Source organism: Mus caroli, unplaced genomic scaffold (genome assembly GCF_978045245.1).
Source record: "Mus caroli unplaced genomic scaffold, Mus_caroli_1 scaffold_2, whole genome shotgun sequence".
Lineage (NCBI taxonomy): Eukaryota > Metazoa > Chordata > Mammalia > Rodentia > Muridae > Mus > Mus caroli.
The window spans coordinates 12,051,768-12,194,197 of record NW_028227257.1 but is presented as its reverse complement, the minus strand read 5'-3'; the positions used below and the strand labels follow the sequence as shown (position 1 = coordinate 12,194,197).

The 142,430-nt window shown below is 49.3% G+C and overlaps 2 protein-coding genes across 4 annotated transcripts; one reads left to right on the top strand and one right to left on the bottom strand.

Annotated features, from left to right (window-relative positions):
• The first annotated feature begins 59,222 nt into the window (after positions 1–59,222).
• On the top strand, positions 59,223–128,183 carry Slc9a8 (solute carrier family 9 member A8). Of its 2 annotated transcripts, none has more exons than XM_085832201.1 (17): positions 59,223–59,301; positions 61,636–61,814; positions 72,054–72,134; positions 79,369–79,427; positions 81,916–81,999; positions 84,085–84,186; positions 85,065–85,099; positions 89,170–89,313; positions 94,251–94,389; positions 96,714–96,819; positions 103,188–103,304; positions 105,511–105,593; positions 106,776–106,887; positions 109,851–110,071; positions 111,997–112,143; positions 112,589–112,736; positions 127,860–128,183. In XM_085832201.1, exons 1-16 carry the CDS (start codon positions 59,276–59,278, stop codon positions 112,694–112,696), a joined length of 1,743 nt encoding a protein of 580 aa, XP_085688327.1. In that variant the 5' UTR covers positions 59,223–59,275; the 3' UTR covers positions 112,697–112,736; positions 127,860–128,183. The 2 variants fall into 2 exon arrangements, with proteins under 2 accessions (XP_085688327.1, XP_021010469.1); XM_021154810.3 differs by lacking the exon at positions 127,860–128,183 and adding an exon at positions 112,852–115,523.
• Positions 119,878–131,846, bottom strand: Spata2 (spermatogenesis associated 2). Of its 2 annotated transcripts, none has more exons than XM_021156155.2 (3): positions 131,728–131,846; positions 123,639–124,074; positions 119,878–123,054 (listed from the first exon to the last, which is right to left on the bottom strand). In XM_021156155.2, the coding sequence occupies exons 2-3, from the start codon at positions 123,954–123,956 to the stop codon at positions 121,825–121,827; spliced, it is 1,548 nt and encodes a 515-aa protein (XP_021011814.1). In that variant the 5' UTR covers positions 123,957–124,074; positions 131,728–131,846; the 3' UTR covers positions 119,878–121,824. The 2 variants fall into 2 exon arrangements, with proteins under 2 accessions (XP_021011814.1, XP_021011815.1); XM_021156156.3 differs by lacking the exon at positions 131,728–131,846 and adding an exon at positions 128,177–128,270.
• Positions 131,847–142,430: the final 10,584 nt, after the last annotated feature.

The window sequence follows — 142,430 nt, the reverse complement described above, 5'->3', positions numbered from 1 at the left end:
AGGTTGGAGAGATGGCTCAGTGGTTAAGAGCACTGGCTGTTCTTCCAGAGGTCCAGAGTTCAATTCCCAGCAACCACGCGGCAGCTCACAACTGTCAGCAAATCCAGTTCCAGGAATCGGACACCCTCAAACGCCAGTGCACATAAAATTAATTATTAAAAAAGGAAAAGAAGGGCTGGTGAGATGGGTCAGTGGGTTAGAGCACCGGACTGCTCTTCCGAAGGTCCAGAGTTCAAATCCCAGCAACCACATGGTGGCTCACAACCATCCATAATGAGATCTGACTCCCTCTTCTGGAGTGTCTGAAGACAGCTACAGTGTACTTACATATAATAAATAAATCTTTAAAAAAAAAAAGAAAAAGAAAAAGAAAAAGAAAAGAAGAGCCGGCCATGATGGCGCACACCTTTAATCCCAGCACTTGGGAGGCAGAGGCAGGCGGATTTCTGAGTTCCAAGCCAGCCTGGTCTACAAAGTGAGTTCCAGGACTGCCAGGGCTACACAGAGAAACCCTGTCTCAAAAAAACAAAAAAAAAAAAAACAAAAAACAAAAACAAAAAAAACAAAGAAAAAAAAAGGAACAGAAAAGAAACGGAAACTATCTTACCCAAGCATGGCTGGGGAGGGAAGCACTTTTATCATCCCCCATTTAAGAGGAGGAGCTGGAGCACAGAAGAGTTAAGGAATGGGCCCAAGCTCACACAGCCCATTTCTCCATTTCTCACAAACTAGAGGAAGCTGAGGCGCCTGTTCCTTGTGTATCTTTCATCCTTACTTCCTTGGGCCTAAATCAGCACGCGGCACACCCTAGTGCTTGGAAAATAAGTTCAACAGAGCCTTCTGTGAGAACACAAAACATCAACAAACAAAAAATCCAAACATTCAACTACACTTTTCAGTGATTTCCTCCCCTTCTACACACACACACACACACACACACACACACACACACCCAAGCCCTTGTGGGACACAAACTTCGTAGAGTAGAGAGTAAACGATCTGGTTTTACAAGCCATACAATCTCTGTGACAAGCACTCAGTTCAGCTAAACTGCCACAGAGAATATGTAACAAACATGCATGAGTGGGTGCCAATACAACTTTGTTTACAATGCGTGGTTCCTGCACTTACAATGAGTCTTATTCCATAATGCTGTTTACTCTAGACGACTGCACTTAGTTAAATCAAAACCCCAAGTCTCTCTCTTCCTGCTGCCTGCACGACTGCGTGCAGAAGTCTTGGCTCCTTCGCCAGCACCATGTCTCCCTCCATTCTGCCATGCTCCCCCACCGTGATGACAATGGACTAAACCTCTGAAGCTGTAAGCCAGCTTTCTTTGGTATGAGATAGATACCTTGGTCATGGTGTCTCTTCACAGCAATAGAACAGGGACTGTGATACTTCAACTATTTGATCTGCAGGCAGGAGCTCACATTTCAGCATTGTACACAGATGAAAGGATCCAGCAAACATGCCTTGATTCCACCAAGCAGAGAAAGAAGCCCTGCAAATATTCATTAGTGCTGCCCAAGACAGTTTCTGAAAGCTCCTGCAGCTGCCCAGGATGGAGCTGGGCTAGTGGTAGGGTTCTTATGTGTATGATGGTGTGCATGTGCTCTGCCCAGGGAGTGGCGTGATTAGGTGTGGCCCTGTTGGAGTAGGTGTATCACTGTGAGTGTGGGCTTTAAGATCCGACTCCTAACTGCCTGGAAGTCAGTCTTCCACTATCAGCCTTCAGATGAAGATGTAGAACTCTCAGCTCCTCCTGCAGCATGCCTGCCTGGATGCTGCCATGTTCCTACCTTAATGATACATATTGAACTGAACCTCTGAACCTGGAAGCCAGCCCCAACTAAATGATGTACTTCAGAAGACTTGCCTTGGTCATGGTGTCTCTTCACAGCAGTAAAACCCTAAGGCAATGGGCTATGGCCAGCTTGGCAGATCTTGCCCAATAAATGAAAGCCAATGGCCAGACAGTTTCACCAGTAGATGCACTAGGCAAAATGTAGCTTGAAGGATTCAGGGAGATGGTATTTGCTGGCAGGCCTCCCTACCTGAGTCTGATTCGGAAGACCCTCAGGATGGAAAGAGAGAAACAACTTCTTAAGGTTGCCCTCTGATCTCTACATGCATGCTGTGACATACTCTGCACTGCGTATTCTACACACATATACCTACACACACACTTTTTAAAATCACCATAATTTGTAAATACTATGTTATAGGTGCAAAGGTGCTCACATACCGGTAATTCCAGCACTTGGTAGGCAGAGGCAGGGGTCATCCTCTGAAAGGGCAAAGGTCATCCTCTGAAAGGGCAAAGTTCAAGGCCATTCATTGTAGGATGCGTGAGACCTGTTTCAAGAAACAAAAACGGTGCTGGAGATCCAATTGGAATGTATTAAAGAGGCAGAGCCCTCGCCTAGCTTCCAGGAGGCCCTGAGCTTAATCCAGTGCCATTAAAAAAAGAATTAAAGCCAGATGCTTAGGTAAGCCATAGCGGTACATGCATTCAGCCCAAGCACTCAGGAAGTAGGGAGGTAGAGGCAGGTGGATCTCTGTGAGTTTGAAGCCAGCCTGGCCTACATAACAAGTTTTAGGCCAGCCAGAGCTACATAGTGAAACCTGTGTCAAACAAACAACAAAACCACCGAGACTTGAGATCCAAACAACAATACTGACTCCAAAGGAGAGAACCCAAAATTGAAGTTAGCCAATGACCACTTAAAATGTCTAGGGAAAAAAATGTAGAGCAAGAGCCACTTGCCTCTGACCTCAGACGGTTCCATCTAGGGGGTCATTAGAGGGAAGCGATATTCTTACGCTTTACCACATATGGAAGGGGCCTTCAAAATCATGCAAGGACCCTGGGAAGCTACTGAAATGGCTCTAAGTTGGAGACCTTCCTGAAACGCCTATGAGAAGACTCCTGTGCAAGCTGACTGCTGCAGCTGCTGTGCCAGCCCCCTCCTGAGCAGGGTCCTGCTATGCCCACCCTGACTCCCAAGGGATGGACAGAACTCAAATGTCACCACCTGGTTTGAGGAAAGGCCCCAAGAAGAGGCCATAGACACTGTGCTATGACAGGTGTCATGGAGTCAGTGTCACAGGCTCAGAACAGAGGAACGGCTGTGTCAGCTTCCTTCCTCAACTGCAGGCAACCCAGGAGTCCCCAGAGAGGGCTCATAGCCAGTAACACCACAAGACTGAAAAGACAAGAGAAGGAGCCATGGTTACCACTAAGTCCCAGGCAGGAGGAGGGATGCTGGGTAAAAACAGGGAGAAAAACAAAAAGAAGAACCTGGGGTCTTCCTTTCTCCTTTTCTGCATTTATTTGTTTATTTCGTGGGCAGGAGAAAGCTATGCTAAGCCTCATAGTATTTATGGAGGTCGGATGACAATTTGTGGGCATCTGTTTTCTCTTGCTGCCATGTGGGCTCCAGTTTTTAAACCAGAATTGAACTCAAGTTGTCAAGCCTGGCAGCAAATGTCTTGACCCACCGAGCTACATTTCCAGTCCTTAGTTCAAGATATTTTTGCTTTGTTTGAGACGGGGTTTCTCTATGTATGTTTTCCTAGCCTAGAACTCACTCTGTGGATGAGGCTGGCCTGAACTCACAGACATCCCCCTGCCTCTCTGCCTCTGCCTCTGCCTCTGCCTCTGCCTCTGCCTCTGCCTCTGCCTCTGCCTCTGCCTCTGCCTCTGCCTCTGCCTCTGCCTCTGCCTCTGCCTCTGCCTCTGCCTCTGCCTCTGCCTCTGCCTCTGCCTCTGCCTCTGCCTCTGCCTCTGCCTCTGCCCAGATGGGATTAATAGCATAAACTGCCACACTCTGAGAATCCAGGGTCTTAACATCAAATAGGGATGAGTGACTGTGGCCAGGGAACATGAACATTGGGTCTCTTTGAATGCCAGGATCCAGCCAGCATAGTGTCTCAAGCCAGCATCTTGAGCTGTGTAGTGAGAGTGTCTCCAGAAAAGCAGTTTCATCAAGTTTTGAGTTAGAGGAAAATGTCCTAAATCAAGGCAGACAGGCTACAGGATGTATGCAGAAATCTCTACTTTGGGCCTCAGATACCATCTCATGATGTTCTTAGCTTCTGAGTCAGTACAGATATTGGTCTGTTAAGATACTACACTCCCAAAAGTTTCACATGATAGTCACAAGGATATTAGGTCAGACATGGGTGGGCAGTGAGTGCTTATTGAAGGCGCTAAAGATAATTGGATGCCAAATTGGCAACACTGTGACTCTTTCAATCTAAGTTCCAATCAGCCAACCCAGCTGCTGACAAGTCTTCGGCTGGCTTCCTGGCTTCCTTTCGAGGAACTTCACTCAGGAGCCCCAGAACCCAGCCTTGCTTGCTTAACTCAGGCCTGGGAGGGGTGGGGGAATGTCTCCTATGTTCTCAGGCTGAGGCCCTAAAAACTAGATTGGTCAAAAGCAAAGAGCAGAGGCAAAGAGTTGCCCACGGACATCCGCATCCAGCACACTCGTGGGAGTTACAAGTGGTCGGACGAGGGACAGTGAGCGAAGGCCGCAGAAGAAGTCTGGCTAGCAGAGGGAACAATTTCCAGCATGGATGGAAACTTCCAAGAAAAACTAGCAAACTAGCCATATGGATGTGTTGACTCCCGTGTGAGACGCAGCACTGAAGTGTAATTTTAATTTTTATTTATCTATCTATCTATTTATTTATTTGTTTTCCAGACAGGGTTTCTTTTTTTTTTTTTTTTTTTTTTTTTTTGGTTTTTCAAGACAGGGTTTTTCTGTATAGCCCTGCTGGCTGTCCTGAAACTCACTTTGTAGACCAGGCTGACCTCGAACTCAGAAATCCTCCTGCCTCTGCCTCCCAAGTGCTGGGATTAAAGGTCTGCCACCACTGCCCGGCTTAATTTTTTTAAAAATCTTATTTTTTTAATATTTATTTATTTATTATATGTAAGTACACTGTAGCTGTCTTCAGACACTCCAGAAGAGGGCATCAGATTTCGTTACGGATGGCTGTGAGCCACTATGTGGTTGCTGGGATTTGAACTCAGGATCTTTGGAAGAGCAGTTGGCGCTCTAAACAGCTGAGCCATCTCACCAGCCCTTAAGTCTTATTTTTAATGATGGTTTTTAAACATTTTAACCTTTTTTGTAACCTACCATCTACTAGAGGCAGTGGGAAAGAAAGGATATGGGGGAAGTGGACCTGTTTAGAAAGGTTCTTTGGAGCAACTCCTGTCTGTGTTGTCTGGAAATCAGCAGTTCAGTTCAAAGGTTAACAGGCAGCAGTAGCTCCATCCATTCGCAAACGTTTTATGGATATACCAGTAGTCTAGTTCGGTAGAGTCAGGTTAGTAACAGCTGTGATGCGACCTAGCAGAGACAGGCAGGCCTCAGCTTTGGCTGGAGTCGGCAAGAGGGATCAACAGGAACATCAGGAGAAGTCCTCAGCTGTGCCTCTCTCAGGGAAGTGTAGATCAGTGAAGACGTGGGACCGATAGGCATTGCACAGCTAGTTGTCCAAGTAAGCCAAGTAAGTTGTTGTTTTGTTTTTCAAGACAGGGTTTCTCTGTGTAGTCCTGGCTGTCCTGGAACTCACTCTGTAGAGCAGGCTGTCTTTGAACTCAGAAATCTGCCTGCTTCTGCCTTCCAAGTGCTGGGATTAAAGGCGTGCGCCACCACCGCCGGCTCCTGTATTTCTATTTTTATCTTTTCTTTTTTCTTTTCTTTCTCTCTCTCCCTCTCCTTCTCACCCCTTTTTCTCTCTCTCTCTTTCTTTCTTTCTTTCTTTCTTTCTTTCTTTCTTTCTTTCTTTCTTTCTTTCTTTCTTCTTCTTCTTCTTCTTCTTCTTCTTCTTCTTCTTCTTCTTCTTCTTCTTCTTCTTCTTTTTTTTTTTTGGAGACAGGGTTTCTCTGTGTAGCTCTGGCTCTCCTAGACCACCCTGTAGCACATTCGAACCTTGAACTCAAGAGATTCTCCTGCTTCTGCCCTGCTGGAATCACAGGTGTGCATCACCAGGCCTAGCTTTTGCTTTTGTTTTAATTAGCAAAGTCTTCTACAGCCCAGGCTAGCTAGCCTTGAACTCTTGATCCTCCTGCCTCCACCTGCTGATCCGTAAGATTCCGGGCTTATCGTAACCATCCTCACAACCTGTTCTGCCCACAATTATTCTTTGTGGAGTTCCCATGGCCAGGTGTCCCTCATTACACACACACACACACACACACACACACACACACACACACATACACACACACTCACATACTCACAAAGCTTCCCCCACTATTGTTAATTTCTTGTGTATTTTTCTAGCATTTTCATACATATAAAAAAAGCAAATAGACCAATTTTCTGTCTCAGCCTGACACACAAGACTAGTATAGAATACCGTTCCGCATTTTTTTTTTTTTTTGAGTTTTTTGAGACAGGATTTCTCTGTATAGCCCTGGCTGTCCTGGAACTCAGAAATCCGTCTGCCTCTGCCTCCCGAGTGCTGGGACTAAAGGTGTGCACCACCACGCCCGGCTCCCCGGATTATTTTTGTAGTTTTATTTTGTATTCCTATTATTTTTAAATAGTCTCGTGTAGCCTAGGCTAGCCCACAGCCAGTGCTAAGACTGCTACTATCTTACCAGGATTTTAGGCAGGTTCCACCACCCCATGGTCAGGTTTATCAGGCCCTGGCAATCAAACTCAGGGCCTCACACATATGAGGCATCCTCTGAACTGACTGAGCTGCATCTCTGGCTCCATAAGTATCTTTTTGGACATTTCCTTCAGTATTTCCCCACTAAGCACTCACTTTTTTTTACCGTCTCTGGAAAGTCATAGTGTGTCTGCCAGGAAACATCAGCTTCCTCTTTCGTTCTTTAAATTACTTTTTCCATTTTATAATGAGTTCTTTTATTATAAATTGGTACATTCCTGGTGTGTGTGTGTGTGTGTTTTAAATCTTTTAGAAATGCTCTTTTTTCTCCCCCTCTTTTTCTACTGCCACCTCATCTCTCTCTCCCAATAAAACCTCTTCCACATGAAAAAATAAAAACTTTTAGAAATGTATTATAACTGTGTGTGTGTGTGTGTGTGTGTGCGCGCGCGCGCGCACGCGCAAGCACGCGCACACACAGGCATGCATGCATACGTGTGTGGATGTGTTTGTGTATCTGTGTGTCTCAGCACGGGTCTTGTCTTAGCACATGTATCTAATCAGAATCTAATCATCCAGGGTTCTTGGAATCTACAATAAATTGTAGTACACACATCACCAGAAGTGCTCCTGATGTGTGTATGTGTCCGTCCATGAAGTGTGTGTGTGTGCCCATGCCTGTGTGGTCCTAATATGTGTGTGTGTATGTGTGTGTGTGTGTGGCCATGCCCATATGCTCCTGATATGTCTGTGTACAATGATGGGTGTATAAGAGAGAGAGCAGCTTTTGTGTAGTCAGTTGTTTGTCTCCTTCCTGCTTTACATGGGGATGGACCTCAGGTCACCAGGCATGTGTGACAAGCACACTTTCAGGCTGAGCGCTCTCACTGGCCATGCAGTGTGTCTTCTGTCCTTGTTCCTGGCACTTTCTTGGCTCTGCACTTTAAATTCCCTCTCACTCTCTCCCTCCAACTGTGTCTTCTCTACTCCCCATCCATACCCCAGTTGCCCCAGTTCACTTGGCTATAACAAAATGCCACAGACTAGGTGAGTTATAAACAGGAAATAATGGACTTTGCTTTTCACAGCTCTGAAGGCTGGTAGTCCTAGCTCAAGGTGCTGGTAGAATTCAGGGTCTATCAAGGGCCACTTTCTGATGCATAGGTGTCATCTGACTGTGCCTCCTGCTGTAGGAGAAGGCGACACTCCTCTCTAAAACCTCTTACAGGATACTAATCTCCCTCTTCGGCCTCAGCTCCTGTCACTTTCCAGTATCCTCTACACAATCCCATTGCCAGGATAATGAGGCTCCCCCTCCCCCGCCCCCAGCTCAGAACACAACAAACCAAATTCCTAAGTATGCCAACCTTGAACTAAAGGAACAACCTCAGCTTCCCCCTGGTCCTTCTGGATTCCATCTTTCTCTCTCAAGGGCAGGAAGGGATTTGGATCAGAGTTCTAAGCTCCAATTCCAAGACAAACGCAATAATTAAGAAGATCTTACTGGAGTCGGGTAGTAGTGGTGCACACATTAATCCTAGCACTCGGGAGGCAGAGACAGGCAGATCTCTGAGTTCGAGGCCAGCCTGGTCTACAGATTGAGTTCCAGGACAGCCAAGGCTACACAGAGAAACCCTGTCATGAAAAATGAAAGAGGAGAAAGGGGAGGAGAAGGAAGAGAAGGAGGGGAAGAAAGGAGAAGATCTTACTTCCTAGATAGCTTTCCCGGAAGAACCCACCCGCATGGGGCAGCTGCTGCTTTAGCTCTTCTGAGGGCAGCTGGGAGATCAATCACTGGACAGATTCTCCATACAAGCAATGTGGGTCACCTTGTGCTTTGTCCCACCACTCCAGCAGTGCACTGCTGCCATCCCAGGATCTCTCTCCCACCCCAGCCTCCCTGTCCCAGACACTGGTCTTCCTTCCCTGTGACTCCAGAGCCATCAAAGCCTGCACTGCCCAGCTATGTAAGGAGGTTTGGTCCTGCGCAAATAAGAACTGTGTCTTTTGCCAGTTGGTTCCAGCGAAACCTCAAAGGATGGAGGGGAAACACCCCCCACCTCCACTGTGGAAACACGAATTTCCTCCAGATTGTCTACTCATACCAACTGAGTAATCTCAAAGGTCTTAACCATGAGCCTTAAGTCCAAAAATCTTTCATCAAAATGTCATGCCATGTTAAGTGGGCATAGGTGAGACTTTAGGTATGATTCATCAGCCAATGTGTTCTCCAGGTGGCAGCCTGGGAAGTCAAACATGTGCCATGGTGCGATGAGCACAGGCAAACCCCTCAAATTCAGAAAGGGAGAAAAGTCCCCAGCAAGCCTCAGAACTTATGGCCGGAAAGTGTTCTGCCACAGGCCTCTGCTGTCTGGACCACGGGTCAATTCTGCCTCTGTAGTCCTGGGCAACAGTTTGACACCTGAAGCCTAGCAGCCCAACCCCCTGGCCTTGCTAACCACAGCCTTGTGCACAGCTCTCAGGAGCCACAGTCCTGGGCCTGTGAGTCCCAGGCTAGAACAACACTATGGTGGCTGGCGACTGCAGGCTGACTGTGGGCTCAGAGAGCCCACCCCAAACCTCTCAGATGGAGGCTTTGGTCCTGCAGCAGGTTCTGTCCCAGGGTGTTGTTTAAACTCTAGGTAGAGGCCACCATACCTCAAGAGTTTTTCTGAGCACAGCAGGGGCCACACCGAGGCATGCCCTGAATGGCTTTGGGGAGCAGCCTAGGGAGCCACAGCACTGCCAGCTGAAGTCCCAGCACCACAGCCCTTCTGGCATTCTGGGTCTGGGAGGGGATGTGCAGTTGCCTTTGGGTTGTTCCTGCTGCACTCTCTCAGACAGTGGAGTCAGAGCCTGGCTTCCATGGGGAAGAGGGTTTTGTATGGTTGCCTCATTCAAGGACCACTCCATTACCCTTTGTCCTTCTCTGAAAGAAGCCTGGCTCTTCCCTCCCTCCCTCCCTCCTTCCCTCCCTCCCTCCCTCCCTCCCTCCCTCCTTCCCTCCCTCCCTTCCTTCCTTCCTTCTTCCTCCCTTCATTCCCTCCTTATTTTTTTCCTCCTTCCCTGGTCTGTCTCTCTGACAGGATTTACACTAATCCAAAGTAGCCACAAGCTCATGGCACTCCTGCCTCAGCCTCTCAAGTGCTAGGATTACAGGTTCGAGCCTTCACACCTGGCTCAGCTTTCTCATTTTTCCCCCCATCGTAGACAGATTCTGAATCCCCCATGTTTCTGAATTCTGCTTCCCGCTGACTCACATCTCTCTGGTCAAATCCGTTCTCCCTCCCCACCTTTTGCTACCTACACTCAAGAGACAGGAAGCTGCACCTTCCACAACACCCTGAGAAACAGCATGGGGAGCCAATTCCATTTTATTATTCACAAGTGGTACCGGGAACTGAGCTTTGACTTGAACACACTCCAACCAAGTTCAGACCTCCTGAGTGATGAGGAAGGCTTCTTCAGTTTGCAGTGATGCGTGCAGCGGTCAGCCCTCCTCACACAGCCGCTCATTCTGTTCCCCCACCACACAGCCATCTTTAGGAAGATGGGGCAGTAGTGGTCTCCGCAGCTCAGGGCGCACATAAGCACTATCCACAGCTCATCTCTATAATTTCTGGAGTCCTCCAGAGCCACCCTTTGGGCTATAGGTGGCTGTGTGGACTTGCAGTGTGAGCCTCAGAACTCTGACAACCTACACTCTGGCCTGTTACAAAGTTGCTTCCATGTTTCATTTCGTATTATTCTAGTTGTTGCTTTGATGTAGCCCAGGCTGGCCACAAATTTGCTACATAGCTAAGACTGGTCCTGGCTTTTATTATTTTTATTTTATTTGTGTGTGGTGAGGGGTGTATGCATGCCACAGCATGTGTGTGGAAGTCAGAGGACAACTTGTGAGATCAGGTTCTCTCCTTCCAGCATGTAGGAGATTGAACATGGGTCCTCAGGCTTGGTGGCAAGCTCCTTTACCCACTGAGCCATCTCACCAGCCCTGACCCTGAATTTCTGACCTTCCAACCTCTACCTTCCATGTGCTGGGATCACAACCCCACACCATGTTACTGGATCTGAATTTTATATCTGTTAGGGTAGCCTCTAACCCATCTGACTGTGAGGGTGGCTTACTGACATCAGGAACCTACCTGTTTTACCCTCTGGGCAGTTGCTTGAATTTTTAACAAGTTATTTTTATTTTATGTGTGTAAGTACCTGAGGCCTGCATGTATGTATGTGCACCACCTGTGTGCAGTTCCTGTGGAGGCCAGAAGAGGGAGACAGATCCACGGAGACTAGAGTTACTGATGGTTGTGATCCACCATGCAGGCCCTGGGAACTGAGCCCAGGTCCTCTGTAAGAAGGGCAAGTATTCTTACCTGTTGAGGCATCTCTACAACTCTCTTGTTTAGATTTGAGACAGACAGGTCCTTACTCTCTTATAAGACCGGCTTGAAATGCACCATGTAGCTCAGACTGACCTTGCATTCACCATAACATTTCTACCTCAGCCATTACACCACTACACAGTATAAAGCTGTGTTTTAACAACACAGCTCTGCTTCCCCAGTGTAGATCCGGCCCTACATTTATTTATGAAACAACAGGGTCAATGGTCAGAACAGCTGTGGTCAAACAGGTATTTAATGTGCTAAGGTTCTTCTCAGCACCAGAAGGCAAGAAAGAAAGAAGCTGGCAAAAAAACAAAAAAATCCAACCAACCAACAAACAAAAAACAAAAAACTGCATAACACAGGCTGGAGAGGTGGCCAGTGGTTACAGCATTGGCTGCTCTTCCAGAGGTCCTGGGTTCTAGTCCCACACCGACACAACAGCTCACATCTGTCTGCAACTCCAGTTACAGGTGATCCAACACTCTTGCATAGACACACAGACGTGCATGCAGGCAAAGCACCAATGATAGACACACAGACATGCATGCAGGCACAGCACCAATGGACAGGAAATGAAAAAATAAATAAAAAGGACAGTAAAATAACAACAACAACACCTACTATGGATTGGGCTAATACTTACCGTGCCAGGCACAGCAGCAAGCTCACCATGCATACTCTCTCAGTCTACTCAGTGACCCTTGCAGTCATGTGCACAACACATTTCTGTGAGGGGGGGTTTAATGCAGAAATGCAGATGTGCGGATGCTGTTCTCCAGGAGCTGTCACCCTTGGTTTTGTTTCTGTTGTTGTTTTGGTTTGGTGTGGTTTTGTTTTGTTTTGTTTTGTTTTCAAGACAAGGTTTCTCTATGTAGCCTGGACCTCACTCTGTAGACCAGGCTGGCCTTAAACTCAGACATGCTCCTGCCTCTGCCTCTGCAGTGCTGGGATTGCAGTTGCACCACTTCCACCCAGCCATCCTTTTTTTTTTTGTTTTTGTTTTTAATTAATTTATTTGTTTTGAGGCAGGGTCTCTCTCTGGTCTCACTGGGATTTGAGGCTCCCTGATTAGGTTGGTGAGCCCCAAGGACCTTCCTCTCCGTGCCTCTGCAGCGCTGGAATCAGGGGGTGTAACTAGTCCAGTCAGGCTTGTTTAAGTCCCTTCCCGGGGGAGAGAGTCAACACTGGCTTCTTCTCCTAGGGTCCTAGCAGCAAATCGAGGCACAATGCCACCAAGTTCACCCTGGGACCAACATGATTATTGGGCTTCCTTAAAGAGCTTAAGTGAGGGCTGGTGAGATGGCTCAGTTGTTGAGAGCACTGACTGCTCTTCCAGAGGTCCTGAGTTCAACTCCCAGCAACCACATGATGGCTCATAACCATCTGTAATGGGATCTGAAGCCCTCTTCCGGTGTGACTGAAGACAGCTACAGTATATTCATATAAGTAAAATAAATAAATCCTTAAAAGAAAAAAAAACTCACAATAGGCCACACCTAAAAAGTCTTTACCCAGTGGGTCTAAGCTTTCATCTTCTGTGGCTATATACTCCAGCCCTTCAGAGAGGCCACGTGCAATTAGTCCAGAGCTGTCAGCAGGTAGCAGGGAGTGGCTGGGAACTTTAAGTGTGACCCTTCCTAACTTCCATGAGAGGACACAAACTGCCAACCAGCCCAGATAGGACATCCTTTGCAAGCAGGCACAGCTGGGCTGTCTAAAATGTCTAAGATGGCCATTGCTTGTCTGGGAAGACAGTCCCTGGGCCTCAGCCTCCTACCCTGCTTGCTAAGACGTCAGTGTGCTGCCCCCACCCCCCCACTCCCACCCCCCCACCCCCTTGACTCCTCTTCATTCTTCAGAATAAAATCCAAATTCTGGGCCTGGGGGTGTGGCTCAGCTGGTGGAGGACTTGCCTAGTGTGTCCCTGTCTCAAGGAAAAAAAAAAAAATGAAATAAAACTGAAAGAAAGTAAGAGAGAGAGAAAGACAAATAGAAGAAAGCAGGCTGGACAGGCCATGGCAATCAAGCCAGTGTTTATTACAGCAAAATCTGATGCCAGGAAATTGCATTCGCATGTTTCCCTCCAAACTCTCCCATAGTTCCCCGTTGTCCTCAAGAGAAAACTCAAACATCCTGCCTGAGTCTGCAGGAACCAACCAGGGCTTGCCACTCAATCCTCTGAGGTTTCACTGCTGGGCATTATCTCCAAAACACCATAAGCTGGTTTCCTTTAGGTCACTAAAGGAGTAGTGCTTACACACACACACACACACACACACACACACACATTCACTCTCTCTCTCTCTTTCTGTGTGTGAATTATTTCCTCTAGAAACCTCCCTTCCTCTTCTACCTCTCACACCCACGCACTCACCTTACAGGTGCTCTGGCAGAAGTTTCTCTCCAAGAGAGGGTTATGGGGTACTGACACAGGACCCTAAGGCAGACGGCAGTATGAAGGCAGAGGGAAGAACTAGGTCCGAAGACTTGGACTTCTCCACGTGGTGGGGGTAGCGGGGGGGGGGGGCACACGTGGACCAGCCCTTCCACTGTCTGATTGACATCCTCTCCCATTTCCTGGGAGGCTGGTAGAGGCAGAAGAGGCCCACACAGCCTCTGTCAATCCCCCTCGAGATCAGCAGAGCCTTGATTTCTTCTGCTCCATGTGCCATCTTTACTTTTACAGCAGATGCTCAGACACAGCAGTTAAGACCCAGGGTTTCCTGGACCCTGTTGGCAACTTCGAGATTTCACCTGGAGAGGTTCTAACTGTTCTGACCTCTGATGAGGACTCCAAAGAGGACATCTGGGCAAAGGGGCTCCAGGCTATGGTGAGTGCTCACTAAACACCAGAGGTTAGCCCAAAATGTCTGAGTGTAACTTTCTTCTGGATTACTTTAGCCTAGGCCACATACTGAGCATGGAATCTCTGCTGGCTGGCCATAGAAGCTTCTCGATCCTAGTCCTTGCAGAATCCTTCCTTTAACAGATTGGAAGAAGCTCTGTGGGTTTCCGGGGCACATGAAGAGATTCACAGGATCATTCAAGCCCCGGGGAGGGGAGGGCCGTTGAGCCTCTGAGCCAATGAGAGGTAGAGAAGTGGGGAGGCCCCAAGCTGATGGTACTCCTGGGCGCAGCAAGTCAGCCTGAGATTCGGGCAGGAACTGGGACTTCCTCTCTCTGGCCCGTGTGTGTGTGTGTGTGTGTGTGTGTGTGTGTGTGTGTGTGTGTGTGTGTGTGACTTCCCTTTATCAAGAAATAAGTGGCTTGCTTGCCTAGCATATAGAAAGTTAGAAAGTTCCGGACTTGGTCCTAGCACCCCATAATGGGCTTGGTGGTGCATGTCTGTGATCCCAGCACCCAGGAGGTGTTAGGCAGGAGGATCATAAATCAAGGGCTACCTGGAGAACTTAGCTTCTGAAAATTAAAAAAATAAAGTATAAGGGTCGAGATATAGTTGGCTTGCTCCATCATGTGTGGCAGCCCACGGTTGTAACCGGGTCACTTGGGAGGTAGAGGCAGGATGATCAGTTCTTTTTACTTTTGAGACGGAACCTTGCTCTCTAGTCGTGGCTGGGTCCTGGCTGACCTGGTACCGTGTAGCCCTTGCTGCAATCTTCCCGTGAGCCGGGATTATGGGCATGTCCAGCTCGCTTTAGTTTCCTTTCTTTCTTCCTTCCTTCCTTCCTTCCTTTCTTTCTTTCTTTCTTTCTTTCTTTCTTTCTTTCTTTCTTTCTTTCAGATTTATTCATTGTTTTATGTAAGTACACTGTAGTTGTCTTCAGACACACTGGAAGAGGTCAGATCTCATCAACAGATGGTTGTGAGCCACCGTGTGGTTGCTGGGAATTGAACTCAGGACCTCTGGAAAAGCAGTCAGTGCTCTTAACCCCTGAGCCATCTCTCCAGCCTTCATTTTAGCTTTCTTACCTTACTGATAGCTCGGTGTCACCTGACTGTACATTCTGGTCAATGTACAACAAAGCTCTGGTTGGAGGTGAAACCTGGAGTTGCCCCCCACCCTGCTCTGTCCCCAGTGCTGGCACAGCACATGACTTGAGTCCGTGGAGGCCCTGTGCCTGCTGCCTCAGTCTCGTGAAATCAGTGTGTTCCTTGAAGGTGTCTGTCCATTACCTCCAGCTCTTAGAAGTTTTCCACTTCCTCCAGAGAGGCTGTTTGCAATGGACGCCCACTGGCAAAGGGAAAGTCAGTTCTGTCCCATGGGGAGTCACTGGGTCAAGTACACTGCGGGGCAGTCCCATGCCCAGGAGTGGTTGGCCAACACCAAATGAACGCCATGTTGGTGGGAGTGGTTGTGGTGTGTGTATGTGTATGGATTTTTAAATTTTTGATATATATTTTATTACTTTTTGTTTCTTTTGATTTTCAATTGCTTCTGTGTGTGTGTGTATGTCTGTGTGTGTGTGTCTGTGTGTGTGTGTCTGTGTGTGTGTCTGTGTGTGTGTGTCTGTGTGTGTGTGGATGTGTGTGTGTATCTGTGTGTGCCTGTGTGTGTGTCTGTGTGTGTGAGTGTGTGTGTGTGTCTGTGTGTGTGTGTTTGAAGAAAGAAAGAACATCAAGTTGGGTGAGTAAGAAGATAAGGAGAAGCTGGTAGGAGTTGGGGGAGGGGAAACGATCAAAAATATATTGTGTGGGAAAAAATGAAATAATTTTAAAAAAGAAAGATAGAAAAGAAAGAAACGCTAAGCCAGCCATGGTGCACACATCTTTGACCCCAGCACTGGGAAGGCAGACGCAGATGGATCTCTGTAGGAGTTCAAGGCCAGCCTGGTCTACAAAGCAAGTTCCAGGACAGCCAGGGCTACACAGAGAAACTCTGTCCTGAAAAACCAAAAACAAACAAACAAACAAAAAAGTGGGTATAATGGGCACACCATCAATCTCAGCTCTTGGGAGACAGAGGAAGGTAGATCTTTGTTGAGGCCAGCCTGGTCTACATAGAGTTCCAGAACATCCAGGGATATATACTAGAGAGATACCCCCGAGAATGCACACATGCACACACACACACACACACACACACACACCCCTTACCTCAAAGATGAGAAGAATTTATTCTGGAGACAAATATGTACAGCCTGGCCCAAGAACCCAGACTTAGGTCACCCCAAGCTCCATGTCTCATGGTAACAGTTTGATAAAGTTTTTATAGGTAACAGAGAAATAAGAAACACAAACCAGCCAGGCGTGGTGGCGCACGCGTTCTGTCCCAGCACTTAGGAGGCAGAGGCAGGCAGATTTCTGAGTTCGAGGCCAGCCTGGTCTACAAAGTGAGTTCCAGGACAGCCAGGACTATACAAAGAAACCCTGTCTCAAAAAAAAGAAGAGAAGAGAAGAGAAGAGAAGAGAAGAGAAGAGAAGAGAAGAGAAGAGAAGAGAAGAGAAGAGAAGAGACAGAAACTAAGATACCTCTCAAGTTTGTTGATGGCAATGTTAAGTGGGAGGATGAAAGACGGCTGAGGAGCTGCGCTGTGGGCCTCAGATGCAGTGGGCAGGGGATAGGAGGCTAAAGCTACCCCGAGATAGGGGAGTACAGTGGAGCACATATTAAATTCCAGCTCTCAGGAGGCAGAGGCAGCAGATCTCTGAGTTCAAGGCCAGCCTGATCTTCATAGAGTTTTTCAGAACAACCAAGGGCACACAACACAGAGAGACTCTGTCTCAGAGGGGAGGGGAGGGGAGGGGAGGGGAGGGGAGGGGAGGGGAGGAGAGGTGGGAGGAGAGGAGAGGAGGGGAGAGGAGGGGAGAGGAGAGGAGAGAAGAGCCCAACGTAAATTATAATGAAGCTCCAGACCTTAATGCAGATCCAGCCTCTGCATCCCTGAAGTTCTAAGGTGGCGGTCACCTTGCAGAAGCCATGCTTTCTTTCAGGAAACTCTTCTCTACAATGATCACCATCTCCTCCCACTGGCCAGGCTTGAAGCTTGGCTGCCCTGGCCACCATCGAGGAGCTCAATGCATTATGAATTATGTAACTTTCATTGATTTGCATTTAGATGTAAATGGTGCTGTCTGGCTCCTGGCAGCATGGGACCGAGCCGTCCTTGGCTTACCCGTTTCCAGGTGTGTGGATGACCAGTGTCCGCTTTGCATTTTACCACTTTGCCTTCATTTCCATGTCCCAGGTATTTTTCTGATACTTGATCTCCTCTCCCTGGCCCAGAACATTGTAGTTTGGGAGTCTTTCCAGATCAAACCATAGAGCGCTATCTTAATCTTCTTTTTAAAATTATTTATATTACGTGTGTGTGTGTGTGTGTGTGTGTGTGTGTGTGTGTGCGCGCGCGCATACATGTCACAGTGCTCTCTCTGTTTACCCTGGGGAGTCATTAGGCTTGGTGACAGGAGCCTCTAACTGAGTCATCTTGATCTTGTCGGCTCACGCCCCAATCTCTTACATCACTGCTCATAATCAATAGTACAGATGGGGGCTGGAGAGATGGCTCAGGGAAGCATTGAGTTCAGAAGGTCCTAAGTTCAGATCCCAGCAACCACATGGTGGCTCACAACCATCTGTAATGAGATCTGACGCCCTCTTCTGGTGTGTCAGAAGATAACTACAGAGTACTCTCATATAATGAATAAATAAATAAATAATAAATCTTTAAAAGAATAGTACAGATGGGCCATAATTTGTCCAGCCATCCCCTATTGAAAGACATATAGATGCCTTTCTGTTTGTCTCCCACAGAACTATCTCGACAGCCAGGAACAATCCCAGGATCCAGGAGTAGAGGCAGAGGGGTTGCCGCTAGCTGGAGGCTAGCCAGGGCTATGTGGCAAGAACCTGTCTCAAAGAAAACCAAGGCTATAGTCTGTCACTTCAGCATTGCAAATGCAAGGCGTTTGATCAGAAGTTCAAGGTCATCCTTCTTACTATGTAGTAAGTTTGGGGCCAGCCTGGGCTACCCAAAACTGTCTCAAAATAACTACTAGAGAGCTAGAAGGAAGGCTGCCCCCCCCCCCCCCCGCACATGTATGGTCCCTCCTCTCGAGGAGCACAGGTTTCAGTATGTTCAGTATGCCTCATGCAAAATGCTTGAGACCGGTATGTGGTAGCTCTACTTTTAGATTTGGGGACTTTGGAATATTTACAGACCCAGCCAGCTGAACACTCTCTCATTCAGAGGGCTGGATGAGTGTGGATCTCGTAGACTTCAGACTTCATATTTTGGGGTTGGGGGGACTCAAACTGTGCTACTTTTTTTCTGAAGGGAGGACTGAAGTAGGCTCACACCCCAAACTCACACTTGGGCAATCCTCCTGCCTCAGCTTCTCACGTGTTTGGAATACAGTTCTGTGCCATCATATTTTACAAAGGCACTGTTAACTTTCTTTTGGTTTAGTTTTAGGGGGGTGTTATGTAGCCCAGGCTGGCCTCCAAGTCCATGTGTGGCCGAGGATGACGTGAAATGCCTGATTCTCTTGCCTCTGCTTCTTGCACACTGGGATTACAGTCATGTGCCATCCACTCCAGTTTAGATAGTGCTGGGATGGCGTGCTAGGCAGGCACCCTACCAACTGAACTACATGCCTACCCCTAGTAGTTACTATTTTAATACAAGAAAACCTGGGAGAGCCTGGCATTGCTCTGAATGCCCTACCTCTTGATGTTTTGTTTTGTTTTCCTCCTGTATTAGAACAGAACCCAAGACCTCTCATGCTCAGCGACTGCTCTGCCGCTGAGCTGCAGCCCCATGATCAGTTCCACTTACAAATGAGCAGAGCAGGCCTTGCTGCTGCTGCTGTTCCTCTATAGTACAGATGCAGAAAGCGGGGTACAGCTTCATAAAATCACCCATGTCACATAGCCTCTAAGTAAGAGAGGCATTTGAACCCAGAACCTCCAGAGCCTGTCATGTCTGCTTCCTGACCCCCTAGCTCCCACCACACCTGCATGCAGAGGGGCTCCTGCCATACAAGCATTGGTCCGTGTGTCCCCCAGCTACTGTCACAAAGCTCCTCAGGATGGTGAGGTCCTACCTGGCCATGCTCCTGGGCCACACCCCTTCTCCTCCGTCCCCTACTTCCCACCCTGGCCAAGGATGTACTCTGGGTGCTCTGGAGCTCCAGCAAGATAAAGGGAAGAGCACGTAAGCTTCCTTACATGTGCTGTGAAAAGTGAGACCCACACGGCTAACTGGAAGCAAGCAGGAGTCACACAGGGCTTCCTGGAATCCAGGGTCCCAAGCTGCCAAGAAACAGGCCTCCTTGCTAAGGAACAATTGAATGTCACTGGGGTAACCCAACACTGCTGGTCAGAGAGGCCTCCTGCCCACGAGCTTACAGCGCAGCCTGTGTGAGCCAGCCAGGCTCCAAAGGAAAAAAAAAACCTGGCACGGTGCCCTTTGAGGCCATCTGGGGAGATGCTGTATAGTCCCTGGCTCTATGTAGGCCACCACCTAACACATCAGATCATAGACTCGGGACATTCCTATAGGTGGGTCACAGAGACAGTGATGGAGGGAGGAGGGCTCTAGCCTGAACTCCCAAGCCAGGACCCCCAGATCTTCCTGCTGTGTGCCCGTGGACATGACAACCTCATGAAGACTCATGACTCTTTCTGTAGAAAGTTCAATTAGGGCAGTCTTTTTCAACCTACGGATCTCAACCCCTTTTTGGGGGGGGGGGTCACACATCAGATCTCCGACTTATCAGGTAGTTACATTATGATTCATGACAGTAGCAAAGTCACAGTTATGAAGTAGCAACTAAGTAACTGCATGGTTGGGGGTCACCACAATGTGAGGAACTGTGTCAAAGGGTTGCAGTGTGAGGAAGGCTGAGAGCACTGTTAGGACTGTGCGGGGGCGTGGAACCCTCCACTAGAGCACAGGCAGCCTGCCAGGTGAGAGAGCTGTGCTCTAGAAAAGTCCCCCCCCTCATGTGATGGTGGCTTGCGGTTGTTTTCTGTTCTGGATTTTTGGAACCGAGACTCCTACACCTCAGTTTGGCACCCAGGGGTCTATGATCTTGAACTTGGTCAACTTACCTGCCTCTCTTCCTTTTTGTTCTGTTTGGGAGGAGGAGCGGGTTTTGATTGTGGGTTGAGGGAGAGTTTGGTGTGAAAGGTTTTGTTTTTTTGTCCTTTTAGGGGAAGCATGGTCCTACTCCAGCCCAGCTGGCACCAGACTCAATGGCCAACCGCCTACGGCCTCCCTGTGCCTCCCTCCCTCCCTCCCTCCCGCCTGCTGCGGTTGAAAATATGAGATGGAACCACATGGTCAGGTCTCATGTGATGGTTCTGTTTTAACACAGTCTCTGGAAGAACCTTCCTTTGTCGCAAAATAAGAAAGGAAAGTTAAAGAAGCCAGATATAGCTTAACAGTTAGGAACACTTGCTGCCCCTGCAGGGAACCCGTTTGATTCCCAGCACCCACGTCTGCTGCATGTGACTCCAGAGAATCAAAGACTTCTTCTGACCTACAAAGGTATGAGCATTCACACGCATGCGCACGTGCATGCATACACAAGTGCACACACACACATACATATGCACCTATGCACGTACATGCGTGGGTCAGAGGAGATACACGAAGTTAAAATAATTTTTTAAATTAAAATTAACTTTAAAAGGTAGGTCAAAAAGGCTTACTTTGCCCTCCTAACTAGGGGAGGGTGGAGCCGGCATTGGAATGCAGATAACACTGATTTGGGCCAGAATCCTCACCTCCCTGAGATTCATCTGGCAAGAGACTAGATGGAATATCATTCAGGGACAGGACACCTTGGCCTTATCAGGTTTTCACATTACCAGGGACCTCTGTCCATGGCTCCTTCAGATAAGCACCAATTCCTGGAATGAGATCAAAGGGCACCAGGTGGGGACCTCAGACTTGTGGCAGCAAGTGGCTGGGCCTGGGAATACTCTGGATGTTAGTGGGACTGGTGGTGGATGAAGGTTGGGCTTCCCAAGTCTACAGGTTCGAATCCTACTCGGGGTCTTCGAGCTCCGTCACCATTCAGTTTCCTCACCTGCCAAGCCTGTCAGCATAGAACTGCTCCTCCGTTGGACTTGAACCACGAGGTGACTGCTGGAGGAGCAAAGGACAGCAGTGGTGATAAGGCTGATGTAACCGCTCTCTGCATCAGGGGGAATTCCCACTTCTCTTTTTCAAAAGAGAAGGGCAAGAAAAAGGAAATAAAGCCCCGACTCCAGACCCACAAGACTCCTGGGAAGGAGTGAGGGAGGTCACCAAGTGTCAGCTCAGGATCCGAGCAGCTAAGACGAGAAGGGGACTTGCTGAAGGTCGTCTCAGCCAGGAGGGACTCGCTGGCTCACTTCCCTCACATCACCAGGCTTGGGATGACGTAGGGCTCGGTGGCAGATTGCTTGCTGGGCATTCTGGAACCTTGGGGTTCCAGCATGAGACATGTGCGTGCACTCAAGTGCACACACACAAAGCAACAAAAGTCAGGTGTGATAACCATCTATAATTACAGGGCCTATAATCTGTAATCTCAGTACCCTGGAGCCTGGGTCGAGAGGACCGCCCTGATTTGAGGTCAACCCCCAGTACACCCCAGTACATAGTAAATAGAGCGAGGGGGGGGGCAAGATGGCTCAGTGGTAAGAGAGCTTGTCACCAAGCAGGCCTGATAACCTGAGTTCACTTCCCAAGACCACATGGTAGAAGGAGGGAACAAACTCCTACAAGTTGTCTCCTGAACTCCACAGGCTAGCTGTGGTGTGTGCACGCACATACATGCAGACATCTTTTAAAAAAAAAAATCAGGGTAAAAATCGGTGGTGAACATCTGTTTTTCTAGCACTCATGAGGTGACGGCAGGACAATCAGAAGTTCAAGGTCACCCTCAGCTACATAGTGAGTTCAAGACCAGCCTGGGCTACATGAGTACCTGTTTCAAAAAAGCAGGGGAAAAGGGCTGGCAAGATGGCACAGGAGGTAAAGGCTTTGAAGTGCAATCCTGGGTTTGGTCCTGAGAATCCACATAGTGAAAGAAGCCTGACTCACAATGATCTCCATGTGTACACAGTGGGGACACTCGCTCTCATGCTAGCTCGCTCTCTTCCCCCACCCCCTTTAAAAATAGAACCAGACCCAACCCAGCTGCATACCAAGTGTCCAAATGTCACCTGAGGGACAGTCCTTCTGTCCCTCCTTCCCAGCTCTGCCCTCTAGTCCTCCGCCTGTGAATCCCACCCTCAGAAGGTACCGTGACCACTAGCAGCCTCCCAGCAACCACAGGGACAAGATCCTCTAGCTTCTCATTGGTTTCAACAACAAATCCCAGAATGCAGTGCGGGGACAGGGCTAACTTGGTCACGTGTCCATCTCTGACCCAATCACTGTGACAGGCCAGCTTGGAGGCAGGACAAGAGGATTCAACAAATGCCTCTGACCATCAGGGCACCTGTGCACATGCGTACATGTACTTGTGTGGATAGAATTTAAATAAAATAAAAATAAATCTTAAGCCGGGCGTGGTGGCGCACGCCTTTAATCCCAGCACTCGGGAGGCAGAGGCAGGCGGATTTCTGAGTTCGAGGCCCGCCTGGTCTACAGAGTGAGTTCCAGGACACCCAGGGCTACACAGAGAAACCCTGTCTCAAAAACCAAAACCAAAAACAAAAACAAAAAAATAATAAATCTTAAAAAAAAAAGGCAAAGACTGCTCTCTTCCTTGCAGGGTCTAGTTCTGCTCACACTGCACAGGAGAATAAAGCCACCGCGTTCTACACTGCCTGGATAATTACAGATATAATAACTTAAGCGTTTTTGCCTCCTTAACAAAATTAAAATGGGAAAAATATTTAATATCAAGCATTAAAAAGAAGACTGCTGACATTTTGATGGATCTTAATGCAAAAACTAGGAAGACAATAAGAGAAAGTCCAGGGCCAACAAGAAGGCTCCGCGGGTAAAGGAGCTTGCTACCTGGGCTGACAACGGAAGTTCAATTCCCGGGGACCCACGATAGGAGCTCACCAACTCCTGAAATTTGTCCTCTGATCTCCACATGTGAGGTCTGACACAAGCAATGTCCACACATAAGCATACCCACACACACACGCAGTAAATGTAAAAACAAAAGTAAAGGAGAGAGAGAGAGAGAGAGAGTTGTGATTTAAAGTCTAAACACCCTGACTTGGCAAAGAGAAAGAACGTGGGAGCAGGGCCCCACCTCTGCCGTCCTGGCACTCAGAAGACAGATACCAGAGGCTCCCTGTGGCCAGCCTCAGCTACAAAGTGGGTCCCAGGCCAGCCTGCTCTCCTTGAGACTGCTTCAAAAATACAAAAGCAAAACCAGGGGTGGTGACCCATGACTTGGATCCTATACTCTGGAGGCGGAGGCAGAGCAGAACTCTGTGAATTTGAGGCCAGCTTGTCTATACAAAAGTTTCAGGACAGTCAGTGTTACACAGAGAAAGCCTGTCTCAAAAACAAAAACAAGCAAGCAAACAACAACAACAAAACTACAAATGTAAATTCTGCAATTCCTGAGGCCAGATGAGAGGGCTCGTCAGGGAGAGGAGGTTTGCTGTGAAACCCACGTCGTTGAAAGAGAGTAACAACTCCTACAAGTTACCCTCTGACCTCTACCCAGACACACAACATGCAGGCTGCCTCCCAACCCCCACACAAATATATAAATAAATACGTGTGAAGAAGGAAAGAAAAGCTGTCATGTCAACCATTGAGAAGGAGAGTTCAAGGTATAAATGAAAGTTCAAGGCCAGCCTGGTCTATTTAGAGTTTCAATCCAGCTGGGTCTATATAGGGAGCCTCTGTCCCAAATTAAGAGGCAGGGAGGGGCCTGGGGAGACATGAGCTGACTTATAAGCCCAAGCGTCACTTACAGCCATGTATCAGGAAGTTCACATTTAACACAGTCCGAACCAAACTGCTGCTTCCTCACGGCCCCAAACCCATTTCTCCTTCCCTGGGCCCCCAGCTGTCCAAGCCATCTGGACAATTTTTTTCTTGCAGTCACTCTTCACCTCTGTGGGCCCTGTCTGCAGGTCCAGCTGTGGCCAGGTGATTCACACATCTGCAACCCAAGCACTAGGGAGGTAGAGACAAGAGACGAGGTTCAGGAGTTCGAGGTCATTCTTGGCTACTTGATATGTTTGAGACCTATGCTCATGACCCTGACTTAAACCAGAACAAAAAAGCCCACGCTAAGGATGACAGGAGGAGGAGCTGTGGCGTGCGTTCTCGTGTTCCCAAGGGAACCTACATCCAGACAAGTCCTGAGTGCAGGAGGAGCCCAAATCATCCAAGGAAGGTCTGTACATATGCTCACCCAAAAGGAAAGGAAAGGCGAGTGCTGGGTGCTTCTGAGGACCCGGCTAGAGGCGGCCGGGGAGTGGATTTCCTTATGCTGTGGACGTACAGACATAATAGCCACACAAAGACACACACACAAGGACACAGACACAAACACACAAAGACGTATACAAAGATACACACACACACACACACACACACATTTGTTGATGTTGTTAAAGACAGGATTTCACTTTGTAACCCCAGGGCTGACTTCAAACTCATAGCAACCCCTCTGCCTCAGACTTCCAAATGCTGAGTCACATGCACACACTGCCACACCCAGTCCTTCTGGAAGCAGAGCTTCACTACACAGTCTTCGCCATTCTCGAACAAACTATGTAACCCAGGACGGTCTTGGACCCCCCAGGGTTCCACCTGCCCCTGCCTCCGGAGGGCTGGGACAAAAGGAGCTCACCACTGTGTCCGGCAGCAGATTTTATTTTGCACAAGCACACTTATTTTACACAGGGTCTTGTGTAAACCAGGTTGCCTCAAACTCCCAGCATAGCTGAGAACGACCTTGACCTCCTCCCCCACTGGCTCCAGGTCTCAAGTGTCAGGATTACAGGTGTGCGCCACCATGGCCAGGGATGTGATGAGGTAGATCAGACTCAGGCCTTCATGGATTCTAGGCAAGTGCTCTAGTGACGGAGCCACACTCCCAGGCCCTAGTGGTGTGTGTGTGTGTGTTGTGTACATGTACACACACACACACCACACACATGAGCAAGTGTACAGATAAACAGAAAGCAGAGAACAAACTTGGATGTCATCCCTCAGGAGCTGTCCAACTTACTGTTTGAGAAATGATCTCTCAGTGGGACCTGGGCCTTGCTGTGTCTGTGTGTGTGTCTGTGTCTGTGTGTGTGTCTGTGTCTGTGTCTGTGTGTGTGTCTGTGTCTGTGTCTGTGTCTGTGTCTGTGTGTGTCTGTGTCTGTGTGTGTGTCTGTGTCTGTGTGTGTCTGTGTCTGTCTGTGTCTGTCTGTCTGTGTCTGTGTGTGTGTCTGTGTCTGTGTCTGTGTGTGTGTCTGTGTCTGTGTGTGTGTCTGTGTGTCTGTGTGTGTGTCTGTGTCTGTGTGTGTGTCTGTGTCTGTGTCTGTGTCTGTCTGTGTCTGTGTCTGTGTCTTGTGTGTCTGTGTCTGTGTCTGTGTGTCTGTGTCTGTGTGTGTGTCTGTGTCTGTCTGTGTCTGTGTCTGTGTGTGTGTCTGTGTGTGTGTGTCTGTCTCTGTCTGTGTCTGTCTGTGTCTGTGTGTGTGTGTGTGTCTGTGTCTGTCTGTGTCTGTGTGTGTGTGTGTCTGTGTCTGTCTGTGTGTGTGTCTGTCTGTGTGTGTGTCTGTGTGTGTGTCTGTGTGTGTGTCTGTGTCTGTCTGTCTGTGTCTGTGTCTGTCTGTCTGTGTCTGTGTCTGTGTCAGTGTCAGTGTCTGTCTCTGTCTCTGTCTGTGTGTGTGTGTGTCTGTGTCTGTGTCTGTGTGTGTGTCTGTGTGTGTGTGTGTCTGTGTCTGTGTGTGTGTGTCTCTGTGTGTGTCTGTGTGTGTGTCTGTGTCTGTGTCTGTCTGTGTCTGCGTCTGGTTCAGACAGGTGGGCTAGCCAGGGAGCCCCAGAGATCCAACCACCTGTCCTCTCCTCTCACGGTCTCCCCAGAGCCCAGCTTTTCACCTGGCTCCTGAGCTCTGGGTTGCAAGTAGTTTCCCAGCCCCACCCCTGTTCCTGGATATTTTTACTGTGCTTGGGGTTTGCTAACTTGAGGTCAGTCTTCAAGGTCCACCAAACCAAGGTAAATAGAACTTCAAAGCCAGCCCACAACTGAGCTTTTACATTTCTTTGAAGTTCCTGAGATAAGCCTTTTCATTGGCAAGCCTGGCCACTGCAGAGAGAGGCTCCAAAAGTCCTCCCTCAGAAAGCAAAGAGAGCTGCTAACTTTAATGGCCAACGGGTCAGAGGTGATCCAACACCACACCGGAGGGACCCTTGGGCATCCTTCCGGTCCTTCAGTTCCCCAGTCCCGAATTTCAAAGGTTTCCTCAGCTTACTGAGCACCAGCTGTCCCTCCTTGAAGTCCCTTTGAATGTCAAGTTCAAATGATTCTGCTTCTGTCCTCTTCAAAGGCCATCACAGAATGTGTGGCTGGCAGCTGAAGGGCCCCAAAGATAGTCTTGTCCTTTGTTATGTAAAGCCGGTGGTTGAGATTCTTGAGCCAAAGATCCTCCCCCGATCCCCCACCACCCCTCCCTCCTACCCCTCCCCCACCCCTCCCCCTCCCCCCACCCCACCACCCCCCATCCCACCCCCCACCTCCGACACAGAGTTAGCTGATGCCAAGGCTTAAATTTTCCAAGGATCCCCAACACAATACTCTTTCAGCAAGAGTCTCTCCTGCCCTGGTCCTCTGCTCCCCCATGCCATCCTGCCCAAGGGGCTTCCTTGGTTTGGTTCTTAGACTGGGTGACCCCTGTGAGAAAACACAAGCAAAACAACAACAACAACAATTGAAAGACCCACAACGTGAGGACTCCCCCACATTCTGACTCAGGAGAGGCGACACCCCAAAATCACCCACAAGAAACGGTCTTGCTGCAAATTGCAAGAGGATTTTTATTCAAGAGCGCTCTAGGGCCCACGGTCATACACCACGCAGGGGTAAAGGACCATGGCGCCCCGAGTAGCTGAGTAAGGGGGTATTTAAAGGAAGAAACCACAACTCAAGGAGGTGGGGAGGGCGTTGTTGGAAAATACCAAAAATACCAGTTAAGAGTCACAAGGAAGTGTAAAGTCACAAGTGTCAGGTTATCTCTCAAGACAGTTTCTAAGAGCCCCTAAAGATAGCACATTTGCATTGCAGGTTCCAGCAATGGTCAGGGTGCCATTCTTTGAATGAACACTCTTTGAACCCAGGAAGCGGGTGGGTGGAGGAAGGAATGTCGCTATCTGTTTTATGACCAGCACCTGGAGCACTAAGCCACAAAGGCCACCCTCCCAAGCCTGGGCCCCAAAGCCTCGGATTTTGTTACTTCTTCACAATTAGCAAGGCTGGCGGTACAGCCCAGTGGCTAGAGGATAGCCCTAGGTTTGAGCCCTAGCACCTAAGAGACCATGCAGGACTGTAATCTTAGCACTGGCGATATAGAGGCAGGGGGATCAGGAGTTCAAGATGATCCTCTGCAGACTGGAGAGATGGCTCAGTGGTTAAGAGCACTGATTGCTTTTTCCAAAGGTCCTGAGTTCAAATCCCAGCAACCACATGGTGGCTCACAACCATCCGTAATGAAATATGTGTGTAATGAAATATGTGTGTCTGAAAACAGCTACAGTATACTTACATATAATAAATAAATCTTTAAAAAAAATCCCCTGCCACAAAGCAAGTTTGAAGCTTGATTGATTGATTAATTAATTATCTGACAATTTCTCAAGATATTTCCCAGGCTAGCCTCGAATTTCAAACCCTCCCACCTCAGGCTTTGACACTGCTGGAATGACAGGGGTTCATCGCTGTGCCTAACAGTTTGTTGATACAAGGTGCCCTATAGCCTAGGCTAGCTAGGAATTCTGTAGACAGACAAAGATAGCCTTGAACCTTTTGTCTGTTTGCTTGCTGGCTGGTTTGTTTGTTTGTTTAGGACACGGATTCACTCTATAACCCAGACTGTCCTGGAGTGTTTTGTAGACCAGACTGACCTCTAACACACTTGATCTTCCTGCCTCTACCTCCTAAGAGCTGAGATTACAGGCAGGCAGGCAGGCACTTCTACTCTGGATTATGCCCTAGTAGGCATCAAAACAGCTCTGTTCTTCTTTGTGCTTAAGGTGGAGCCCAGGGCTGTCCCTCCTGCTGGGCCAGGTCTCTGTAACTGAGCTCAGTCAGGTCAGTATGAGAACATGGGCCAGCCCACTGTGACCCATGAGTCAAAAATGCTGGCATCAGGTAAGGCTTCAAGCAGCTCCCACAGTTACTGTAAGATCTCTGAGGCAGCTTGAGGAGACAGGAAACAGAAAGACAGGAGTCTTGAGCTTTCAGCAGCTGGGGCACGCTCACTGGAGCGTTCAGAGAGGGAACAGACTCTCTCCCGTGGGAAGTTGAACAGTCTGCCACAGAAGAAAATGGCCATGACCATTATAAGGGCAGAAATGATTGTAGCATGCGCCTGAATTTCCCTCCCGCAGTCCTTCCCTCCCAGAAGTGCCTGCCAAGGTGAAACAGGATGTCCCCACAGATACTCTGTCACTTACAAAGCCCACAGTGGCAGAATCTCAATGAATTGTTAATGCTTAACGCAGACAACAGCTTCTCCCCAGCCTTCAGAGAGCACAGCTAGAAGGGCTGCCCCACTGGAAAGCCAGCATGCTCTCTGGGCACACCACCATGGCCACCGTAGGTACACTTCCAGTGTGCTTTGGGTTAGCATCACTACATGCCCAGTTGAGAGGTGGTGGCGCATGCCATTAATCCCAGCAGTTGAGAGGCAGAGGCAGACAGATCTCTGTGTTTGAGGCCAGCATGGTTTGTAGAGTGAGTTCCAGGATAGTTAGGGCCACACAGAGAAACTCTGTCTCAAAAAAACAAAACAAAACAAAACAAAACGGAGGCCTCAACCACTGAGGACATAGAATTTTTTTTTTTTTGAGGGATTGCAATGAACCTGTCTCAAGCTATGAGAAAAAGGGACAAGTCAGAAGGCAAGGTTTACATCCCAGTGCAGCAACATATATGTGATGGATGTGGGTGAGAGCAACTTTGATGGAGAGCAGATACATACACACACACACACTCAGCACATGGACTCACATGCACACATGGGGACACACACATATGCACACATGTTCACTCACAGGTGCGAACACACATCCCCAAGTCAGTTTTGATGCCACTTAGGGTAGACTGGAAGTAAGATTTTCAGAGGGTGGCTAGTGGACCCCTTTGGGGAGCTGCCACACATACAGATGGACATCAGCAGTGAGCCACCAATGTCCTGTCACATGTCTCTGTATCCTCCCACTTGGAAATGTGGAACTTCTAACAACCACGAACGCTGACCTGGGGCCTCCATCGTGCTGCCTAGCTCCGAAGCTTGGTGTTGACGGACAGAGGGCTTGGCTAATCTGAGTCCCTGGTTACAATGCCATGTATGCACAGGCTTTCCAGAGGCACCCACACTTCCTTGTATAAGCCAGTGCATACCTGGCCCCGCAAGGGATGTGTCTTGTTTTAGATGTAAGGGACATTATTTTTCCTTAAAAACAATAATACCTCCTAAATTGGGCAGGGTAGCACATTTCCACTCTGTTGCCCAAAGATGGCCTCTACCTCATCTACTTTATGAGTTTTCAACTCTGAGGGAGCAGATTTATAAAGCAAATGCCCATAGCCTGTGTTGTGAAGCATACCTGTCACCTGGCACTTAGGAGGAAGGCACAGGGAGAGCTAGCATTCAGGCTAGCCTGGGCTACATAACAAGACCTTATCTCTACGGAAAGAAAAGAGACAGAAAGGGAAGAAGGGAGGGAGTGGAAGCTAGGAAGCCGGCTCAGTGGGGAAGACCCTGGCTGTGCAAGCGCGTATACCTGAGTTCAAATTCCCAGCACACAATTCAAAAGCTGTCAATGGCCATGACATCAGTTCTGGGCAGAGCAGAGACAGGGGGATTCTGGGGGCTTAGTGGCTGCCAGTCTAGGCCCAGGTTCAGTGAGAGACTGTTTTGAAAGAGTGACAGAGCAGGACACCCCATTTCCTCCTCTGGCCGTGCTCAGAAGTGGTCAGATGCACTTACACAAACAAGCATGCACCCACACAGATGCACGCACATGCCACGTGCACATATGCATGCACATGCCACGTGCACGCAGGAGCAAAAATAGATAGATAGATAGATAGATAGATAGATAGATAGATAGATGATAGATAGATAGATAGATAGATAGATAGATAGATAGATAAGCCTAAGTCCTGTCCCCGAAGCTTATGACTGTGTGAGCCATCAGGCTGGTGCTGAGACTCTAACTTTTGAAGCATGCCCTTCCAACCCCCTGTCCATTAACATTTAAGTTTAAAGTGGCAGCAAGGATGGCTGTGAATTCTGCCTAAGAGTAAGGGAGTGGGAACGAAATAAAGGGCTGCTCTCTCCTTCCAGAGCACACCTGGGGAAGAAGGACTTCTCATTCTTCCCAAAGACCTGGAGCTGAGAAAGTAGAAGGCCTTGTGTCTGTCTAGGGATCACTTCACACCGTCCTCCCTCTCCTGGCTGCTAGGAGTTTCCAAAACAACAGAAGAAGCTAAAGGTGAGGCAGTGTCACTCCCCAATTCAGAGACTGAAAAACCCACAGCTTTATGAGCAAGCAGGGGAGACAGACCCGGGGACAGAAGAAAACAGATGGCTCTTAGCCCTCACCTCGGAAGGGAAGTTGAATTCTGGGTACGTAGTCTACGACAAGAGCCACCAAGAGCTGCTATCTCTTCTTCATCTCAGCACAGCCTCTACTCTAACTACAGGCCGGTGGACCTCTGTGTTCTAGCCAACATCCTAAACTCAATGTCATCTCCCCCAAGATGTTTATAGATGGAAACGACCATGTTAGCAAAGTGGGGGCGTGGAGGGATGAAAGACGGCAGGGGGGGGGGAAGAAAATGAACATGCTTTAATGCCAGCACTCAGAAGGCTGAAAGTTCAAGGCTAGCCTGAAGTACACAGCGAGTTCCTGTCAGCCAGAGCTACACAGTAAGACCCTGTCTAAAATATAAAGTCGCCTAGCACCTGAAGGAACTAGAAGACCGGCTAACTCCATACAAATTTAGCAAAAGAAATGATATCATACATTAGGTCATGGCAACCACAGGCCACCAGCCAGCAGGAACCAGTGGGCAGCCGCTGTCTACTAACGTCTCCAGAGCACGTCAGCTTTCATATCTGACCTGCTGTTCAGCAAAAGCCCCATGAGTCATTCCCCAAGGTCCCTGGGGAGGAAAGGGCATCAGATAAGGGACCCGTTCTGGGAAGACATAAAACCTTGGCGCGTGGCCCTGGTTTCCGGGGGAAAGTTATTGGCCTTCTAGGTGGGGTCACCTTGAACACTCTGCCCGGTAGACTCTTAATCATTCATTCACAGCTATTTATAGGTGTAGCATAATTCATTCATCCACCCGACACGTGATTCTTAGGAGGGGCAAAGTGACTTGCTTCATTTTCTAGTACAACCCAGGCTCTTCAGCTTGGTCTGTTTTCTGTAGTCACAGCTCCTAGTAGCCAACCGTCATCCAACGATATCAGATGGAAAATCCCGGAAATAAACAGTTCTTGAGCTTAATTTAGTCTGCGACCAAGTCTCTCACTACACCGTCCTACCTTGCTGGGAACTCACTGTATAGACCCAGCTAACCTCAGACTTACGGAGACCCACCCGCCTCTGCCTCCCGAGTGCCAGGACAGGTGCAATGCACACCAGGCCACAAGTTATAAGTTTTTTTCCCCCCGTTTTTCCAGACAGGGTCTCTCTGTATAGCCCTGTCTGTCCTGGACTTTGCTCTGTAGAGCAAGCTGGCCTCTGCATCCCCAGTGCTAGGATTAAAGGTGGGTGCTGCCACAGCCTGGCTCACAATAAGATTTAAACCGAGCACCATTGTCAAATAGCACGCTGATGTTCAGATCTGTCTAGCACCGTCTTCGTAGGAGGCCGCTCCTCCTCACGAGCAGGTGGCCTGCTGTACGACACATACCTACATAACATACTGCATACATTGCCCGTGGTCCTGTTCTAGGGGTGACTTAGGGACCATCTTGGGTACAGACTGACTCCTGGAGTACCAGTCTGTTCTTAAGATCATTCTCCTCTGGTGTTGGCTCCGTCAGTGCCGCGCGGGGACAGCAAAACGGACGAGAGGGCAGAGTGGTGTCTGTGGCTTCAGTGTCCATGAGGATTTTGCCACACGTGCCCCTCCTCCTGCCTGAGTAAAGGCAGCTCATCTATAGACTTCTGTATGGTCAGCATGCATTAGTATAGTCAATACTGCGCTTTGGTTGATAAGTGAGGTGTGGTGTGTGTGGGGGGGGGCTAGAGGTTGATGTCTAGTGTCTTCCTTTTTACTTCTCCACAAAATTATTACCATTACCCCACCATCATTATCATCATCACCACCATCTTCACCATCATCATCATCACCATCATCACCACCATCCCCACCATCAGCAGCATCACCACATTTTTTTGTTTTTTTCCGTTTTTTGTTTTTTGTTTGTTTGTTTGTTTTGTTTTGTTTTGTTTTTCGAGACAGGGTTTCTCTGTATAGCCCTGGCTGTCCTGGAACTCACTCTGTAGACCAGGCTGGCCTCGAACTCAGAAATCCGCCTGCCTCTGCCTCCCGAGTGCTGGGATTAAAGGCGTGCGCCACCACGCCCAGCTATTTTTTTTTTTTTTTTTTGGTTTTTATTTTGTTTTTCTTTTTACGTGGGTTGGTCTTGAACCCAGGGTCTTGGGCATAGTAAACATAGGTTTTACCACCGAGCCACAGCCCACTCCTTGATTGTTATGAGCAAGGTGTAAGTAAACGTATGTGAAGTGACTTCCTGCGGGATACCTGAGGGACTCTGTTCAGGATTTCCTTGTGTCTCCAGACACACTGGCTGTAAGGTCATGGAACTGATTTGTTTGCATAAGACTCCCACAGACTAAGCTACAGTTTTTCAAAAAGAGAACTGTAGCAGGGCTTTTGGCTACTTTGTGGGTTTCCCTTTTCTCCCTCCCTGCTCAGGACCCGGGGTGGGTGGGGTTGGAGGCTCCTGTTGGTCAGTGAGTTTAGGTAGTAACAGACTACCGACCAACCAGGTAAATAAACAGAGTGAGGTATTTTTTCTTTAGGGAAATCCTCGAGTAAATCTGTGTTCAGCACAACTGGGTCCAGGGACTCTGCAGACATCTCTCTGCTGAGACAGCCTAGCACTGCTCGCTGCACAGACCTGACCGCCTAAGCTCATCCCAGAACTCACAAGGGGACGATGGGCACCCACAAGCAGTTGGACGACCTCAACACATGCATCGTGGCACAAGTCCACACACACACCATACACATGCTACACATACATACACACACATAAATACCACACACACACTACACCATACCACACACCATACATATATATACTCACAAACACCACACACATATACATACCACACATATATACACACACACCACACACACCACACACACATATACACACCACACACAAATACACATACATACACACCATACACATCACACACATATACACATACATACACACATACATACCACACCATACACACATACATACACACACCACACACACATACACATACATATACACATACATACACACATACATACACACACCATACACACATACATACACACACCACACACACATACACATACATATACACATACATACACACATACATACACACACACCACACATACACACACCACACACAAATACACCATACACATCACACACATATACACATACATACACACATACATACACACACCATACACACATACACATACACACCACACACACATACACATACATATACACCATACACATATACACATACATACACATCACACACATATACACATACACACACACACACCACACACACCATACACACACATATACACACATATACACATACATACATACATACACATGTCACAGATACATATCTACACATACACTACACCACACCACATACATGCACATACCACACATACATACACACACCACACACATATTCACATACATACACACACACCACACACACACACACACACACACACACACACATCTTAAGACCCCTCTCTCCACCTCCTCAATCACTCCTTAGCTATGCTTTTCTCTGCTTGGATTTCTTTTCGCTCATTCAAGCTTTCTCTACACAGGTGACAGTGACTGTGACGGTGACGTCATGCTTAGTGCCAGGTCCAGGCTGGCTCCACTTACCCTTCTTGAGTGGCGGTGAGTGTCCTCTATAAGTTCCAGTGTGGCCCACTTCCAAGGGAGGTCCTGTTTCTCGGCATATCCAACAAAAAAATCCCCCAAAACGGGTCTAACTGGGCCAGCTGGGCCAGAAGCTGGTCCAAGAACCAATTTCAACAGCCAGGGATTTGGTTTTCCCAAAACCATGGCTCAGGCCTGGGGATCAGCTGGAGCTGGAGTTTAGTGGGCAGACTGCTTGTCCAGAGAATGGGAGGCCCAAGGCTTGATTCCCAGGTCCGAATATAAGTGGACATGATTCTGCCTAGCTATGACCTGGCACTCAGGAGGAAGAAGCAGCAAAGTCAGAAATTCAAGGTTCGAGGCCAGCCTGAGCAACAAAGCAAATGGGGGAGGGGATGGCTATCTTCTGAGATCTGTCAGATAAGCAAGGCAGAAGAGAGAGAGAGATCTGCAGAGAAGATGGGCTTAAAATTGAAAACTCCAGGGGAGCTGGACTTGGTAAAGTGGGGGTTGGGAGGGACCAGAGAGGGCACGGTGGGGGACAAGGGTCTTCTAGCAAATGCAAGTGTTTGGTGGGGCAGTGGAAGAGAAACAGGAAGTGCAATGGAGGAGGCTCCCCTACCCTCCCCAGGACCCTGAGGCTCCCTTCCCCTCCCCAGAGCCCTGACTCAGTCATGGGGTTTTACTCTCCTGGTCCAGACATGGCTCTGAGCCCAGCAATGTCAGGCCTTGTCATCCACTGATCCAGACCACAGCTCTGGAATGTCAGCTGATGCCACACACTGAGCCACCGATCTTCTGGGATTGCTCAGGGGAAGGTCTCCCAGCTTGAAATGGGGCAGACATCGTCAAAAGCTTTGCTGCGCTTGTGTGGCTCCCAGGCACGCAGGTGCTTTTTGTTTACCTGGAAGACGGGCACTACCTTCTAATCCGTCTAGAGTCACTATGTCCTAGGTGTGCCCTCCCTGGGCTGACTTCTCTTCTCCCCACAAAAGTATGAGGAACCCCTCCCTTTAAAAGAATAAAAGAATGGATTCCAGTCTGTGGCTCAGGCTGATCTGAAACTTGTTTTGTAGCCCAGGCTGGACTCAGTCCTCAACCTCTTTCCTGAGGATGGAACCCAGGGCCTGTGCACACTAATCACATGACTTCCACTGAGCCACACTCCCAGCGTTGACCAACAGTGGATCCTCATGTAAGATACAGGAAAATGGAGACTCTCCGGGTTGAGGGGTTTCAGCCCCAATTCACTGTCTCTGGCTTGACTGGTTGCCAGCCACACCTTCGGTCTTTCTCCACAGTACACAGCTCACACCCAAGGAGAGTGCCAGGAGCCTGGGTTTGGGTTTTTCTTGAAACAATGAAGCGCGCTTTCCCAAACTCCCTCAATTTAAAGATCAAGATCCCAGCCAAGTGAGAGTTGAGGCTCCTGAGGCGGGAGGGCTGTGGGTTCTGCACTGGCAGGCTGTCTCCCTTCTGTGAGTCTCAGTTTCCCCAGCATGCAAGAAGCAGATTTTCAAGGTATAAGTAAGAATTGTCGAGCTGAAGAGATGGCTCAGTTGGTAAGATGCTTGGCCCACAACACGAGGGGGGTTCGAGTCCCCACACCAAGGTAAAAAAAAGCCAGGAGCAGTGGTGCTTACCTGAAAGCTCAACCCTGTGTGGGAGGAGACACAGGGAGGGCCCTGGGCTCTGCTGGCTGGGGGCGGGGGGTGGGGGTGGGGGTGTGTGAAGACCAGGTATCCATGCACACCATGCACCTACAAAGGCACACAACCTAAGTGTATACACTGAACAGAGGGTTTTGAAGGATTACGATGTCAATCGGAAAGTGGCTCGATATAGTGCCTACTCTCAACTGTTTAACTGACAGGCACTGAAAAAGTAGAAAAGGGTGAAAACGAAGACTCTCTTCTCCCACCAGGCATGGTGGCGCATGCCTTTAGCTTCAGCATTTGGGAGACAGAGGCAGATGAATCTCTCTGCAAGTTCAAGGCCAGCCTGATCTACAGAGTGAGCTCCAATACAGCCAGGGATACACAGAGAAACCCTGTCTTGAAACCTACTTCAAAAACAAAACAAAACAACAACAACCCCAAACCTCCCTTTCCCCCAGTATCTGGAGCCACCCACTTCCTCTTCTTATACAAAAATGAGAGAGGGAGTTCAAAACCATTTCCAATTCACACAAATGCTGCAAAGAGTTACTCAGAGCATTCCAGAATACAGGCTGCCATCCCAGCCTTCTGGAGGAAGAAATAAGACTTTGAGGCCATCCTGGGCTACGTGGGACCCAATCTCAAGAAAAAGGAACAGCTTTGCCTGTTGGTACATGCCTCGCCAGCACTGGCAAGCTGAGAAGATGACAAAAACTCTAAGCAGTCTGGTCCACGTAGCAAGTTCCAGGTCAGTCAAAATCACCTTTTATTTAACCAGTACTGGGGATTAAAGCCAAGTCTTCATACATGCAAGGCAAACACTCCACGTTTGAGCTACAGCCCAAACCTTGTTTCTTTTCCTTGAGATGGGCACTCATGTAGCCCAGGCTGGCCTCAAACTCACTATGTAGCCAAGGATAACCACCTTGAACTCCAGCTCCTCTACCGCTCTCTATTGTGATTGCAGCTTGTACCCCGTACTCAGCTCAGCCGCTTATTAATAATCAATAATGCTTTATTTTCAGATACATTTGAGATCTGAGCCTCACCCCTACCCCAATACCACATTCCAGTCCCCCTTAACTTTTTTTTTTTTTTTTTTTTTGGACAGGGCCTCTCATTGGCCTGGAACCCTTTAATTAAGCTAAGCTGGCGGGGCAGGAGTAGGCTCCATGTATCTGCTTGTCTTTAATGTCCCAGCACTGGGGTTACAGGGGCACACCCATGCTTAGCACCTTTGTCTCATGTGACACTGGTGGTTTTGCAGAACACAGTCTGTTACTTCACAGACTGCCTTAATCAGGGTGGCTATTGCTGTGATTAAACACTATAACTAAAGCTACTTGGAGAGGGAAGGGTTAACTTGGCTGCCACTTCCACAGCACAGTCCATCATCAAAGGAAGTCAAGACAGGAACCCACACAGGGCAGGAACCTGGAGGCAGGAGCTGAAGCAGAGGCCATGGAAGCAGAGGCCGTGGATGGGTGCTGCTTACTGGTCTGCTCTCCGTGGCTTGCTCAACCTGCTTTCTTATGAACTCAGGTCCACCAGCCCAGGGATGGCCCCACCCACAGTGGGCTGGGCCATTCTCCAAAAAATCACTACTTAAGAAAATGCCCAATAGGCTTAATTCTATGGAGAGATTTTTCTCAATTGAGGGGCCCTCCTCTCAGATGACTCTAACTTGTGTCAAGGTGACATAAAACTATCCAGCACACAGTCTGTGCTCCTCTGAATAGGTGTAACAGCAACAGAAGACCCTCGTCCCTGTAGGACCTGAGTTCAGAGACGGCCTGCAGGGAGAGAGAGATTCTGTGAGATTCCTGGCCCAGGTAGGAACATTCAGGCTTGGTCTAGTCACCTCAAAGCACCTTTGGCTGGCAGTAGATGCCAGTTGCCTACCAGGGCCAGGCTGGGTACCATCTTTGTTCAAGAGTAGCTGCCATGCCCTGTGTGAGTCGAGTTATTTTAAGGGTGGTAGCTCCATCCCAGTCTCGATCACCTGCTGGAATAGCCGCTCCCTTATCTGCTTCGTTCTTGGATTTCCTGTTACCTTCCCAGGGAGATTTTATCCTAAAATCAGAAGATTGACTGGGGAGGTGGTACTTGCACTAGTCCTAACATGCTGAGGCAGGTGGATGTCTGCGTTCAAAGCCAGCTAGTACAGGGCTCAATAGCAAATTTCAGGCTAGCTAGAGCTACATAATGAGACCCTATCTAAAACAAAAACAGAAACCCTGCAACCAGGGGCTGCGGAAGTGGCTCAGCCAGTAGAGCCTTGCAATCACAGGATTCGAGTGTCACTGAAGAAGTCAGACATGGTGGCACTCACCTGTAATCCTAGCACAGGAAGACACAGACAGGAGATCCCTGGGGCTTGCTAGCCAGCCAGTGATCTCCTGGTCAGTGAGAGACCTTGTTTCAAAAATTAGAAGGAAAAAAATAAAGATAAACAATGCCTGAGAAATGACTCCCAACATGCTCTGGCCTCCAGCGCATGCACAGCTACGCTTTTGATGTAGATGAGCGTGAACGTTCAAACCTATAATCCCAGCACTTGAAAGCTGAGCTGAGGCAGGGGATCAACCTAGTTCAAGGCAGTGTAGATCACAAAGACCCTGGTCAAAGAAAGAAAGAAAGAAAGAAAGAGAGAGAGAGAGAGAAAGAAAGAAAGAAAGAAAGAAAGAGAAACAGGGAGGGAGGGAGGAAGGAAGGAAGGAAGGAAGGAAGGAAGGAAGGAAGGAAGGAAGGAAGGAAAAAAGAAAGAAAATTGGGCTGGAGAAATAGCTCAACAATTAACAGGGCTTTATCTCTTCGAAGTGTCCTAAGTTCAACTCCCAGCACCAATATCAGCAGCTCAGAACTATCAGTAACTGCAGTCCCAAACCAAATGCCCTCTTCTAATCTCCGAGGGCACCTGAGACAAAGCACCCGTCCACATAAAGCAATCAGTTTTTGTTTATTCGTTTGGCGTTTCAAGACAGCATCTCTCTGTGTAGTACTAACTGTCCTGGAACTCCCTCTGTAGACAAGGCTGGCCTCAAACTCACAGAGATCTGCCTGCCTCGGCCTCCCAAGTGCTGGTATTAAAGGTGTGCGCCACCACCGCCCAGCATGGATTGGAAGCCTCCTAAACAGGTGTCTTGTCTCAGGTGCCCTCAAGAGGCAGAGGCAGGCAGATCTCTGAGTTCAAGGCCAGCCTAGTCTATAGAGTGAGTTCCAGGACAGCCAGGGCTACACAGAGAAACCCTGTCTCAAAACAAAAAACGAACAAACAAAAACCCAAAAACAAAAAACCAAAACCAAAACCAAACAAACAAATAAAAAAGGAAGTTTGAGGTCAAACTGGGCTGTGTGAGACCCTGTCTCCAGAAAGAAAAAAAAAAAGTAAAATAAAATGAACACTTGTAAAGTTAGGGATGTAGATTACTGGTAGAGCATTTGTCCTGTATATGAGGGGCTCTAATTTTGATCTCCAGCATGATGATAGATAGATAGATAGATAGAAAGAAAGAAAGAAAGAAAGAAAGAAAGAAAGAAAGATGATAGACACACAGTCAGATATGAAGTGGAAACTTAAGGGTTCTTTGGAAAATTGATTGGATGGTGTTTTGCTGGGCAAACACGTGAAGGAACATTTAGCTGAAGCAGACACAGGAGAGAGGATGTTCTGCTAAGGCAAGCATAAGAAAGGACCCGTGATGAAGGATCTTTCTGCTAACAACACGCATGTATTGGTCTGCCTTAAATTGCATAGTTGAGCTGCATTTGTCGGGACTCCATAGAGAGAAACACGCCAAAAAACTTCTGGTGGTGTGCAGCAGTTTCTTGCTGTTTCCTGGGACTCGGGCTGATTGGCAAAGTGACGTCAGCTGAGCCAGACACAGGTGCTGAGGCAAGACCCGTGGTGAGGAAAAAGACAAACTGAGGCAGGGCCCATAGAGGACACATGGTGTTTGGAGGATATAAATAAGATGTAGAGACAGTGGCAGAGGCTGAGCGTGACTTGCTGGTAGAGTTAGCTGCACAATGCTTGCTGGTCTTCAATGAGAGAGGCACAGCAGAGAACTTCTGGCATCCCTCTGCGTCCCTCCTGCCGACTGCAGCCAAGGCTTGGCTGACTCTGCTAGGTAGTGCCACCGTTGCTGATTCGTGTGTGCAATCCCGACTCTACCGAACCATACTGCTGGTGTATCCGTGAAGTGTTTGTGAGTGAATCAAGCTGTCGCTAGTGACTTGTGAACTGAACTGCCAATTTCCAGACAATGCAGACAGGAGTTGCTCTAAAGAACCTTTCTAAACAGGTCCGCTTCCCCTGTATCCCGTATCCTTTCTTTTCCACTGCCTCTGGAGGGTGGTGGGCTAAAAGGGAGGTTAAAATGTTTAAGAACCATCAGTAAAAATCAGGTTTGAAAGAAATTGGAGTTACATAGATAGATGATAGATAGACAGACAGACAGATAAATAGACAGAGATAACAAATATTTACGGCATGCAAAATCAAAGACTGAGCGAGATCATCCATGTATGGTGTGGATCGAAGTCTTCCCCAAAGCTCTGTCCATGTTAGATGTCCCAAAAGCCTGCTGAATGGATCCATGCGCAAGCGTGTGAATGAATGAGTCTCGTGTGAATAAATGAATGAATGAGTCACACAGCCCCACCTGAACGGTCAATCAGACGCTCAGCTGGGGGCTGCTGCTTGGTTGTCTCTGCCCACAGCAAGTCTCTCCCACAGCTGCAGCATTGAAGACACAAGAGTCAGGCAGGCCGGTGCCAGACTGGGCCTGGATGTGGTCATCGGGTCATTCCCGGGGCAATGGAGACACTGTTGCTACAGGCGAGGAAAGCCTCTGGGAAAGATGTCCCCATTTTTGACCCTCAGCCTCCACCCATAGCCAGCTTCCAAAAGGCCACAGGTAACGATAGGGAAGGCTGTGTCGTTATTTATTTATTTTTACTTTCGGTGGTGCTTTTAAAAAAAATTCTTCTCTCATACATTACATCCTGACACCAGTTTTCTGTTCCTTTACTCTTCCCAGTCCGTCTGTCTTCCCCCTCCCCAACCACCTCCGCTGTCCCCCAGACCTACCCCTCCTCCGCTTCTCTTCAGAAAAGACCAGGTGGGCTGACGAGATGGTTCAGCCGGTAAGAGCACTGACTGCTCTTCCGGAGGTCCTGAGTTCAAATCCCAGCAACCACATGGTGGCTCACAGCCATCCATAATGAGGTCTGACACCCTCTTCAGGTGTGTCTGAGAACAGCCACAGTGTACTTATAATAAATTAATAAATCTCTGGGCTGGAGCAAGCAGGGACTGAGTGAGCAGAGTTGACTGAAGCAAGCAGAGGTCCTAAAAAAAAATTCAATTCCCAACAACCACATGAAGGCTCACCACCATCTGTATAGCTACAGTGTACTCATATGCATAAAATAAATAAATAAATCTTGAAGAAAGGAAGGAAGAAAGAAAGGAAGAAAGATAGAGTGAGCAGGCCTAAAGGGGAGGCTTTTTTTTTTTTTTTTTTTTTTTTTTTTTTTTTTTTTGGTTTTTCGAAACAGGGTTTCTCTGTATAGCCCTGGCTGTCCTGGAACTCACTCTGTAGACCAGGCTGGCCTCAAACTCAGAAATCTGCCTGCCTCTGCCTCCCAAATGCTGGGATTAAAGGTGTGCGTCACCATGCCTGACCTAGGGGAGGCTTTTTAATCAACCATTCAGAGAAGTGCTGGGTCTTCAGCGTCCAGGTCCATCCGAGCAAGTGCATCCACAGTAGCCTGGTCATGCCTGACCTGGCCTTACAGATAAGTGAGCTCGTGGCTCCAGCCAGACCATCTGACCTAGCCAACCGTGTCGTTCCTAAGTGGCAGCCTGATGGATTCTCACAGCAACGCTATCCTTCACAGCCAGGAAGCAGAACCTGCCCACCACTTCCTTCTGGTTAGCCCCGATCTTTGCTTTCTCAGGATCTCACAAACCCTGATTTTTACAGCAGCCACTCCTCTATCCTGCCTTGGGCTGTGTGTCTCGCACCATACAGACTCAGCTCTGTTGGGGACGGCTTCTGTCCTGAGAACCTCACATATTGGTAGCAGCAGCCTTTTGCCCTCGTCGCTTCCTTCGTGAGGTCCAAGGGGAAAGGGATCGTCTAGTAATAGCTCACGTTGCATGCCTGGTCTCAGCGCATCGGCCATTGTGCAGCCACCACCCGGACAGAGAAAGGACGGAGACACGGAGAGGTTAAAGAATATTCCTAGGGACTGGAAGGGTGGCTCAGTGGGCACAGTGCCTACCTAGCATGCACAAAGCTCTGGGTTAAATCCTTAATGCCACTTAAAGTCTGGTGTGATGACACACAACTGTAATCCACTGTACACTCATAGTCAGCCACTTGATCATTATTAAGCACCTTCTTGGTTTAGGTAGTGCTCAAAACTTATGTCTCTTCTCTTTCTACCTCTCTCTTTTTATTTTTACTTGCCCAGACCCACATGAGTAATTAGCCATAAAAATCCTACTGCCGGGTGAGGTGGCGCACGCCTTTAATCCCAGCACTCAGGAGGCAGAGGCAGGCAGATTTCTGAGTTTGAGGCCAGCCAGGTCTACAGAGTGAGTTCCAGGACAGCCAGGGATATACAGAGATCCAGAGATGCTCTAATGTCCCGAGCAGCCGATGAGTCAGCCTTTGGAATTTGGAAGGCTGAGGAGTAGTTTGGTTTTCTGGGAACAGGGCTTACTATGTAGTCTAGGCTGTCCTTGAACTTGTGACCCCTCTGATTCAGCTTTCCAGATGCTGGGATTGCGTGTGCACACCAACGCATCTGCTTCAAACCCCAGGATTTTGCTAGAATTATTGGGAAGGCATTGGTTTCTTTTAAATGTTTATGTGTATGGTTTGCACAGCAGAAAGGCCAGGCAAAGAGGAAATCCCCCTGCCCCAGGCTGTTCCTGAGCAGGATCCAAAGGCTGCTTCCACCCTCCCATCCATCACCAAGCACGGACAGCTCCCCCTCAGCTGACCCCAAAGCAGCCAGCCCTCAGTCCTTCCTCTACCCTTTCATCTGAAGGCCTCCAGGGGATAAGACCATCCCTGACCTTTGAAAGAACCCTGTGCACCAGGACCTGGGAGGTAGACTCTGACGGTCCTTCTCAGGATAGAAACAGTGGGAACGGAGGAGTTCCCCAAATGTTCATTCGTTCATTCATTCATTCACTCACAAGTTCATTCACTCATTCCTTCAACACACGCTGAGTACTTGGGCTGGGAGCTCTGCACTGCAGACAACAGAGTCAACGAGAAGACTAAGGATGTATGTAGCTCGGTCGGTAGAGCGCTTCCTTAGCAAGCATGAAGCCCTAGGTTCCACTCCCAGCACCCCATAAACTAAGCATAGTGGTGCACGCCTATGATCCTAGCACTTAGGAGGTGGAACGACAAGACCATCCTTAGCTAGGAGGGGATTTGAGGGGCTACATGAGACCCAGCCTGCTGAGCAGAAACGAATTCATTAAAAGCAGTAGAGGGACTGGGAGACGGCCCAGAGGTGATGGCCACTGGCTGCTCTTGCCGAGGAAGGTATGGTCACCAGGTCTCACAAGGTGGCTCACAACTGTAACCGCAGACGGGACTCATACCTTCTTCTGGCCTCTGCGAGCACCAGGCATATAAGTGATACATAAATGGACATGCAAGTGAACAACGCAACATATACATAAAATATACGAAAAACTTAATTTAAAAGCCCTGGAGCTGGAAAGGCTGGCGCATGCCTGTGATCCCAGCACCTCCCTGGAGGCGGAGACAGGGGGATTGCATGCAGCAAGTCTGAGTCTAATCTAGCTGCTTAGTGAGAGAGACCTGTCTTCAAATAAAACAAAACAAGCCTTGGTGGGTGCCTCGATGTGAAAGACACATGAGAGGCAGGGGAAACCCCTCCCACCGCTGGATGCCCCACGGCCCTCCCGATGCTGGGCCTGCCTCCTCGGTGCAAGCTGGAACCCAAGAGGCATTTTAAACTTTTAATTGAGGGGTCTCACTGTGTAGCTCTGGCTGTCTTGAGCTAACTATGTAGACCAGGCTGGCTTCAAACATACAGAGATCTGCCTGCTTCGTTTTTCAGAGTGCTGGAATTAAAAGTGTGCCCCACCATACCCATAGACGGAACAGAACACTGAAGCGGGCATGTAAGTGGCCAGAGAAAGCAGAGGCACCGGATCTGGTGGCACAACCTGAAATCCTTACGCTTGGGAAGTAGAGAACGGAGAGGGTCAGGAGTTTAAGATCATCCTCAGCTCTGTATGAGTCTCCATCTCGAAACACAACGCAAAACAAAAACTCCACACCAAACCAAACCGAAACGACGTTAAACAAAGCCAGAGCTGAGTGAGTCAGGGCCCTTTTCCCCCTCCACTCCAAGTGCAAATACAGGAGAGGACAGAGGAGGGGACCACGGGACCCACCCGGGCCTGAGAAAGTTCCTCATGTTTCAGAGAAGAGGGACTTGAGCAAACAAGGGTGACTTCATGCCCAGGCAAGAACTCCCCGGGCAATATGGTTCATAGTTCTCAAACACAAGGGCACTAAAGCACTTGCCATTGCCACAGCGCCACAGGGAGTCAGGACTGGCTCAGTGCCTGCCCTCCCCCAAGTGGAAGCAACTTTGGCTCATTATTATAATAGATTCTTTCTTTTGAATTGTGTGTGTGTGTGTGCATGAGCACGTGCAAGTATGCCTCAGGAGACCAGAAAAGGGTACCAGGAGATGGAGTTAGGATCCAAATGATGATCTGGGTGTTGGAAACCGAAACCGGGTCCTCTGGAAGAGCAGGAGGTGCTTTCAACTGCCGAGCCATCTCTCCAGTCCCTGAAGATATTTTCAAAGCTGATGACGTGTTGGGCTCCACTTGTAATCCCAGTACAAGAGAAGCAGTAGCAGGACCTTCTATGTGAGTTCAAAGCCAGCCTGGACTGCATAGTGAGAGCCTGTCTCAAAAAATACCAGCAACAAAAACCAGGGGGCTGGGCTGTGATTCTGCAATCTCATCATGTGAGAGGAAGAGAGGCAGAGGCAGGGGGGGTCTGGATTCCAGGCCATCCTCTGCTATGTCTGTAAGTCCGAGTTGAATGAACTGTGCACTGTCACAGGCACAGGTGACCTTGCAGGGGTTCAGGTGCAGGCACTCTGGCCTCCGGTCTCCAGATTCTCTGTGCCCACTTCCCAGCCCTCCATCCCCCTCACCCCTCAATCCCCCCCCATCCTGAGCCATGCTCTTTCCCTGCTCCTTTCCATAGGCAGAAGGCTCCAATTGACTCCCCTATTTGTGGGAATCAGGGTTTTCCAGATAGGAAATAGAGAAAAATTTCCCTTCTAGGTCTTCAGTGAGATAAGAAAGCTATGGTTAAAAGTCACCACAACCTGGGCTTCTAACGGAGACAGCAGAGCCACTCAGCCCACCTTGATCAGCTGCCCCACCACAGAGGCAGGTCAGGGCTGGGGAAACTTCCAGAAGGTATATGTGTAATAGGCATGGCTCTGAATATGTCATGAGCTCCCTCACTGCAAATGGAGGACACTGAGGCACAAGACTTTTACTGGTCCCGGGTGAGAGGTAAGGAAGGGTGGTAGTGCTCTGATCCAGCCCTGGACCTCTGGCTCTGGCTTCCCAGTGTGATGGGCAGCTTTGTGCTCTCATTGACTCTGGGGAGCTGAAAGCCCTAGGGTCCTCCAAGTCACTGTCAGCTCTGAGCAGAAGGCAGCAAGACCAATAATAAGACCCATTCTCTGTCTGTCTCCATATGTGAGTACACTGCAGCTGTCTTCAGACACACCAGAAGAGGGCATCAGATCCTATTACAGATGGTCGTGAGCCACCATGTGGGTGCTAGGATTTGAACTCAGGACCTCTGGAAGAGAGCAGTCAGTGCCCCTTAACCTCTGAGCCATCTCTCCAGCCTTTGTTTTTGTTTTTTCGAGACAGGGTTTCTCTGTGTAGCCCTGGCTGACTTAGAACTTGCTCTGTAGGGCTGGTGAGATGGCTCAGTGGGTAAGAGCACCCGACTGCTCTTCCAGAGGTCCAAAGTTCAAATCCCAGCAACCACATGGTGGCTCACAACCATCCGTAACGAGATCTGGCGCCCTCTTCTGGAGTGTCTGAAGACAGCTGCAGTGTACTTACATATAATAAATAAATCTTAAAAAAAAAAAAAAAAAAAAAAAAAGAACTTGCTCTGTAGATCAGGCTGACCTCAAACTCAGGACTCTGCCTGCCTCTGCCTCCCATGTGCTTGTATTAAAGGCGTGCGCCGCCGCCACCACCACCATGGCTTTTCTGTCTGTTTAGACAGTGTCTCATGAAGCCCACAATGGAGACATTCACTTTGCAACCAAGTGTGACCTTGAACTTCGGATCCTCCCGGCTCTACCTCCAAATGCCTGGGATTAAACTGTAGGTCAGTTTATGTGGTACTAGGGATGGAACCTCGGGTTTCTTCACTCGTGCTAGGTAAACTCCTCACTGATTGAACTACACATAATACTCCCGTTTGCCAGCCCATCTGCTCTCTCGGATGGCTGTTGGATTCAGTTCTTGTGACTATGGGACTGAGTACACCCTGTTTCTTTATTTGGGGACAATTCTCTCTGTAGGAGAGGAGGCAATTCTCTCTGTAGTCAGAAATGAAAAAGGGCGGGGCTACGCAGCCTGGCTGGGGTCTGGGTGGGGAGCTGAGGCGAACCCTAAAGTGCTGTGAACGAGAATCCTCAGAAACAAGGTTCACCTTGCACTGACCCATCTGAAGCGCCTCAGGACTTCAGTAATTGTAGGGAGGGTTGGAATGTTGCAACTCAACTGCCTTCAAAGGCTCCTCTTGAGTCTACGTGTGAACTGACATCTGGTGTGGCTGTCAGGTAAAGTATTACAGTACATAACCATTATGTGCTCATCAACCAACAGGTTCAGTGTCACCATCTGAGGCCTGCAGCACAGATTTACCCGTCTACCTAGTGTTTAAAAACTGTCTTGACCTCTGGCTTTCTTTGTTTTGTTACTATAACAACTTAATAATAATAACAATTTAATAATAACTAAAACCACATCCGTGTTGGGAACTGGAATGTGGGGTTGTGTTAAGTGCACGTTCCCAAGCCGCAGTCCCCGGGATTTGTCTCCAGAATACATTCTGCCTCTGAGGAGGGAGCTGGTTTGCACGGAGCATGCTCTGTTATGAAAGGAGAAAGAAGGGAGAGAGCGGGAGGTGCCTCAGTGAGTAAGGAGTGAGGACGGTGCTAGTGAGACATTGTGTCAACGAAAAGCCCTGGCTTCAGGTGCTAAGCAGGCACAGGGGCTGCTGTCTTTTCAGTTTGGGAAAGAGGAGGGGCTTTGTTTTCCTCCTCCGTCCCTGGCTGTCCCCAGTATGCTATGCTGCAGTCTGAGGGGCCTTTTAAAATTAGACGATTGGTTGTATTTTAATCCAGGCCAGATGTAGCCCAGGCTAGCCTCAGTTCTCTGTGTACCCGAGGATAACCTTGAACTCCTGATCCACTTTCCAAGTGTAGGATGTCCCCACTCCAGGCTCCCCTCTCTCTTTTAAAATCAAAACGTTTTGCCGGAGAAAATGGCTAAGCAGGTGAGAGCGGCTCACCCTGCAGCTCACAACTGTCTGCAGTCCCAGTCCAGTGGATCCAATGTCCTCTTCTGGGCTCCAGGAGCACCAGGCAAGCACATGGTGCACAGGCGTATGCGCAGGCAAAGCACTCATACTACACTTAAAATAATAAAGCAACAAATAAGTTCAAAATCACATTTCTTTTCTTTTCTTTTTTTTTTTTTTTTTTTTTTTTTTTTTTTTTTTGGTTTTTCGAGACAGGGTTTCTCTGTGTAGCCCCGGCTGTCCTGGAACTCACTTTGTAGACCAGGCTGGCCTCAAAATCAGAAATCCACCTGCCTCTGCCTCCCGAGTGCTGGGATTAAAGGCATGTGCCACAACTGCCTGGCTCAAAATCACATTTCTTTTCACCATCCAAACTGTGTATTTTCTGCATTAAACTCATTAAGATAGAGGTGAGCCAAAGAGAGGAAAAAAGAGGGAAACCCACTGGTCCTGTGAGAGGCATCTGGAGCCTCACTTCATTCAGATCCTGCCTATTTCCAATTTCTGTTTTCTGTTTTAAGATCTTTAATCATCCTCCTCTGGTTGTAGATGGTGATGATGGTGATGATGGTGATGATGGTGATGGTGATGGTTGTGATGATGATGGTGATGGTGGTGATGATGGTGATGGTGATGATGGTGGTGATGGTGGTGATGATGATGGTGTTGGTGGTGATGATGATGATGATGGTGGTGGTGATGGTGATGATGACGATGGTGATGGTGGTGATGATGATGGTGTTGGTGGTGATGATGATGGTGTTGATGGTGATGATGGTGGTGGTGATGGTGATGATGATGGTGATGATGGTGGTGGTGATGATGGTGATGGTGGTGATGATGATGGTGATGATGGTGGTGTGATGATGATGTTGATGATGATGATGGTGGTGGTGGTGATTTTGATGGTGTTGATGGTGATGATGATGATGGTGGTGATGGTGGTGGTGATGATGGTGATGGTGGTGGTGATGATGATGGTGATGGTGGTGATGATGGTGGTGGTGATGATGGTGATGGTGGTGGTGATGATGGTGATGGTGGTGGTGATGATGGTGATGATGGTGATGATGTTGGTGGTGATGGTGATGGTGGTGGTGGTGATAGTGGTGATGATGATGAAGATGATGATTTTATATTGAGGTTTACAACCCAGGAGGCCGCTGAACACTCAACTTTTCTAAAGACAGAGTAGAATTTTCCCCCCCAAAGTCAGAAATCCCTGCTTCCTGCCCAGCAGTTGGGGCTGATGGTTTTTGTATTTGTGCCTTGTTTTGAACTAATGCACAGCGGCTCACACGTGTCGTCCCAGAGCTTGGGAGGGGACAGAGGAGGATAAGGTGTTCAGGGTTTGCCTCGCCACAGAAGCTCCAGGCTGGTGTGGGCACAGGAGAGACCCTGGCACTCACAAGAATGTTAGGGAGATGGTTCCGCCATTAAAAGCACTGGCTGCTCTTCCAGAGGACCTGGGTTCAAGTCTCAGGGCCCACACTGTGTTGCTCACAACTGTCTGTAACTCTGGTTCCAGGGGATCTGACACTCTCTTTTTGGCCTCCACAGGAGAAAACAAAACAAAACAACAAAAACAACAGCAACAACAAAAACCCAAAAAACACATCATGTGTGTTCAGACATGGTGTAAGCCTTCCACCCCGGCACTCAAGAAGCACAGACAGGTGAATCTCTGTGAATCTGAGGCCAGTCAGGGCTATACAATGAGATCCTGTCTCAAAAACATCAAAAAATGTTGCATGGTAACCACAGGACTGATAAAACTTGTAGGCCAGCTTGGTCTACACAACAAATGTCAGGCTAGCCAGAGCTACATGTAAGCGCTAATCCAGAGAGAGGGAGAATTAACATGCTTTGACAGCCAAACCCCTCTTATTTAGAAGTATCTTTCACACAATATTTTTTGATCATGGCTCTCGTCTCCTAACTTAGCTCCTCACAGATCCCTCCCTCCCCGCTTCCTCCCCATATTCATTCTCTCTCTCTCTCTCTCTCTCTCTCTCTCTCTCTCTCTCTCTCTTTTGTTTTTGTTTGTTTTTTGTTTTGTTTTTTTGTTTTTTGAGACAAGGTTTCTTTGTATAGTCCTGGCTGTCCTGGAACTCACTTTGTAGACCAGGCTGGCCTCGAACTCAGAAATCCGCCTACCTCTGCCTCCCGAGTGCTGGGATTAAAGGCGTGGGCCACCACGCCCGGCTTCTTTCTCTTTTTTAAAAAATGAAACCCCTCAAGAATGAAAATCCAAGCCAAAAAAAAAAAAGGAGAGATGTCCACATTTTAAATTTTTATTTATTTATTTTAAATTTCATGCACTTTGGTGTCTTGTCGGATCCTCTGGAACTGGAGTTACAGACAGTGAGAGCTTCCGTGTAGATGCCGGGTCCTCTGGAAGAGCAGCCAGTGCTCCTAACCACTGAGCCATCTCTCCAGTCCAGAGATGCCAAGTTTTAACGCTCTACTGTTTTAACAATCTATCTACTTCCAGCTCTGGGTGCTGTGGCTTCTAGTGGCCTTCCTTTAATCTGTTCCTGCTGGCAACCCCGCTGCCGCCACCACCCTTGCTGCGTAGCCTCTGCCGCATGCGCATATTTCTTCGTGGTCCTTAGTTAACTATTCTCTTAATCCCGCCCCCCTTACCTTCCTGCCTTGTCTTTTCCGTGTGGTTACCAGTTAGCTCCATCCTTCAGCAATAGGCTTCCCACGGAACCTGCCCCACCCACCTTCTGGTGGGAACTCACTCGATGGTATCCTCAGATCTGTTCCCCTGAGGACTGATTCCCACACTGGTCCTTGACCACTATCCCAGGATCTCCCTAGGGATCTGCTGGCTTCTCACCTTTGCAGGAAAGAGTTCCTTTCCTGTTCCTTGGTCACAAGTCTCAGGCTTCCTCGTTTGCCCCGCCCCTCTCACGGTAGCGCAGCCCCAGAACCCTGAGAAAGGATGTAAGACTTCCAGACCCGAAAAACGTTTTAAATTACATCTATTTATTTATGGATGGACTGGTGTGTCACACAGGGCTAGCGTGTCATGCCACAAAAGTGGAGGTCAGAGGACAGCCAGCCTGGTAGTTCTCACCTTTCATCTTTACATGGGTCCAGAGTCCGACTCAGGCTCCAGGCTTGTGCCTGAGTCATGTCCGGTCTGGCCTGCTTCTCTTGACTCCTACGTGCTGGGCTGCCAGGATACTCCATCAGGCCCGGCTCACGGGTCTCATGTGAGAGCCTGTATTCTCGGTCTTCTCTCCTCTAGAAGGCTATAGGGTCTCTGTTCTAAGTTGAAGCCTCACAGTGATGGGTCTTGGCTGGATCAGAAGCCAGATTCTCATACTTAATTATTCATTTTACGTTTTGTCCCATAGGTCCCCCACCCTTCAGCTGTACTTCCACCACTGCCCAGCAGATTTTCAGGTTTTGAAGAGACCCTGCATCCCAGAAGCTGCTGGAGGCTGGAATGGGCAGAAACTGGGAAAACGAGTCTCCCTGGCTCTCCAAGAGGGACACAGCCCTGCCTGTTTAACTTCACGAAGCTGCTAAGCAAAAGATCCGGGAACTTATGAATATGGGGTGTTCTAGTCTAATCCCCTCACACCGTATCCTTCACTGGTTTATCGCTGTTTGTTTGTTTGTTTGTTTGGAGTTTCCTTCTGTAACACGCCCTGGCTTGGAAGTCACTCTGCTGTGGGACTTGCTACTACTGGGTAGTCCAGCCTGGCTTTAAACTCACCGCAATCCTCCTGGTCCAGCCTCCTGATTGTGGGGATTACAGCATGAGCTGCTATGTCTGGCTTGGGCCCCTGTTTTAGTTTTTGAGATTATTTTATTTTATTATGTGCATGGGTGTTTTGCATGTATGTCTGCACTACACGTATGCAGTTCCCTCAGAGGCCAGAAGAGGGTGTCAGATCTTCTGGAACTGGAGTCCCAGACCCACCATGTGGGTCAGAAAGAACAAGTGGTCTTAACCACCGAGCCATCTCTCCACTCCCACCTCCTACCCCCATTTTATTGGTTTTTAGTTTTTGTAGAATTGAGAAAATTCTCACTCAAGGCTTTACCTATGCAAGGCTCTACCATCGAGCTACATCCCAGCCCATCTTCTAAGTAAAGCATTGAACACGATTTCAGGTCTCTACACCTGTGCACTGGGCTAAGAGGACTGACGGCCTTCCTCAGGTTGCTACAAGGACTGAGGTGTGACTGAGCAGTGCAGCACTGTCCAAGCAAGCAATGGATGAACAAAGGCAGAAGATGGAGGCGTTCTTCCTCAGGAAGCTTGGACCACAGAGACAGAAACTCAGAAAGGAAGGAGACACGGATGGAAGGAAGAGAGCAACCGAAGGGGGAAGAGATGTTTGATCACGAAAAGTCCTCAGAGACATGTACAAGTCCTTAGAACCTAATGACAAGCACACCTATTGTTTTAGGCACTGTGAAGAGACACCACGACCAAGGCAGCTCTTATAAGAGAAAGCATTTAATTGGGGGATTGTTTACAGTTTCAGAGGCTTGGTCTATTATCAGCACAGCAGCGGGCATGGCAGGCATGGTGCTGGAGAAGTAGCTGAGAGCTACATTCTGATCCATAGGCAGAGAGAAAGACACTGGGCCTGGTATGGGCTTTTGAAACCTGAAGGCCCCGCCCCATCCACAAGTGACACACCCCCTCCAGCCAGGCCACACCTCCTCAAACCAGGTCATATGTCCTCCAATAAAGCCATACCTCCTCCAACATGGCCACGCCTCCTCCAACAAGGCCATGCCTCCTAATCCCTCTCAAATTGTCTACTCACTGATGAAGAAACATTCAAATATATGAGCCTATGGGGCCATTCAAGACACCATACCTGCGAACCCAGCCTTCCAGACCATCAAGAAAATGTTATGATAAAACAACAACAACAACAACAGAAGAACTGAGACAAAAAGAAATGGGGTTGGAGTGACAACAGGGAAACACAGTTCTCACCTCAAAAGGAGAAGGAGATAGTTTATTCTAAAGCCAGGTACGAATGACTGTGCCCCAGATTTGGAATTTCAGGTGTCCTCAAAACTCCACATTTCAACCTAGTAAGATGACATGAAAAAAAAATTTTTAAAGATTTATTTATGCCAGGCAGGGTTGGCACACGCCTTTAATCCCAGCACTTGGGAGGCAGAGGCAGGCGGATTTCTGAGTTTGAGGCCAGCCTGGTCTACAAAGTGAGTTCCAGGACAGCCAGGGCTACACAGAGAAACCCTGTCTTGAAAAACAAAAACAAAAAACAAAAAAAAAAAATTTTTTTTTTCTTTTCAGGGTCTAGGGAGATGGCTCAGAGGTTAAGGCACAGTCAGTCTATTCTTCTGGAGGTCCTGAGTTCAATTCCCAGCAACCACATGAAGACGTCCTGAGAGAGTAGGTTCTTGCTCTACACTATGTGTCTCTGGGATTGAAATCAGACCCTCAGGCTTGGCAACAAGCACCTTAGTATTGAGTCATCCAAACAGCCCAAAGTACTGGTAGTGTTTGTGTGTGTGTGTATAAAATATATGATACCACACAGTCCTGGTGGGCTTTGAACTTGCCATGTAGATCAGGCAGGCCCAGAACTCGAGGATCTGCCTGTCTCTGCCTACCAGGTGCTGGGGTGAACGATGTCTACCACTAAATCTTGTGATAGATTCCTCCCCCCACTTCCTGCTACCAGGGAATGAATGGAGCCTAAGACCTCATGAGGCTGGCCGAGAGCTCAACCACAGAGTTGTAGCCCACAGCTCAAGCCTTTCAGCACGTAAAAGGTCTCACCCTAGGGCAGCTGATCCTCAGGCGTTTGCATACTGTGACGTGGGGGTTATACCCCACAGGGCCCAGGCTCCAAACCCCACCATATTTCCTGTTGGCTCCTTAGACACAGCCATGCAGCCTGAGTAAACAGGGGAGGGCTCCCACCGAGTGACATTTCAACTGAGACAACAAAAAGTTTACAGACAAGGAGGAGAAAGACCAAGAGAGAACAGGGCCAGAGCTTGCCCTGCAGCCAGACAGCCTTCTAGGGAGGGGTGCTGTCAGAGCAGCTGCAGGCTGGAGCTCCAGCGGTGCTGGACCGGGCATCCTGGCGCCTCTGCTGGCTGTGCTCTTCTGACAGTGACTTCTCTGCCTGGTACGACACATGCTCAAGTTCAATGAATATTTGCCTTCCTGGGGCAATAACCCAGGAATAGGTGAGAAGAGCCTAGGACTTTCCCATAGGCCAAAGGGCAGGTCTGTAGCAGCCCGAGGGATGGCTGAGGTTGGCACCAGGCCTAGCAGGGGTGTGACCGGGAGGCCAATGACCTTCACAGAACCCCAGCTCAGCATTGGTTTAGCAGGCCAGTGAGTGGGTTAGAGGGGCAGCCCTCTGAGAATCTGAGCTATGGGGCTCTTAACCAGTGTGACCAGCCAGAGCCCCAGGCTACTCCTCTCAAAGCCAAGCCCACATCTCACTGAGCATAGTGCTGCCAATGAAAGGAAGGTCTCGGCCCCAGTGTAGAGGCAGACAAACAAGGCAGCCATGAGCAGTTACAGTCCACACCAAACTGCACCTAAAACCCAGTCCTGAGAGTGGCTTGCTGTGTGACAGCTTGGCTTCTCTGTGTCTTTGGGCATACTGGTATCTGCTGGCATGACTGATAAGGAATTAAGGAAACAACAGTACCACACCTATAGGAAGAGCGAGCTCAGAGTCAAGCGGGCAGATCTGAAGCACTCTTTTTAATGTGTCTTTTGTTAACAGCCCTAAGCCTTGGCAGGTGAAAGGCTGTTTCTGCCACCAGGCCCAACTCAGACTTCTGTCTGCATCAGGAGGCCACCTCTTGCCACCTCTGCCACATCATCTTTGTCCACCTGCCAGCAGCTCAGTGTGGGTCAAAGCACAGGCCTCCTGGTTCAGGGCTTTCATCCTTGGTCAATCAACTGCCCTTAAGCAGCCAAGCCGATTCTCTTCCAAAGGAAACCCTCCCATGACTTATTTTATTTTATTTTATTTTATTTTATTTTATTTTTTGAGACTAGGTTTCTCTACATAGCCCTGGCTTTGTCCTGCAACTCACTCTGTAGACCAGGCTGGCCTGGAACTCACAGAGCTCCACCTGCCTCTGCTTCTCAAGTGCTGGGATTAAAGGCTTGTGCCACCACGCCTGGCTGACTTATTTTTAAATGTTTATTTATAGTTCTGTGTGTGTGTGTGTGTGTGTGTTGGGGTGTGTGTGTGACTCTGTGCATGTGGAAGTCAGAGGACTTTCTTCCATCTTTACATGACTCCGATGGACCAAGCTCAGGCTGCTGTCTTGCTGAAAAGCACCTTATACTGCCAAGCCATCTCCCCAACCCTTTCTTCCACTTCCCAACACGCCCAGGGTGAACTTACTGACATTTTTCCTGAGGGGCTGGAAAGAAGGCTCAGCTGTTAGGAGCGCCTGTTGCTCTGCAAGAGTACTTGGGTCCCATTCCCAGCACCGGCACAGTGGCTCACACCCACTGGGAACTGTTTCAGAGGACCTGAAGCCCTTGTCTGACTTTTGGGGATGAGAGATTTGGATGCACATTCATGGTGGAACTGGAACTGGCCAGTCACAGCAGGATGACCTTGAATTTGCAATGCCTTCTGAATGGCAGATCCAGAAGCCCAATACTCTTGTTCCCCCTCTCCCTTTTGACAGGGTCTGGCCAGATTGGCCAGATTGGATTACAAGTAGGTATGGGCTCTCACACTATTGGTGACCCTGCGGTGTGGCTGGAGACAGCTCTATACTGCCCCCTGCAGTCTGCAGCCTTAGTTCTTTCCAGAGACTTCCTCTCAGGTAAATCCAGGAAGAATTCTTCTTTTTCTTTTCTGCTTTCGAGACAAGGCTGACCTCTGATGTAGCCCAGGCTGGCCTCAATCTCACTAAACAGCAGGGGATGATGACCTTTGACCCTCTGGTCCTTCTAGTTCAGTCTCCCCAGGGCTAGGGCTTGAACTTTCATGTACTTGAGCAAGCACTCTGCCAACCGAACTATATGCTCAGTCCCAAGATTCGAAAGGAACAGGACATTTATTTACTGTGTGTGGGAGGCATACATGCCACCACAAGGCACATATATGGTGACTGAAGAACAAAGTTGTTCCCCCCCCCCATCATGTGGTCCCAGGTGAAGCTTAGCCCCTCAGCCTTGGTGGCAGGCCCATTTAACCCACAGGCACTACCAGCCTAGCCCCAGGACTTTTGGCCTGGCCACAGAAAAAAATTCAAGATGAGTATGAAGAGGTCGTTTTCCTGTATTTTGTGTTTGACACTTTGTTGTATGCATACACACATGTGCAGGCCAGAGAGCAGCTTTCAGGAGGGCTTGGCATTGGCCCCTTTACCTCCTGAGCCATCTCACTGGTCCCTTAGAAGTTTTGAGAGAGGCACCAGGAAAGGGTAAAACACCCGTGAACACGTGGCTGTGAGCTTGAGAGAGCTGGGCTGCTTTTAGAAACCCCAGCTACCTGCTGCCCCTGACTTCTGAAGGCAGGGCTCACAGTGCAGCTAAGGAATTTCTTGGGTGGTTGGGCCCTGATGTGCCAAGGATGGTGGGACTGTAGCCGAGGAGGTGAAACTCTCTTTCCCAGGGGCTGCATGGGAAACTCAGGTGCTTTCTCTAACGGAAATCTGTCTTTTTGGGAAAGTCCCAGGAAATGTGTAAGTGGGGAGCGAGGTCATGCTCTCAGTAATCTGTCTGTGCTCAGGCCTTAAGAACATCTTACTGGGGCTGGAGAGATGGCTAAGCGGTTAAGAGCACTGACTGCTCTTCTGAAGGTCCTGAGTTCAAATCCTAGCAACCACATGGTGGCTCACAACAATCCGTAATGAGATCTGGTGCCCTCTTCTGGTGTGTCTGAAAACCGCTACAGTGTACTTACATATAACAATAAATAAATCTTTAAAAAAAAAAAAAGGAACATCTTACTGCTGGGGGGTGCAGAGACGGGCTCCACAGCAGGTGGAGTAGCCTATCTACTTCATAAGCCAAGCCTGAAGACCTGAGTTCAGGACCTAGAACCCAGAGGTAGGATAGAAATGACTCCACAAGTGTCCTCTGACCACCACATGCAGGCCCCAGTACACTATTTTTAAATTTTTCTATTGATATGTATGGGTGTTTTGCCTGTATGTACGCATATCTATGCAGTATATACATGCAGTACCTGCAATGGCCAGAAGGTGGTACCAAATCCTCTGGAACAGCTCATTGCGAGCCACCAGGTGGTGCTGGTACTTGAAGCCAGGTCCTCTGGAAGAGAGACCAGGTTCTCATCCACTGAGCCATCTCTCTAGCCCTTTGTTTACTATTACCACCCTTTGAGACAGGGTCTTTTATGTAGTCCTAGCTGGCTCTGGAATTTATTATGTAAACCAGGCTGGCCTCAAACCCAAGAGATCCATCTGTCTCTGCCTCCAGAGTACTGGGATTAAAGGTACATACCACCACCCAGCCGGGTCAAGTCTTCTCAAGTTCTTTGTTTTTAAAAATTCCATTTATTTGGGATGTGTGTCTTGGGATTTCTACTGCTTCAAGGAAACACCATGATCAAACAACTTGGGGAGAAAATGATTTATTTGGCCGTACACGTCCACAGCACAGTCCATCATCAAAGGAAGTCAGGACAGGAACTCAAGCAGGGCAGGAACCTGGAGGCAGGAGCTGAAGCAGAGGCCACGGAAGGGCGCTGCTTACTGGTCTGGTCAACCTGCTTTCTTATGGAACTCAGGTCCACCAGCCCAGGGATGGCCCCACCCACAATGGGCTGGGCCATTCTCCAAAAATCACTAATTAAGAAAATGCCCTGGGCTGGTGAGATGGCTCAGTGGATAAGAGCACCCGACTCTATAGTTCAAATCCCAGCAACCACATGGTGGCTCACAACCATCTATAACGAGATCTGACTCTTTCTTCTGGAGTGTCTGAAGACAACTACAGTGTACTTACATATAAAAATAAATAAATCTTTAAAAAAAAAAAAAAAAGAAAATGCCCTACAGCAGGATCTTATGGAGACATTTTCTCCATCCACGTGTGGAGAATTTGCAAGGGTCAGTTCTCTCTCACCATGTGTGTCACAGAAACTAAGCTAAGGTCATTCGGCTGGCGGCATGAGCTGTTACCCAGAATCATCTCAGCAGTCTTATTTTTAATATTCATATATGAAAATTTCTTTACGTGGGCAGCCATCTTGGCAAACATTAATTGTTCTGGAATTTTTGTTCTCAGCTAGTGTGTGAGGCTTCCCTTGTTCGTTTAATTTTATCTTGCCTTATACCTGGCTTTCCTAGTTCCTTTGTATAGCCTTAACCCCACAAGGTACATCTCAGCATACAGTAGGTCTCTACAGAGAACTTGGGCATGTTAGCTGAGTGGAAGACCACCTGCCTGCCATATGTGTTGCCCTAGGTTCCACCCCTGTACAGGAGAAGTAGACAGATGCCTGAATGGGGGTGGGGAGGGGTGTCTCTCACCCAACTGCTCAAGAGGATGAGACAGAAGGATCGTTCTTTGGGAAAGTGACATATCTGTTAAGCGTTATTAAGGGGGGGGGACTACCTAGGGTGGAAGGGGCCCTGAAGGAGAACACCCAGAAGGTCCCATAAAGACCTCAGCAGTACCAGGCCAGTTTTAAGCAATATAGACAAGACAGTTCAAGTTATCTTCGGTGTTGAAAGCCCAGTGGGCAATGCGCTTGCTATGTAAGCACGAGGACCTCAGTTAGTATTTCCAACATCCACACAGAAGCCAGGGATAGCTGTTGGCATCTGTAACCCGACAGGGAGACCGAGGAGGGTCCCTGGGAGTTGTTGGCTAGCCACTATGTCGCGTCCCTAGTTTCAGGTTCAATGTCTCATAATTAAGGTGGAGCGTGAGAAAGGAAGACATCTGATAACCTGGGACCTCCTAGTGTACCCCCCCCAAAGGTTAAGAAAAATATGTTGGGATAGTTCAATGAGTAAAGGCGGTGCCGCCAACCCGTATTACCAGAGTTCAATGCCAAGGACCAACATGGCGGAAGGCGAGAATGAAACCCCTCAAGTTGTCCTGGATCTCATTTCCACATCTACCACACCAACCAATAAACCAATGGGGAATGCCAACCTCTGCCTTGCCTTGCTAGCTCTCAACTTTTATACTTGGAGTAAGTACACTGTCTAGCGTTTCAAAGGCCCTCTGTCTACTCTCCCCACAGTAGGGGAAACTGAGGCCGCCTCGGAACGCGCCTGCAGACTCCCTCCGCTCCGCACAGCCGGCCCGGACGCCCAGAGAGACCACTTTCCCCCATTCTTAGCCCTGGGATTCCCACGCGGGGCGGACGGCTTGGCTCACAGCTGAGTCACCCGGATTTCAAAAGTTTCCTCCAAATCTTTCCCGCCCGGGGACCGAAAAAAAAAAAAAAAAAAAAAGTCGGGATGTCCCGAGGCCAGATCGTCACACGGCCTGGCCGGAAAAAGCCCACAGAAAGCCCCTGAAGTCGTCCCACTCTCCGGCCACCGAGAGGACAACGCAGAAGGTCGCCCTGGGAAGCCAAGCCCCGCCCCTGCCCGCAGCGGAAACCGGAAGCAGCCGCCGGCCCCGCTAGCCCTGCGGCGCCGAACTCTGTAGTCTCGGAAGCTCGCAGGATGGGGGAGAAGATGGCGGAGGAGGAGTGAGTGCGCGGCTTCGGGTAGCGGAGGCGGCAGGGCCGGGCCGGCGGGCGACCGCGGGCCTGGAGCGCCCGGGTGGAGAGGCGCGGGCCCACCTAGCCGGGGTTGGCGGGGGGCGGGATGAGAACTTGGGCCCTGCGGCCTCCTGGAGGTCCGACATTGCTGACCACGCGCAGGCCTGGCGGAAGCCGCGAACGTCCTTCCTGCTCCCGGTTTCCGGTTATCTCAGGGTTCCCTGGCTCTCCTCCTCCTGATCCAGGAAGTTCTCCCATTGCCACGAGCAGCCCCTGGCATCCCCCGTAACCATCTGCAACCTTCATTGTTCTTGTCTGCCCCCAACAGGTTTCTTTGGTTCACTGACTGCTAGTTGACCGTTTTTTCGCGGCCCTGGGCGTCAGGAGCCGCCCGCAGGGAGCCTCCACGAGGCTTTAGTGGGAGACTTTTGTGTTTGCCTGGGTGTTTTTGGACCTTGCCAAATGCTTGGATGGAAATTGGGTAGCATGAGAGACGAGGAGCCCACCCTAGGTGGGAGGAAGACGTCTCGTGACCCGCAGCTTGAAATCTTAGAGAGATGGGGAAGGTGACGTGTTAAAAAGGCCCGAGCCCATCTTCATGGTTGGCAGGACACTGTTGTGTGTTACCAATTCTCTCTTTGAAATGAGCCCCAGAAAATTAACAAGGAACTCCTTAATTGATACCGAACTTTTTCTGAGAGCATTTCAGGTAGCTCTTTGGCCACTGAGGAACGAAAGTCATTAGCTCTTGTTCTGTAGCTGTACTGTCCCAGACATTCACATAGGCTCAGCAGGACAAGATAAAAGAGGTAATACAGAGCCAAATGCTTTGAGGTGTGGGCTTGAAGCTTGATCAGATTATGGGGTCCTGGAATGAGGCGGTGCTCAATGGTCACAACTCCATCACTACTACACTAGTTTACAGACCTAAGCCTTGCATAGAGTGGGATGTTACAGAGCAGGAAATCTGAGCCATTTGAGATTCCAGAAGGGTTTGGTAGGGTAGGTTAGGGCATTCTGTGGAGAAAAACGGGGCAGATTCAGCTGACTTGGTCAGTTAAGGGCTGGAATCTTGCCCACCATTCCTGAGGTCAATCCCTAGTTTAGTCAAACACACACACTGCACCCAAAATTCAAGGAGATTGTAGACTAGGAAAGTAAATAATACTGAAACTGGGGTGTAGGGAGACTCCAGTTCCACCCTAGGTGTTTGTTTGTGTTTTTGTTTTCTTTTTGAGACAGGTTCATGTAGCCCACAAAACTGGCCCTCACTGAGTATCAGTATGTAGGCCAGGGTGACCTTGGTCTTGAACTCTTAGCTTTCCTGCATCTGTCTCCCAAGTGCAGAGATTATAGGCATGGATTAACATACCCTGCTACCCTCATTAAGTTCAAAGGGCAGACAGCATCCTCCTCCCCTCAACCCCAGACAAGGTTTCTCTGTGTAGATCTGGCTATCCTGGAACTTGCTCTGCTGGCCTCCAGCTCAGAGAGATCTGCTTGCCTCTGTTTTTTGAGTACTGGGGTTAAAGACATGTACCACCACACCCACACCTGCCTTTCTTTGTTTTCTGTTGTTTTGGTGGGGAGAAAGGGATTACAGGTGATGACTTCCAGAGTGCTGCATGCCGGGCAGGTGCTCTATTCATTTATATAAGACAGGGTTTCACTGTGCAGCTCTGGTTGGCCTGGAATGCTACCTGGATAGGCCGAAAACTTGTTGGCATTGATTAAGGCATGTGCCACTGTGCCCACCCCTTTTACTTTATAGTTGAGACAGGGTCTCTCACTAAGTTAGTGAGACCTGGGCTGGCCTTGAGCTCGCTAGCCCCTGCTGGCTTTGAACTTGTGATCCTGTTGCCTAGCCAACTGTTCCATAACCCCAGGCCTTACATTTTTGTTCGCCTATGCTAACATGTAGCTCAAGCTGGTATTGTAGCTGAAAATGCCCTCGAACTCTTGGTCCTTCTCTTCCTCCTCTGTGCTGGGACTATAGGCCTGGGCCACACAACTGGTTTATACAGTACTGAAGATCAAACCCAGGGTTTCCTGCAGGCACTACCAGCTGAGCTGCATCCCTGGCCTTAGCCTTTTGTAACTCTTTCTCCATAGCCCTGACCCCTCTCTTCCTGACCTCTGGGTGGATGACTGTAGTTTAAGATAATAGAAGTCTCTGGTGTGCTGTGTAGACAGGAGTTCCTCCCTCTTCAAGGCCTGTCTGCTGTTTGCATCATCAGGGTTTTCTCACAGTCAGGGTGTATGTTTTGTTTCATTGGCCCTTTTCTTTTTCTGAATGCTGCCTGTATATCTATCTCCTAACAGATTCTCCAACACAACCCATGAGACCTTCAACTTCACCCTTCACACCACCTTGGGTGTCACCACGAAGCTGGTGCTGCCGACACCTGCCAAGCCTATCCTTCCGGTGCAGACGGGAGAGCAGGCCCAGCAGGAGGAGCAGTCGAGCGGCATGACCATTTTCTTCAGCCTCCTCGTACTAGGTGAATAAGCCCACAGGGGTCTGATGTCAGACCTAGCAGTTCCAGAGAGCAATGTCTTAGCTTTTGAAAGAAGGAACTTTTTTTTTTTTCCCCGAGACAGGGTTTCTCTGTGTAGCCCTGGTTGTCCTGGAACTCACTCTGTAGACCAGGCTGGCCTCGAACTCAGAAATCCACCTGCCTCTGCCTCCCGAGTGCTGGGATCAAAGGCGTGCGCCACCACGCCCGGCGAACTTTTTTTTTTTAAGACAGCATCTCTCCAAAGTCCAGCCCTGACAGGCATGGAGCTCACTTTATAGACCAGGATGGCTCAGACTCACAGAGATCCACCTGCCTCTGCCCCCCATTTCCTGGGATGAAAGCTGTTGTGCGCTACCATTGCCTGACCTAGAAAGAGCTTCCTCTCTGGAGGGTGTGGTGCCGTGTGCTTGAAGTCGCATTGGTGGAGCCTGTGGATCCACTGACTCAGTCTGTCTGAATCAGTCAGTAAGTTTCAGGCCAGCTAGAGGTCTGTTTCAAAGAAGGTGGGAAGCCTTTCTAGGAATGACACCCAAGAAGTCTTCAGGCCTCCACAAGTACTTACCTACGTACCCAGTGTTTACAAATGCAGCTGCAGCCACGTGATCACTTTAGGTTATCTAAGGATAAAAGGCTTAGGGGTGTGTCTGAAGGCTGTGCTTCCTTGCCACCACATTTACTGGTCTGCAGTTGAGACAGGGTCTTAGGGTGCTTAGGTTGTCTCTGAACTCATTAAGTAGCAGCTAGCCTCCCAAGCGCTGGGATTCTATGAGCATGTACCGCCATCCCCGGCCTTATTTACTATCTGCTTTTCTTTGGTAACACTGGAGTCATCTTCTGGATTAGACCTTTCTAGGAGAGCAGAAGGCAAAACTGGGTTTTGAGTATTTCCTTTCTTGAGACAATGTCTCGTGTATCCCAGGCTGGCCTCAGTCTTGGTAGCTGAGGATACCTGACCTCTGCCTTCCCATTGCTAAGACTACAGGAGTGTCCCACCATGGCCTGTTTGAATATTTCTCTGATGTCTGTTAGGACTCAGTCTTGAAAACAATAAAATTTGTTTTGGTCACATTTATATTCAGGGTAGAGTAAATGGTCAAAGAACTGAACACTGTAGTAATGACTGATTGCTTAACTCACTGATCTTTTATTTTTTTTGAGATAATCTCACTTTGTGTAGTCCAGGTTGGCCTCAAACTCCCAACAGTCCACTGACCTTTCCAGTGTTGGCTCAGCCGTGGGTGGGCAGATGCCACCACAACGTGCCTTTTGTGACAGCCCTAGAATAGTGGATCTTTTATCAGGTTTACATTTCTTTAGTGTATGAGGTTCTCTTTGAGTTTGTCCAACAAATGTTAGCTGTCTGGTGGCTCTGCTAGAGGCTGTGACAGGCATGCCCATGAGGCCCACCCCGCTTTGCTTTCATTTCTCTGAGGAAGACATTAGAATTGTAACCTGGTGTTGTCTGAGCTTGACAGCCACTCAACACAGCCCTTGTCTCTCACCTTACTTAGCCCTTCATTTAACCCTTGCTGAGCTCTGACTCCCTCCCCAGGAAACAGGGAGTCAGGATACTTCCTAACCCTGTCTGGCACAAAGGTTCTTTCTGTTTAGTGAGCTCCACACCTCCAAACCAATGTGCCTGTTGCTTTTCTACATTTACTTTTCTTCCCAGGAGTAAATGAAAAACGTTTATAGTGGGCAAGAGAGTTCCATGCCTATAAGGCCATTATTGGAGAGGCCAGGGCAGGCAGCCAGTCTTGACTACAAAGTGGAACTCTTATCTCAAAAACGTAAGCAAGTGGCCAGTAAAAAGGCACAGCAGGCAAAGGCACTTGCTGTCAAGCCTTATGACCTGAGTTCAATTCCCAGGACCCACATAGAGGAAGGAAAGACCCAGTCTTCAGACCTCCACTCGCCTGTCATGGCACATACTTCCTACCTCCATTTAAACCTTAAACAGAGCAACTAAACAAGCCGAAAAAACCCACGAGAACGCAGTTTTCCTTAAGTGTGTGTAACTTGAATTTGGCTTTGCCGTGGGGCCTTGGACCTTGCTTTCTCACTGTGTGTGAGGGGTTTAGTAAAGAAACTGCTGAAATGGCTGCTCCATTGGGACATGGCCAGGGCTATCTGCCAGAGAGGAAAGGGGACAGAGATTGAGTGTCTGTAGGGAGAGGAGGGTCAGAGGGCCAGCCTGGACTATGGTATAAAACCATAGGTGTGTGTCAGTGGAGAGCCCTGTGTCCCTTCTGCCAGAGGCAAGGGAAACAACTCCTTTTGGGAACTAAGAACCTATTTCACAAGTTCCTAGGAGAGCTGGCTCTTACCTAACCACCAGAAGGCTGTCTGTTGTAAACCATGAGCCCATTTCTGAATGGGTGAGACCTGACATTACAGCCTTTGTTGATGACAAGGGGGAAGAAATAGCTGAGTGCTTCAATTCAGGGGCCAGGGGTCATCTTTGACTCAGGCTAGAGTGGAGGGGACAGGCAGTGGCAGGAGATGGGGGAGGTCCCGCCAGAAGCATCTGGTTTCTTGATAGAGCCTGAGGACAGAGTGATCATTGGCTGGCTGATTGACACTGGGGGGTCCTTTACATCCGCTCTGAGCAGGTCCAGGCTCAGTTCTGAAGCAGGACCACTCGGGACCAGCAGTGTGGAGGCAGCTTTGCAGAAGTTTGCTGCTTCCGCTGAGAGGAAATCTGCTGGACAGATACAGACTGGGGAGGTATTAGCATGATCACCGTTTGAAATCCTCACCGTAGGAAAAGCAGTTAGCAAGTATCTGGGAACAGCTGCAGTGGACTCACACCTCTGAGTCCACTCCAGCAAGACAAAGCCTGAGAAGTTTGCACACGGTAGAAGCGTGAGTGTTCATGTGATAAGTCACACTTGCTATCTGGAAAGAGCGTGAGGCCCCCAAGGTGGTTCTGGGTTCAAGCACACTCTCGCTGCCCAGAGGACTGGCTGGACATAGATTGGACGGAGGTGTTTTCACCACAGTGAGAAGCATTTTTGAGTTTATGTTTAGAAAATAACAAAGGAAATGAAAACTTTTGAGCCTGTGACCATGGTAACTTATTTTTCTAAAAGCCAAGATGCTTTTGTAACCAAGATGGGGTTCACAGTTCCTAAGGCTCACTGAGTGAACTTGGAAGCTTTATCAGCACAGGGATCCTCTCTCAGTCTCGCTTGTTACACACCTTAAATCATTTTCTCTGACCTTCACAACTGCGTCAGACACCGTAAGTTGCTTTCTTAGACCATAACAACTTACAGAAACTTGAAGCTTTTCTGTGGAAACATCTGGTCATTTCCTATGAGACACAGCTGCTAGAGAACAGTGTGCAGTCACTGAAAAGCAATTTCCCTCTTCACACATGAGACTCATTCAGGCCGGCAGGTAATTGTGTCTCAGTCTCAAAGCCTTTTTATGTTAGAGACCCAGGTAATTTAATTCATATTATCAGCAGGCCACATGTCCATCTTTTGCTTCCAAAGTTACTATAAAGCCTGACTGTTTTAAGGTGAAAGCAGACTTAGTTATCAATGGACTGATCAGGTTGTGTAGCCTTGAGGAAGGCGCTAAGGGCTGGTTGCTGCTGGTATAGTGTCTGATAAAGTTGCCACCAATGTCATCAGAGATCCGAGAAGGATATATTTGAGTAGAAGTACAGACCAAATGGTCTGTGTATCAGTTAAAATGACAAACACCTGCTACCTAGGCAGCCTGGGATCCTCCAGGGTGGCTCCATGGCCTTGTTTGGAGCAGAAGTCAGTCTTCCGCTGCCACAATCTTTTGCTACCAAACCCAGAAAATCTGTCAGATTTTCTGACAGTACAGGAGGAACTTGGGGGATTGGCCTACTTTGGGGTGGCAGGGTATAGTCGTCTCCCCAGGAGTGGCCATAGGTTGGACAGGGCCTGACAGTAGGTGAGGCATGGGCAGTTCTTTGCCCATTGATCAGTGACACCATATTCAAAGCACATGTAGGTGGACGCTTCTTTGGCGATCATCTCAGGACTGCCAGAAGCTGGTTTATCTGCCTTTCAGGGGAAGCCTTTTCCATTAAACTCATTAAATGCTCTAGTCGGCAGTTCTCTCTGAGGGGCTTGAGGGCCATCATGGAATCTCTTTAAGATTGTTCCTATGAACAAGTCTTTTTTTTTACACTTAGCGCGACTGTAAGCATAGTTCTGAGGACATTAAAGAAGCTGATCGTTTATAAGCTGATCATTAACGCGCATGTCTTAGTTTTCTGTAACAGTTTGTAGCCTTTATGAGTTTAAGATTTTACAGCTTTAACCCTGTTAAGCTTGAACCTTAAATTTTTGAATTGAGAATGAAGATCTTTTAGCATCAAAATAAAACTTTAAACTCCAAATACAGTCCACAGAGAAACCAGGAACCTTATGTTACTGGTCTGTTCGTAGTGTGTCTTTATAGACTATCACAGTTTCTTGTGTGACTCAGTTTATCCAAATAGCTAAATTGAACAAAGCAAAGACAATCAATAGAGACATAGACCTTCAAGTCAGTTTCTGCTTGGGTGAGCCTTAGGAATTCACAAACCATATTTAACAAGCATGTTCTTTTTTTTTTTTTTTTTTTTTTAAATATATGTCTTAATATATGTCTTTCAGACACACCAGAAGAGGGCATCAGATCCCATTACAGATGGTTATGAGCCACCATGTGGTTGCTGGGAATTGAACTCAGGACCTCTGGAAGAGCAGTCATTGCTCTTAACCACTGAGCAGTCTCTCCAGCACCCACATATGTTCTTCATTAAAAGTTTTTTAGAAGCCTGGTGTAGAAATAAGTGGTTATGCATATATCTCTAAGTCGTTTTCTGTTAACCTGATGTCTTAGGGTTTCTGTTGCTTCAAAGAAACACCATCACCAAAAAGGAAGCTGGAGAGGAAAGGGTTAATTCATCTGGCTTACATTTCCATATTGCTAATCATCATAGAAGGAAGGCAGAGTTCTGGAGGCAGAAGCTGATGCAGAGAGAGGCCATGGAGGAATGCTGCTAACTAGGCTGATTCTCCTGGCTTGCTCAGCCTGCTTTCCTATAGGACCCAGGACCACCAGCCTGGGGATGACACTGCCCACAATGGGCTGGGCCCTCTCCCATTAATCACCAGTGAAGAAAATACCTTAAGCCAGGTGTTATAGAGGCATCTTCTCAATTGAGATTCCCTCCTTTCACGTAACTCTAGTTTGTATGTCAAGTCAACATTAGACTAGCCAGTACTCTCGAGTGACCATTATAACGGTAATTGCCCCAAGTATAATTGTCATCACTTCTCAGCCTTTTGGCTAAGATCCGGTGTAAAAACTGTAATTGCCAAACGCAGGTTGTTCTCTGTCCTCCTCTCCACAGACCGTGTTCACGGCTCTGTCCTCATCTGTTTTCACGCTCACAGCAGAAACCACCATACGAACATCCATCTAATCCAAAATATCTGTGTTAAAGTAGAAAAATAAACCAAAACTAACCGTCTTGGAGGCCTTGCATCCCCTTAGTCTGAAAAAGGAGATACAGTGGTAACCAGAGCGCTGAGTAGGACTGGTTGTTAAATCCGTGCTGTCTTAGCTGCTTTATACCTGTGGTCACCTTAACCAGGGTGGTGATGAGGTCACATGTCAGACTGAAGATGGCTGCCAGCCACATGGGTGCAGTTTACTCCATGGTGACCCCATCAGGCCACACCCTTTTATTTATTTACTTTTAAAAACATCTTTCCTTTTTTTGTTGTTGTTTTTAAGATTTATTATATATGCAAGTACACTGTAGCTGTCTTCAGACACACCAGAAGAGGGAGTCATATCTCATTGTGGGTGGTTGTGAGCCACCATGTGATTGCTGGGATTTGAACACAGGACCTTTGGAAGAGCAGTCAGTGCTCTTAACTGCTGAGCCATCTCACCAGCCTAAACATATACTTTCCTACACTAGACTTTAAGCCAGCTCCATACAAACATGCTATAGCAAATTAAGATTACTTACATATATATAGATGTTTTTACTACTGTCAACCATTTCTGTTACAAGTTTTAAGCTAATTTTAAAAGATTTTTTACAGAAGTTTTAAACACAACAGCTAATTTATAAATCCTGATGAGATGCAGAAAGGTTATATATAGCAAAATATTTTAGAGATATTTGGGTGTATTCAGAGAGTTAAACATTGTGACTGTACTGTGACATTTTTGAGACAGGCAGCAGTACTCCTCAGAGGGAATAGCTGATGTTCAAGCTGTTTCTAAGCCCAGTTGTCTTTCCTCCTCCCTGTCAGAGTCAGGTGACCAGCCTGGCCCAGGACAGAGACTTTGTAGGGAACTTAAATAAGTATGCTTGGGTCTGGAGAAGAAGGGACAAACCCAAGCTCCAGAGTCAAGCCTTTCTAACAAAGTTAGTGGCAGGAGCAGACAGACAGAGCAGCAGGAAATAACAGGAGCAGACAGACAGACAGCAGGAGAGAAGACGTTCTTCAGAAGCCAACTGAGGAGGTGGGAGAGGCCGAGGGGTAAGGGTCACAAAAGGGAACTCTCAGAGCCCCAGCAGGGCATAGAGGGCCTGATGTACCTGCATGACTTCCATAGAGTAGGCTCCAGGAGCCAAGAGACACAAGGCAGGCTCCAGAAAGTCAGCGAGAGGGACAGAGACAGCAGGCAGCGCCTAGTGTGAAGCAGGAGAGAGAGAGAAATGGCTAACTGCGGTGTGATGTAAAGTCCCTGGTTCCGTCCCAGGTTTCAGCACCAAACATGACCAATAGAACAGAGAGTTTAATGAACTAGACTGCTGGTGGGAAGAAAGGTTGATTGCCACAACTTCTGGGAGTGGGGGAGAACAGAGAAGATCAGAATGGTGGAAAAACAAGCAGATTTTGTATGACAGCAGAGCGGGGATCTGCACTGATAAGAGGCTTTCTGGGTTGACTGGGAGCTAGGAACCTTTGCTTGAGATAATTGACCTTCGAGGGAAGGTCTTAAGGGAGGTTCCTGGGGGATTAAGGGCGGTTCCTGACAGACTGGAACCTAGATTAGGGCTATCTGCTTTTCTGGTAAACAGAAACCCAACTAAAGACTTGTTTACCCGATAACAATCCCTGTGTTTACCCCTCCAGACTCCTTGTATAAACCACCGGGGCTGCTCCATGGAATGATTGAGAGGTTTTAGTTGTCGAGATGAGAGAGAGAAGAGCCAGTGTGACCTTGGTCAGGGCTGTCTGTGAGAGGGGAGCAAAGCAGGGGCTAGAGAGGGAGACTGAAAACAGAAGGGGTAGGGAGGGTGGACCCATACATAGCTCAGGGCAGGGAACAGTGAGCAGAGAGTTCTGGGAAATGGGTGACAGGTACCCTGAGGCCAGCGTGAGCTTTGCAGTGCTAACAGGCACCACAGGTAGCCACATGTCCCTTCTGCATCTCCCGGAGGAAATGGCTCCTTTCAGTAGGTGGGGCCACTTTCACAAGTGCCTTAGGCTTCTGCCTATCCACCAGAAGTGCTCCTTAGTCCAGGTTGAGCTCACTGGACTGTTTTTCTGGAGTTTGGAGAATTGGAGTTTCTTTTGGACCTAACATTAGCCACACGGGATGGAACCAAGTCTTGTGCTTGCTGTCTGGGCTGGGTTCTCCCCACTGTGCCTTACCCCCAGTCCTACGAACAGTTTTCTTTTCTTTCTTCTCTTCCTTCTTTGTTTGCTGCACGCGCGTGTGTACGTGCTCCTGTCTGAGGCTGCAGGTGCATGCCTGCTGCACCACAGGTCTGGAGGTCAGGAGGCAGCCGTAGTTGTCAGTCAGTAACTTTCAGCTTGTTTTGTTGGCGTCTCTGTTGTTCACTGTCCTGTGTCAGCCTCACTGGCCTGCTGTCATCCAAGTGTTCTGTTCTGACTGCTGTCTTTCCAGGGAGGTATTGGAATTACAGATGTGTGTGCTAAGACTGCTGTATCTTACATGGGATCTGGGGGTTTAAATTTAGGTCCTTAGGCTTGCATGGCAAGAGCCATCTCCTCAGCTCCCCAGTAATTTTTTTTTTTTTTTCGAGACAGGGTCTCTCTGTGTAGTCCTGGCTGTCCTGGAACTCACTCTGTAGACCAGGCTGGCCTCGAACTCAGAAATCCACCTGCCTCTGCCTCCCAAGTGCTGGGATTAAAGGCGTGGGCTACCACCGCCCGGTCCCAGTAGATGTTTTAACTTAATCTTTTAAGAAAAAATGTAAAAAGATTTATTTTATGTATATGAGTACACTGTAGCTGTACTGATGATGGTTGTGAGCCATTATATGGTTGCTGGGAATGGAGGTTGCTCTCTCCTGTCAACCACGCACTCTCCGACCTAAAGATTTATTTATTATTATACATAAGTACACTGTAGCTGTCTTCAGATGCACCAGAAGAGGGCGGCAGATCTCATTACAGATGGTGTGAGCCACCATGTGGTTGCTGGGATTTGAACTCAGGACCTCTGGAAGAACAATCAGTGCTCTTACCTGCTGAGTCATCTCTAGCCCCTAAAGAAATTATTTATGTAATTTTTGTGTGCAGAGGGGTGACTGTCACTCTGTGTAAGTCAGAGGACAATGCAGGAGTCACTTATACCACATAGGTTCTAGGGATCAAATGCAGATTGCCAGGCAGCATAAATACCTTTATCCACAGAGCCATCTTACCAGCCCTTAAATTAATATTTTTTCAAGACAGCATGTCTCTTGCCCCATTTGAGCGTTTTTCCTTCAGTGGTTGTTTTTAGACCTGAGCATGGTGGTACCTTCATATAGTTACAATGCCTGAAAATCTGCAGCAGGGGCATTGCTATGAGTTCAAGACTACAGAAGTCTGTCAAGTGAGAACCAGGCTAACATTCGTCACGTACACAAGATCTTGCTGTTCAGCTGTTCTGTGGTTAGTGAGCTCTGGTGCGGCCTGGAGAGCCGCGCACAGCAGTGTGTGGCCTGTGACTCACATTTGGGATGATGCAGATACAGAAGAGTGGGGATTTGAGCCCAGAAACTTTTACTATTTACATTACTGTGTGTCTGTGTTTTCATGCTGTGTACATGTGAAGGTATGTATGTATGTATGTGTGTGTATGTATTCATGTATTTAAAGGCTATTTGTATTTTTCAGACAGGGAAGGTAGGTTGATAAGATCTTACCTAACACAGGAAGTCCTAGTTTCAATCCCCAGCATAAACTGGGCATCTATAATCTCAACACTAAGAAGGTAGAGGCAGGAAAAGTGAGAAAGTCAAGGCTCCCCTCCCATACTCCCATTCATAACAAGTATAACAACTTGGGCTACTTAAGACCAACAACAAAGAAAGAGAGGGAGAGAGAGAGAGAGAGAGAGAGAAGGGAGGGAAGGTATTTCTCATAATCAGGGAAATGTGAACCGCTTTTAATAGTTGTCAGGGTTGTAGCTTTGTAGGAATGTGCTGTTAGAGGGCCTGTGGGACAGCTTAGCAGACAGAAGCACTTGGCTTACAAGCTTGGGACCTGAGTTTGATCCCCAGAACCCACGTAAAGATGGAGGAGAGAATGAGGCCAGAGTTGTCCCTTCTGTGACATGCCTCAAGAACAGTTGTAAGTGGTGCCCTCTTTTAGACTTGGCCCTCAGGAGCGAGAGGCAGGTGGATTCCTGTGAGTTTGCAGCCAGTCTGGTTATAGTGAGAACCTGTCTAAACCCATTTATGGGGCTGGAGAGATGGCGCAGCGGGTAAGAGCACTTGTTGCTCTTTCAAAGGGCCCAGGTTCAAATTTCCAGAACCCAAAAGCTCTGCTCACAGTGGCCTACAGCTTCAGTTTTTAGGGATGCAGCACTCTCTTCTGGCCTGCATTGGGCACTACATTCACATGGTGCACAGACATCAACTACATATGAAATAAAAATCTCTTTTCATTACTTTTATTTGTTTGTGGCAAATGCAGACCCAGAGGTTGGAGACAGCCCTCAGAAGCAGTGTCTCCCTGTACATGAGAATCACTGTGGTGAGAATCACTCTGGTTCCCAGGCTTAGCAGAAAGTGCCTTCACCTGCTGAGCCGCCTCCCAGGCTCTACAAATAGACCTTCTTTGTTGCTTTTTAAAAAAAGAAGGAAAAGGACAATAAAAATATGGCCAGTGTTGGCTGCTTGCTTGCCAACTGTCTGTTAGCCCGACTTCCTCGAGCTCCCACTGCCCTGAGCCACTGTCTCTAAACTGCCTGTGCTTCTCACAGCCATCTGCATCATCCTGGTGCACCTGCTGATTCGGTACCGCCTGCACTTTCTGCCTGAGAGCGTGGCTGTGGTTTCTCTAGGTAAGTGATACTGGGGGGTCCATTCCACAACACCAAATCCATATATGATGGCGCTGTCTCTCATTTATGTCCCCCATCCCATCATCCAGGTGATGCTTTGTTTTAAGGAATGATGCTGTGGTTTGGTTGATTGTGAATGAGGAAACTCCGAGTCTATCTAGTTAGCAGGTCCCTTAGATGCTCATGGCCTCAGCTAACTGGAGAGTTCTTTGAGCTCTAGGTGGGAAAGCATTCTGAAGTGTTCCTTCCTGCTTCCTGGTTGCACCAAAAGTAACCTGCAAGAGAGCCTGGCACCTAGTGCTGTGGGGCTTCTTAAAGAGTTACAGAGCTGCTGCAGGGAAGTGACAGCTTTGTAGACAGTCTCACTGTTTATTAAAAATATATATTGGCCAGGCAGTGATGGCGCACGCCTTTAATCCCAGCACTTGGGAGGCAGAGGCAGGCGGATTTCTGAGTTTGAGGCCAGCCTGGTCTACAGAGTGAGTTCCAGGACAGCCAGGGCTACACAGAGAAACCCTGTCTCAAAAACAAACAAACAAACAAACAAAACCAAAAACCAAAAACAAAACAACCCCCCCAAATAAATAAATATTGGGGGACTGGAGAGATGTCTCAACAGCTAAGAACACAGGCTTCTTTTCGTAGGATCCAGGTTCAATTCCCAATACCCACATGGTGGCTCAACTAGTCTGTTACTCCTGTTGTAACAGATCTGACATCGTCTTCTGACTTCTTTGGGAACTGTGTGCATGTGGTACACAGACATACATGAGGTCATTCACATAAAATAAAAAAGTAAAGTTAAAAAAGGAAAAAAAAAAGAACAAGAATAATATTGGGCCAGGAGAACTCAGGAGAATTCAAGGCTATCATGGTTTATTGTTAATCCTGAGATTCACCAGAGAAAAACCAATTCAGCAAATTTGAGCCAAATTTGAAACAAACTTTAATCAAATACTGACCAGGCTGGACTTTGGTCAGGACCATTCCCTGGAATTCCTAGCTGAATGGCGATGAGACACATTTTGTAGAGGTGATTTCAGAACAAGTTCATATGGCCATCACATTTTCCCTTGTGGGGGTGTTATTTTCCAAGAACTGCAATTCCCAACATTCCAGAAAGTTACCTGGTCCATGGGCAGGTGGGCAGGTTAACTTCAGGTCTTATACTGTGTAAGTTCCAGGACAGAACTACATAGGGTTACCCAGTCAAAAAAAAGAAAAAAAAAAGAAGAAATAATAGTATTAGTAATAATAATAAAAATGGCTGGAGAGATGGCTCTGTGGTTAAGAGCACTGATTGCTCTTCCAGAGGTCCTGAGTTCAAATCCCAGCAACCACATGGTGGCTCAGAACCATCTGTAATGGGACCTGATGCCCTTTTTTGGTGTGTCTGAAGATAGCAACAATGTTCTTACATATATAAAAAAATAATTTTTAAAAAGGTAATAATTGGCTGGCCGGGCGGTGGTGGCGCACGCCTTTAATCCCAGCACTTGGAAGGCAGAGGTAGGCAGATTTCTGAGTTCAAGGCCAGCCTGGTCTACAAAGTAAGTTCCAGGACAGCCAGGGCTATACAGAGAAACACTGTCTCAAAACAAGCAAACAAACAAAAGCAAGAGCATTGGCTGTTCCAGCAGAGGGCCTAGACTCCAGCAAACACATAGCACCCCCAACCATCTGTGCACCTCTGTTCTAGGAGAGCTGATGAACTCAGGAAGCAGCATGCATGTGCACGTGATGTGCAGACATACATGCAGGCCCAACATCCACACACTCAGTCTTAAAAATATAACAGTTAGGGACAAGAAATGTGGCTCAGTAGTTTAGTCCTCAAATTTATATCAGGTCTCAGAACTGCCTGTGACTTCAAAGGGGACATGTACAGGCAGACAGACAGACAGTCAGTTAAAATGTGGGTGAGTGTGGCTCCCTGAGACCACTGATCCTCAGTACTGGCCCTCAGGCTCTCAGCAGACATGAGCTGCCTAGATAAAGCCCTTTCTTCCTTTTTTCTTGGAAATAGAATCCTAACTTGTACTTGGTTTTTGATGCTGAGGACTGAACCCAAGGCCTCCCAGGTGCTAGGCATGCGAGTGCAGTTCCCACTAAGCTGTATTCCCACTGGCCTCTGGGGTCCTCAGTTTGATCAGGCCTCTCTGTGAGACTCGAGGAGGAGTGGGTACTCAGAAAGCATTTGGTCTTGGTTATCATGAGAGTGATGCACTATGCTGTGAGACAGTGGGACTGACAGGAAGTCTGCCGGGATTGTGGGGTTCCAAAAACATTCTCCTGCCTAAGAGAAGTTGGCCTTCCCTTCTTTTGATGCTGTCATTGGAATGTGATGCCTGGAGCATGGGTATAGGAATAATAAACAACTTTTCCTAGAGAGCTTTTAATACCAGGTCCTCCAGCTTGCTGCTAAAAGTATGTAGACCAATATCAAACTTTTTCCATTAAGAGGCCACAGTCACTTTTAAACAGACTCCAACTAGAGAGAGTGCATTGCAAACCTGGACTCACATAACCAGAAGCCCACAAGTAATGGAGGCTTCAGGGCTCGAATCCCTGGTCACCACATCACCTCTGGTCCCGTTGCTTTCTTTCTGGCTTCTCTCAGGCAGGCTGCTTAGTCAGCAGTCCTGCAGCTGCAGTTGCCATGAGAAGGGTACCTGTCCCCACTGGAACCAGGCTGTAGGCTGCTGCCTGCACTGCCACTCAGATTTAGGATGGGGTAGAACCACTGGGCTACTTCTTCACCCATGTGGCTCAAGTCACTGTCTGGTGATGAAGAAGGTCTGTCTGCTCACAGGTAGGAAGCACAGAGAAAGAGCACTGAAGTCCAGAGTGGTTCTTATGTGAGGAGTGCTCAGAACAGAAACAGCGATGGAGCAGACAAAACTATCTGTGTTTCCTTTCTTTTTTTTTTTTTTTTTAAGATTTATTTATTTATTTATTTATTTATTTATTGCATATGAGTACATCACCATTGCTCACTTCAGACACACCAGAAGAAGGCATCAGGCCTCATTACAGATGGCTTTGGGTGATATAGCTGGGTGATATACAGATGGCTTTGGGTGATTACAGCCACCATGTGGTTGCTGGGATTTGAACTCAGGACCTCTGGAAGAGCAGTCAGTGCTCTTAACCACCGAGCCATCTCTCCAGCCCCAATCTGTATTTCCTAAAGCCCAGGGCTGGCAAGATGGTTCAGTGAGTAAAGATGCTTGCTGCCAAGCCTTCAGCCTGAGTTTGATCCCCTGCTGCCACGGACCACCCCAGGATTACCCCAGTCGGTCCGTGGCAGCAGGGGCCCCTGGAATGAGGGTCCTCAAAGCTAGGTGGGTAAGGAATTGGTGGAGACAAACGGAAAGGAACAACACAGAGGCAGTCTGAATTTGAGTGTATTCTGCAGCTCCCAAGCAGGGGATTTTATACATTAAAAAACAAAACATTACACCTCTTAGAAACTGTATCCTGTGAAACAATCACAGATACCAACAAAAATCATTTGGCACAGTAAAACACAAAAACCATCCAAGCATTACAACTCTGAAACTCTGTGTTCAGTGAATCACAAACAGAATAGGTAACATCATTAGAATTATTAATCATCAAACTATAACAAAGGATGTATTCAGTGGGGGCAGTCATCCAAGGCTAGTGTCGGATTTCCAAGAGCAGGTTAATCTTAATGGTCAGTGCTTTAACCGCTGAGCTAACTCTCCAGCCCCATACGGTCAGTCATTGTTTAACATTTTCTAATGCCTGATTTTTTATAAATCTTCTTTTTTTTTTTTTCTTTTGGTTTTTCAAGACAGGGTTTCTCTGTGTAGCCCTGGCTGTCCTGGCACTTACTTTGTAGACCAGGCTGGCCTCGAACTCAGAAATCCTCCTGTCTCTGCCTCCCGAGTGCTGGGATTAAAGGCGTGCGCCACCATGCCCGGCTTTTCTTTTTCTTTTTTTTTTTTTTTGGTATTAATCTTCAATGCGTAAATTTAAACTATTTTAATTCTTTCTAATTAAGGCTTTCTTCACTATATACCAAAGCCCACTTTCGATGACACGTGTGCAGCCATATGAAATTTTATTGTTGGGAAAGTTTTTATCATCATAGTTTTGTAAATGATTTAGAAAATAAAGCATTGATTTCCTCAGGGATAAGGTCATGTTAGTGACCCCATCTCTAGGGATGGTTTCTTACCCATTATTCTTGCTTAAGTTCTTGGCCTAGGCTACCAGGAACATATAAATAAAAAAAGGAATAAAAGAAAACAAAGCAGATAGATTGCCATGAGAACTACGGCTCAATATTTTTTCTCTGTCAAAGAGTTCCACAACAGGTTCCAGGAGGCCTCCCCCTTTTGATGTCAACCACCTCAGTCTGTGGAACTTGTCACACAGATCCTACTGGAGGTGGTGTGGCACCCTGCTTCCATATGGGATTGTCCTCTGAGCACCATACACTAATGTGGTTGCCTCCTGTCTTAGGGTGTTACTGCTGTGAACAGATACTATGACCAAGGCAACTCCTATAAAGACAACATTTAATTGGGGCTGGCTTACAGGTTCAGAGGTTCAGTCCATTATCATCAGAGTGGGAGCATGGCAGTGCCCAGGCAGGCATGGCACAGGAGTTGCTGAGAGTTCTACATCTTGTTCTGAAGGCAGACAGAAGAAAACTGGCATCCTCAGGCAGCTAGGAGGAAGTTCTCAAAGCCCACCCCCACAGTGGCACACCGCACTTCCTTCAACAAGGCCACACCTCCAAATAGTGCTACTCGGTGGGCCAAGCATAGTCCAACCACCACATCTCCACATCTCCCTTCCCCTCATATATAATGAAAGAATAAATTTTTTCTTTTTTTTTTTCCCCCCCAGAGCTGAGGACCGAACCCAGGGCCTTGCGCTTGCTAGGTAGGCACTCTACCACTGAGCTAAATCCCCAACCCCAAGAGTAAATTTTTTTTTTTAATATTTTTATTACATATTTTCCTCAACTACATTTCCAATGCTATCCCAAAAGTCCCCCATAGCGCCCCCCACTTCCCTACCCACCCATTCCCATTCTTTTGGCCCTGGCATTCCCCTATATTGGGGCATATAAAGTTTGCAAGTCCAATGGGCCTCTCTTTCCATTGATGGCCGACTAGGCCATCTTTCGATACATATGCAGCTAGAGACAAGAGCTCCGGGGTTCTGGTTAGTACATCATGTTGTTCCAACAATAGGGTTGCAGATCCCTTTAGCTCCTTGGGTACTTTCTCTAGCTTCTCCATTGGGAGCCCTGTGATACATCCAATAGCTGACTGTGAACATCCACTCCTGTGTTTGCTAGGCCCCGGCATCGTCTCACAAGAGACAGCTATATTTGGGTCCTTTCAGCAAAATCTTGCTAGTGTATGCAATGGTGTCAGCGTTTAGAAGCTGATTATGGGACGGATCCCTGGATACAGCAGTCTCTAAATGGTCCATCCTTTCATCACAGCTACGAACTTTGTCTCTGTAACTCCTTCCCTGGGTGTTTTGTTCCCAATTCTAAGAAGGTGCACAGTGTCCACACTTTGGTCTTCATTCTTCTTGAGTTTCATGCGTTTATCAAATTGTATCTTATATCTTGGGTATCAAGAGTAAATTTTTAAATGACTTAAAACACCCTCTCCACCTGGAGCATGGTGTCATAGTCCTGAGGTGGCCAGTTCAAGAATGTCTGACTTGTGCTGAGAACAACTCCATGTGAAGCTGAAAAGAAGCAGTCAGGCGTCTCCCTGGACACCTGCCCAGTGCTCAGTCCATGTGCTCTGCAGTCGCTTGCAGTACATTGTCCTTCATGTTGAGCCTAAGTGTTCTAAGAGTAGGAACAGCATCCACACTTACAGACATTTCCCCTTCCACTTTTTTGTGCTTTGACTGAGAGCCCAGCTCTTTCCCTTACTATAACAACAGTTTCAGTTGTACTTCTTGAGGGATTCCTTGTTCCCAGATTTCTGGACATCTCTGTATTTGTGGGGGTATTACACAGGAACAGAAACAACTCAAAGACAGCTATATCACCCAAAGGCATTCCTGCGTGGTGACAGCTCACAGAGGGAACCCTGGAGTGTACTCACCCTGCAGGTACTCAGCTAATCTCTGCTTCTTCCAGATAGCTGGTAGCTCTGGGACAGGTTTTTTTAAAGGAGTGTAATAGCTCCTGGTAGAAGACCACATATCTAAGAATGGGCAGCATATATGGACTTAATGGCTTGGTTTTGGTTTGTTGGTGGTTTTTTGTTTGCTATTTTTTTTTTTTTTTTTTTGTATTTTCCAAACATGATCTCACAATGTAGCTCTGGCTGTCCTGGTACTCATGTAGACCAGGCTGGCCCTAAATCTCACACAGATCCACCTGTCTCTACCTCCTGGGTGCTGGGATTAAAAGTGTGCACCCCTGTAGCTTTCAGTTTTTGGTTTTTCAAAATAGGGTTTCTCTGTGTCGCCTTGGCTGTTCTGGAATTCACTCTGCAGACCAGATTGGCCTCAGACTTAGACATCTGCCTGTCTCTCCCTCCCAAGTGCTGGGATTGAAGGTCTGAACCACCATGCCCAACCCAAAAGACAACATTTGAGAGTCTCTAGCCTGTGGGTCATGGGTTAGAATTCAGGTTATCAGGTTTGGTAGCAAGTGCCTTTACCAGCTAAGCTACTTCTTGTCCTACACACACACCACCCATGCTTTTAAGTGGTAGAAATAAGAATGAGTAGTATAGCTGGGTGTGGTGACACACACCTTTAATCCTAGCGCTTGGGAGGCAGAGGCAGGGGCATCTCTTGAGTTTGAGACCAGCGAGTTCCAGAACAGCCAGGGCGACACAGAGAAAGTGTCTTGAAAAACAAAAGGGATGCATCCATCTGGTTTCTAAGGTCCTGTTGCCTTTCATTGAAACTGGGTGGTATAGGAGGGTGACTGGCTGTGCAAGGTGTCAACCTCCACACCAGGCAGAGCAGCGCCAAGGAAGGTTTTCTTCTCCGCACATACTCAGATTATGCCATGCTGCGTTCGCCCGAGATTTAAGAGGAAATGCACCATGATTTACACCACAGCATGGTAATTCCTGGTCTTCGTTCTCAGATACAGGCCTGCAGAACTCTAGGGCAAGCTGCTGTAATGGGTACCACCCACTCTAGAGTACTGCCCAGTCCAGCCAAGTAGCCTTATGCTAAGTTTTTGCTGTTTGCTTTTTCCTTCCAGGTATTCTCATGGGAGCAGTTATAAAAGTTATAGAGTTTAAAAAGCTGGCAAATTGGAAGGTAGGTTTGGCATAATCCCTGCTTTTGCTTTCCATTGTGTGTGTGTGGCTGTGTGTGCACATGTATGGACAAGGTGAACAGTCTTGGGTGTCAGTGTTCCTCAGGTGCTATTCACTGTGTGCTGTGAAGTAGGTCTCTCACTGGCCCAGATGTATGTAGGCCATGTATGGCAGGCCATGGAATCCAGGAACCCCCGTCTCTCCCTCTCTGCGCTGGGATTCCAAGTGTGCATCCTGCCTTTATGTTTAGCTCCTCTGGCTCCTGAAGGCTGAGATTACAGGCTGTGCCATCACACTCCACTTGGTCTGATTTGAAACAGTGTCTCTCTTTGCTCAGGCTTGCCTGAGATTGTCAATCTTCCTGCCTCAGCCTCCAAAGTGACCAGGACTATATATAGGTAAATCCGTAGACTCTGTTGGGAAGTCCTTTTTGTCATTTGGTGTCTAGGATGGAGCTTAGGGCATACTATGCATGGGCCTTTCCACTGAGCTGTACCTCCGCTTACAATTGTTGTTATAATTAGATTAGATGCAAATGAAGTCAGGGGCAGCTCAAGAGGCACAGCGGAGGAGTGCTGGAGGAGTGCTGTAGGCTGGGTGCAGGCTGAGGTGTTCTGAATCCTTGGCCATTTGAAAAGACACAAGTTGGTGGAGGACAGCTATGGTCAAGATTGCTTGCTTGGGTAGGGGATGAGGGGTGGAGGGTGGAGGGTGGGGGTGGCACACACGTTTAATTCAGCACTTAGGAGGCCAGCCTGAGTTTCTACAGAGTCTACAGAGTGAGCTCCAGAACAGCCAGGGCTATCACACAAAGAAATCCTGCCTGGAAAAACAAACAAACAAACGAACCATTGTGCATTGTGGGGACTGTGCTGCCCAGTGCCCGGTGTTGGGCAGGCATTCACAAACACTGTTTCTGCTCCAGGGACCTGACTTCTGGTACAAACGTCTACCTATGTTTATGAGATTTATTTGTTTTGTTTGCATGCATGTCTGTACACCACATGTGTGCTTAGTGTTTACAGAAGCCAGAAGAGGGCATCAGATCCCCTGGGATAGGAGTAAACAAATGGTTGTTAGCTTCTGTGTGAGTGCTGGGAATTGAACCTGGGTCTGCAAGAGCAACCAATGCCCTTAACCCTGAGACATGGCTCCAGCTCCAGGAACATAGCTTAAAAAGAAATTAGGAAAGCAAAATTGAGCTGGGCAGTGGTGGCAAATGCCTTTAATCCCAGCACTTGGGAGGTAGAAACAGGCAGATTCCTGAGTTCGAGGCCAGCCTGGTCTACAGAGTGAGTTCCAGGACAGCTAGGGCTACACAGAGAAACCCTGTCTCGAAAAACCAAAAACAAACAAAGCAAAATTTGTGTTTTGTTTTTAAACTTGTTTATTTATTATATGTAAGTACACTGTAGTTGTCTTCAGACACTCCAGAAGAGGGCATCAGATCTCATTACAGATGGTTGTGAGCCACCATGTGGTTGCTGGGATTTGAACTCAGGACCTTTGGAAGAGCAGTCAGTGCTCTTAAGCCATCTCACCAGCCTTGCAAAATTTGTTTTTTATTTGTTTGTTTTTGTTTTGTTTTATTGTGTGACAGGGCTCTGTAGTTGTCTGTCTTAGAGTTAGCTGATTATCAGGCTGGCCTTGAACTCACAGAGATCCTTCTGCCTCTGCCTACCAAGTGCTTAGATCAAAGGTGTGCACCGTCATATCTGACAAGAAAGTAAAATTTTGAAGGGGAAAGAAAAAACCAAAAACCCCAAACACTCAAGTTTCTCGACGTGTGAGGTAGCAGTGTTGAATCCATATTGTTCAAGTCCCAAACACAGTCACCTCAGGCCAAGATTGGGACATGGCAAAAAGGCCCACGGGACCTTCTCGTGGGGCCATCTCTGGATCTCTGTATCCTTTTTTGACTCACCAGATGTTCTCTTAGCTCAGTAAGCACAAGGTCCTGGGTTCAATCCCCAGCACCAAGAAAAACATAAAACAAAGCAAAAATTCATTATCTGTGGGTGTGTGCCCTTGTCATTTGCTCTGTCCTCCCCTGACCTCTGATCGTAACCTGACATTCAGAGATCCTATTTCCAAGTGCGGTCACAGCCAGCCTTCCTGGTGGCCTGACGGCAGGGCTGCCGCAGCTCCTCCTTTTTCTCCAGGAGTTCCAGCGTCTCACCCTCTGTCGGCATTGGCATCGGCATGACTTGTAGGAGTAGCTCTTCTTCACCTTGTGGTCCTGGAAATCAAACCAGGTCCCCAACTGCAGTAGCCAGAACCTTGGCCTCTGAGCTCATTGCTGGCCCTGTGCTGTGTGTCAGATGCAGGAGGTGACATTGTCTCTGCCTGGTTGTTTTCAGGCGCTGGCTTCAGCATGCAGCAGTTCTGCCAGCCTAGGCCCTGAGCGAAGGCCTGCTGAGCTCTCCATTGACCGCCAGGTCCTGGGCTCTGCACTCCCGTCCTGAGTACCCTCCCTTTTGACTTTACAGGAGGAAGAAATGTTTCGCCCCAACATGTTTTTCCTTCTCTTGCTCCCACCTATCATCTTTGAGTCGGGATACTCACTGCACAAGGTAAGGCTCCCCTGGAACAGTGCCTAGTGGGGGTGTGGCTACTCCCCAAGAGGTTGCTACCCTTTAACTGCAGTAGCCCCTGCTTCCTGGGGCAAGCCTGGCCCTGGCATGCTGAGCCTGCACAGGTGCTGGAGCTTCCAGGCCTGCTTTCTGAAGGTTGTGAGCAGTTTGGCCAACTACAGAGCAGGTGGCATTTGTATTTTTTTTTTTTTTTTTATTTCTATTTCATTCTTTCTTTTTTTTGAGACAAAAATCTCACTGTGTGGCCCTGGCTGGCCTGGACCTCACTGTGTGTCTGCTTCCTGAGTACTGGTATTAAAAGCCTATAAAAAACAAAAACAAAAGACAACCCATCACACCCAGCCCCAGTATGTCTTCTCAACTGTTGTCCCCCCCTAGCTCCACCCCAGAGGACACACTTGACCTAGAAACAAGGAAGAGAATTCCTGGTGTTGAATTGAAGCCCTTCACAGTGCTGCCCGAGTGGAGTCTGCAGAGTCCTAGTAGCTTCAGTTCTCCCTGAGTGGAACTATAGGAACTGTACCTGTGTTGCTTGGACTCAGATCTTTTCTTGTATTTCATGGCTTGGGTTCCTTTGAGATAGAGCCTCATGTAGCCCAGGCTGGCTAAGAACTTGTTACTATGTGAGATAGAGCCTCATGTAGCCCAGCCTGGCTAAGAACTTGTTACTATGTGGCTGAGGATGGTCTGGAACTTGTCACTCCCCTGCTTCCACCCCCCAGTGCTAGGATTGCAGGCATGTGTCCCAGCACCTGTGTGCTGGACTTGAACCCAAGGCTTCATGCACACCAGGCAAGCGGCCTACCACTTAGCCCCGTACCCCGGCAGAGCCCTTTGCTTATCTGTTTGATGATGCTAATATGGCATAAAGGACTTTCTGATGGAAAGAAAAATGAGAAATAACCGTCCTTAGATATGGTCAAGGAAAAGGCTTTTAATGTAGATATGAAGGAGTGAACAGGCATCAGGAAGGGTCCAGACTGAACATGGCTAGTAGAATAGACCTAGCCATGAGAGGGGAGAGAGAGAGACAAGAGAGGGGGCAAGTGGACCGAGAGATCCAGGAGTAGAGCCAAGAGAACCTGTGACCAAAATGTCTTAATGTTATGGAGGAAAGAGAAACTGGGGGCAGGGCAGAAAAGCTGGGGGCAAAAGAGGTTTAGGGTAGGTAGGGACTAGAGTGAGGAGTACTGAGACTAACCAGGACTACCTGGGATTTTGGGGACCTGGCAGCCAGTATCTGCTTTGCTGTGTTAATAGGCTCTCGGCCATTTGTCCCAGGTTTCTTTGGAGCCTAACCCTGACCATCGTCCAGTGTTTGAACTTAATAGCCTTTTCAGAATGCGCCCTTTAATTGAGTGGGAACTGTGATGGTGTAGGTTTTAGACTGGGACAGTCACGGACCATGCTTGTTTCTGTCATACCTGGGTGTTGAGCATCATCCATAGGACAGATGCCATTGTTCCTACTGAGCCTTGAGTCTTGTGGGAAAGACAGCTGTCAGCTGTACATAAGCAAGTGGGGAGTGCAGCTGCCACTGAGGGAGCACAGCCAGATCCTCCTAAGAGCTACCTTGGCACAAGACCAAGGAAGACCCCTCTGCAGAAGGGTTAGCATGAGGCACACAAAGGATCAGGGTGCACCCTGGCGGCTAGGGCCCAGGCAGTAAGGCAGTGTGCTGCCATGTGACAGCACAGGCCTGCCTTCCCAAGTTCAGCTCACCCGCATCGCAGATGCAAGTGGGAATCAAGGCAGAGGCAGCACCATCAGGCGAAGCTTTTGCAGAGGTCATTCTAGGTGCAGTAGAGAGTAGAGAGAAGGGGGCGGGGGACAGTTGAGACAGACTATCTCTCGCCGGGGGCCAGGGTGAGGGACCTGTGAGACAGGAAAGCAGAGAGATGGTGGCAGGGGTTCCAGCCAGCGGTGCAGGGCAGGCAACAGCCCTGGCCCTCATGTGAGAGTCCAGCCTTGGAGAGACCACAGTTGAAGGAGGGCTGGTGCATCCTCCCTATCTTACCAGTTGGCCTCTTGTCCTTCTCACCCCTGCCCTGCCCCCTCCCCCAGGGGAACTTCTTCCAGAACATCGGTTCCATCACTCTCTTCGCTGTCTTTGGAACGGCAATCTCGGCTTTTGTAGTAGGTGGAGGAATTTACTTTCTGGGTCAGGTAAGAAAAGCATCCCCCATGACCCTGAAGACTTGATTGGAGGGGAGTGCAAGGTGGGACAGGAGCCTCCAGGCCAGAGGTGCCTGGTAGTGTGTGCCTTCCTGGGAGAAAGTCCCCATTCACGCATGTGACTGTGGTACCTGGATTTTACTTACAAACTGGTCTCTAAAGTTGGAATGCCTTGGAGCAGTCTAGCATGCGGTAGGTACTGTAGGTACCACAGTTTAAAGTGGAGCAAGCGGCAATTGTGTTCTCAGGGAGACTGGAGCAGGCCTGAAGCTTGTTCACTGGCCATGAACCTGTCACTCAATTCCTACGGTGCTCCTGCCATTGGCAGCCCTTTGCTGAGGCAGCAGCCGGCGCCTCTGGGCTGTGGGCTTCATACCAGCTTACTCCATCTGGAATGAGTCCTTGGAAGGTGTCACTGAGACCTCCGTGGTGCATGCCATGCACTGGCCATTTTCTGTGCTGTCTGTAGAAAGTGTAGCTTCCCCAACGGCTGCTTTCTCCTGGTAGCCGCAGCCTACTCCCGCTGACTCTGTTACCTTCACAGCTGACTGCACAGCCAAGATCAAGTCTGCCTGAAGCTTTCCTAGATGCTTGTCTTCACTGTTTCTGCAGGGCTAAGGGAGTCCCCTTTAGAGCAGAGACCCGGAGCTGCCAGGCTGGGAGAGGAGCAGCGTGCGTGCGTGCACTCGGGGCCAGATGCCCACCCGTGCTCACAGCAGCCCCTGGGGGTTTCCCTGTTTTCAGTGGGGACTGAAGATGATGTCTTTATTAGTTGATAAGAAAGCACTGATGGACATTTTAATCTTCCTGGCTGTTCTCCAGGGAATCTTTTTGTGTGTGTCTGTGTGTTTGTGTGTTTTATTTTACAGGCTGATGTAATCTCTAAACTCAACATGACAGACAGGTAAATTTTTCACACTGTAATTCCCCCGTGCGACTGCTCTTCAGGCCTGGGACATTTTTTGCACGTGGCTTTCTGGGTGTGGTTCCTCCCCTCTTCCCTGCCTGGCTTGCCAATGTTTCCAGTATAGAATCTGTTCTGAATTAATTTGTCTCTGAAACGACTCAGAATCATATTGATACTTTTAAAGACCCCTGATCATAACATTGCTGATTGAAATGAGTGATTTCACTTAAGCTTTGGAGGGAATAACTGGTCAGTTAGCTAACCTGGCACATCTCCAAGCCATATCATGTATTCTTTGTTCTTTCTTTAAGAACTGTCTTAAGAGCCTGGATATACATATTATAGCTCAGGGCCAGAGCCCTTGCCTGCCATTTATGCAGCCCTGGGTTCAATCTCTGATACTGCGAAAGCAAATAAACAAAAACTTTGTAGCCAAAAGGTTACCTTCCCAAAAACTGTGGGATGGGAGAGAGTGAGTTAAGAACCTTGACTCTGGAATTCCCACCAAGATCAGGGGCAGCAGGCAGGTCCTGGCCCTGCGGTGGGCACCTCTCAATCTGATGCCATTCCAGCAGACACTGCTCTTAGAGTCTCCTTAGTCCACGAGGGAGAAGCAGCTAGAGCAGCTGTGACTCAGAAGGCCTCCAGTCTTGAGTTACAAAAGGACCCAGGCCTAGCACAGCCAGAGGAGTCTGCAGTGCTGAGCTTGCTGTGTCTGTCCGTGTCTGCTCTCAGCAGCTGTCTGCTGGCCGATGGGAAGCTGTGGACGAGGGCCAAGGATGACTCTGTTCCATCTAGATCCCTCCCATGAACTGGGGAATGTCAGGCTTTGCCTGCCAGGCAGCAGCCAGCGCCTCATACCAGAGCTTCAGAACTGTTGGTGGGAACTGAGCCACTGATAACAAGCTTGATCCACAGTACCCATCCCTCACCCTCCCCCCACGGGAATATTAGAGGATTTTTTTTAAAGATTTATTTATTTATTATTATATGTAAGTACACTGTAGCTGTCTTCAGACACACCAGAAGAGGGCGTCAGATCTCATTACGGATGGTTGTGAGCCACCATGTGGTTGCTGGGATTTGAACTCTGGACCTTCGGAAGAGCAGTCGGGTGCTCTTACCCACTGAGCCATCTTGCCAGCCCCCTTGGAGGATTTTTTTGCTTAAAAAAAAAAGTTTCCCTCTTTGTGACAGGGTCTTGCTTTGTAGCCTTGGTTTTTCTAGATTCAGTATATAGCCAAGGCTGGCTCCAAACTTGAGGCAATCCTCCTGCCTCAGCCTTCCAAATGTTGGGATTACAGGATGTGTGAACAGCTCAGAAAGTTTTGATACTTAGACAAGCAGCCCGAGTCACCTTCCTTCCTACAGGGGTCTGAAGTGTAGTGACCCAGCACCTGGTGTTCTCTGAGTGTGCTGCAGGGGAAAGAGGGATGCCCGGAGCACTCCGGACATTAGGGAAGGTGTTGCTTCCTGCCTGCTTCGGGGGATACCTGTGAGAAGCAAAGTGTGGGTCAGTGTGTGGAACCGAGTTAAGGCCAGCAGCCACATGGGCAGGCAGACAAAAGCAGTGCCGTGCTGAGCAGGAGAGCCCCAGCCAGCCTCACCCTGTGCAGATGCACCTTTTCCATTGGAGTTCTGGCCAACAGATGGGGGCTGCTGTACAGAACAGTCAAGCCTTAGCAGGGGAGCTACGTAATTACCAGGGTAATGCGGGGTTGACAGTGGCCACAGGCAAGCACTGCTCTCTGCAGAGGACAGAACTTCACAGCTCCTTCTGATTGCCATGTAGACACTTGGCCTGCAATTATGAGATGTTTAAAAAGCTTTTCTTAGGCTGGGGACAGAACCCAGGATTTCATGAGCTAGGTAGATGCTGTGTGTCTATGATGCTGCTCTGCTTAAAATCCTAGCTACACTTGTCCTTAGCTAAGAGGTCAGGAATCCTGCCTGCCGCCCTCACACATGCACACAGTGTGTATTTTGAGGGAAAGAATAATGGAACACATTTTTAGCTTGAGCTAGTTGTATGAAGCCCTTCAAGGATAGGATCCTAAGGGTAGATGTCTAACCACTGCTGGCCGGGCCTTGTGGGGAGAAAGACCCTCCACCAATTGAGTTCCCAACAGGCACCAGTGTGACGTGCTGGCTTCTCTCCACAAGGCTTGTCTTTAACTTTCTCTTCTGAAGAGTGTGACTCCGATGTGGAGCTGCTGCGCAGTGAGCACCTGAGCCCCTCCCAGCAGCATCTCCAACATCTGTGTTAGCTTTCCTTCTCTCCCTGCATGCCTGTGGAGCCTGATGCCAGACTTCTGGTCAGAAGGCTGCCGTAGATAACAAAGTACGCTGGCAGGCTTCTCACTGTGTACCTGCAGTCTGTTAACTACAGAAAAGGGTTGTTGGCTCATAAGGCTGAGGAGGCTTGAGTGCGACGGCTCTAGCTCAGCACCTCCAGGACATATTCCTCTCGGACCTTGGGGCAGCTCTCCCCTCGCTGCTGTCTGCTTCCCCTTGTTTTTTTATGTGGAACACAGACAGCTCCAAGCACCTCACCAGGGGTCAGTCTTCTCCCAGTGACCTGGTAAAGCTAGTCCAAGCTTGTGTACTATCCCCACCCTGGGGCCCTCACTGCAGATGGCTAGAAGGCAGGAAGACAGCTTCCATAGGCTGTGGGTGCTGAACAGGGAGACCAGAGGCTGCCTGCCTAGTGCATGCTATTGAAAACTGCAGAGCACAGCCCACTGCCCCTTGGGGCACAGTTGAGCCATTGATCTTCCTTGCTGTTACTATGTGTGGCAAGGACAAAAAGGTGGCAAGTCTGGGCCTGGGCCTGGCTGGCAGTGTAGGGCCTGAGGGCCGTGGCCACCTGGCTGCTGAGTGGAGCTGCTTTCCTGTAGTCCTCTTCCCTCCCTGGCTGCCTGCCTTCTGTCTGTGGCTCTGGCTTGTGCTCATGCAGATCCTGAGAACACAGTCGAGAGAAGAGCAACAGGTGGCTTGCATGCATGTGCTCACCGTTGATGAGGGAGGCAGGGTGTGGGAACTGGAGGGGACATCCTGCGGGCTCTGGTTTTCTCCTGGCCGCCTCAGACTCCTGCACCCATCCCAGAGCTGCCAACTTATGGATTGATAACTGAGGGGGAGGGGTGACTGGCCACCAGCATGCTTCTTTCTGGAGGGTTACTCAGTCACCCCAGTCAAATGATTCCAACCGCACCTCCTCTGGGGGTCACGGTTCCACGAATTTTCTTATGTCTTTGGTTTTCTGAAACAGTCTCATAGCTCAGGCTGACCTGGAACTTCTGTGTTGCTGAATGTGACCTTGTACTCCACCCCCCTCACCTACACCTCCCAAATGTGTACACCTTACAAGTGTGTGCTCCTATACCTAGTTTATGTTGCTCGGCATCAGATGGAGGTCCTCAAGCATGCTTGGCCATTGCTCTAGCCCAACTCCCACTTTCTAAGCTGGCCTGAAGCTCTGCTTCCAGCTACCCTGCCCTCCAGGACAGGGCTCTGGCTCCGGGCTAGAGAGTAAGAGTAGGAAAGCTTGGGGCCAGTGCCTACACAGTAGGGAGAGGGTTGCTGGTGAGCTTGGTGGTGCTCAGTACTGGTGGCAGTGCACCCTATGGTCAAGTGCTACCTATAAGACCCGAGGGCCCAGCTTCCAGTCAGAAGCCCACGCTGCACCCTCTGGTGGCCACTGGCTTTTGGCACTTTCTTGGATATTGCAAATCTGAGTGGAGGCTGGGTTTGGTCACAGTTGGCACAATTGACCTGGTGGCAGAGCAGGGGTTAAAGCCAATAGTTTATGTGACTTTCTGGCCAAGGAGGCTGGGCAGTGCGTGCTAGGGAAAGTCGACTTCTGTGCGGCAGTGCTAGAACAGAGTGTGGTGCTGCTAGGAAACCAGGCTCAGCATTTTGTCCTGGCCTCCTGCTCCTGTGCTGGGTGAGTGTGGGCGTGAGCGGGTAAGCACAGCCTCTCGCCATCTCAGCACCACATCCCAAGCACAGCTGTGTGCACCCAGCTCCACGCTTTATACAGTCTGCCCTCGCTTCTCTCTTTGCAGTTTCGCATTTGGCTCCCTGATATCTGCAGTCGACCCAGTCGCCACTATTGCGATTTTCAACGCACTGCATGTGGACCCTGTGCTCAACATGCTGGTGTTTGGAGAAAGCATTCTCAACGATGCCGTCTCCATCGTCCTCACCAAGTAAGTAGGAAGGACTGGAAGGTCCCTACAGCACACTGATGCCAGCACACAGGCTGGTGCCTATGTGGTCAACTCACAACTGCATCTTGCCACGCTGACAGGTGGTCTGTGCCGCAGGAGTTTGTTACAGCCAGGGGTTGGGGTGTGTTTTCTGACCTCTGTGTTTCTTAGCATCTTTGAAGGGCTTCTCAGAAACGACATTCCCAGGTCTCACCTCATAGCCTCTTTTGCAGTGGGTCTGGGTTATACTCCCTTGATTAACTTGTGTCATCCATGTGAGGGATTAGTGTTTGTGCAGCAACCCTGGACTAGTGAATGCAGTGTGGACCAGTGCTCACCCGTGAGAATCTGGTGCCATGTCCAGCTCCACAGGGCAGACAGGCCCTCCCTTCCTTTATCTCTCTCACATCTCTGAAAGAAAACAGATACCTGTTTTGGTTCTTTCGAGACAGGATTTCTCTGTATAGCCCAGGCTGGCCTCGAACTCAGAAATCCGCCTGCCTCTGCCTCCCAAGTGCTGGGATTAAAGGCGTGCGCCACCACCGCCTGGCAGAAAACAGATTCCTTTATCTGCCTGAGCTGCTGCTTTGGAAAGGGAATTTTGAAAAATACGTGTCATTTTAGGTAGGAAGGTGAAAATTTGTTTTATTTTTTTAAAAACAGGTATATATTAGCCAGGTGGTGGTGGCGCATGCCTTTAATCCCAACACTCAGGAGGCAGAGGAAGGTTGATTTCTGTGAGTTCTAGGCCAGCCTGGTGTACAGAGTGAGTTCCAGGACAGCCAGGGCTACACAGAGAGACCATGTCTCACAGAGGGGGTAGGGGGATGGACGGTGGGAGGGAGTGGAGAACTCAAGGTGATTCCTGGCTACGTAATGACTATGAGGCCAGTGTGGGCCATTTACATGTGACAGTAAGGGGTGATTACGGATAGCAGTTTGCTGTCAGTATATGAATACTATGCTTGGAGTGGCTTATACCCCAACCTTAGGTTGTAACTTTCCTTTGAGCACAGCTGGTATCACTTTGGATTTCTTGACGTGCTTACCCACTGTTCTCACACTTTCCCTTGTGAGGTAAAAATACGTGTCATTTTAGGTAGGAAATTGTCAAGTACCATGCCAAAAGATTGTCTTAGTTAGGGCTTCTATTGCTGTGAAGAGACACCATGATCACAGCAACTCTTAAAACAGGAAACATTTAATTGGGCTGATTTACAGTGTCAGGGGCTTAGTCTATCATTGTCATAGAGGAGAGATCGCAGAGTGTAGGCAGACATGGAGGTGAGGAGGTGAAGGAGCTGAGAGTTCTACATCTTGATCTGCAGGCAGGAGACGTGACTGTGCCACACTGAGCCCACCACCACAATGATGCACTTCCTCTAACAGGGCCACACCCCCTAACAATGCCATTCCCCCTGGCCAAGCATTCAAACCTGAGTCTCTGGAGGCCATTCCCATCACCCCGCACCTCCCACCCCCACCAAAGGCAGCCCGTTCTCTTTGTAAGATAGTTCCGGAACGTTTCATTTAGTTGATATAGTGTTGGCCCATCATGTACAAAGTTCTAGGTTCAGTCCACAGCACCACATACAACTGGGCGTGGTAGCTCAATCCTGTAATCCCAACCCGTGGGAGAGAGAAGCAGGGGAATCAGAAGTTAAAGGTTAACTCCACTACATAAGGAGCTTGAGGCCGTGGCCTAGATACATAGAACCTTGTATCAAAATGCTTTCTTTTCTGAAAGCTAGTTAGCTGTGGACACTGCCTTCTCATCTGGTGAGCTGGCTAAGCGCTAAGATGAGGGAGTGCATTGCCTACTTGGAGCTGAGGGCAAGAGCTGTTTGTATCGTTAAGGGCAGAACTCAATTGGTTTGCCTCTGATTTCTTTGAAGAAAATCTATCAGTAGGAAAATGTCAGCTTTCCCAGGCCTCTGCCACACAATTGCCAAGATGAAGAGAGACTTTGAAAACAAACAGGAGAAGATGTCATTGGTGTGCCTCTGCTGGGAGACTGGCTTTGGAGGCCACCTGAGACAGCTCCTGAGACAGCTCCTGCAGTTGGTCTGTGGATTGCGTGCTTGCAGAAGAGGCAACCTCCTTTTCTGCTGTCATGGGTGCCGCCATTACCCTCAGGGCTACACACACTCCTGCCTGTGCTCTTCAGATTCTAGTTGGGTTTAACTGACTTTGTCCACAGTGAGCCAAAGAGAAGTAAGGTATAAGAGAGGGGCATGAAGGCCATGGAGGATTCCAGAAAGGCTGTCCCATGCCCAGGCCTGACAGCCAGTGAGCATTTTCAGACAGAGGCAGGAAGAACGGAGATAGAAGGCTGGTCCCCTTTTCATTGGCTTCTGATCTACCACACCCAGCTGATGTCCCTCTGGCTCTCAGGGGACGCTGGTCAGCTGTCCTTTCCAGAGTGGGCAGGCATCTCAGCCTTGCAAATGAGGTATGCAATGAAGAGCCTTCCTTCAGATTTTGCCACAAAGTAAAGCCCCTTCTGGTTGTTCTTTAATTCTAGCTTATTTGTAGATTTATTTAGTTACTTAATGCTTTGGCAGCTTTTTTGCGTCTTTATTTTTGGAACAGCCTATTACCTAAGCTGCTCTTGAACTCCTGACCTTCCTGCATCAGTTCCCCAGCTGCTGCTTCTAGCTTTGAGTGCTGCTGTCATAGTTGTTCTTATGTCAGTTGCTGTGGAAGGAACCCCATCTTATGCCCTGAAGGTTTAAGTATGCTCCAGGTCTTTGAAGGTCCCAAGCTGCTTGCTGGTCCTCATCTATGACAACTAGTTATTTTGGGGGTAGGCAGCAAATTAGTCTATTTTAGCCAGAAATAAAGAAAGCTGATATTAATAATAAAGAAGCCACATTGAGAGGTTTGGAATGGGATATGTGCATGAGGGACACTGAAGTAAATCACTAGGGCAGTAAGCAATTTATGGCTGGAGAAAGAAGAGCATGGCAGGCTCCAGGGCCTCTTAGGCTGTAGCATCAAACATGCCATGGTGGTCTCTGGAGAGGATCAAGCCTTGGGGCAGAAGTAGGAGTTCACTTACGCATGGTTCTGAGGATGGGCAGGTCTCACAGACAAGCCTGCATCTAGGCCTTCTGAGTCCCAGGTGGGAGGGGAAGCAGGGGAGGGGTGAGACCTGCACTGTGGGCACCCCTTTGATGTCAACTCAATTCCCAGGTGACAGACCCTGGCTCAGGGACTCCCAGTGCCTCAGTAGATGTGTCCTGAGCAGTGGCTGGACTCCCTCATTGCATTCATATACAGAGCACAGAGGGGTGATCCCCTAGGGATTCGGGAGCCAGGCCCTCATTACATCCACATTCCCCAGGTGATATTCTGGGAAACAAGATTGATAGAGATGACAGTCAGGAGCTCTGGGTGGAGCCTTGTGTGAAGAGTTTCTTTTGGTTTTTCCCGTCAGCTGTACCATCAGCTGTCCTGGAACTCACTCTGTGGACCAGGCTGGCCTCGAACTCATAGAGATCCACCTGCTTCTGCCTCCCAACTGCTGGAATTAAAGGTGTGCACCATCACCCAGCCAAGAGAGTTCTTTTTAGCTAACACTGCTATTTATTTTGTGTATGTCGGCACTCGTACCCATCCTTCAGCAGTTGGCGTTTAGCTTCTCCTCCAGGCACTTCTGTCCCCTCTGGAGACACTTTTTCTTTGCGACCCCACAGAACCATACCATGTTCTTCCAGCCTGAGAAGCTCTGACCAGGGATCTGAGCTCACCTGGCCAAGTTGCTCTTTCACCAGAGAGGTTTCATCTCCTTTCAGATGAATAGCAGGTAGTGACGCCAGACAGTTCAGAGTTCTGAGTGTCTGCTAGGCTGGGCTGTGAGTCGGCCCAAGACACTCAGTTAAAATGAATGAGAGAGCACCACTGTAGTTATTCCATGCTCTTATGGAGAGACTGCCTCATAGGGACCTGGAAATGGGTTGGCCTCTGTGAGCAGCTCAGGAAAGGTGTCTGAGGGAAAGAGGGTCCTGTCCTAAGGGATGGGTGAGCTAGCGGAGCCAGGCATGGTGAAGAATGACCTGCAAGGAGTGCCAGTGCCCATGTAGGCCAGCCCAGAGGGGAGAGATTAGACAGAGCTCAGGGACCTGGGCTGGGCTCACACTCGGGAACAGCTGGTACCATGGCAAGTGTGTATTTTAAGGGGATCACTTCAGCTGCTGATGCAGATTGGAGAACAAGGTCCCCTTTGAGTGTCTGATTTATCAAGAACAGTTCTTTATTAATGGTGTTCTTCTCTCTAGGGACAAAGTAGCTGTTGGCCTGCTTCCCACAGCTGCATTGCTAGCACCATGAAAGGGAGGACCTTCCAGCTCCTTTCAGGGTTCCCTGAGTCCCCCTCTAAGCCTGAAGCTCTGATTTCTCCCCTAGCCTCCATCTGACCTGACTTCCTGCCAGAGCCCCATCTGGCGTTTACCTAGGGTTCCTTTGCTCAGCATTTGGCAGCTGAGGCCTTCAGGATGAACCCCTGACCCTCCCCAACCCATATCTTCCATGCACTTGAGTGTTCACACCCAAGCCCCTATCCTGGGCACTGTTTCTTCAACCTGATAGGCCTCTTGCACATCCATGTTGAGACCCCTGAATCCTGAATGGAAGCTCAGCCTGCATCCCATCTGGAACTTGCCTGGATTGCCCCTAACCCAGTCTGAGTTGGATGCCCACCCTGTTTTCAGAGCTCTTGGACCTCTTCCCTAGTTACCCAGGGCAGCCTTTGCCCTCTCCTGTGAGCCCCAAAAACCACCTCAGCGTCTGGACACATAGGTGACTGACTGTAGGAACTTCCAGGACATCTGGGTTGAATGACAGGAAAGGTGTTCTGAGAGCAGTGAGCAGTGCTCAGCTGATTCTAAGGTCTGGGTCAGGAGCACTGTAATTTTCTCTGTTTTCTTCTTTCCTAGCACGGCTGAAGGTCTAACAAGAAAACATATGTCAGATGTCAGTGGGTGGCAAACGTTCTCACAGGCCCTCGGCTACTTCCTCAAAATGTTCTTTGGCTCCGCAGCACTTGGCACGCTGACTGGCTTGATTTCAGCATTAATATCCTTTTAGACAAGAGCACAGGGCGCAGGGCTCACACTTGATGGCATCACTCTTGCTTTTTTCTCTGCTTACAATTGTGTGTGTGTGTGTGTGTGTGTGTGTGTGTGTGTGTGTGTGCGCACGTGCGCATGTGTGTGGGTTTTCCAAGACAGAGCTTCTCCACGTAACACTGGTTGTCCTGAAACTCTTTGTAGACTAGGCTGGCATGAGCTCATAGAGATCTGCCTGCCTCTGCATCCTGAGTGCTAAAATTAAAGGCATGAGCCACCACCACCACCACCTAGCTCAAGGACCCAATTTTAATGTATGGTTTTGTTTAAAAGAAGGTTTTGTGCTGAGCTGTGTGGTTTGAGAAATGTTCTAAGCACAAGGACTCTTAAATTTAACCTCTGAAGTGTCAGGATACTTACATTTCTCATCAAGACAGCAGGGTCCCCTCAGCTGGCCTTGAGCTTGGTATCCTATAGCTCACAGGCTTGCCCAGCAACAGCACACTCTAGGGTGCCGTCTCTCTTTCCCTCCCTCCCTCCCTCCCTCCCTCCCTCCCTCCCTCCCTCCCTCCCTCCCTCCCTCTCTCCCTCTCTCTTTCTTCCTCCCTCCCTCCCTCCCTCTTTCTTCCTCCCTCCCTCCCTCCCTCTTTCTCCCTCCCTCCCTCCCTCCCTCCCTCCCTCCCTCCCTCCCTCCCTCCCTCCCTCCCTCCCTCTCTCTCTCTCTCTCTCTCTCTCTCTCTCTCTTTCTTTCTTTCTTTCTTTCTTTCTTTGCCTCATCTCACAAATGGATCCAATTTTTCCTGCCTCCTGAGTGCTAGGAGAGTGGCAAGAATGCCATGTTCAAAGGCACACTGTTAGGTGGCAGGGTTGACCTGGCCTCTGCTGCCGAGAGATGAGAACCATGTCCAGATGACGCCATTCCATTGCTGACCTGGTTTTCACATCCAGAAAATTGGGAATTTTCTTAGAAACTATTTTAGATTTACTTTAACTGGGGAGAGGGTGTGTGCATGTGTATGCAGTGTCCAGAGAGGCCATGGGGAAGCTGGGTGTGGTGGCACACAGCTTTACACCCTTTAATCTCTGTGAGTTAAGTTCCAGGACAGCCAAGGTTATGCCGTGAGTGAGTTGCCTGTCCTGGGCGCTAGGAACTGAGCTCAGTGGGCTGGCTCTTACCCAGAGTCAGCTCTGAAAGCTCCTCCCCTCCGTTCGTCCCCACCCTGGAAGGATGGGAAGGGCTCTCAGGGAGGTTGTCACACTGCTTGTAGTGTGTGTGCTGCCTCCTAGTTAAGGGCTCCATAAAGCAGTGTGACCCTTACTGCTGCTGACAGTTTATCACATAGAAGTAGGACAAACTCCAGAGCTGTTCTGCAGCATTCCGGCCCATGTCCCCAAAATGGCTCCATGGCCCTTCTGGCACAGCTTGTCTCTCACTCAGCTGGGACACTGTCGCCTGGTTCCAGACATGCTTCCTGCCCTTCTCCTCTGGCCGCAGGCTGAAGGCATAGAGTCAGTCCACAGCAGCTGTCCCAACATTAGAGTGCGGAGGACACTCAATGTGACATTCTCCAGACTTTAGGTCAGCAGTTAAGAGCACTGGCTGCATTAGAGAGGACCCAGATTCAGTTCCCTGTACCCACAGGAAACTCAGGTCGACCGCTGTGGGCACTGGGCATATGTGGTATAGGGCATGTAGGCAAACTGCTCACACTCATAAAAAACATGTCAGAGATAGAAGTGCATGCCTGTAACCCTAGCAATTGGGAGACCAAGGCAGGATTCCACAAGTTTGAGGTCAACAGGGCCACACAGCAAGATCCTGTCTGAGAGAGAGGCAAAATGTGTGTGGAGGGTGCCCCACCCCCCACCTCCACAAAGAAGGAAAGAGGCAGCAGAAGTGTGGGGAAGGGCATATGCTACAGTCCATGATGCTGGGAAACTTGGCTGCCTTCAAGGAGCATGCATTGTAATGAGGCAGGGACATGGAAACTCAGCTCTAGTTGGGGCCTGGGAATGTGGGCTCTTTGTTCCCAGGGCAGGGGCATGAGTATGGTGTTGTGAAGGGTCAGAAAAGACAGGCCATTGAGCAGGATGGTGAGTCCCTGAGAGCAGGCAGTGGAGTGACCTGTGCCTGCAGCCCCAGTCTCAGAGTCAGCATTTTTGAATATCTTGTCAGATTCTCATTTCTATAAAGAGAACTCTTACTGAGAAATGCCCACTGTAACCACGCCCCAGTCAGCTTCATTTTTGGCACCACCCCACCCCCCACCCCGTTGCTTTGCCACATGCCTATCCAGTGCCCTTCATCCTTTCTCCTTGACACCTGGCCATGTGTTGAAGCACATTGACCTGAGGAAAACGCCTTCCCTGGAGTTTGGCATGATGATCATTTTTGCTTACCTGCCATACGGGCTGGCAGAAGGAATCTCACTCTCAGGTAAGGAGTACCCAGCATGGGCACTCAGTAGAGGTCTTGTCATGTGAGTTGCTTTCTCTTGGCAGAGACAGGTGCTGTGATGCTCCTGTTTTACCACAAGAAAACCTGAGGTTGACAAAGAGTAGGTACAGTGCCCAACAGGGCTAAGGAGTTGAGGTGCAGGCAGAAGGTCAGGAGTTCAGGCTCATCCTCCACCACTGAACACAGTCAAGTTCAGCCCAGACTATGAGCTTTCTGCCTTAGAAACAAAATCACACTCCTGAGGTGCTTTAACCAGGGACGGCGTTTGCTACCGAGACCCATGGCCTTACTTTGATCCCGAAATCTGTCCCATCACACACACACACACACACACACACACACACGCACACACACGACAGCCAGATAAGTAGATAAATGCGATCTGTTTTAAAGGCAGAGGCTAGAAAGACAGCTCTGTGGTAAAGCAAAGACTGAGAGGAGGAAGAGTGAGCCTGGACCACACTGCTCAAGAAAAAGCTGAGTGTGGGGCATGCCTGTGTCCATAATCCCAGTACTAGGTGCTGAGGCAGGGGGATGGCTGGCCAGCCAGTCTAGCAGAATTGAACTACAGGTTCAGTGAGAGACCTTGCCTTAAAAATGAGATCAAACCGGGCGTGGTGGCGCACGCCTTTAATCCCAGCACTCGGGAGGCAGAGGCAGGTGGATTTCTGAGTTCGAGGCCAGCCTGGTCTACAAAGTGAGTTCCAGGACAGCCAGGGCTATACAGAGAAACCCTGTCTCGAAAAACCAAAAAAAAAAAAAAAAAAAAAATGAGATCAATAAGCTGGGCAGTGGTGGTGCATCCTAGCACTCGGGAGGCAGAGGCAGGTGGATTTCTGAGTTCGAGGCCAGCCTGGTCTACAGAGTGAGTTCCAGGACAGCCAGGGCTACACAGAGAAACCCTGTCTCGAAAAAACAAAAACAAGCAAAAAATGAGACCAATAGAGGAGGACACCTGCTGTCAACCTCCACTTGCGCGCGCGCGCGCGCGCACACACACACACACACACACACACACACACACACACGTGCATGTGTGGACACTCATGGATGTGTACAGTGGACACAGCACAGAAACAAAACAAGGACACACGTGCTGCTGTCCCAGCTGGAATTGGGACAGTAATGTACCGACTCCTGAGCTGATGTTCAGAGCCTGCTTAACCCATCTCCCTCCAGCCAGGAAATCACACACTGCAGCAAAACGGAGTTGCTCCGTACTATAGTGGGGTATCTTAGTTAGGGTTTTACTGCTGTGAACAGACACCATGACCAAGGCAAGTCTTATAAAAAATAACATTTAATTGGGGCTGGCTTACAGGTTCAGAGGTTCAGTCCATTATCATCAAGGTGGGAGCATGGCTGCATCTAGGCAGGCATGGCGCAGGAGGAGCTGAGAGTTCTATGCCCTCATCCAAAGGCTGCTAGTGGAAGACTGACTTCCAGGCACCTAGGGTAAGGGTCTTACGCCCACACGCACAGTGACACACCTATTCCAACCAGGTCACACCTATTCCAGCGAGGCCACACCTACAAATGGTGCCACTCCCTGATCCAAGAATATACAAACCATGACACGGGTCTTCTTTTTATTTGTGTGGTTTGTTGTTGTTGTTTTGTTTGGGGGGGAGGTTGTTTTTGTTTTGTTTTGTTTTGTTTTTGAGACAGGGTTTCTCTGTATAGCCCTGGCTGTCCTGGAACTCACTGTGAAAACCAGGCTGACCTGGAACGCAGAAATCCGCCTGCCTCTGCCTCCAAAGTGCTGGGATTAAAAGCGTGTGCCACCACTGCCTGGTTTATAGCGGGTGCTTCTTAGACACACTAAAATGCGTTGTTTGTTTTGATTTTACAAGATGGGAATTTCACTAGGTAGCCCAGGCTAGTTTTGAGCTTGAAATCCCCTGCTTCTGTCTCCTTGGCTGAGATGGCAGACATGTGCCACTCACCTGGCTATCACACAGGCTTAACCTCGACATCCCCTGGAGTGGGCACCCGGCGGACTCCTTATTCAAAGTTGTTAGGCAGGTAGAGAGCTTGTAAGATTCACACCCTGGCTTCCTGGGCTCCTAGCTGCAGATACCTTGGATGTTCTGGAGAGGTGGAGGGGCTGCCCACCAAGCACTGGCTCCCAGGACCTTTCATCCTCTGGGCTCAGTCAGTAGCCCCTTCCTGTCAGCTTTTTGCCCCAAGTGGTATGGATCCTGTGACACTGTTTGTCAAGTTATGAGGCTGGATGTGGAGGCTCTGTGCAGATTCAGAGCAAGCCTCATGCCTTGTCCCCATGTGCAGGGACAGCTGAATGAGGAGGGCTCTTCTTGACACCAGTTCCTCACCCTCACCTGCTGAGGAGGAGAAGCACCACATAGGCTGGCCTCTGCCATGGAGAGGCTTCTCCTTTAAACTGCAGTGAGGCCAACGTCCCTACAGTCATCTGTGTAGGGCATTCTGTTGAGTTGTGTGTGACAGGTGTGTGCAGCCATCTGCTCCTGGCTGGGTTCGTAGAGGAGGCCTTGCCCCATACTGTGTCTTCTTTGGTCACCATGAGCTGCATTATTAGTGGTTATTTCTAGATGTCACTAAAAGTCATGTGACATACAATGACTGGTACCTGATTCTGTCTGACAGTGGTGGCACGAAGCACTACCATCTCACTGTCCCAGGGTCTCTCCGTCCCAGGGCTGATGAGACTTTTCTACCTTTGGCCTGTGAACGTTCACAAAGCTTTGTGTGGGTGACTACTGTAAGGTTACTAGGTTAGGTGACCAGTTACTAGGTTAGGTAAGATTACTAGGTTAGGTAAGGTTACTAGGTTAGGTAAGGTTACTAGGTTAGGTTTCACTTTGTTAGGAACTGCTGAGTGTTTGACAGTGACTAGTTCTGCTGGGGTGAGCAGTGAGGGGAGGCGGAGACAGGAGGATCTCTGAATTCCAGGACAGCCAGGGCTACACAGAGAAAACTAAACCAACCAAACAAAAAAGATCAGCTCTATCTGCTTCTCCAGCAGATCATGGGCATATAAACTTCAAAAAGATTTTTTAAAAACATGGTATTTTTTGTGTCTATCTAATCCATGTATCCTCCCGAAAGTGAGCCCCTGTAGCCCCATTCCCTCTCTCTGATGTCTGTGTACAGGTGGTGGTTACAGTAGGTGAGTCTGAGTGTCAGAGTAGGGTGGCCTGTGTGGGGAGGAGAGGCTTCGTGGGCAGACTCCCGAGGAACCCCTTGGAGTGCTCATCTGAGCTCTCCTGTCGCTCCGGACCTGGTCAAGTGCCCACACTTTCCTTGGCCATGGTGAAGCACGTCTGGGTCATTCCAGCATTCAGAGTCAAGTGCACAGTCAGACTCAGCATCCGTGTGCTCATCCACGGGGAATGGACCGTTTGCATCGGTCACTTGCAGAAGTTTACAAGATTTTGGTAAGAAACAAATTCCTATCTTCTCAGAAGTGAAGCTGGACCTGTCCAGCAGGGCTGCAGCGGCCTAACAAAGAGCCACCTCTATATCAAGTGTTCTTGGTCTTCTTACCCCCTGGCCAGTGCATCTTGGACACCTAAAACCCTTTGGCCACACTGCCCCCTGCTGGATTTGAGCAGCGCTGTCCTGGGACAGACCTCAGGAATTTCCACACTTCAGTGTCAGGCTAAGTTGCTTCCTGAGCCTTTGGTCTCAGGAACAAGTATTTATAGTCCCTCCTGCCAGTCGTAGCAGCATCTCTCTTTGTAGGGTGGCTGCAGTGGTAGTCTGGCTGGTGACAGCATTGTAGCCTGGGATCCTCTGGTTAACACTGCATCAAGATGAGAAGGATGTTGGTGGTTCTTAGACCTAAGCCCAAGACCACTCCCGACTACATCCTCCCTCCTGGTCCATGGGTGCTTCTTGCTGGTGGTTGCTGTACAGCACTGGGCATCAGGCCTGGGGCTCCAGCCAGGGCCTTGAACATGCTCAACATGCCTTACCAGAGCTGCATGTTTGTCTGCTGTCATTCTTTTTTTTTTAGATTTTTTTTTTTTTAGGTTTGTTTTGCGTTTGGAGAATAGTCTGTATTATGTAGCTCTGACCTGAAACTCATCACAGATCTACCTGCCTGTCTCCCAAGTGCTGGGACTAAAGGTGCTTGCTACCCTGCCTGGGTAGACATATTTTTTTGTATATGATTGCGTGCCACAAAGTGCCTGGGAGTTGTGTGTCATTGTTAGCTACCATGTTGGTGCTAGGAGTCAAATGTTATGGTGTCGGAAACCAGGAGCTAAAAAAGCAGAATTTTTCAGTTATTTTTACAATCATGGAAAAGGTGCATGTTAAAGGTTTATGGTCAGATAATTACCATACCATGAAACATTTTATGGTTGGTTATGACCATAAAATAGAGAACATTCCAGTCCTCTGTCATGTACACGGCAGAGCCCTGTGGGGATTTCAAAGACTAGGTGGCCTGTTTTGCAGGGCCTTGCATATGATCAGCTCAGAGGCTAGTGTGTGACACTCCCTTTGTACAGGTGCAGTTAGCCAGTGAAACTGTTTCTTCAAAATGATGGTAGTGAATTAAAGCTTGGCTTATAAAATTGGATTTTAGCCGGGCATGGTGGCGCATGCCTTTAATCCCAGCAGTTGGGAGGCAGAGGCAGGCGGATTTCTGAGTTTGAGGACAGCCAGGGCTACACAGAGAAACCCTGTCTCGAAAAACCAAAACCAGGGCTGGTGAGATGGCTCAGTGGGTAAGAGCACCCGACTGCTCTTCCAAAGGTCCAGAGTTCAAATCCCAGCAACCACATGGTGGCTCGCAACCATCCGTATCGAGATCTGGCGCCCTCTTCTGGAGTGTCTGAAGACAGCTACGGTGTACTTACATATAATAAATAAATAAATCTTTAAAAAAAAAAAAAAAAAACCAAAACCAAACCCAAAAACAAACAAACAAAGTTGGATTTTCAGTTTTATGTATGTTGGCATCTTGTTCAGTGGCTTAAAAAACCTCAGCTTCCTTCTGCCCAGATATGGCTCTGATAAAAAAAAAAAACCTGTGTAGAGCCTCAGAGAGGGGAGCAGTCCTCAGGGAGCACAGACAGATGAGCCCAGGAAGAAGCAGTCAGTTACCTTCCTGGGTAACAAGTCACACTATGCCTGAGAACAGTAATTGGTGACTACAGGGAAATTAAAATCAGTGTATTTTAAAAGCCCATCAGATGGCCCTACCCATTACATCCAGGTTTAGGGGCTTTTCACATGTAGATGCAATGCCGGCTTCTTACCTTTAAGCTAAGGGTAAATGTCCAGTGATGCTCACAGCTACTGAGCCTGGTCCTGTGCTGTTCAGTTCACACAACTTATCTTCCATCCCTGTCTTAGTCAGGGTTTCTATTCCTGCACAAACATCATGACCAAGAAGCAAGTTGGGGAGGAAAGGGTTTATTCGGCTTACACTTCCATACTGCTGTTCATCACCAAAGGAAGTCAGGACTGGAACTCAAGCAGGTCAGAAAGCAGGAGCTGATGCAGAGGCCATGGAGGGATGTTCTTTACTGGCTTGCCTCCCCTGGCTTGCTCAGCCTACTCTCTTATAGAACCCAAGACTACCAGCCCAGGGATGGTCCCACCCACAAGGGGCCTTTCCCCCTTGATCACTAATTGAGAAAATGCCTTACAGTTGGATCTCATGGAGGCATTTCCTCAACTGAAGCTCCTTTCTCTGTGATAACTCCAGCTGTGTCAAGTTGACACAAAAATAGCCAGTACAATCCCTCTGCCTGTTGTGGGAATAGGGACTGCACCAACTACAGCTGAGGAGAAACCCCATGTCCATTTCTCTGTAACTTTTGGAAGGCCTCACAGCTGCCTCTACTCCCAGTTAGTTTCATGTAGCCCAGGCTGGCTTCAAACTTGCTGTTTAGTCAACTTCTGATCTTCTGACATCTGGCATTACAAGTGTGTTTGCCATCACATCTGGCTTCTGGCTTATCATCTGGCTTATGTTCTTAAGGGGGATGCTAGGCAAACAGTCTGCCAACTGAAAGCTGCATCCATCTCTTTCTGTACCCTTTTCTTTCCTTTTTACATGCGTGGGTGTTTTGCCTGAATATATATCTTAAATACTGCACACCTGACACTCCTGGATGCCAGAAGTGGATATAGAATCCTCTGGAATTTAGTTACATATAGTAGAGAGCTGCCTTGTGGGTGCTGGAAACCAACAAACATGGTTCCTCTGGGAGAGCAGCCTTTCCAGCCCCTTCCATTTTCTTAAAGCCCTAATATACTTGGGGTTTGGGGAATTTGGGGACGAGTGTTGTTTGATTTGCACATCTGTCCCTACGCTCAGTGTCATGTCTGCCCTCTGCCTCTCTCTCCAGGCATCATGGCGATCCTGTTTTCTGGCATCGTGATGTCACACTATACACACCATAACCTCTCCCCAGTCACCCAGATCCTCATGCAGCAGACGCTCCGAACTGTGGCCTTCCTGTGTGGTGAGTCCCACCTCTGAGTAGCTACACAAACTGGGATTCCTGACCTCCCTGTGTGTAGGCTAGGATTCTTCCCTGGTAGCAGGGCACAGAGTCCCCTAAGCCCAGGTCATTACTGTGTTCCTACCTCCAGGGCTGGCTCCTCTGGCCTTGTGATTCCATAAAAGACATGAAACACCTAAGAAATGGACATCTGATGGCTGTAGATTATGGTCAGAAGTAGAGATGCTGTTGAACATTGCAGACGTCTGATGTGGAAATGTCCACACATATTCCTAGGAAGTGATGCTGAGGACGGGTGGATGACCTCACCCCTAAGTCCTGGACTCTCAGGGTAAAGTTTCAAGATCTCTGTGAGCCCAAGGCTTTCCAGCTAGGGGCACTGTGAGTTTGTAAGGGAGAGTGTCCTGGCACGGAAGGAACTCCAGAGCAGAGTTCCCTAGGCTGAACATGAGGTCTTTGTTAAGCAGCAAGAGTTGGAGCTCCCTCCCCCACCCTGCTATGACCCTATTCCTGCTCAGACCTGAAATGAAGGTGCCACCTCTAGCTATTCCGACACTCACACTCTCACTCAGGACTAGGCCTCAGTTGCAACCTCAGCCTCCCCTGGTGTTGAGGGGCCCTGTTTCACTTTGGAGCCAGGATGTCAGGGCTGGCTGTGGGAGGCTGGGTAAGGAGAAGCCAGAGATCCCACTGCCAAGGAGCAAGCTAGAAGACAGCCCTCTAGTGTCATAGTCATTTGACCCACAGTTCTCACCAGAAAGCCTCAGCTAAAGGTTTGAACCTGACCTGACCCCCTCAGGGCAGGCAACAGAGAACAGCACACTCCTCAGCTTCTGTCTGCACTCAGACCAGCTTTACATGCGGGGGCACATGCATGCAGCTCCTGAAACTCTGTCACACCCGCTGTCAAACTCACCAGGCATGGGCTTTCTCCTGACAGCTCCTCCAAGAGAAGTTCAGCCAGTGCACTAGGCTGTTCTGATGTAGCTTGCATTGCCAGAAGCAGCTTATATGGCTGGGTTAAGTTAACCACACATTCTTTTTTTGTTTGTTTTTCAAGACAGGGTTTCTCTGTGTAGCCCTGGCTGTCCTGGAACTCACTCTATAGACCAGGCTGGCCTCGAACTCAGAAATCCACCTGCCTCTGCCTCCTAAGTGCTGGGATTAAAGGCGTGCGCCACCACCGCCCGGCTTAACCACACATTCTTGCTTCAGGGAAAGGTGAAGTAGGCCTAGGTGCTCTGGCTTGGAGGAGCAGACAGTATCACATAAGAAGGCATCTCAGAGGGGAAGGGCAAGCACCTGCTGCCTGTGGCCCCACTGAAGACTCCACCCCGCTGAGCCGTGTTAGCACCTCAGCAGCTTGTGTACATCTAATATGCAGTCCCTGTCTCCTTAGCGGTTGGTCTCTTGGGGCCATAGTTTAATCAGGAGCCTGGAAAGTTGTTTTCTTTCTTGTTTTCTTTTGTTTGTTTTTGTCTTATTTATTTATTGAGACAAGGTTTCTCTGTGTAGTCCTGGCTATCCTGGACTTGGTTTATAGACCAGGGTGGCCTCGAACTCACAAACATGCAGATGCTTCCTTCTAAGTTTTGGGATTAAAGACGTGTGCCAACCATGCGTGGCAGGAACCTAGACTTGGGAGGTGCTGTTTTCAGCACACACAAGTGATTGCTTGCACACCAAGTGCAGCCAAGCCTGAAAATCGGTCCTCCCTGCAAGCTCTGTGAGTTAGCTTCCTCTCGGACCTACTGGGGGGGGGGGAGTTAACTAAAGTGCCCCCTCTCTCATCTGTCATGTGGCACCACAGTCACATGCTCACAATGTCTGCCACTTTGCTGCCCCAGAGGATCCTGACCAGTGAGCGTTCAGGAAATGCATGCTGGGAACGTGGTCATTTGCTTAGTATCTGACAGTTAACTCATTGTGTTGTGAAATTCTCAGTGGCAAGGGCCATGGCCTGTGTGGTAGTAAGGAAGCAAGCCAGCTGTGGCGGCTCACACCAGCCGTCTCAGCACTCACACTGCATTCCAGGCTTGCCTGGTCAAATAGCAGGACCCCATCTCAACTATCCACTTCCCCACCTCGCCCCGAAAGCCCGCTTACAAAGCCTGACACGGCGGGCGTGGCTGTTGGCGTGGCCTCAGGGAAGCTTGCTTAGTTACTACTGAATTGTAAGAGGAACCTGTTCTCTGGTTTCTTTCAGAAACATGTGTGTTTGCGTTTCTTGGCCTCTCCATTTTTAGTTTCCCTCACAAGTTTGAAATTTCCTTTGTCATCTGGTGCATAGTAAGTACTTTTCTTATTTTTCGTATTGAATGGCTTATTTTTAAAATAGTAACTACATGGTTTGGAATCATTTATGTAACTGTTAACAGTTCAGAGGCAACAACTACAGAAATGTGCTTCTGTTGAAAATTTTTTGTGTTTAAAAGATCTCAGTGTTTTACAGTTTCAGTGACCTTGGATGCTGTGGTTTCCTTTAAATAGTAGTTTTAGGCAGGGCATGGCAGTGATGCCTATAACCCCAGCACTTGGGAGATGGAGGCAGGAGGATCAAAGAGTTTAAGGATAGCTGAGTTGTGGTGGCACCTGTCTTTAACCCCAGCCCTCAGGAAGCAGAGGCAGGCAGGCCTCTGTGAGTCCAAGGCCACCCTGGTCTATGGTGCAAGTTTCATACCAACCAGGGTGACACAGTGAAACCCTGTCTCAAAAGACAGTAAAAGGTTTTAACTATATGTCGTGCTCAACAACAGCCTAGGCTCCATGTCTCAAAAAAAAAAAAAAAGGAGAGATGTGACCAACTGCAAGAGATCCCAAGTCTCTTGGGCCCTTTTGTGTCCTGTCTCCATCCCCATTGTGACTTCCTTTAGAGCAGCCTATGTCACAGTCTGTCCAATGAGCACAGGTTGGGGACGCCTTGGAAAGGCCCTCCATAGAAAGTTGCACTGGTTTTGAGTTGCAGGATCCAATCCAGGGCCTTGTGCACATGCAGATGCTCCTCCCACTCCCTCCCGCATTGTGTGGAGCCATAGTTGATTACCTGAGTCACCTTTGTGCTCCCAGCTGGAGCTCACTCAGCCCACCCACCCTACTTGCTCTGAGGAGCCAGACCATACCAGAGAGTGAGGAGCCTGACTGCCCTCACCTGACTCTACAGTGCCTCTAGTGGGAAAAATTAGCATATGCCTTCCCCAGTATGGAGTCTTGGTTGTCCCTTAGCTCCCCTCTAGGCACAGCTGGGAGCTAGTTGGTGCTCACCTTTATTTTGGGGCTGTCTGACTAAAGCTTGCTAGTGGGTGATGCTTGCTAGTCTCTTCTCTCCAAAGCTTCATCCAGGCAGAGCCAGGGCAGCATTGTGCTGTTGTCTTTCATGGCCAAGGACAAGGCCGTCTTAGACAGGTGTGCTACACTGTGTTAGCTTAAAGACGCAGTGGATTCCACCTATACTGGGCACGTTGACATTGGCAGGTGCTGGTCCTGTTTGGCAGAGCCGTCAACATCTTCCCTCTGTCCTATCTGCTGAACTTCTTCCGAGATCACAAAATCACCCCCAAGATGATGTTCATCATGTGGTTCAGTGGTGAGTGGCAGCCAGGGTGGGTGGGTCTAAACCTGGGGCTTGAAGGCAGAGGTCCCTGGGAAGCCAAGCTCTTAACAGTTGGTACCATATGGCACCATCACCATAGCACCATGGAGTGCTTTAGTAAGAGCCTTGGTGCGGGCGTGGTGGAGCACGCCTTTAATCCCAGCACTCGGGAGGCAGAGGCAGGCGGATTTCTGAGTTCGAGGCCAGCCTGGTCTACAAAGTGAGTTCCAGGACAGCCAGGGCTATACAGAGAAACCCTGTCTCGAAAAACAAACAACAACAACAAAAAAAACCAACCCAAAAACAAACAAACAAACAAACAAAAAAGCAAGAGCCTTGGTAGACCTGGGTGTGGTGCGGTTAGTGTGGAAAGGCATGCTGTGTTATGGTGCTAAGTGTGGGGACCTGACCCAGGGCCTCCTCATGTTAGGCAGGCACTTTGGTACTTGGCCCTTTGACCTAGCCATCACCATCCTTCATGCTAGGCAGGTTATTTCTCCTTCTGCTACAGAGTCCTCAGAGCTGAAGCTGAGCATTGCAGGCCCCTTCTCTGTATAACAGTTCTGGCTGCCGTGAAGCTCATTTTGTAGACCAGGCTAACCTTGAACTCAAGAGATCCGCCAGCCTCTGCCTCCTAAGTGTTGGGATTAAAGATGTGTGCCACCACTGCCCTTTGCCCCTTAGGGTCTTTATTTAAGTTTCAGTAGCCAGCTATTGTGGCACATGCCTTGGATCCCAGCAGACAGAGTGCTGTGAGTTCAGTGCCAACTTGTTCTTCATAGAGAGCTCCAGGCCAGCCAGAGCCACACAGTGAGGCCTGTCTCAAAAAATAAAAGTAAAGTGACTGAGTATAGTGAAAGGTACTTCCGTGTGAGCTGGACTGCAGCATCCCCTTTATAATGTCCACTCCAGTCTGCCTCAGAATTCTTCTTCAAAAGACTTCTTTATTGAGACCGAAGAGACGGCTCAGCAGTTACGACGAGCACAGACCGCTCTTCCAGAGGTCCTGAGTTCAAGTCCCAACATTCACATGATAGCCCACAACCATCTGTCATGGGATCCAATGTCCTCTTCTGATGTGTGTCTGAAGACAGCTGCAGTGTACTCATATAAATAATAAATCATATATATATTTTTTTTTTTTTTGGTTTTTCGAGACAGGGTTTCTCTGTGTAGCCTTGGCTGTCCTGGAACTCACTTTGTAGACCAGGCTGGCCTCGAACTCAGAAATCCGCCTGCCTCTGCCTCCTGAGTGCTGGGATTAAAGGCGTGCGCCACCACGCCCGGCAAATCATATATTTTTAAAAAAAGACCTTATTGTAAAAACTGTGAGCCAGGTTCAGTAGTGTTTAACTAGAACACACACCAGCTATGTGGGAGAACAGGGCAGAAAGGTTTCTAGCTTGAGTCTAACCCGGACCCTGTCTCACACAAACATAGAGGTCTAACAGATCTGAAACCTGCAGTGTAGACTAGGTTTGAACTTGCAGCCATCTTCCTTGACGCTGCCTCCCAAGTGCTGTAAACAGTCTCCTCCCAGTTCCTCACCCTGTCTCTATTTTCTCCACTTCTGCCCCTTCTGCTGTGCTGGCTTTGGCCTTAGTCAGCTTAGCAGTGGCTTCTGCAGCACTAGCCCCAGCCTACTGTTTCTGTTGGGCTTCTGCTTCCTTCCTCCCACTGTTATTGCCAGTATATGGAAGACACTGTCCTCTGGGGCTCCCAGCCTCCCACCTAGCACTTCCCACACTGACCACAGACAATGTCACCCTAGGGTCTGGCTCCACCTCCTTCTGAACATGGGTCCCTGCCATGTCTGCTCTTTTCCATCCAGCTCTCCAAACCAACCCTTCTCTGGAACCCAGTTTCATGTTCTTCTCTGTCTCTGGGTGCTGTGGGCTTCAGCAAGTTCCTTAAGCTGGGGCCTACAGCCTTAGGAAGCAGCATGGTAGGTTGGTATACTCGGCTCCCTTCATTGGCACTGGCTGGGCATATGTGCACACTGATGCCATCATAGGTGTCTGGTTCCTTCATCCTGTGGCCCTCGTGGGTTTGGAGAAGTCGAGGCTGCCCCTGCTTTTGACACTGGATCCCGCGCACTCTGGCCTTGCTGCCATCTCAGGCCTGAGTGCTGTAGCTTCCAGGCCCTTGCAGAGCCACCCCCACCCTGTCTGAGCCACCCCATATGGTCTCTGTTCCCAGTGACTCTTCTCCTGAATGTGGTGTAGTGTTTACTGTCTCTCCTATCTGCTCGGAGAGCTTGGGAAGGCTTGGGGTCCCTTCTCTGTGTATGTAGGGCAGGTCTACTGGCTCCCCGCTATGTCCTCATCACTGCCAGCAGCTTCACAGACAAGCCACACTCTCCTGCTCCTGTGTCTGCTGCATAGCCCTGGGCAGGGCATTTGTGCTCAACCTGATCCACACTGCCAAGGAGAGTGGCAGCACCTGCCAGCCAGGTTTTGTGACAGGCAGCTCTTAACTGGTAGCCTGGGGCACCCAAGGAGGACTCAGCTACCTAGCTGTGATGACACATGATGATGATGGCTCATGACAGACCATGGGTCCCCAGATACACCCTGCTACACAGCATGACCTTTGTCTTTTTTGTTTGTTTGTTTGTTTGTTTGTTTTGAGACAGGGTTTCTCTGAATAGCCCTGGCTGTCCTGGAACTCACTTTGTAGACCAGGCTGGCCTTGAAATCAGAAATCCGCCTGCTTCTGCCTCCTGAGTGCTGGGACTAAAGGTGTGCGCCACCACACCCGGCATGACCTTTGTCATTTTGCCTAGAACCAGCTCATGCAGATGTGCAAGAGACTTAAGCTTGCCACCCTGCCTCTTACTCTCGCATCCTGGGCCACTCCCATCAGAATCAGATCCCACTGAAGCCACCCTAGAGCCACTTCCTTCTCTTTCCCCTCTTCTTCCGGTGTGGCCCTGAGTCCCCATTTGCCATCCCCAGGTCTTCGAGGGGCCATCCCCTATGCACTGAGCCTGCACCTGGGCCTGGAGCCCATGGAGAAACGTCAGCTCATCGGCACCACTACCATCGTCATCGTGCTCTTCACCATCCTGCTGCTGGGCGGCAGCACCATGCCCCTCATCCGCCTTGTGGACATCGAGGACTCCCGGGCTCGCCGAAGGAGCAAGAAAGACGTCAACCTCAGCAAGACTGAGAAGATGGTTGGTACAGCTGAGGGCCTGTGGCCCGTCTACCTGGGAGGGCAGGCAGGGCAGGGCAGGATAGGGCAGGGGCTTGCTTGTACACGTGCTTACCTCAGAGCCAGCAGTGCAGCCCTGAGAACAGGTGCAAGCCTTGGCTTCTGAAACAGGGCTCTTTGGGGTAGGGTGTGTGCCAGCCCAGCCTTGTGACCTGCTGAAGCCATCTGCAGCTCAGGACATTTGAAGTAAAGCCTGGCCCTATGCCAGTCTCCCAGGAGAGTGCTTTTGCTGCCAGGGGCTGAGCCAGAAGCCCAGGTCAGGGCCAGGAGCTGTCAAATGTTGGTATTCTTCAATGCACAGTTACACTCGATAGGGACCAAGAGTTTAGTGGCTTGTTGTGACTGTTGAGAGCCGTAAGCAAGGTGACATCCTCAAGGACATAGGCCCTGGCCACAATGGAAGCAGAGGCTTCTGTACCGTCCTGCCCACCTCTACTTCCTATGAGCCTCCTCCTGCTGCCAGGCCACTTTTGGGCTGTGACCACCTAGCTCTTCCTCTTCTGATGTACCTACCAGTCCAGACTCCTGATCCACCTCCCTGTCCCACCCCTCCCACACTCCTGAGATGCACTGCCCTCTAGTCTTCTTCCTGTTTGAGATGTAACTTGGGTCAGTCATCCGAGTACCATCTGAGAGGGGAGCCAGGCCACTGGTCCAGAGCCTCAGGCTCTGCAGGTACCTCTCATGCTGAGCTGTCTTCCCAGCTTCTCCTCGCTAACCACTTCATGTGGTGTTATGCTCTCTAGTTTTTTGTTTTTAAACTTTTTTTTTTTAAGATTTATTTGTTTCATGTATGTGAGTACATCGTACTGTCTTCAGACACACCAAAAGAGGGCATCCCATCCCATTACAGATGGTTGTGAGCCACCATGTGGTTGCTGGGAATTGAACTCAGGACCTCTGGAAGGCAGTCAGTGCTCTTAACTGCTGAGCCATCTCTTTTGTTTTTGTTTCCTTTTTTTTTTTTTAAAAAGATGTATTTATTCATTATATGTAAGTACACTGTAGCTGTCTTCAGACACTCCAGAAAAGGGTGTCAGATCTCATTACAGATGGTTGTGAGCCACCATATGGTTGCCGGAATTTGAACTCAGGACCTTTGGAAGAGCAGCTGGTGCTCTTACCCGCTGAGCCATCTCACCAGCCCTGTTTTTGTTTCCTATTTTCCAACTGTTTTAAAAGTACATGTGTGTCTGTGTCTGTGCATGCTGTGGTGTGTGTGTGTTCATGAATGCAAGACGAGCGCATTAGAGCCTCCGGAACCAGAGCTGTGAGCAGGTGTGAGCCACCTACCATGGGCACTGGGAACCCATGTTAGAACAGATGTGAGCCCAGTGCAGACTGACATTCCTGCCAAGGCTACAGCCATTCTTAGACAGTCAGCCCAGTGGGTGGGGTAATAAATACACCGTTGTGGCCACAGCAGTAGAATGTGCAGGGGGCTGCAGGTGAGAACTCTTGAGGCATAAGAAGGGCTCCAGGCATTGCCTGCCCTCACAGACACCATGGCTTCCCAGACCAGCAGCAGCACCATGTTGAATATGCAGATTTGTAGCCCAGCACTGACCTGTTGTTGCAGAAATTGCAGCTGGGGCTGAAACGTGTGTCATCTTCAGGCTTCTCAAACCCCAGAGACCGACCAGGCACCTCCTCCACTTTCCTCTGCACTGCAGGCACAGGCCAGTGGTGCCTTGAAACTTTAGAGCCTCTTACGTTCAGTCTTGTTGTTACTGGCCCAACCTGCCAAGGACAGGCTCTGGGGGTCCCAAAAGGTCCGTGCCTGTGATCACCTGTACTAAGGCAGGGTGTGTTAGGGTAGGCATTCTGGGAGGAGGGCAGATGGGGCTCCCAGGGCAGTGTTTGCTGACGCTGACAGCTGTCATACAGGGTAATGCCATCGAGTCAGAGCACCTGTCAGAGCTCACTGAGGAAGAGTACGAAGCTCACTACATCAGACAGCAGGACCTCAAAGGCTTCATGTGGCTGGATGCCAAGTACCTGAACCCCTTCTTCACACGGCGGCTGACACAGGAGGTGGGCACATGAGGGACCCTTTGCCTCCCCTCAGCCCAGCTCTGCCCTGCTGCTTTTCCTTCCCTACACACCTTGGAAGATGGATGGGCTTCTGATGCTGAGTCAGCCTTCTCCTTGGGGTGGGCGGGATTCCCAACCTATGTGTGATAGCATGGCACCTCCAACCCTATGTGACCTGTGTCCTTTAACAGCTAAGCAGCAAAACATGTCATCTCACTTGACAGATGGGGAGACTGAGGCCCAGGGAAGGAACACACACACAGGGCAGCACACTGCAAGCTGCCACAGAGCCCAGACATCTAATTCCAAAGGCCTAGCTTCTAACCTGCGTTTCTCTCCCTCCATCCCCCTCACTTGTCAGTAAATCCTCCCGTTACCTCCAGCCTATCGGTTCACAGCCTTGTCGCCTGACTCCCTGACAGTCTTCTTACATATCTCCCCACAGGACCTCCACCATGGCCGCATCCAGATGAAGAGCCTCACCAACAAGTGGTATGAGGAGGTCCGTCAAGGACCATCAGGCTCTGAGGATGACGAGCAGGAGTTGTTCTGAGCTCACAGTGCCTCACTCAGCCTCCTCAGAACACAAGATGGTAGGTCAAGGGCTAGTCTCAGCTAGGAAGCTTCAGACCTTTGGAGCATGCTGGCTTTAGAAATGGGATTGGCCTCCATAACTCGGAACCAGATATAACCCACTGTTGTTTCCAGGCCCGCAGAGGATGGCAGTTACCAGCCTCCTTCCTGCTTCTCTGCCAGGCCACAGAGAAAGCCTTGGAAGGCTGCTTGCTCATCTCATGCCATGCCTGGGCCGTGCCTTCCTCACCTCCGGAGCAGCTGCTGGCAGGCACATCTTCCATTTGTCTTGGAATTGTCACGGTGCCTTGGTGTCAGCAGCAGTAACTTGGTGCCAAGGCCAAGAGAGAACAGCCCCTGTTCTGTGTCTGGCACTCCCCAAGAGAAAGGCTGATGGACTTTCTTAACATGGTACTGGCACTTCCCAGCCTGCTTTTGGGAAGGCACCTATGACCTCTGTGGGCACAGTGAAAATGTTTACACTGGTGCATGGCAGGGGTCAACCTGAATGCTTCTAGCAAAGGTGTTCACCCATCCCCTGGGTTTGGAGTGTTCTCTGAAGAGACAAAATGGAAGCACAGGGTCTTTGGGAGTGTGGGAGTCACCTCCATGTCCCCTCTCCTATCTCCCACTGCCTCATCTCTCATTCTTCTGTCCCCCCAGCGGCCTCTTTCTAGACCCTGTAATGTGAAGCTCCTTCCACCCAGCTGCTGATCAGAGCCCAGCTTTGTTTTTTACCAGTTTCTGGAGCTTGGGTCCTCTGCCCTCCATGCCACAGCCCCAGCTCTCCAGGGCACTGGGGCCATGCTCCCCACTTGGGCCACTTGACTTTGGGTCACAGAAACACACACCCATGCATGTCGCAGGATAAGGGGCTGGATCATACCACAAGCAATGGTTGTAACCTGATGTCCTCACCTGCCCTTTTATGAGTGGTGCCCTCTGCCCATCCGTGGCCCTTCAGCAACTACCCACGTGGGTCTTCATCCGCCATTGTACTCTGGGTGGCTGTATATGGCCCTGACTCACAATGGGGACCAAGTAGGCCTTGTTGCAGGTGTTTCTAACCTCAGGTACTGTGGTTCTGATTTTGGGAAGGACCGCCAGGTCTCTAATGCCCTGCCACCTCACTGTGCTGCAGAAGTCGGTGAAGTTGGAAACCTGCAGTTTGCTTCTGTACAGCAGCTCACGTGTCCTTGGCAAAGCCAAGGTATGGTCCTCTTCCTTGTCTCTCACCTTAGCCCTGGAACTGGAGCCGCTCGCTTTGTGGCCTTGTGTAATGTTGGGGTAAGGGGCTGTGTTCAGGCTGGGTTGTTCTCTGAGAACTCAGGCTCCATTTTTGAGATGAAGAATCAGGGTATCATTCCTTGCCCCTTGTCTCCAGGTCTCCTGTCCCTGGTCCATCATTCTTGGCCCCTCCTTCTAGCTGAGACCTGAAGCCAGCTTCCCAGAGTCTGGTGAGAACGTTAGCTCTGTGCACCAGCTCTGCTGAGCACCAGGAGGTGCCTCTGCCTCTTGCTGGAGGACATAGGCTTAGCACCCTGAGAGACTGTCCAGCCCTTCAGAGCCACTGGTCAGGGAGCAAAGTGCTAGATGCCTTTCCTTTCTCGGACATTTTACCTGAGAGACAAACTGCTGCCAGCACATCTCAGACCTGCTCGTTCTGATGTGTGCGTGCGGTAGCAAAGGCAGGGATGCTACAAGATGCTGCCGCAGTTGCATTTCAGGTTTAGGCCAAGGGGCACACAGAAGCTAAAATACTCAAGAGTATATTAACATGGGTGCCCCTGGGTACCTGGCACTTTAGCCAGTAAGCATGCCACCCTGTACTTGCTGGTGGTCCATCCCTGCAGTATTTCCGAGCCAGGTCTTGGAATCAGTGACTTGCTTCCTGCAGTGCTGTGGTCACAGGCCCCTCCAGTCAGCCATGTCTAGCAGCTTAGCAGGCTGAGGGGCTCGGTGTGCAGATTTCTTTTTGTGCAGCAGAATGCCAAGAGACTGAGCAGGGAGTCTTCTTAAAACCTAACCAGGTCCACGTGCCCGTGGTAGGTCTGGGGCCAGGCAGCTGCTGCTGTCCTGGTTCCTCCTCCCTTAGCTGTGGATCCATGTAGTAGAGGTCAGCCGCTCCTGGCACAACAGGATCCAGTAGCTGTCTACCACCCACAAGGTTTCTAAGATACCATGTGGAGACAGGGTCCTCCCCATCCTCTTCAGAAATAGCAGCTTGTTTTCTCTGCTGGCATGTGTCCAGGGTACCAGGTCCCAGCAGGAGGAGGCAGACTGTTAACTGAACACGCATAGGAACAGGAGGCAGTGAGAGCCTGTGGGAGGAAGGGCCTTCTAGTGACCCTGCTTCTCCATCCTGCCTCCCACCTGTCCACCCAGTTTCAGAGTTGGGAGGGGCCGTGGCTCCCTCACCCAGGCTTGCTGGCTGTGGCCCTGTTTTAGAGCCATGGCAGCGCAGGCTGGTGAGTGGTAGAGTTGTACTGCTTCCACCAAGGAGAAGCTGAAGGCTCTCCTCACAAGCCTGGGTTTCTTTCTTCTCTGACATGGAGGGTTTTGGAAGCCCTAGTTTTCTGTTGTGATTTAGGGAGACTGGCTGGGAGCCATTGTTCAAGGTCCCTGGGGCCTTTGCTGCTTTGGGAAGGGCCTGGGGTCTGAGCTGCGGGGGAAGCTATCAACTCCCTCATCTGGAGCTTCCCTCTTGCCTGTCTGCTCCCCTCACCCTCAATGCTGAATTGGGGGAAGGGTGCCCCAGGTCACATGACTGGATAGTTAGAAATAAAGTGCTATGCAGTCAGAGCTGACCTCTGTTGTGTCACGTGTTTGCATACTCCTAGATGTGGCTCTGGGTCCCCACAGTTTTGCAGGACACCAGCAGGCACATTCCAAGAAGTGAACAACAGCACTTGAGGCAGAATGCTCATGCCAACCATGACTTCCTCCCAGGTGCCAGGAAGCCATTGCTCTGAGCCTGCAGCTGCTTAAGTGTATTAGTTTTTGACAGCAGAAAATGGAGAACTAACTTCTCCATGGAATCTGAAAGGCTGAGGATCCAGAGCCTCTCTGGTCTTCAGTTCATGAAGAAAGGCCTTCTGTGAGGTCCTGAGTCGGCTCATGCACACACACTTCCTGAAGGAGCTGCTGCTGAGTGTGACATCTCATGGGAACTCAACCAGCCTTGCAGTCAGAGAAGCCACGGTGAAGAACAGATCAGATTCTCAGGATACCCTGGTCCTGAGGATGGCTATCAGTTTTTCTGAGTGGTGTCAGCCTGGAAGAAAGGGCTCAGTCCCACTGAAGGATACAACCTGGTCAGCTTCAGAGAAAGCTCTCAAAGTAGAGAGACAAACTCGAAGAATTAGCTCCCTTAGAGTCCAGAAAGCTATGGAGAAAAGGGTCTCAGGAGCCCCCAACCCACTCATCCCAGAACTTGAGGAAGAGACATACTAAAAACATAGGCTATATGGGAGGCAGAGGCAAGGGAGTCTCGGAGTTGGAAGCCAGCTTGGCCCACATAGCAAGCTCCAGGCCAACCAGGGCTATACAGTGAGACCCTGTCTTTAAAAAAATCAAACATGCTAGGTGGGCCTGGTGGCGCACGCCTTTAATCCCAGCACTTGGGAGGCAGAGGCAGGCAGATTTCTGAGTTCGAGGCCAGCCTGGTCTACAAAGTGAGTTCCAGGACAGCCAGAGCTACACAGAGAAACCCTGTCTCAAAAAACCAAAAACCAAAACAAAAATCAAACATGCTGTTAGGCATTATGGTGCACTCATAATCCTAACACTAGGCTGAGACAGGAAGATGGCCACAATTCTGAGCCAGCCTGAACTAAATATAAAATAAGAGTGCCTTTTTTAAAAAATGGCAAAGAAAAGAAAAAAACATACTACTAACACACGTGTGTTCTCCATGTTGTGCTGTTGTGCTTCTCTGGGGCTGTAGCTTTCTCAGAAGAGCTGGGCTCATTTCAGCTCCACTCAGTCCCTTGTTGAGGAAAGGCCTCTGACCCAGGATGCTGAGAGAGCAGCACCTTGGAGAGTGCCCATGGGTCCTTCTCCTTACAGAAGGTGTTCTAAGGCTAGAGGGGAGGTGGGGATGACAGAGCAGAAAGCATTCTTCTGATTTCTTTTTTGAGACAGGGTGTCTCTGTAGCTCTGGCTGTCCTAGAATTTGCTGGGTAGACCAGGCTGCCTTCAGGCCCAGTAATCTGCCTGCCTCTTCTTTCTGAGTGCTGGGATTAAAGGCGTGGGAGCCCAGGAGCCATCTATCCAAAGTGGATGCTAGGATACAAACTCCTGTGTTCTGAGAGCAGCAAGCCTTTTGCACCACTAAGCCATCTCTCAAGTCCTATACCTGGCATTTTAACCTGGGCTCTGGGGAACAAACAGGGTTCTCATACCTATGAGAAACAATTTTTGTTTTACATGAAGCTAAGGCATTGTGAAATATACTTAGAATCCAAACATTTGGGAGACTCAGGCAAATGGATTGCTTCAAGTCTGAGACCAACATGATCTCCAATGGTAGCTAGCCAGCAATGACTAGAAATTCTCATAAAACCAAAGAAAATATGTGTAATGTGTATTCATTCACTTCTGTGTAACTTCACATGTCTAGATTCACACCACACAGGGAGGTCCTCTTATAGACATGATAGAAATGAAAGATCCTGTTGCTAAACAGAACTGGGTGCTCCATGTTACTGAGTGAGTGAGTGACAGCTAAGTGGGGATGACTCTCCCAGAGGGCAGAACCCCACGTGCCTACTGCTAATGCAGTCTGTCTCCTGTGTTCTGATCAGCGCCAAAGAGCCAGAGTGCATACACAACACTCCATAGTAACAGGATGGCGGGTAAAACAATAGCTATTTTGACTGATACAGAAGGAACATCTGACCAAGGTCTAGACGCTTCCCTAAGAAAAACAGAAAGCCACAGCTAGGGGATGGCCACCTTAGCACAGAAAGGGTGTGTCCTGGCTAGCTGTCAACTTGACATACTGTTGTCATCTGAGAAGAGGGAACCTTGATTAGTAAAATACCTGTACCAGATTGGCCTGTGGACAAGCCTACAAGGCATTTGTTTTTTGACGTGTTTCTCTGTGTAGCCTTAGCTGTCCTGTATAAGCCAGGCTAGACTCAGAGATCTGCCTCTCTCGAAATGCTGGCATTAAAATTGTGCACTTACACACACTGGCCTGTGGGGCATTTCCATGATTGATATGAGGGCCCAGCCCACTGTGGGCGATCCCACCCTTGAGAAGTGGTTCCAGATATTTTAAGCAAGCCCATAAGCAGCATTCCGTAATGGCCAGAATTCAGACCATCCCTGCAAGAGGATCCTAAGTTTAAGTCTGGCCTGAACTGTTCAGTAAGACATTGTCTCAAACTCCTCCCCTTGTACACACATGAGCAACACTAACTGGACTCAGGGTCATTAAGAAACAAAGGCATGAACCTTGGAACAGAGATTCTGGGGGAGAGGTGATATGATCAAAATATGCTATGTGGCCGGGCAGTGGGGGTGCACACCTTTGAGTCCAGCACTCAGGAGGTAGAGGCAGGTGGATCTCTGAGTTCAAGGCCAGCCTCTTGTACTGAAGGAGTTCCAAGACATCCAGGCTACACAGAAACTTGTCTCAAAACATACACACACACACACACACACACACACACACACACACACACACACACACACACACCCAAAACCCTACTTAATGGGGCTAAATAGATGGGTCATCAAGAGCACTGACTGCTCTCATAGAAGAGGGGACTCCATTCCAAGCACACCATGGAGGTTCTGAATCATCTACCTGTAACTCCAGTTCCAGGGATTCCACATGTACTTCTGGCCTCAGTGGGCACAGCATGCACACACAGCATAGACACATGTACAGGCAAAACACCCATACACATTAAAAAATTATTTTAAAGAGAGCTTACACACGTAAATTAGAACTGGGCCCCTATCACCTTCAATATAGATAGGCCAAATGTGTCAGAACTGGCCCAGGTCCTACTTGGGTACTGAGCTCGCCCATGGTGGTACCTGGAACAGCACATGCAAATAGGAAGGAATTAGGGTGAGGACTGGGCCATGTGACAGAGCAGGACTGGACTAAGCAAAGCTCAGGCACTGGCAAGCCAACTTCTATGAGTTACTAGATCCATGAGCTCTGGGTTTAACCAAAAGCCTGCCTCAGTGAAGGTCTTTCATATATGCACAAGCACATGCAAGCATGCACACACACAACACGAAAGAAAAATGGAATCCCAAACTGGGACTCCTATGTTCTGTAGGGCAGCCTCAGTGGCAATGGCAGTTCAAAGGTCCATCCTCTGAGCTGGGACAGACTCGTCCAGATTTGTCTAGCATACACAAGACCCTGGATAAATTCTTCTATGTGCCCCAAAAGCCAACATCTTGCATTGTGGGGGACTAGAGCTTGAGGCAATAAAAGACACATGCATGAAATATTAAAGTGTATATGGGTGTCTTGCCTGCATGTATGGACATACACCATGTACATGCCTAGTGTCTACAAATGCCAGAAGAGGGTGCTGGGTCCCCTAGAACTGGAGTTAGAAATGGTTGTGATGATGTGGGTGCTAGCAATTGAATCTGGGTCTTTGGAAGAGCAGCCAATGTTCTTAACCATTGTACCATCTCACTGCCTGTCTGCTAAGTTTTGTTTTTAAAGATTTATTTATTTTATGTACATTGAGTATACTGTTGCTCTCTTCAGACACACTAAAACAGGGCATCAGATCCCGTTACAGATGGTTGTGAGCCACCATGTGGTTGCTGGGAACTGAACTCAGGACCTCTGGAAGAGCAGTCAGTGCTCTTAACCGCTGAGCCATCTCTTCAGCCCTTGTTTTTGTGTTTTAAAGAAAAAAAATCTTTGGCTAGCTGTGGTAGAATATTCCTTTAATGAGAAAAATCAGAAGGCAGGGGAAAAAAAGTTGTGCCTTTAATAGTAAAAGTAATACTTTGGGAAAACAGACAGCTTGACCGCGGGCCTGGTTTCCAGCTTCCCCAGATGACCAAGGCAGTAGGATCTGTCTGAGTCCTGTCACTTGAGCTAACTGTGGTGTCTAGGCCAGCGCTTGCTGCAAATGAGGGAAGCCACAAAAGGGGCTGTAACACCATGAACACTTCGTTTAACAATGGAAGACACTTTATTTTTTTTTAAATCTCTCAACATTTCAACTCTGTAGAAATCAAATGCAAAATATGTGCATTTTAAATTAGCATATTCTTAACTACCCGGTTCACATCGATCTCCTATAGTGAGACACACCTAGGAGGGGAGAGGCCTTGCCAGTCTATACACTGTATTTCCTGGTGGAACACACTGGACTTCCTCAGGCAGCCTGTCCTCCATCTTGAGAGAGTCCCTGCAATGCTGGAGTGACTGGAATGCAGAGCTGGAGCTCTCAGGAAAGGGCCAGGCCCCACCAGGTCTGAGGTGCTGACATCAAAGAGCTGCCCAGGAATGCCAGTCTCAGGAATAAAACTGCCCAGAGTCTGCTGTATGTACACCTAACTACATGCGGTCTATCAGCTAGAGATAAAAAAGATTTGGAAAACCTAAAAATCACTCCAGTAAGTCGGAAGACCACCAGCAAATTCACAGTAGCTCAGGGTTTGGCCAGAGTCAAGCCTGCTCTAGAACTGAATGCCTGCTTTGGGAAAACTACTTGCCCATAGATCCCAAACACTGGACATCATAACTGCCTATGGCTAAACTATGTTAACACTTCACAAGGAAGTGACAGCTTCAAATTCCTGCCCTGCCCCTCTCCCCAAAAAGGAAAACCCAGAGGTGGGATTTATCCCAGGAAGTGTGGACACTGAATACTGGAGAGGCATCTAAGGAGCAAATCCCACCTCTGCCCGCCCTAGTGCAAAAAGACTTGAGAGCCGCATTGACAGCCTCAGGAACCAGTGAGGAAGGCTAGATGGGGGTGGAGGCACCCACCGCCTGAATTTCCTTCTGAGATTCAAGGTTCAGGGTGCAAGATTCATGCTCAGCAGGCACCAAGACCAGACAGAGCTATAGATGTGGGGGCTGAGGTCCCCATCTTGTCACTGAGGTCATTGCAGACCCCGGCACCGTGCTAACCCCCGTGTGCACACTGGAGGTAGGTGTATAATATTTACCGTAGGGAAGACAGTAGCTCTCTACCACCATGGGAAGGAACATGGGCTTTACCAGTCCCTTCCGCCAGGCTCCCAGCTCCACCCTAGCAATGGAAGAAACACTGGGAAAGGGCATGCGGCCCCCCTTGGAAGACTAAAGAACCCAGGGCACCTTTATAAATACCGTATCATTAATTTCTTTCACCATGTTGAAACACACTGCAAGTTGAACACTCATTAAAAAATAAACCTCAAATTCTGTATGTACAATACAGTAAGGGGGGGGGTTATGCAAACAGGAGGGGACGTCAGTCCTGCCATGGAGTCCACTTTCCAACTGCCAAGCAGAGCTTGCCAACATTGTGGGCTGGTTGAGTGGAGCTGGCAAGATGGCATTCGACTAATACTGGACTTGGCTCCCCATTAATACCAGTCAGGGGGCAGACAAGGGGTGGGGACATCTGCCTAGGGATCCTTGTATCATGGGAGCAGGAAAAGAGGCGAGCCACCAGAGAGGCCCGGTGTGGCAGGAGGGCTCATTTCACAAGCCAGCAGGCCTCTAGCTCGCCACTCCTGGTGGGGATTTGAAGGTGACCCCAAAGGCTCCTTCCCAGTCCAAGCTGGCTTTGCAGTGGGTGGGGCAGGTGTGGCAAGAGTCCCAGAGACAGAGACTTATTTCAAGGGAACCAGAACCAGAACCCAAACCCATACCAGCTGAGCAGGGAGTGGAGAGGGCAGCGAAGTGACTGAATGGAAGTGCCATCCTGTCCTTCGGACCACACAGCAGCCGCAGGCTGGAATGTGACCTGCTACGTGAGCCATGTGACAAAGCAGTAACCCTGGTGCTTCCAAGGTCAAGCTCAAGTCTCTGCTTCCTTCCTGGGCAGCTCTGTTACCTCTTGATGGGACCAAGCCAGGTCAGTGGTGTGTAGCCCTTGTAGCGGAAGATGGGGGTGAGGCCTATCTGTACACGAGCTGGGAGAACGGGGTGGACTTGTAGTTCAGCTGACTGTTGGCCATGAACTTGTGCAGCTCACTCTTTCTGCAGCACGGGTCGTAGTGGTAGGCGCCGAGGCAGGCGTCACAGGAAACTTTTGAACACTGGGTGCATGTGTTTGTGGCACCTGCACGGTTACAGAAGCCACAGCGGGAGGTGGCTGTGGTAGAGGGCTTGGGCTTTGAGTGGACAGATGCCAGCCGGTCAAGGCCCTGAGTCTGGTGACCCACATACTTCTCCCGCATAGGTGCCCCGTGGGCCAAGCTGTCGTGTACAGAAGCCTTGCTGGGGAAAGCGCTGGGCTTGGAGGCCGAAGGACAGACCAGCACACTGTCACAGCGCTGGCAGAGGGAGGAGCTGCAGGACAGGCCGCAGTTTTGGCACTTGGAGAGGGCAGACTCTTTGGTGGGGGGTGAACGCTTGTGGTAGATGGGGTGGGTATCATTTTTGACCAGCCATACATCGGGCCGCAGAGCATCCTGCCTCCGGTAGGTGGCCCTGGGTTCTGAATCTGTATACAGGTCCACGTCATCCTGAGTGGAAAAGTATGTACTACGAAGAAGGCCAAGGCCATTGATGGAGGAGATGGAGGGAAGGTCATCAGGGCTACCATGGGGGGAGCTGGACATGGCCAGCAATGAGGGGGATGGGCGGATGATCTCATCCTTCAAGTCTTCCCCTATATCCATGGCCAGGGGCTCCTTGCGCAGACTCAGTGAGGCCTTCGAGGGGGGCTTCCTGCTCTCCCAGTAGCTGTCGTAGGCATCCACCGACCTGGAGGGTTTGGTCACTCGGGGCTTGTAGTAGTCCTTGGCCGCTCGCTCACTGGCTGATTTCTGGAGTGCCACACGAGCCATGGAAGTGGTCAGGTGCTCCCGACTCTCAGCCCGCCTCCGCAGTGCATCTGAGCACCCTCTCGCATCCTCCGTGCTGCTCTTGCGCTCAGCCACCACGTCCAGCTCTGAGTAGCCTTTGTCCTTCACCTGCAAGTGGATGCCCAGCATCTGCTCACACTCGACCTTGGCCAAGAAGAGCTCAAAGGAGACCATCTTCACCTGGAGGGACTCCACAAGCTCTTTGAGTTTGTACACAGTCCCCAACTCAGGCTCATAGCCCATGAACCTTAGAATGGCTCTGATGTCCTTCTCCAGCAACGTGGACTTGACATAGTAAACAAATGGGCCAGTGTAGGTCTAGGGAGAAAGAGGGCAGGGAAAAAAAAGAGGCATGCTATAGAGAAGCCTGTTCAAACCAGATGCAGAGCGCCCCCGGCAGGGAGGGGTGGGGAGCTCCTGCCTGGAGACCACAGGCAAGAGCACACTAGAAGCATACCACCGAGCAAGGAGTACATGTGGCCCGGGAGGCCAGAGAGACCATGGTTTCTGTGTATGTGAAGGCTCTGTACCACAGGAGAAGCACAGGGGTGGGATTAGAGAGAGAGAGATACTAGGCCCCAGGATGTCCATTTTGAGCCTTCTATCAAAGTTTCAAGAACACCCCAAGGCTGGGATGCAGCTCAGGGACAGAGCGTGTACCACAGGTTTAATCCCTAGCACGACAATAAACAAATGACACATGCCAGGATTCCAGCCCCCTGTCCCCTGCTAGGGAAAGTGCAGAGAATCTTCTCTCAACCCCCACCCAACACACACCTACCCACCCCTCAACTGGGACTTTGGTCCATACCAGCTCCCAGCTGCTTGGAGCCCATGGGCTGAGAACAGGGGCACGGGCACGCAGGAGGGAGCAGCAGGCAGAGGCGGCCACCCCACCTCACCTTGATGCTGCGGAACTCCTTCTTCCAGGGGAACAGGAAGAGGTTGATGGCCATTGTCTCCAGCATGCCGAAGGCGCAGTGCAGAGCACTCAGGCTGGAGCCGCTCAGAGAGCGGAGGGAGCTCTCCACCACCTCATAAAACTGGATCAGCCGAAATCGATATAAAGGGTCCACCTTGTGCAGGCTGAGCAGGGTGGCAGCTGCCACGCGCAGGTACTCATCGCTGCCAGGCTGCTGGTTGCCGGGGGTGGTGTCCACTTTGCCCTCATGGAACTGCACGTACTTCCGGAATAAGTCATCCTTGTACTTCGTATCCATTGAACTGGGCTTCCCCAAATCAAACCCAAGGGCTACCTCATCTCCCCCATGGCTCTGGGACTGGAGGCTGGCACATCACATGAAGAACTGGCCTGGTACCCATGGACCAGCGCATGCTCTGAAAAGGGGGGATAAGAAACCATCACCCATCTGACTGGTGCCCACCCCAGCTTCAGAATGCCAAGGGCAGCAAAGCCAAGAGCTGGCCTGGACTAAGCTGGTTCTTGAGCCCAGATGGCCCCCATGTGCTCTTCCACCTCACTGACACAGAACACAGATGGGCCAGGCGCTGCTGCTCACCAGCTCACAGGAGTGACTAATGCCCCCAAAGGCAAGGTTCAGAGAGCAAGCCGGTGCACACTTGGCCTTGGTGTGACAGGAGGAGGAGTCTGGGAAAACCCCGAGGCACACTTAAACCTGAAGCACTGCCAGGCCCAGGGTGTGATGCCGGAGGTGGCGGCAGGGAGGTGCTGAGCTGGCACTACAGAGCATGTGCCAGTACTAACCCCTTGCTCCTGAGTAAGTGGGCACAGCAGTTACCATGGCCCCTGAAATCAGCCAGTCATCGAGAGAAGCACCCAAGGTTCCAGATCTCCCAAGGTGGAGATAAGGTCAGAGCCCAGGAAGGCTCCAGAGTCCAGGCCAAGCCCACCACACCCTGTTTTCCTGGAGCAGGAAGGAGCTTGGCACCAACAGAAAGGAGGTTTGCTGCTAATGATCAGGGCACACAGAGGGACTGCTGGTGCAAGGGCCTGACCCACAGCTACTCAGAGGACACACCCACTACTCCTGTGGGACGATGGGACTGCACTGCTCAGTGAGAAGGACCCTGGGTCCAGCTCCCAGCACTACACAGAGGACTTCTGGGGAAGTCCACATAAACCACTGGAGAGTTTAATTCAAGGATCTAGATAGGGACTAGAGAGATCAGAGGGGGCTGCAGCCAGCTGTGAGAAGAAGCACACAGCCCAGCAGCTCACAGGGGACCTTGGGGAAAGACAGCAACAGTCAGTGCCACACACTGCAGACAAACCAGGCTCAAGAGGGCACAGCAGCACACACAGCTCTGCACAATGTGGCTAAGTAAGGAAAGCACTGACAGCCTCTTCTGCCTTGACAAGGTATTCACCCTCAAGACACCAGGCTTTCTCAAGAAGGCTCCGACCACCTTCAGGTAGAGTGGGCGTGACCTGCACCTGCCGCTTTCCTGGCCAGAGCCCCAGTGTGTGGGTGATGAGCATCCTACTCTAAGCCAGCCTCCACACCTCACTCAGGCGGGGCTTCTAGTCATCAGCACCACTAAGACTGAAGGAGGTAAGGGGACTGGGCTCTCCTTGGGGGCTCGGTATGGCCTGTGGGGTCCTCTAGTATTATCTGGGCTCTGGCAACAATCCCACGGCCCATAGAACCACCCTGGCCTCAGGAAGTCACAGCTCAGCATCTCCAGTTTGGGGACATGAGTGGCAGCATTAACAGTGGGTGAAAGTGAGCAAAACTGGGGGCCCACGCTGGGCATGGCAGTACTCAGTGTGTTCCAGCACTCAGGAGGTAAGGCAAAACGGCCCGTAGTCCACTCCAGAACAAACAAACAGAACCAGAAAGTCCCCCTCCTTTCACCCACTGCCTGTGAGGGTACACAGAAACAAACTGACCTGGGAAGCACAAAAGGGCCCCAAAGATGAGTGCTAAGTCCTGACCAAAACCAGAGGCAGCGGTCATACTTCACAGCAGTCTAGCCTTCCCTCTAAGTAACAGCCATCCAGTCCCTGCTCTTCAGTCATGTCAGGCTGACTCCCTGCTCTTCAGTCATGTCAGGCTGACCCCCTGCTCTTCAGTCATGTCAGGCTGACTCCCTGCTCTTCAGTCATGTCAGGCTGACCCCCTGCTCTTCAGTCATGTCAGGCTGACTCCCTGCTCTTCAGTCATGTCAGGCTGACTCCCTGCTCTTCAGTCATGTCAGGCTGACCCCCTGCTCTTCAGTCATGTCAGGCTGACCCCCTGCTCTTCAGTCATGTCAGGCTGACCCCCTGCTCTTCAGTCATGTCAGGCTGACTCCCTGCTCTTCAGTCATGTCAGGCTGACTCCCTGCTCTTCAGTCATGTCAGGCTGACCCCCTGCTCTTCAGTCATGTCAGGCTGACCCCCTGCTCTTCAGTCATGTCAGGCTGACCCCCTGCTCTTCAGTCATGTCAGGCTGACTCCCTGCTCTTCAGTCATGTCAGGGTGACCCCCTGCTCTTCAGTCATGTCAGGCTGACTCCCTGCTCTTCAGTCATGTCAGGCTGACTCCCTGCTCTTCAGTCATGTCAGGCTGACTCCCTGCTCTTCAGTCATGTCAGGCTGACTCCCTGCTCTTCAGTCATGTCAGGCTGACTCCCTGCTCTTCAGTCATGTCAGGCTGACTCCCTGCTCTTCAGTCATGTCAGGCTGACTCCCTGCTCTTCAGTCATGTCAGGCTGACTCCCTGCTCTTCAGTCATGTCAGGCTGACTCCCTGCTCTTCAGTCATGTCAGGCTGACTCCCTGCTCTTCAGTCATGTCAGGCTGACTCCCTGCTCTTCAGTCATGTCAGGCTGACTCTACATCAGAACCTTTGCACATGCATTGAGTTTTCTGTTCTTTCTTTGCCTCCTGGGTGGATCGCTCACATCATGCAGGCTTCAGCTCCAACACAAAGATCTCCTGCTGCAGCATGCGTAAACCCCACCTTCCCAGTCCCTTGCTGTGGTTTCCCTGGGATAACCACAATTTGCAATTCCTGGCTTTTCGTGTTCTTTTACTAGCTCACTCTCAGTCTCTCCCCATGACCTGAAACTCCCACAAAGGCAAAGATCACCACAGTACCGAGCACTAATGCGTTGGAACTGGGCACCTACTGCAACTGGATCCATGGGGTGAAGAACGCATGCACACACAGTGACCCTGGGTCTCTCAGCAGGGCCACAAGAGCAGCTGAAGGATGGGTTGCAAATGTGCATGCCATGCAGCCTGTGCCCTTGACAACCCTGGGGCCCATGTTCCACAAGTGTTCTACAAAGTACCTTCTGCCTGGCCTGTTAGGTTATGGTGGGGGCCAAGATAGTAGAGGCCATCAGTGAAGGAGACGGTCTAGACCACCAGCACAGCAGCCACCCAAGCATGCACATCCTCGCAGTGCAAACTCACTACCAGCCAAAGAAGACACACAGCTGCTGTTGATCTAAGAGAAGCTCCCCTCCTGCCTCAGTGGAGGAGCCCCTGGACTCCATCCAAGTGCTACCCAGGGACCCGGGAAGCTCAAGCTGACCTCAAACTTCTGAACCTCCTACAGGGGCTGGGCAATGGAGACGCACACCTTTAATCCCAGGGCTCAGGATGCAGACACAGGCAGTTCTCTGAGTTCGAGGTCAGCCTGGTGTACAAAATGAGTTCCAGGGTAGCCAGGACTACCCAGAGAAACCCTGTCTCAAAAAAAAAAAAAAAAAAAAAAAACCAAAAAATTAAAAAAAAAAAACTAAAACAAAACAGGAGGAGGAGGAGGGACAGGGTCTGGAGACATGGTTCAGCAGTTAAGTGTTTTGGGAACTCTTCCAGAGAATCCAAGTTTGATTCCCAGCACCCACATGGCAGCACAGAACTGCCTGTCACTCTAGTCCCAGGAGATCTGATACCCTCTTCTGACCTCCAAGGGCATGCACATGGTACACAGACCTACATGCCGCCCAATTAGCCATCAACGTAAGAAAGGCATTGCCACACATGCCTTGAAGAGCAGCACTCAGGAAGCAGGGCAGTCAAGTCTCTGTGAGTTCAAGGCCAGCTAATAGTGAGTTCCAGGACAGCCAAGGATATATAAACTGTCTCAGAGAGGATCAGCGGGAGGCTGCCATGCCTTTTCCTAAACATTGCTATTTTTTCTCCCCACAGAAGTCAGCTGTGAGCTGGAAGCAGGGGACATTTCCAAAGTGAGCTACCCTCCAAGCCCCATTCAGCTCAAAGGTGCTGTTTGGCAGTGGCCCTCACTCTACACCCTGTTTGCTGCTGGCAAACAAAAAAAAGGAAAGGAGACCCACAGCTTTAGTGTGTGTTCATGGTCCTAAAATGGGAGTGGGAAGTCATGTGGGAAGAACCCTGAAGCTGAGAGTAGCAGGAGTCCATGCCCAGAAACCCAGCGGCAGTGGCTCTTCCTGGCTTCAACCTGACTATATCTGGAAAGAACTACAGTTCAGAATTGGAAGGCTCACCTGTGATCCAGGTCTTGAGGCTGGGAGATACAAGTTTCTGACCTGGATCTTGGCATGGAGATCTTGAGGCACAGTGGCTATGAATCCCAGGAGACTGAAGCAAAGAGATTTGAGTTCAAGGTCAGCCTGGGACAAAAACAAGTTCCAGATCCAGGCGTGGTGTCACACACCTTTAATCTGGGCCACATCTTCTGCTGGAGACCTGCATAAGGACACTGGAAGAAGGAAGCTTGGCTCTTCTTTGCCTGCTTGCACTTACTTGCCAGCACATCTGTTGGAACCCACTAGCCCCATGGGACTGAGCAACTACCGGATCCTCGGACTTCCCATTCACAGCTGACCATAGTTGGGGAGTTGGGCTACAGACTGTAAGTCATCATAACAAATTCCCTTACTATAGAGAGACTATCCATAAGTTCTGTGACTCTAGAGAACCCTGACTAATATACCAGCCCTCAAGAGGCTGAGGCAGGAGGACTGCCACGCACTTAAGCCCTGTCTGGGCTACTCTCAAGAAGAACAGGCTGAAAGAGGAGAAGGGCAATAGCAAATGAATGCCTGCAATCCCAGCACTTAGGTTAGAACAGGAAGATCTCTAAGAGTTCAAGGCCAGCCTGGGCTACAGAGAGCAGGGCACTGTGCACACTGTAGCCAGCACTGGGGGAAAAGAGAGAGAAAAGAAAGAATGAAGAAAAAAGAAAAAGAACGTGGCCGGGCGGTGGTAGCGCACACCTTTAATCCCAGCACTTGGGAGACAGAGGCAGGTGGATTTCTGTGTTTGAGGCCAGCTTGGTCTGCTAAGTGAGTTCCAGGACAGCCAGGGCTACACAGAGAAACCCTGTCTCGAAAAAAAAACCAAAAACCAAGAACAAAACAAAACAAAACAAACAAACAAACAAAAAAAAACCTACCAAAAGCAAAAGAAAGAAACAAAGAAAACGAAGGAACGAGAGAGGGAAGAAAAGGAGGCCGTGGCGGCTGGAGAGATGGCTTGGTGGTTAAGAACACCTGTCCTTACAGGGAACTTGTGCTTGATTTCCAGCTGCCCATGACTCCAGTGCCAGCCAGAGGGTCCAACTCCCTCTTCTGACTTCTGTGCACACCCAGATGCCCAGAGTACAGACATAGACACATTAAAAAAAAACATGGGGCGGGAGAGGGTATTTGAACTGTAAATGAAGAAAATATCTAATAAAAATAATGTCTTCCTTAAAAAAAAAAATGTGTGTGCGTGGTGGTGGTGGTGGGGTGGGTGTGGAGAGATTGCTCAGTGGTTAAAAGCACTGTCTGCTTTTACAGAGGACCTGGATTTAATTCCCAGAACCCACATGGGGGCTTACAACAGCCTGTAACTGTAGCCCCAGGGAATCTAACACTCTTTTAGAGACTCAGGGTCCAAACATGAATGAAAACAAAATACCCAATCACATAAAATAAAAATAAAGAAAATTTTAAGTGGAAAGATTAAGAGAAAGTCATGCAATCTCTGGCTTCCTCTTTGGCTAGATGCACAGGTGTGAACACCAGAAAACACCACACAAAGCGGGGTAAGAGAATGAAACAGTGAACAAGGGCATGACAGGCTCCCCAGTTTAATCACATCTCCCACTGCATCCTTGAAGCAGCTGGGGAAACAGAGGCTTAGCTGCAATCAATGTCTCTGGCAGAGCCAAAAGGGCCATCAGGCCCCAAGAACTGGCTTCCTCTCATTCAGCTCACTTGTTTCTGGCTACAATTGGTACCAATTACAAAGGGGTCACCACAAGCAGACCCTGTGCCAGCTGCTCAAAAATCAGTAAGATCCATAGGATAACCCTAATATTACAGAAGAAACTGAACACAGAGAGCCAACTCACTTGTCCTAAGCCACAGAGCCAAGGAGAAGGGGATCTGAGACCTGAATCTAACCCTAGGCAAAAGCCATCTCGCTGCATCTTCTGGACTTCCTTGAAAGGCTTGGTCAGTCAAAATGCCCTATGGCTGGGAAGCAAAGTCTGATAGTAGCAAAACTGCCATCTTCCCACACCAATCTCTTTGTGATGTAAGCTCAAAAGCCCAGGAGAAAGGCTGGCCAGAGACCAGCCAGCAGTGAGGCAGTTACATCATCCCTGCTGAATACATTTCCTAAGAATACAGGCTGCCTTGTGGCTGGCCCTAACTGCTGTCTTTTCTGAGCACAGAGCCAGCAATTTATTCCCAACACTCTAGAAAACACAACAAAAAACACGTTCTTTGCTAAACACAGCCTGGTTACTGGAGAGCAAGACAGCCCAGAGACAGAAGCTGTTAATTTCTCCAAGCAACCCAATGACTGGAATGCCAAGCCATACCAGGCTGGCAGGGGAAAAAAATAAAGCTCTGTGAATATCCGGAACACATAAGCAGAAGGATGCTTAGTGCCATCGGCTCTGGGTGGCACCTCCTGTACCCATCTGGGCCCCTTTGTAAAGCAATTCAGTGAAGACGAGGCTGGCGCACAGTCGCCAGGATCCAGTGTGGAAAGCTGAACGCATTTAAAATTCAGCTAAACAGAACCAAAATAATCCGGGAAGGAGAGCAATGGTTCACCTTTACCTTTCCTGGCCCATTCAAGAAAAATATGCCCCGTGGCAACGCTGAAATGCATTCCCTCTCTATACTGGCACATGCTATTTGGGTCCCGGCTCTCCATCTACATGTTTACACATCCCTGATCCAGCTTCAGTCTCCACACAGGATCAGGGATGTGGCTCTACCACCGTTCCCTCCGCCCAACCTCTATGCATTCATTCTAAGCAAGAGGCTCCCAGATCCACCCCTGGCATCTCCTACTGGCTGTAAAACAATACAAGGGCCCCACACCCCTACTAGCCTCCAGAAACACTGCCACCGGAGCCTTCCAAAGCTCTGAAAACAACCTTGGCTATGCTGGAGCCTGGCTTCCCTCCCCGCAGAGCCCCTCTCGGTTCTGAAGGGAGCCAAGTCCCCTCTGTGCAGGGAATGTAAACCTGTGGCGGCTACTCCAAGCTCTGCGAGCGGTCTTCCTCTGACCGACATGGCAGCAGGGAAAACGCCCAAACTCAAAGGAAGGAGTTCCCACTGGCGGCGTCTTTTGTCGGTGGTGCTGGGGACTAGGGTCAGAACCCAGGGCATCGCACACACTGGGCAAGCTCTCGCAAACGCCCCTCCGTCTGTCACTGAAATACCGGGACCTGTCATAACATAGCTGCTGCACCCCGACACCATGCAACACCCGGGTTCTCTTTCCACGCCCACCGCGGCCCCGGAAGGCCGCCGCGTCCCTCCTGATAGACCGGGAGACCAAGGATCCCGAAGCAGAGCGACTCAGCCAAGGTCACTCGGTAAATCCAAAGCCAGATCAGCCTCCCCTCCCGACTGAGAGCCATAGCGCGGTGCCTGCCCCCCGGGGGCGCCGGGGGCGCGTGTGCCGTCACCCGGGAGCCAGTGCTGCGACCAGCCGCCCGGAGCCGCCGCGGCCGCGGGACAGAGCCGAGGGCCTGGCCGGTGACAGCGCGCGCAGGGGTCCGCCCTCCTGCCCCACCCGCACTCACCTGCCGCTGCCTGCCAGGAAAGCGAGCGCCTCCAAAGCACAGGCCCACACGGCCCGGCGGCTCCCGCTAGCTCCGGGAACCGAGAACAGTACCGGGGGCAAACGCAGCCCGGAAGTATTTGTTCCGGAAGTGACGCACGAAGGCGGGCCCTGAGAGAGGCTGGATCGCGGCTGCGCGCTGGGCCCAGGAGTGAGCGGCGGAAGCCTGTGGCGAGCTGGTGTTCGCGAGGAACGGAGAGGCGGCGGCAGGAGGCGGAGAGCAAGCGCTTCTCAGTAGAACCCGACCTCACTCCTAGGGACCGCGGGGAGGCACGAGCGGAACCCGGAAGCAAATTAACTGGAAGTGACGCGCGGAGCTTCACCGACGCTGGCTGGCCGGGTTGTCATGGAAACAGGTTGCTGAGCGAGCGGGGAGATTGGTTTTTGTGTTTTTGGTTTTTTTTTTTTTTCACCTCATCAACTTCCCCTTGGTCTGGACAGTGCTGGAGAGCCCGGACTGACTGGAAGACCCGCGATCCCATTTCAAAGAGGGAACGACGGAGGTCACGCGAGACTGGAGAGAGGGCCTTGGGTGTTACTGCTGGCGACGGGGTGGGGTGGCGGGGTCGAGAAGGCTTAGGAGAGGGCTCTGCAGTTAGCACTTGTTGCTTGCAGAGTACCTGGGTACCGTTCCCAGCACCCACGTGGCGGGTTACAACCATCCATTAACACCGGTACCAGGGGATCTGACCTCTCACCTCCACGGTTATCTGGCATGTACGTGATGCACATACGTAGATTCAGGCAACACGCTCATATACAAAAAGTAAATCGCTACATAGGGAAACTCTTTCTCAAGTAATAACTGGGTATTATTATTAGAAATAGTAGATTCCTATTAATTCATAGACGACCTCACTGTGCGGTTCTGTATTCCTAACTATTCGGAAAGCTGAGTCAGGAGGAGTTTGAGTTTAAAGCTAGGGTGAATAACTTATCAAGCTCCTCCCTCAAAAAAATAAATAAATAAATAAAAGGTTGGAGCTGCAGCCCAGTCCTAGAACCCTTGTCTAGACTGTTTCCTGGGTTCCATTCCAAACAAGGAAAAAAGAGGGTGGGGAGACACCCAGTGTGGACTTAACTGGCTACTTAGCAGTGTGTCCTTGATCTTGCCACTTAGTCTCTGACCTGCATCATAATACCTGCTAAAAGCAGTAACAACAACAATAATAATACCAGCTCCCTAGTGAGATGTAGTCAGAATGAATTACATAGAAACTGCTAGCCAGGCAGTGGTGGCGAACGCCTTTAATCCCAGCACTTGGGAGGCAGAGGCAGGCAGATCTCTGAGTTCGAAGCCAGCCTTGTCTACAGAGTGAGTTCCAGGACAGCCATGGCTATACAGAGAAACCCTGTCTCAAAAATCCAAAAAGAAAAAAGAAAAGAAAAGAAAAACCTGTTTAGTGGGCTGGAGAGATGGCTCAGTGGCTAAGAGCAATGACTGCTCTTTGGAAGGTCCTTAGTTCAAATCTGAGCAACCACATGGTGGCTCACAACCATCTGTAATGAGATCTGATGCCCTCTTCTGGTGTGTCTTGAAGACAGCTAGTGTAATTACATATAATAATAAATAAATCTTTGGGCCAGAGTGAGCAGAGGTCCTGAGTTCAATTCCCAGCAACCACAAGATGGCTCACAACCATCTGTACAGCTACAGTGTACTCATAAAATAAGTAAATAAATCTTTTTTTAAAATTAAAAAAAAAAAGAAACTACTTAGTGGGGCTGGAGAGATGGCTCAGTGGTTAAGAACACTGACTGCTCTTCCAGAGGTCTTGAGTTCAATTCCCAGCAACCACATGAAGAAGCTCACAGCCATCAATAATGTGATCTGATGCCCTCTTCTGTCATGCAGGTGTACACTCATAAATCTTTAAAATAATAATAATAATAGAAACTGCTTAGTTCACAGTGAGCACAGGCACCAAGGCCCTAAAAGACTTGATGTTAGAGATGGGTAGTCTAGGTCAGTCAAGAGCTCGGTGTTATCCTGCTGGCCTGGAACTCATTTGCAGTCCAGGCTACTCTCCAACTCGAGCTCAGCCTACCTCTGTCTCCTGAATGAAGCTGGAGTTTTAGTTCCCTAATCATGGAAACCAGGTGGGCAAAACCTGCACAGTCTACACCTGCTGACAGCTTGCACCTGACTCTTCACAGCTTTCTCCAAACCCCTAATTGCACATTTACTTGCAACTGCCTGAGATGAACTGCAGAGGACCTGGGTTCCCAAGATCCACATGCCAGACCCAGGGAATCAGACACCGGCTGGCTGGCAGGCTTTTGAGGGCATTGCACACATGCGGTGCGCAGACATACATTCAGACCAAAAAAAATGTTCATGCGCACAAAATAATTTTTTGTTGTTGTTTTGAGAGAGGGTTTCTCTGTGTAGCCCTAGCTGTCCCGGAACTCACTCTGTAGACCAGGCTGGCCTCGAACTCAGAAATCTGCCTGCCTCTGCCTCCCAAGTGCTGGGATTAAAGGCATGTACCACCAGTGCCCGGCTACAAAATAAGTTTTAAAATGTAAGACATTAAGCATCATTTGTCATTCACTGGACTTTTGGTTTTTTTCTTTTTATCAAGACAGTCTCTCTGTAGCCCTGGATGTCCTGCCTGGAACTCACTCTGTAGACCAGGCTAGGCTCAAACTCAGAGAGAGCCACCTGCCTCTGCCTCCTGAGTACTGGGATTAAAGGTGCGCACCACTACATCTCGCTTTTTCATCCCTCTGGCCTCTCCATCCCTGATACCCGGTTGTGGATGCCCTACCCAGCACCTCTCCCTGGGGGCGGTCCAGCTGGAGCTCTTTGACTGCAGTAGTCACTCTCTGAGAGCCATGGCAGTACCAACAGTATAGTGCCAATGGCTTCTCAGAAGCTTCGTGTGATCCACATGCAAGCGTAGGGGCAGAGCCTGTACTGCTTTCTTTTTTTTTTTTTTTTTTTTTTTTTTTTTTGGTTTTTTTTCGAGACAGGGTTTCTCTGTGTAGCCCTGGCTGTCCTGGCACTCACTTTGTAGTCCAGGCTGGCCTTGAACTCAGAAATCCACCTGCCTCTGCCTCCCGAGTGCTGGGATTAAAGGCGTGCGCCACCACGCCCGGCTCTGTACTGCTTTCTTAAGTGAGCCGATTCCATTCCTAGCTCTCACCAGGCTTCTCATAACTGTAACTCCAACTCCAGGGGATCCAACACTTTTGCCTTTGATTCAGAAAGCACCTGCACTCACAGGGCAGACATAGACACATAATTTAAAAAGTAAAAATTAACTTTTAAAGAGGCTTAGGAATGGTGGCACATCCCTTTAACCTCAGCGCTCAGGAGGCAGAGGCAGGTGGATCTCTGTGAGTTCTGGGACAGTCATGGCTACATGGAGAAATCCTGTCTTTAAAAACAAAACAAAAACAACAAAAAGCCTTTTAAGAGCCAGGAGTGGTGGTGCCTGCCTGTAAACTCAGGGCTCAGTAGATGGGGAAGGAGAATCAGGAGTTCATGGCTATCCTTGCCTACAGAGTAAGTTGGGGCCAGCCTAAGTTACATTGAGACCTGTCCCAACCCCACCCCACCCCACCCCCAACGATGAAAGGGGAAAAGAAAGCACTCTGAGTCAGTGATGGCAGTGTGACAAGCTTGTATTTCACACAAGGCTGCGGAAAAGTCCCTTCCACCTCTGTGGTTCTGTGACAGCCAAGAGGGAACCCCGGGGATGGAAATGCCTGACATTTCCTGTCAGAAAGACTTACAGACTCAAGAGAGAGAGATTTCTCATCTTTTACACTAATGAAGACTGCTGACTTCTGTGCTCAGTATCCAGACTTCATTACATAACGATCCATCCGCAAGTTACATAATGGCCATGTGATAACAGCCAGGCACCGTCACTCTTTAGGAGCCAACTCTACCTACCTCTTTCTATACTTTTCTCTCATAAATCACAAAAGTAGCATAGAGAACAAGAGTCAAAAGAGGAAGAGTAGTTACCCCCTGCCCCCGACCTCGGGCTTCTGTGAGAATAACACAGCGCAAGAAGCTGTGTGATTACAGTAGTAAACAGCTCTCAATGGCAGCTGGTGAGCGGTGTAGCCGCCAAGCCAACCTGTACCTGCAGAGGACGGTGGAGCTCTACACAGTGCCTCAAAACGTACTCCAAGTAAGAGACACTGTGACAACAACAACAAAAAAGCATCAGCCATCGTCAAAGTATCCAAAACCAACTGGAGACAGGAATGTGGGATCAGATGCCTGTTTCCCCAGTCGTTCCCATCCCCGCCCTTGGGAGGCTGAAGCAGGAGAATGACTGTGAGTTCAGTACCAGTCTGAGACCTACATAGTGTGTAGTAAGTAGTCTGGTTTGGAGGGACTGGGAGGCACTCAACAGTTAAGAACCCTTGCTGTTCTCCCAGAGGACCAGAGTTCAGTTCCCAGCACCTACATCACACAGCCCACAATCACCTGGAACTGGAGCTCCAGGGGATCTGATACCCAGCTGCACATAAAAATAGATCTTGTTTTCAATTATGTGTTTGTATGTTTTGCCTGCATATATGTGCACCATGTTATGCAGTACCCACAGAGACCAAAAGAGGGCAGGGTGTTCACACCCTCTGGAACTGGAATTGCAGACTGCTGTGAGGCATGGGCCACCACTGCTCAGCCAATATTTATTTTTATGTGTAAGAGGATGCATGTGCCAGGCAGTGGTGGCGCACACCTTTAATTCTAGCACTTGGGAGGCAGAGGCAGGTGGATTTCTGAGTTTGAGGCCAGCCTGATCTACAGAGTGAGTTCCAGGACAGCCAGGGGGCTACACAGAGAAACCCTGTCTTGAAAAACAAACAAACAAAAAGAGTATGCATGTGCCCTTCTGTAAATCTGTGCCCTCATGCCTACAGTGCCAGTAGAGGCTAGAAGGGGGTAGCATCAGTAACTGCTGTACTGGAGTTACCAATCACTGCTAGTCTTCAGGTGCTAGGAATGCCTCCTGAGCCTGTGACAGGGCAGCCAGGTCTCTTAACCACTTAGCTATCTCTAGCCCTGCAGCCCTCTTCACTGCCTCGCCACCTCTTCAGACCCAATAAAAACAAGTCTTTAAAGAAAAAAGAGAGAACTTTCTGGGTACTGTGTTGTGTACTTGTCATCCCGGTACTCAGGAGGCAGAGCAGGAGAGTGGCCAGAAATTCTAGGACAGCCAGGGCTGCATAGTAAGACCCTGTCCCCACCCCCAACCCCCCCCAAAAAAACCAGAAAAACAGGGCTCTATAGCTCAGTAGAGTCCTTGCCCTCATAGCACAAGGCCCCAGGCTCAATCCCCAGTATTTCAAGTAATAAAAGTCTATAGTTTTTGGTTGGGTTTTAAGCATGTGGGCAGGTGTGGCCTTCCTTTCAGCTGGAGGGAAGAAAGCAGGCAGGCAAGAAAAAGCCCGGAGATGAAAGCTCAGCTGCAGCCGAGCACATAACTAGGTGCTAAGGTATAGAGCCTGGCACACACGGGGCTGGAAGTAGTAGGATCTTCCAGAGTGCTAGCTAGCTCACAGTGTCTAATGAGCACTAGAAAGCCTGAAGCCTCCCTGCCTCAGGCTCCTCAACTGCCAGCTTCCGGATGATGTCAGCACTGGCCAGCCAGATAAATACAGGTGACAAGAGATGTCTGCCCAAGCACTCAACAGTAGCTATTGGTATTGGATGTAGGTTGTTAATAGCCCTCCTCACCCAAAACCTGGTTTGTAGCCTCGGCTGACCTAAAACTCTGCCCTCACTTAGGTGATGAGATTACAGGTGTGTGCAGTCACCTTCCGAGATGGGATTACAGGTGTGTGCAGTCACCTTCTGAGGGCTTATCGGTTTTGTTTGTTTTTTACATTAATTATTGTGGGGGGGGGCACAGCACGGCACCGCACTGGTATGCAGGTGAGAGTACAACCTGGTGGAGTCAGTCCTCACCTCCTGCCGCCACAGTCCTGGGGATCACTGAGGTCAAGCGCCTAAGCCACCCACTGTGCCAGCCCTCCTTCTGACCTGATTCCCAGACCCCTAGAGCAGCCAGGCAGTGGTGGCGCACGCCTTTAATCCCAGCATTTGAGAGGCAGAGGCAGGGGGATTTCTGAGTTCAAGGCCAGCCTGGTCTACAGAGTGAGTTCCAGGACAGCCAGGGCTACACAGAGAAACCCTGTCTCAGAAAACCAAAACAAAAAAAAAAAAAGAGAAAGAAAGAAAAGAAGAGCCTAGAGCAGCTGTTTTCAACCTGTGATTGCGACCCCTCTGCTGGCCTGCATATCAGATATGCAGAGAGTGCACTACCATTCAGCACTGCACCATGGTTGATAAAGGAACAAGGAATGATTCCATGGCTGGGGTCAGCACAGCGTGAGGAACTGTATTAAAGGGTTGCAGCCTTAGGATGGTTGAGGAGCACTGGCCTCCAGTCACTCTGCCATGCCCATGCCCACGCCCACTGCTTGTCCTTACAGTCCCCTTTCCTTTATGTTTTCTTCAGAGTTTTACACTGTGACCGAGGCTGAGTAGTCGCTGTGCAGCACCATGCTGTCCCTGAACTCACGGCAGTTCTCCTACATCGGCCCACTCAGACTGTAGGTGTGAGCCCTGAAACCTGACCGTTCCTTTTGATTGAATGAAATATCTCTGACACATCTTTCAGGGACCCTCCCTCTGGATAGTAAGCCTTTTATTTTTTTAAAGGTTTTCTTTAAAAATGAGTTATATTTACTTGTTTTGTTTTCTGTGTGTTTTGCCTGCATGTGTGTATGTGCACTGTACATGTGCTTGGTGCCCACGGAAGCCAGAAGAGAGCACTGGAACTGGAGTTAATGGATAGTTGTAAGCTAACATGGAGGTGCTGGGAATTGAACCTGGGTCCTTTACACCAGCAATAATAGCTCTTCTGAGCCATCTCTCCAGCCCCTAAAACTTAAAAAAAAAGATTTAATTTTGTGTGTATAGGTGTTTTGCCTGCATATACTCTGTACAGCACATCTGTGCCCAGTGCCCACTGAGGGCAGAAGAGGGGGTCAGGTCCCTTAAAGCTGGAGTTAAAGTTGATTGGGAGCTGCCTAATGTGGGTGCTAGGAGCCCAACTCAGGTCGTCTAGAAGAGCAGTAAGTGTTGAGCTGTCTGTCCAGATTGGTGAGCCTCTTCCTTCCTTTCTTTCTTTCTTTTTTTCTTTCTTTCTTTTTTCTTTTTTTAGATTTATTTATTTTATGTATATGGATACACTGTTGCTATCTTCAGACACACCAGAAGAGGGCATCAGATCCCATTACAGATGGTTGTGAGCCACCATGTGATTGCTGGGAACTGAACTCAGGACCTCTGGAAGAGCAGTCAGTGCTCTCAACCACTGAGCCATCTCTCCAGCCCCTCTTTTTGTTTTTGCTTTTTTATTATTGTTGTTGTTGGTTGGTTGGTTGGTTGGTTTGGTTTGGGGATTTGAGACAGGGTCTTTTTGTGTAATCCCCTGACTGTCCTGGAACTCACGTTGTAGACCAGGCTGGCTTCAGACTCACAGAGATCCACCTGCCTCTGCCTCCAGGGTGCTGGGATCAAAGGCATGTGCCACCACAGCCCAGCACGCTGAGCCTATTTCTAATAGTAGAAATTGTCTGTTTGTAGTTTCTCTAGCATTGTGAGTGTATGCTTCTAGTCAGACTGCATATGGAACCGCCTTCCCAAACCTCAGTTACATGACCTCCCTCCTCAAGGTGATCTTGACGTGGTTTGATGTGACTTCATTGTTGGAGATGGTGTCATGCAGCCGAGAGTTTGCTGTGCTAACAAGAATGGCCTTGGGCTGGTGAGATGGCTCAGTGGGTAAGAGCACCCAACTGCTCTTCCGAAGGTCCAGAGTTCAAATCCCAGCAACCACATGGTGGCTCACAACCATCCGTAACAAGATCTGGCGCCCTCTTCTGGAGTGTCTGAAGACAGCTACAGTGTACTCACATGCATAAAATAAATAAAAATAAATAAAAAAAAAAAAAAAAAAAAAAGAATGGCCTTGGGCTGGAGAAATGGCTCAGGGGTTAAGAGCACTGACTGCTCCTCCAGAGGTCCTGAGTTCAATTCCTAGCAACTACATGGTGGCTCACAACCATCTGTAATAGAATCCAATACCCTCTTCTGGTGTGTCTGAAGATAGTGACAGTGTACTCATATGAATAAATCTAAAATAAATAAATAAATAAAAGATGGCCTCGAGAAGCACAGCATCGCCTGCCTAGCACAGGTGTGCAGGTGAGGGTGTGTTTAGCATCCTGTTGGGTCACGTGTGCTAGGCAAGTACTCCACCAACTGAGCCACTTCCTAGCTGTCAGCTTATCCTGCCTGCTAGAAGAGATACCAAGAGGAAAGAGGTTCATCTTGATCCTGACTGGGAGCAAGTATACAGCAGGTTTTACCCTATGAGGCTTCCTGCCCTAGTACAGCCTGGATTATCTGGAGGCGAAGGAGGCCAACTAAGCTCCTCAATTGAGTGCTCATTGACTTGGAGGAGATTGTCACCTCCAAAGCGGGCACATGTGTTCTCTGACTCCTTCACACTCCACAGTCTTCCCCTTTTCTCTCTAGATAAACCCAACTGTAGTGCTTCAAAGTCCTCCTGGCACCCACAAGTCCAAAAGTAGCCACCGCCTCGGGCTAGGAGGCGTCATTGCTGAGGATCCTCCTCGCTCAACCCACCTCCAAGGATCTTGGATCTTGAGCTCATCTGGGTGCTGTTTAACTTCTCCAAAAAACAGTCCCCAGAGGTCATGGCTTTTAGTGTGTATAGCGTATAGCCTTCAAGCACAGGGCTTCAAAGAGTCATTTGCAGAAAGCCAGCATCTTTGCCCTTTGAAGCAAGCAAGGAAAAGCCACATGCCGAGTCTTGTTAACATACCAGCATCCCTTGGCAGGAAGAAAACCATAGTAGAGGCTAGGGAGATGGCTCAGCAGTCAGGAACATCTGATCCCAGCACTCTCACAGGGTGGATCAAAATGGCCAGTGATTCCAACACCAGGTGACACAACACCCTCTTCTGGTCTCTGAAAGCACCTGCAGACACAAGTGTATATATACACATATAGACACATGTATGAATAAAAAAATTAAAAAGAAAAAGGAGCCGGGCGTGGTGGCGCACGCCTTTAATCCCAGCACTCGGGAGGCAGAGGCAGGCGGATTTCTGAGTTCGAGGCCAGCCTGGTCTACAAAGTGAGCTCCAGGACAGGCAGGGCTATACAGAGAAACCCTGTCTCGTAAAAACCAAAAAAAAAATTAAAAAGAAAAAGGAAAAGGAAGGAAAGGCTAAGTAAAAGCCAGGCTCAGTAATAGCACAGTAGGTTCTGGAGTCTTCACGAGCCAGATATCTTGTTCTCCAAAGCTGATGTCAAATCCAGGCCCGCAAGCACGCTGAACTACAGCCTGACACAACCAGAGTCGCGGCATGCTGACCTGCAGGCTCATACTGAAGTGCAACTTTTTTTTTTTTTAAGATTTATTTACTTAATAAAGGAGTACCTTGCCAGGTGGAGGTGGCACACGCCTTTAATCCCAGCACTCAGCACTCGGGAGGCAGAGGCAGGTGCATTTATGAGTTCGAGGCCAACCTGGTCTATAGCGTGAGTTCCAGGACAGCCAGGAACCCAGAGAAACCCTGTCTCGAATCCCCCCACACACACACACACAAAAGTGCCTGTTTTCAGCCACACCAGAAGAGGGCATCAAATCCCACTGCAGACGGTTGTGAGCCACCATGTGGTTGCTGGGAATTGAACTCAGGACCTCTGTGAGAGCAGCCAGTGCTCCTGACTGCTGAGCCATCTCTCCAGCCCTGAAGTGCACCTTTTTAGAAGCACCTATTTTGTTTGTTGCTTTGGTTTTTGAGAAAGGGTCTCTTTATGCAATCCAGGCTGACCTCAAAGCTCAAAACATTCTGACTTCTACAGGTGAGTATACCATCCCGTATCCCAGGCTAGCCTCAAACTCACTATATTGTCCGAGATAGCCCTGAACTTCTGATCCTCCTGCCTTTATTTCTCAAGTGCTGGGGATTCTGAGTGTAGACTACCACATATGATATATACACTGCTAGGGATGGAACCCAGGAGCGTGTGCCATGCTACAGGAGATCTCTACCTAGGTGGCCACACCCCAGCCCTGACGCAGTGCTTTCCAGATAATCAACTCCTTGTTGATCTTGGACTCAATCACTGCCAGTACCCAACACCTGCTGGAACTCTTGCCATCTTCAAGGTACTGGCTGATCGTGCACAGTCCAGTGACTTCCTGTTATACTATACCTCCTTCAGTCCAAGCCTCTGTCCTATTTTATTTTTCCAGGCCACGTACAAGCCGTAGGAAAAGGGCAATAAATATGTCTAGAAAACTGGAAAGATTCACGGAGGTGGTATCGCCCTACAAGCTACGGGAATTTGTGAGATACACTTGTACCCCCTTAGCTGTGTAGGCAGGAAGCCCTGCCTCCTCCTTTCCGGTCAGAGAAATCAGAACAAATCATCTGGCCACATCTGGTGGTGCAGACTATTACAGCCAACTACGTGGTAGCCTGAGGCAGGAGGATGGAAAGTTCAAAGCTCGCCTGGGCAAGTTGGTGAGCTAGCTAAGGTCAACTGTAATAACAATACACATTCACGGTCTGAGTTTCTGTGAGCGA

What these genes read in the sequence shown, in the direction of transcription:
- Slc9a8 (XM_085832201.1), top strand. Translation starts at nt 59,276, where the DNA reads ATGGGGGAGAAGATGGCGGAGGAGGA. An exon ending in CTTCAGCCTCCTCGTACTAG is followed by an intron (nt 61,815 to 72,053) that starts GTGAATAAGCCC and finishes TGCTTCTCACAG; the next exon opens with CCATCTGCATCATCCTGGTG. An exon ending in GAATTTACTTTCTGGGTCAG is followed by an intron (nt 84,187 to 85,064) that starts GTAAGAAAAGCA and finishes TTTATTTTACAG; the next exon opens with GCTGATGTAATCTCTAAACT.
- Spata2 (XM_021156155.2), bottom strand. Translation starts at nt 123,956, where the DNA reads ATGGATACGAAGTACAAGGATGACTTATTCCGGAAGTACGTGCAGTTC. An exon ending in AGGAGTTCCGCAGCATCAAG is followed by an intron (nt 123,055 to 123,638) that starts GTGAGGTGGGGT and finishes CTTTCTCCCTAG; the next exon opens with ACCTACACTGGCCCATTTGT.